Source organism: Choloepus didactylus, chromosome 5 (genome assembly GCF_015220235.1).
Source record: "Choloepus didactylus isolate mChoDid1 chromosome 5, mChoDid1.pri, whole genome shotgun sequence".
NCBI classification, from domain to species: Eukaryota; Metazoa; Chordata; class Mammalia; order Pilosa; family Megalonychidae; genus Choloepus; species Choloepus didactylus.
The window spans coordinates 68,769,433-68,912,701 of NC_051311.1; the positions used below are offsets into that span (position 1 = coordinate 68,769,433).

Consider the following 143,269-nt stretch of genomic DNA (forward strand, 5'->3'; position numbering starts at 1 on the left):
CTGCCTCACTTGCTGGCTTATGATTCAGCCTTTATCTCCAGTGAATCTACCAAGCTCCTCCCAATTGTCTGTAGTGCAGCCTCCACTGTTTTTGACAGTGCCCTTCCTTGAAATTCTCTACTCTGTATTGCAGTTGAAGTCAATTCCTTTGTGAAGCTATTAGGAGCTATCTATTTTACAACTTGCTTCTCTACCATTCCCACTTCCTGGGAAAAAATCTCTGACCACAGTTCTGGAGCTAAGAGTTGGGACAATGGCAGGCTTCTCTCTGAGTGGCAGTCTATTTTTAGGAGATTTGTGCTTAGTGAGGTGGAGCAGTAACCTCAGATCTTCTCGGCTTGCCCCTACCACAGCCACCTTACCAGCCAGGGAAAGGGGAATTGGGATTCTAGTATTCTCCGCAGCATCGAACCCAAGATAAAGCCTCTATACCATGAATGGGGTTTGTTTGGAAAAAGTGTGCCCCACCTCTGTTGAATTTGGCCAGAATTTTAGCCTCAGTAATAGGTAGGAGGTGACAGGATGGCAAATGCTGATGTTGTGTCTCTAACATAAAGACAGCACTCTGACTAGGAGCTGAGGAGACAGGGATCCCTGTGTTCTCAGCTGCTCCAATCTGGGTTGGAAATTTCATCTCGCTGAGCTGGGAGAGGGCAGTGAGTGAGTGCATCTTATTTTAAATGCCACTGACTCTTTTTCTTACCACATTTTATTAGATTTTCTTGAATAGATGTTTCTTCATTTTCTGTATGCTCTTAAGAGCATTAAAGAAATTAAATGGTGGGTTTTTAAAAATCATTTTCATCGTTCCAATGGGAAGCTAGTCAACAGAGCTCCTCCCGCTGTTGTGCCAGAAGCAGAACCTAGGCTTTGTTTTTTACAAATTCTTCCAGCTGACTACAAGCAGCAGGCAGAGTGGAGAGCAGTTGACACTGAGGAGGCATTCTCAAGAACTCCTTACAATAATTTATTTAATTTCTGGAACACCTCAGTAGAACTGCAAAGCGTAACCAAAAATTCAAAGTTATCATTGAGATGCTGGCCTACTTGGGTACAAGAAATCTGTAGCTTTTACCATATTCTAGAAATGTCTTCCTCCATTAAAAAAAAAAAAAAATTCAAAGAGGCAGTACAAATCGCTGAACACTCTTGAATATGCAAACCAAAACTTATGGTGTATCAGCACTGGTTAGTAAACTAAGTATAGCCAATTTTTTTTCTAACTTACTTAATGTTATTTCACATGGCTTTTAGAGCAGGTAATAAGAAATGTCTCTGCTCTGCTGTTGTTGTTTGCACAAATGAAATTGCTGTTGAAACTGAAATGATTAAAGGGAATAAACCAACATTTTGACTCCACAAATTAAGCCCCCAAATAAACACTTTGATCTTTAATATGGAAAACAATGAAACCAGTTCATTTGGTCCACTTATTGCAATCTTTTTAATAGTAAATGAGGCAAATGTTTCTGTAGTGGGTCAGTGATCTATTATTATCCTATTGCATGGGAGAATCAACTGAGTGTCCTGGTTAATAGCATCCATGATTTTATTTGGGGAAAAATAGCAGAAAGTCTCTGCTGATGTGACATCGTTAGATAATGATTTCTTCTTTAAGAAAATAACACATCATATTGACTAGAACTTTCTGTACACAAGGGGACAAAAGTAGATGCTTTATACAGCACCCAACTTAATTGTCTAGTTTTCTAAACACATATTTTAATAATGAATGGCACATTTGTAAATCATTTCAGAAAATACATATTTTGAGACACAAGAAGTCCCTATTTCTTTATTCAAGACTATTTGATTTAAAATCAGAACACTGGTGATGTGGTCAGTGATAGAAGGTTAAATTGGCCTCCCAAGATAAGGGAAGGAAAGTATCTTATGACTGTTGTACTGACAAATGGTTCTCCATTGCAGGGCATTTCCCAATTTAGGGCTGCCATCTCCCTTCTCTCACTTCCAGATGCACATACACAAACACAGAAAGACACTCATAAAGCCTAGATACAGGACTTAAATATTTATTTCTACAAGCTTATGTTAAGTTTGGGATAACATATAGACTGGAAAATAGTAGGTACCATATATCTGTACAAAATAGGCCTAACACAGAGATATTGCTATGGAAGATTTGTCTGATCTCTTTAGTCCCTATTATAATCAAAGGGAAGAAAAATAAATACAGATTACCTAGAACAATGTGGATTTCCTTTACTGCCATACACCTAAAAAATGAGTGACGAGCCTCCTCCTCATTAAATTTTTGCCTATTTTCCCCTTAATTTCAAATCCATTCAAACTAATTTCACATAGAATTTTTTCCATTTGTGAATTGCCTATTTTCTTTGTAAACTTAGACATATTGGGAAAGAATATTGGACTAGTATTCAAGGGATCTGAACTATTCTCTGTTTTGCTGTTAACTGTCTTTGATAACTTGAGACTAGAAATCCCTTACTCCCACTGGTTCCAGTTGCCTCTTTGTAAAATGAAGATTTTACTTCTCAGCTGTAAATTGCTTGTATTTTATGAATCTATATGGTCATTGTTCAGAAAAGATGGAAAGATCCACTATGATATTAGCTGCCAGAAGGAGATTTTAGCTGCCATCATTAATTGCAGAAGTTTTTTCAAGTTTCATAGGAATAGACTGGCAAAAACTAGAACAGTAATTAAAATCAGGTGATAAGAATGTGGATTTTCAAGGATTATTTGATTTATGCAACAAATACCAAGACATAGTTAAAATTTTGTACAGTGGTTACTTGACATATGAAGTAAAGCTCGACATAACTAAGAGTTAACACAACTAAGAACTCGCACAGGGCTAAGAGTAAAATGCATTAAAAACAAAGGAGCAGTACATTAAATTATTACCTATGCATTAACACACAATCCTAACCCTCTCTTAGAATACTGAGTCTCAAGAAAATTTTCAAAACTATATTTTACTTGTTTTACTAATTTCTAATTGCCAAAAATATATTTTCTGTTCAATTGAGTTATCACAGTGAAATGATTGAAGAGTATCTTTTCACTTATTTTTTACAGACCAAAAAAGTCTTTTAACCTTGGTAAACATACAAAGAGCCACTTACATGCAGCTTTGAAATGGAGGCTTCGGTTTTAAATCATGGACAAGTTAACTGAAAAATTATTAAAATTATAGTTGAAATATTTTCTTTAGTTATCTATTTCTCCAAGACTACCTGGATTCTCCCAGAATATTGCACCTTGATCAGGGTCTTGAATGCAGAAACAAAAGTAGACATTCCATGAACATTTGTACAGTTGAACTATACAGGGAATAGATATTTCCTGACTTTGGCCTCTGGTAGTATGAGGACTGAATATTCTAAAAGAACTTTGTATAAAACTATTAGATTTTAGATAAAACATACTTAATGCAATGTTAGTTTCCTCCTGAAAAAAGTGCCTCAAACGGGAGTAGGAAATTTGAGCTCAAATAACAAATGATTGCTAATGACAGGATTTCTTGTGGGCACCTAACAATATCACAACTGCTCTCAGAAGCCTTGGGCCAGTTGCCTGCTGTCAGAGATCTCTATCAATCCTCCTCCAACTCCAATACCCATTGTACCTGGGAGCTAAATTCATTCCAGATCAACAGCATCTTCTGACTCTTGGATGAAGTGAATGCAAATTCTCTCTGAAGGACACCAAAAACATAAGCAGCAAAGGAAAAAAAAAAGAAATTGGACATCATCAAAATGAAAAATTTTGTACCTCAAAGGACACCATCAAGAAAGTGCAAAAACAACCCACAGAATGGGAGAAAATACCTTCTATATGGTAAGGGATTTTTATCTAGAATAGAAAAAGAACACCTACACCTCGATAATTAAAAAAATATATATATGCAGGCCACATTAAAAAATGGGTAAAGGATCTGAATAGTCATTTCTCCAAAGAAGATATGCAAATATACAAAAAGCAAATGAAAGGATGCTCAATATTATTAGCCATCAGAGAAATGCAAATCAAATCCACAATGAGAAATCATATGCCCTAGGATAGCTATGATCAAAAGACAGCTAATAACAAGTGTTGGTGAGGATGTGGAGAAATCAGAACACTTGTATACGGTTGGTGGGAACATAAAATGGTACAGCCAATTTGGAAAACTGGTAGGTCCTCAAATGGTTAAACATAAAGTTACTATATGATCCAGTAATCTTATTTCTGGGAAGATATCCAAGAAAAATGAAAATGTATGTCTACACATAGGACCATTGTTCATTATAGCCAACAGGTGGAAACAACCTGAAAGTCCATCAACTGCTGAGTGGATAAAAAAAGTGCTATAGACATATAATGGATTATTATGCAACAATAGAAATGAACTTTGAAATATTGTGCTAAATGAAAGAAACCAGTCACATAAGACCATATATTATATGACTCCATTTATATGAAATGTCCAGAATAGGCAAATTGATAGACAGAAAGTCAATTATGGCTGCCTAGGGCCAGGTGGATTGGAGAGAAATGGGTAGTAACTGCTAATGGGTATGTGGTTTCTTGATTGAAGATGAAAATGCTCCAAAATTTATTGTGTTGATGGCTGCAGAACCTTGTGAATATACTAAAAACCACCGAAGTATACACTTTAGATTGATGAATTATATAGTGTGTGAATTATATCTCAATAAAGCTCTTTTAACTTTTTAAAAGTCCTAACTGGAGGAAAGCAACCCAAATTTGGCACTTAGGATTCCCACAATCTATGATCAATAAATATGATCTTGTAAAGTTTGCCAAATTCAAAGTAGGAAACATTGACTGAGGTCAGCTAAAACAAGAAATAGCAGATACAGCATCGCCAAATGATACAGAAATTTTACATACCAAATACATAGTATTCAATATCTGTGTATAAAATGAAAAATATGGCATTATAAAAATAAACAAGCAAAATAGACTATCAAATGATAAGCATTTTTATAATATTGATTTTTAAAAGTTAAAATATAATAATACAAATTAAAAATTGAATAAATTATTACACAGTGGATTAGATACAGCTAAAGTAACAGTAAGTGTTAAGAAACTTCCCAGAATGCATCTTGGGAAGACAAGGGAATGGCAAATATGAAAGGCAGGGTAAAAAAGACTTAAGAAAAGGAAATATTTGAAGAAATGGAGGCCAAGAATTTTCTAGAGTTGATGAAAGTCATGAATCTACAGAAAAGAATTCTCAATATGCAAAGCAGTAGAAGCTGAAAGAAATTTCCACTAAGACACTGGACCAAAACTATAGAATTCTCAAACAAAACATAGCATCTTAAAATTGGTCAGAAAGGAAAAGCAGATTACTTGCAAAGGAAGACAATCAGACAGAAACCAAACTTCTCAAAAACAACAGAAAGCTATGATGAGACATCCACAAAACACTAAGGGAAAATAACTATCAAGCTGGACCTTTATACTCATCCACCTTATCTTTCTAAAGAAAGAGTAAAATTATGGTTTTCTCAGATTAATCAGAGAGTTCTCCCCTAGCAGGCTTTCAGTAAAGGATCCCTAAAAGATGACATTCAGGAAGAAGAGAAGTATTTTCTAGATAGAAATTTTGATATATAAAAACAAAGTATGATGGTATAAGATGTAAATATGTAGTTATATCTAAGCAAATTTGTCTCTATACAATAAAAATAATAATGTTTAATTAGAGTGGTTCAGAAAGAAAAGAACTAAAGTCCTGGACAGAACTGCAATTTAACTGGAAGGAAAGAAGAAAGGGAAGAAAGAAGGGAGAGAGAAAGACGTAGGGTGGGAGGGAAGAAGGGAGGCAAAGAGAGAGGGAGGGAGGGAGGGAGCGAGGAAGGAAAGAAGGAAGGAAGGAAGGGAGGAAGGAAGGAAGGAAGGAAAGAAGGAGGGAAGGAAGGAAGGAAACTATCCTTCTGTTTGGCTTTCATGACTCCTGGGGACATTCCAGTTGTTTCTTCTGCTATTGCTCAGGATGTGAATCAGAATTCCAATTACTCTCTTTAAATACATCATGCTACTTTTCCTTACTGTTTATCCCACTGTTTCCTATTTAGGAATGCACATTAGATTCAATTAGTGAGCTTTTGTAAAATATTCCACAGTAAGTGGTGGGCACAGGAGTGTTTGTTTTAAGAAAGCTCCACAAATGATTAAGTGCACCTTAATTTGGAATGACTGAATTATTATTCTCTGTTTTGTTTAACAAACATTTTCAAAGTGCCTCCTGTGTGCCTGATCTGAACTTAGCCTAGGAATACAGTGGTGAACAAGATATCAGTGAGTAGGGGGAGAAATGGAAATGAAAAATAGTCCATTGTCCATGATATAGTTGTGGCAGAGTCTCCCACAATATGAGTAGATAGTAGTCAAAACAAGATCTAAACAACACAATTTTTTAAAGATAACTTTAATTTCAATATATATATATATATGACTTCCTCATTCCTTTTTAAAAACTGCATACTATTCCATTATACCAATGTACTGTAATTTATTTAACCAGCCCCATGTTAATGTCTATACGGGTTCTTTATTCCATTTTCCCTCTGCAATTTGTTTGTTGATAAAACCAGGTAATTTGTCCTGCAGAATTTCCAAAAGTCTGAATTTTCATAATAACATTCCTGACACATGGTTCATCATTTTTCTTTGTCCTTATGTTTCCTGAAATTTGGTGGTTGGATCTTAGAGTCCAGATCAGATACTGTGTGATTTATAGAAGGATTAATTCTTATCTGGCATTAGTGGTTCAATTATTTGGTATATAATGTCTAGTTTTATCTCTTTTTTTGTGATAAGTCATTGAGGATCAGTGCCTAGACCCATTCATTCATTAGCAATTGCAAATGGTTATATTCTAATTCTTTCATACATTTCTCCTTTATTGGCTTGAATAAAAAAGAACTTTCTCTCCTCAACTATTTAGTTAGTCTGAGGTATAATTCATATAGGAATAAATGCAGAATAAATGCTTGATTCTTTCCCTGTATTCACCAGTCTTCAAAGTAATGAATTGGGTCTGCATTACCCTTTTGAGTTGGCCAATGAAGATTTTACTTTAGTTTCATTATGAATTAATGGATCTGAACATAGTCGACGTATTTCACCAACTGCAGTTATTTTTTAAATGACTCTGGAATTTTCCTACCTTGGCAGTAGGGGACTATTTAAATTGGCTTATGTATCTTCTTAATGCAATCCTAGTGACCCTTGATAACTTCATTACTTTCTTGTGTATCAAGAAATTCCAGGTTCATCTTGTACATTTCCTACACTAGACCCAGAATCAGGCATTTTTCCAAGGAGCTCTGGTTTCTCTTATGGGAAAATGCTATTTAAAGACTACAGTGTGAGTGTCAAAGGATTCATTGCTAAGAGGTTGGTTAGTCTAATAGCTTCTCTTCTAAGGGATCAAAACCAAGTAAAACAAAACACTGACTGCCTGATACAAGAACTAGTCTAGATGTGGCTTATCTTTCTCTGGAAATTAGTAAAATGAAATCTGTTCAAATAAGTCATATATTTTGCTTTTGAGATACAATGAAAAGATAACTAGCCTAGTGTTCAAAAGAAAAGGGTTCAAGACCTGGGTTCTGCTGTGTGATATTAGGTAAGTCATGTCACTTCTTAGAGACACACATAATTTATTATACTTCAAAACATAAATAAAATCACATATCACACCTTTTATGGGGACTGTGCTGGTTTGAAACTGTTACGGACCCAAGAAGAGCCATGATCTCTTCACCCAATTTGTGTAGTGGAACTTTGTGTTTCCATGGAGATGTGACTCACTCAACTGTGGGTGATAACTGATTATTTCCATGGAGGTGCAGACCCCACCCATTCAGGGCAGGTCTTGATTAGTTCACTGGAGTAATTAAAAGAGAAGCTAAGAGCCAACACAGACCCAGACACTTGCTGATGCTTGGAGATGCTTGAAGGTGCAGACAGAAGGATGTGTGGAGAAGATAAGCTAGGAGATTGAAGCCCAGATTTTGTCCCAGAGACGCTGAGAGAGGACCCCCAGAGGCTTAGAGAGAAACATCCTTGGAGAAAGAAGCAAGGATGCATAGAAGCTGAGAGAGAGGAGCAAGGACAGAAGCCCAGAGACATTTTGGAGAGAGCCGTTTTGAAACACATTCAGGGAGCAGAGGACCAGCAGATGCCAGACACATGCCTTCCCACCTGACAGAGAGGCTCCAGATGCCACTGTCCTTCCTTCAGTGAAGGTATCCTCTTGCTGATACCTTAGTATGGACACTTCTATGGCCTTAGAACTGTAAACTTGTACCATAATAAATCCCCTTTATAGAAGCCAATCCATTTCTGGTATTTTGCATAGCAGCAGCTCTAGCAAACTGGAACAAGGACCAATATTGAAAGTTCTTGATAAAAGTAGCTTTTATGTGCTAGGTTTTACTCTAAGTACATTACCTATCTTACTTACATAATTGAATCTATATAAAAGGACAAAAGATACAGAAGAGGCTAAGTATTCTTCTGTTTCCACAAAGGGAAGTTAGGATGAATTTAGGAAGCTCTGAGGGCATGAAGCAGCATAGGAGGACCCAGGAGCAGTGAGCCAAATGAAGTCCACAGAGATTCTGCCACTGGAAGAGCTGCAGGTTGATTACATATAAGCAGCAGTAGTAGTAGCTCAAAATAAGAGGAATAACAAATGCATTAAATTCATGGTCAAATGGTCAAAAACTGAATGAATATCCTTGGATTCAATTACAAGAAGAAAAAGAAGTAAGAGTTATGATAAAAAAAAACAACAACTTGGCAATCGGGATTCAGAGTGCTCTTCTACAAACTGATTCTTTAACTTTGCCTAGTAATTTGTTCTCCTCAGGCCTTAGCTCTTCACATGGGTGTTAGACTATGTGATTTTAGAGGCTAATGTGCTAGCAGAAGAAGAGAACAGTGATGCTTGTGAATGATTTTCTAATAACTCACTATTAATATGTAGCGTAAAAAAAACCTTTATAACACAGTCATAGGTTTCACTGATTGATTCAGGTTGCTGAATCACTCTTTGATTCATTCATTCAGCAATACTTCTTGAGCATCTACTATGTGCCAGACACTGTAGGTGCCAGACATTGTAGGTCTGGCACATAGTAGGAAGTTCATTTTGAAGGGAAGCACTATAGCCTCTTTGCTCTTTCTTGAACACACCAGGCCCACTTCCAACTTTGAAACAGCTGATTTCATCTGCCTCAACCACCATTTCCCACAGTATCTTCCTAGCTAACTCTCTCTTCTTTTCTTCAAAAAGCACCTGCTCAATAAGGCCCAACACATGTACTATACTACCACCACCCACTCTTCTATTTCCTTTCCATATATCTTGTCACCTCCTAATATATGATATAAATTATTTCTATGTTTAGTGTCTGTCTATCTCAACTAGAATGTAAGTTCTAAGAAAGAAGGGGGTTTTGTCCGCTTTGTTTGGAGATGTATTCCAAAGCCTAGACTGTACCTGATATAAGGAATGCTCAATAAATTGATTAATGAATGAATTGATTAATAATTGAATGAATGAATGAATTAGAAGGGTGTTCTGAAAAGTCTTCTCTGATGAGGTGACTAAATAATAAAATCTTGACATTTAAAATTCAAAGCATATGGAAAATTGTTAATCTTTACTACATCCAGTTTATGGACTATTTGTGGAAAATTGTTAATCTTTACTACATCCAGTTTATGGACTATTTGTGACCTCAAAAAATGATAGTTATGAAGATTATAAAACAGCATGAAAACTACTTATAATATATGGATATGCAAAACTATGCAAAAGTTATTATGCATGTAAAAAAGTCTTCAGAAGAAATTATAGAAAGAAATACACCAGAAGCTACAAGAATAGCTTATAGTGATCGTTGGAGATTTCTTTAGTTATTTTTTGTATTTTCCAAATTTTCTATACTGTGATTATATCATTTAGGTATGAAAACAAATTTAATTTTTAAAAGGTTATCTATGTGATATTACCTCTTATTCAGGGGATAATAAAAGTTTTTGTTTTATTTTCTTTTTTGCATTTAGAAATTGGACAATAAAATGTCAATATCTTCTGGCAAGCAGGAATCCAGAGTTGAAGCAAAGAGCACACCTGGATTGAAAATGTTACATAGAAAGAAAAAGGAGATGAATCAGGAAGCTGAATCAATTATCATTCCTTCCCCAACAGCATCATACATGTCTTGAATTTACCTTTGCAAAAGATGTCTCCAGGGGAAGGAAGTCCTATCAGCTGAATATACCGGAGAACAACACAATGCGGAAGTAATTATAAATAGGACATTGAATCAAAAGGAGGAAATTCCCAAGGCCCTGTATTATCCTAAGCTTTTCGTTCACTTCTCTGACCAAGGAAGATGGTTGTGGATCGGCAACATGAACTAAGAGCCAAATATTCCTGAGATGAATTATTCCATGTATTCCTCAGAACAGTTCATGAGGTTGGAACTGTATAGAGGAGTAGAAGTAACTTTTCCGTGGTCACACAACCAGGGAAGTAGTGAAACCTTGATTCTAATTAGATTCACACAGACTCTAAAGCCACTACACAAGGCTGACTTCTGGGGGCCAAAAATATCCAATATTTGTTAATAGGACCCATCCCAACTGCACTTCTGGCTCCCTTAAAAATAATTTACAGAATATTTTTTAATAATGATTTTGCTAACAAAAGGCACCAAGCCTATTTTTATTAACCACGGCCCCAGCTTCTGCCAGGATTAAGAGAAGAGTAAACCCAAGTGTATGGCAAGCATGCATATTATGCTAAAGCCTCTCAAAGTATTCAGAGTACCAGGGTCTGCGAGGGGAGGAATCATGGTCAGTGAGAAAGGCCCATATCGGAACAGAGGCCTCTGCAGTGAGTTGGGAAGGGCTCCCCTCATCTAGTCCCTGCCCCTCATGAGGGGTCGCGGGAGGAGCGGGTTCTGTGCCCAGTGAGACTGGGTGGGCTGGGAGCAGAAACTGGTGTGAGCCTGGGCCTGGAGCAGGAACTCGCATTTTCGTCTTCTTCTGTTGCCCTGAGGCGCCCCCTGCTGTTGAGTCAGAGAATTACTCTGTGATCAATCCTTGAAACAGGCTGCTGTCTGGAAAACCAGTACCTGAAATTAATAATCTAAAATTTGTATGCACACTTCAAGTATGTGTGTTAGTATGAGGTATAAAATCCACCAGCTTTAGTTTAAATGCCACTTAAGCATTTTAATAGGAAGAAGGGCACATTGTTTATACTTGTGGATCTGGTTTGTTAAACAAATTGGAGTCTAATAAAATAATCTGTTTCTGTTTATGGTCAGTGACATCCACAATACTTCTCAATGGATTTCTTAAGACAAAAATGGTCATAAGTTTAATCTCTTCCCTAAGTAACTACTCTAGAAACCACACAGTTCCCTTTAAACTCAATTATTCCACTACTGACTGCTGGGATAACCTGCTAAAGCTAGCAGGCACAGAGTTATCAGTGAGGCAGAAATGGGGGAAGCCCCAGAACAGCCCTCAGCAGTTTTCATTTCCTAACAATCAGCTCCTTTTTTGCCTTAATAACAATGACAGGAAAATTTCTCAGCTATCACTTCCAAATCTGTATCAGATGCTTTTCCTTCTACAATGAAGTCTCCATCCTCAAAGGTCTCTATGAGGTAACTTGTGGGTCCAAATGAAGGTGGTCAGGAGCTTTCCACGTCTTCCTCACGCATGGCCCATTATTGCTGCAAAGGTGCCCGGGGCACACACCTCAGGGGCCCTCGTCACATTGACTATGTAGCTCCTGAAATCAGAACTCACAAACTGCTTCACCCTGTACAGTTGCCCTAGAAATACAGAAACAAAGAGGTATTAGCAATTCTTTGGAGAGTGACAAGGTTAGAGCAGCTAATGCCCTGGCAGCTCTTCAGACTTGACTGAATCCAGATGGCTTGGTTCCAGTTAGGGAACAACTAGACTCCCAGGTGCTCTAACACAGGAGTCCCAATCAGAAAAGCACAAGCAGTCTGAAAGAAAGGAGGTGGAGTATAGGTTACAGTTGGGCTAAGCAACTGAACTTGCAAATTGGCCCCTGATGCAACCTAAAAGATTTTCTTTTATTTACACCCCTCTTCTTCTAGCTCCCAAGTTAATGTATGTGAATGGGAAAGGAAGGAACCCGATTAGGAATCCACAATTAGAAATTATGCCAGAGGTGCAGTTTCATCTGTTGACCTCTGATCACCTTTCAGGTACATGGTACATTTCATGGCTGTGCAGGAGCTTGAGTCATCACATGCCATGGATTGATTGTCAAAATATCAATTTGAAGCTTTCTGGATTTCATGTTAATTGTCCTCAAACATCAACTGCTCTGGGTTCTACTTCTAAATACGATTCGAACAGGAATGCCTATAAGCCTGTCAAAGTCTTGTATCTGTGGTTGCTAAATAGAGGCCAGGAGGTTTGTGCACTCAGCTTCCTGATGAAGCTCCTCTCTTGAGCCTCATGGGTAGAGTGGAAACATCACAGGCGGAAAACCAGGAAATAACCCTCTCAGTTTTTACCCAATTTGTTGTCAATTTCTACCTAATCCTCTACAGGGACAGGAGACCCTTAACCTCATATTGTTGAAAATAGTTTCATCAGCTGCATCTGGTAACCTCAAAGGGAGCTTATAAAGTCTAAAAATAATATCAGATTACTATTAATTTTAAAAAACATTTAAGAAAAAGTATTGAGGGTACAATTATAATTCAAAGCACAATGTGTTATGTCATAGAGAAATAAACAGATGATTTATGGAAATATCTAGGAGATTGTGATTAATTTGGATTGGGGAAATCTAGGAAGATTTCTTGGAGTAAACAATGCTTGAACTGGAAGAAGTTGGAAGACACATATGTAAATTGTATTTTAAATGCTATTAATTTTCAGCTGATTTCTCCAGAAAGAAGAATAAGTTCAACATGGTGACTGCGGTACCATCTGTTTCTACTTCCCAAATTAGGATATAATTCAATGTATATGGTGGTTATAAATATGTGGGCTTCAGGGTTCAATTGCCTGTGGTTAATGCCAGCTCCACTGCTAACCAGCCAAAGTAGCTTTTATCCCAAGTGTATATTTCCCGTTTCCTATATTAGAAAATGTTGGTTGTCTCTACCTGATAGTGTTATTTTGACTAGTAACTAGGCAATCTTCCTACTCCCAATAAAGTACTTTCCACATTCCTAGCATGTACTAAATGTTCAACAAATGTCAGTATTGTGATTATTATCGTAACAGAAGTTAATATTTATTGAGCCTCTTCTATGTACCAGGCACTGATCTGAGCCTTTATTCTAAAGCTGGTTTACCATGAGGACCATGAGAGTTTGTTGGAGTGAACTCTATAGGAAAACAAAGAAAATACTAAAAAATATGTTAAATATACCTCCAAGGTACCGACTTACCATGGATGAAGATAAATTCTTGTCTCCCCAAATAACAATACCTGTCACTCCCAAGGCAGCACTTTCTCCTATGGCACTGATTAGATCTTGCTAGGTGAAAAGAATCGACTTCATCATTAATTTGGATATAAAACAATCCAGGGAAGAGGCTGAATGCAATATGATAGGATAGGGGCATTGTTCAGCTGCTCCAAAGAGGAAATATTCACACATTCTTAGAGTCTCACAAATGTTGAATGATTCAAGGCTCAAAAGCACACTCTATAATCATATGCAAGTATAGATGAAATATTTTTAGAGAAAAACTTACCTTTTGCCAGGCAGTATATTATTTTGAGGACAACTAGCATATAAATAGTCATCTAAAGTTGTTCAATTAAAATTAATAATCCAGCTCTATGTACATGACCCAGAAATATAATCCAAAAGTTTTCTTTCTCTAAATACCTTGTATTCTTGTTAGACATGTGTCCTTTTCATTTTGCAACATTCCCCTGAAGAATTTCACTCTACAATGACTCAGGCAGATTAGTGTTATTTGGAGTCCAAGGATAAGAAAAGGAACACAGTATTAAAGGCCTTTGGGCTCTGATTTGGTCTAGCCATTATATTTGGCTCACAAAATTATATGTTTAATTTCAAATTACCTGCCTTAATGGGTTTTATTTATGATACTGCCAGTCATGGAAAGGCCACAGGGATTTCCACCAGTATGAATGGTTAAGATAAATGAAAACAAAGGTTTCAACAGGGGGAATATCTGTTTTGTAATCATAAGGATTATTGTTTTTAGTGTTTAAAGATTACCATGGATCTAGGTGACTTCAGAGGGAAATTAAGAGTTGGATGTATGCAGTTGGTTTCCTTTGTTAAATTACAATATATATTGCCCTACTCCTCAGGATGCTAAGCATTCATCTTTTACACCAAGGAAATGTAATTGGGCGATTTGGTGGAAAATAAAAGCAGAACTCTGCACTGTGTTTTGCCTTAGGCACTTTATATCAATACTTGACAGAGAAATTTCTTATACTTTAGTAGTTCACTGAAATTAAAGATTTTACAATCTGTTTCTGAAGTCCCTCCAACACCCACCCCACCCCCAAGGCTACTTCCAATAATTTTCCAAAAGGGGAAGGATTTTGGCTTAAGCTAATTTCTCTTTCAGGCTCACATTCATTTCCATTTCTCATGAACATAGTATCAGCTGAACAGGTGAGAGCTGCCATGGTAGGAAACAGCAGGTTCCGTGCGGCTCAACTGAGATAAAGTAAGTGAAGGATTTGAAAATTATAAATGGTATGAAGAATAAGGGACATAGGTGGGGCTTTCAGTCCAGTACCCAGACTGCAGACTCTGCTGGGCCCACACCCATTGTCTCTCTGAGTCATCTGGGCAAAGACATAGGGTTCAGAGCTCCCCACTCCACTCACTTAGCAGCTTTCCTAAATGCAGTGAGGTAATATTCACGCAGTGAGTTCTGAGGGGCTGAAAACCCCTAACAGAGTCCCGTGAATTCATCTGAGTTAAGGCATTGTCATCAGAGGGAGGAGGGAGGAATAGCATTTGTTTGTTGTATTTATAGGATATTAATCCATATTCATAAGTAAGAAACTACACATTTTGCCACGAAAGCACACCTTCTGATGTGGATGTCAGAGGAAATGAAACTTCCTTGCCAATGCACTCTTTACTGTGATTATCAAGGAGAAAATTTATTGGGACTGATTCAAAATGGCAAGGAGTTGGGAAGGCATTAAGAGATATTAATGCAGATTTCTCTGTTCAATATATGAAAGTAGACATTAACAGAAGAACTGATGGATAAAAAATGTAAAAGAGTTACAAAGATCAAATAGCAAAATGCCAGAGTAATGTGTGCATTTTCAGTAGTTCCCTTAAATGTAAATGGATGAAACTCTCCAGTCAAAAGGTAGAGATTGGCAGAAAGGATAAAAAAAGCATGACCCCAATATATGCTGTCTGCAAGAGAACTCACCCTAAAGTTCAAATATACAAGTCAGTTGAAAGTGAAAGGATGGGAAACATACACCATGCAAATAGTAATAAAAAGAAAGCTGAGGTATCTACACTAATATCAGGTAAATTAGATTTTAAGTCAAAAACTTTTACAAGGGACAATGAAGGTCACTATATACTGACAAAGGGATTAATTTAACAAGAAGACAAAAATTTATAAATATAGATGCACGTAATGACAGAGCCCCAATATATGAAGCAAATATTGACAGATTTAAAGGGAAAAAAAGACAATTCTACATTAAATTGTAGGAGATACCAATGTGCCACTTTCAATGATAGATAGAACATCTAGATGGAAGATCAATAGAGAAATAGAAAACTTGAATGATAATATAAGCCAACAAAATTAAAAGACATATATAGAACACTTCACCCAAGAGCAGCAGAGTACACATTTTTCTTTAGTGCAAATGGGTCATTCTCCAGGAGAGACCATAGGTTAGTTCACAAAACAAGTCTCAATAAGTTAAAAAATATTGAAATCATACAATGTATCTCTCCAAAATGGAATGAATCTAGAAACCAATAACAGAGGAAGAATTGGAAAATTCATAATTATGTAGAAAGTAAATAATGTACTTTCAAACAAATAATGGGTTAAAGAAGAAATCCCAAAGGAAATCAGGAAATATCTTGAGGTGAATGAAAATGCAAGTATAGCATAAAACTTCAGTGATGTAGAAAAGGCAGTGCTAAGAGGGAAATTTATGACTGTAAATACTTGCATTAAAAAAGAAGAAAGAGTGCTGAGCCCTCGAGCATGGGACTTGCCCTTACAAAGCTCATTACCACAAAGGAGAGTCTAAACTTGCATGTAATGGTGCCTAAGAGTCTCCCCCTGAGTACCTCTTTGTTGCTAGATGTGGCCCTCTCTCTCTGTAACTGAGCTATCTCGACAGGTGAACTTGCTGCCCTCTCCTCTACGTGGGACCCGACTCCCAGGGGTGTAAATCTCCCTGGCAATGCAGAATATGACTCCCGGGGATGAATGTGGACCCGGCATCGTGGGACTGAGAGTATCTTCTTGACCAAAAGGGGGATGCAAAATGAGACGAAATACTTTCAGTGGCTGAGAGATTTCAAATGGGGTCAAGAGGTCACTCTGGTGGACATTCTTATGCACTATATAGATAACACCTCTTAATGTATTGGAATAGCTAGAAGTAAATACCTGAAACTACCAAACTCCAACCCAGCAGTCTGGACTCCTGAAGACAATTATATAATAATGTAGATTACAAGGGGTGACAGTGTGATTGTGAAGACCTTGTGGATCACATCCCCTTTATCTAGTGTATGGATGAGTGGAGGAATGGGGATAAAAACTAAAAGACAAATGGGGTGGGATGGGGGGATGATTTGGGTGTTCTTTTTTCACTTTTATTTTTTATTCTTGTTCTGGTTCTTTCTGATGTAAGGAAAATGTTCAGAGATAGATTGTGGTGATGAACGTATAACTATGTTATCATACTCTGGACAGTGGATTGTATACCATGGATGATTGTATGGTGTGTGAATGTATTTCAATAAAACTGAATTTAATAAAAAAAAAAAAAAGAAGAAGAAAGACTTCATCAGGGAAATAACCTAACAACTGGTGGATCTACAAAAAAAAAAGGAAACTAAACCAAGAGCAAGCAGAAGGAAAGAGATAACTAAAATAAGAAATGAAATGGAGGGACATTGCTAGTGACCCAACGAAGAAAAAGGATTCTAAGAAGATACTATGAACAACTTCATGTGAACAAATTAGATAACCTAGATGAAATGGGCAGATTCCTTGAAACACACAAACTACCTACTGGCTCAAGAGGAAATAGAAGATCTCAACAGAACAATAACAAGTAAAAGATTGATCAAAACTAATAAAAAAACCTCCCAGCAAAGAAAAAGTCCAGGATGAGATGACTTCACTGGTAAATTTTACCAAACAATCTAAGGAGAATTAACACCAATCTTGCACAAACTTTTCTAAAATAGTGAAGAGAAGGGAATACTCCCTAACTCACTCTATGAGCCCAAGATCACCCAAATACAAAAGACAGATAAAAATCCTATGAAAAAAAAGAAAATTACCCACCAATATCCCATATGAATATAGATGAAAAAATTCTCAACAATGTACTAGCAAACTGAATCCAATATCACATTAAAAGAGTCATACACCTTGACCAAGTGGGATTCTTCCCAGGAATGTAAGGGTGGTTTCACATCAGAAAATAAATTACTTTAATTCATCATATTAATAGTACAAAGGGGAAAAAAACACAATAATCTCAATTGATGCAGAAAAGGTATTTGACAAAATTTAGCACCACTTCTTTGTAAAAACACTTAGGAAACTAGGATGAGAAGGGAACTTCATCAACATTATAAAATGCATTTATGAAAAACCCACAGCTAACATCATACTCAACGCTGAAAGATCGAAAGCTTTCCTTCTAAGATCAAGAGCAAGATAAGGCTGCCTGATGTCACCACTGTTATTCAACATTGTACTGGAAGTCCTAAGCAGAGAAATTAGGCAAGAAAAAAGAAATAAAAGGCATCAAAATTGAAAAGGAAGAAATAAAACTCTTCCTATTTGCAGATGACATAATCCTTTGTATAGAAAATCCTAAAATATCCTCAATAAAGCTACCAGAGCTATAAATGAATTATACAAAGTGGCAGGGTATGAGATCAATTTGCAAAAATAAGTAGTGTTTCTATACACTAGTGTTCCAGTTTGCTAATGCTGCCATTATGCAAAATACAAGAAATGTATTGGCTTTTATAAAGGTGTTTACAAACTTACAGGCCTAAGACCACAAAAGTGCCCAAACTCAGGCATCAACAAGATGATACCTTCACTGAAGAATGGCCAATGGTATCTGGAACACCTCTGTCAGCTGGGAAGGCACCTGGCTGGCATCTGTGTTCCTTTGTTCCTGGGTAGCATTTCAAAATGGCTTTCTCCAAAATGTCTTTGGGCTTCATCTGTTAGCATCTCCAAATGTCCTTCTCTCTGCATCTCCAAGCATCTCCAAGCAACTCCAAGCATCTTCCATATACAAAATACATTCATTCCACACAATTTCACAAAAGCTTAAATGAATTTCTGTAACAACAGGCAAGTACAAAATCTTATCAAAATCAGTTACAGGTGTGGCCTCTCCTAAGGCAAAATTCCCCTCTGGCCGTGGACCTGTGAAACTTACAACAAGTTATCTGCTGCCAATATACAAAGGAGGGACAGTGGTGTTTTGGGTCATGAGAATTATTTAAAATGGAGAGTGTTGAGGATTGTACAGCTAAGTGATGATGAGATATGGATGGATTATTGTGGACCTAAGATATGCTATGTGAACTAAAGAACCCCATACTTTATAAGTCAAGTCCTTGATCTTAAGGCTTGCTTGGATGAAGCTTGTGGTTGTAAAGGGGAGGCGAAGCCCACCTATAATTGTGCCTAGGAGTCACCCCCAGAGAGCCTGTTTCGTTGCTCAAATGTGGACTTTCTCTCTCTAAGCTTAACTCTGCAAATAAATCCATCACCCTCCCCCTGATGTGGGACAGGACCCCCCAGATGAATGAGTCTTCCCAGCAATGTGGGACATGGATAATGAGCCTGATCCTGGCATTGAGGGATTGAGAATGTCTTTTTGAACAAAAGGGGGAAGAGAAAGGCTACAAAATAAGGTTTCAGTGGCAAAGAGATTTTAAATAGAGTCAAGAGGCTGTCCTGGAAGTTATTCCTATGCAAGCTTCACCTAGATATGCCAAATGACCAAAGTATTATAAGCCCAAGTCAATAGTAGTCACAAAAACTTACAGAATACCCAGATCCCTATCTGAAACTCTATACAAGTTTCACTCACCAAGTTTATTCTTCAGAATCTATAATCCTTCAGAGAACTCCTATGCCAGCTAAATCTCAAAACCCAGAGGCAATAGCCTCTTCAAGAACATCAATCAGATGTGTCTCCTTTTCTCTATAATGTTGACACCCCTTTTCAACATGAACAAGTTAGGGTGGTCACTGCCCAGACATCCCCGAAGATAGAGAAAGTGATTAAACTAGAGCAAGGCATAGTAACATAGTTACTATGTAACATAGTAACATAGTTAAATTTTAACAATGGATTATGAATTCTGAATCTCTATATAATTTTCTTTTTCTTGGTTGCTAGGATATCAGAATAGCTAGAAGGAAAGAATTGAAATGGTGGAACTGTAATCCATGGCATCCTTTGGGGTTTGTTCTGTAGCTATTTGTTAAATTGTGGTTTGAAAGCTGTCAACTTCTTGTATGTATATGGTATTTCATAATGGGGAATTGACTGTGGCTGTGGTGCTGTAACTCATAACAACTTCGGAAATTTCCTATATAACTACTTGTTGGGTTATGCTTTGAAAGATATTACCTTTTTGTATATGTTTTGCTTCACAATGGGGAAGTGACTGAAACTGTGGAAGCATGACCTATGATATTCTTTGAAATTTGCTGTCTAACTGCTTGTTAAATTGAACTTTGAGAGTTATCACTTATATGTATGTGTGTTGTATTCCACAATGAAAAATATGAAAACAGGAGGGACAGTCATAGGATAAACATTCTCATTGCCATATGGAGAAATTGAAAAGAAAACAGGGTTCATGGGACCGAAACATTTCCTTACACCCACAGGTCAAATTTCATTAGATTTCAAAGTCTGAGAGTTGTTTATAGAATGAAGTGTTATCCTTGGGTTGAGAAAGCAGGAGTCCAATCCTTTCCAAGGGCTTTTGCCATAGCTCTTTTCTCTCCAAATGCCGGGGTGGGTGCTCCAACATATCCATGCATTGGGGAGAACACTTTCTTCTCAGCCCCACCGTCCTCAAGCATCGGAGTGCCACCCAGACTCTGCATCTCTCTCTGAACAGTGGGGTGGTGGCCAGGCTCTTCCCAATCCCAAGGGGAATGTGCCCCACTCTCTCTGAGGCCTGGGGTGGCAGCACTTTTCCTGAGCATCAAGATGGAAAACCTGCTCTCTGCCTCCAGGGCAAAACCCCTTTCCACGTGCATGGGTTGCTCTGCTTTCCTTGCCTGAGATTTCTTGACTCCAGACCTCAATTTCCATGGCTGTGTCTTTGAAGAAATTTTTCCTTCAATTTTTCCCTTCTATGTCCCCTCTAGTTCAGACTGGCAGTGGTTCTGTGTATATAGTTCTCACAAAAAATTGTTGGCTTGGCATGAAGCATACAGGGGTCAAAATCATCAGAAAATAGGACTTTCAATAATTCCTTTCTGGATAACTCCTTTTCGAATCCTGGCTTGTACTGAAATGGTGGTCAGGTTCTATGTTTGGTTAAATCCTCATGTGGGGCATTATCCTCTTGGGTCTCACTTTCTGGAAGCCCAGAATTTTCTAAACTATCAGTTTCTGGTTTCTTTTACCCAAGAGTTAAATTCTCAGCATATCTCTTTCCTCTCACATTTTACTATAAGCTGAAAGGAGAAGCCAGGCTGCATTTTCAACTTTTAGCTTAGAGATCTATTCAGATATGTATCCCAGCTCAAGAGGACAAATGCCCCAAGAGCAACTGAAAGTGACATTTTGGAAAGAAGCTGAAGTGTAGAGAGGAACGTCTGGGGAGAAAGCCATTTTGAAACCAGACTCCGGAGCAGCTGCCAGCCACGGGCCTTCCCAGCTAACAGAGGTTTTCCGGACACCACTGGCCATCCTCCAGTGAAGGGACCCGATTGTTGATGCCTTACCTTGGACACTTTATGGCTCTAAGACTGTAACTGTGTAACCAAATAAACCCCCTTTATAAAAGTCAATCCATTTCTAGTATTTTACAAAAAGGCAGCAGTAGCAAACTACAACACATATCTTTTGCCTATTTAATAATTGGGCTGTTTGCACTATTGTCATTGAGTTGTAGATTTTCTTTATACATGCAAGATACAGTCTCCTATCAGATATATGGCTTCCAAATATTTTCTCCCATTGAGTTGGCTGCCTTTTTACCTTTTTGACTAAGCCTTTTGAGGAACATAAGCTTTTGATTTTGAGGAGTTCCCATTTATCTATCTTTTTTTTCTTTCATTGCTTGTGATTTGGGTGTAAGGTCTAAGAAGCTACCTCCTAATATTAGGCCTTGAAGATGTTTCCCTACCTTATCTTCTAGTTTTATGGTACTGTCTCTTATAGTGAGGTCTTTGATACACTTTGAGTTAATTTTTGTATAGGGCATGAGTTAGAGGTCCAGTTTCATTCTTTTGGACATGGATATTCCATTCTCCCAGCCCCATTTGTTGGAGAGACTGTTCTGTCCCAGTACAGTGGATTTGGGGGCTTTATCAAAAATCAGTTGGCTTTAGATCTGGGGTTCTATTTCTGAACTTTCAATTCAATTTCATTGATTAATATGTCTATCTTTGTGCCAGTACCAAGATGTTTTGACTCCTGTGGCTTTATAGCAGGCTTTAAAGTCAGGAAGTGTAAGTCCTCCCACTTTGTTCTTCATTTTTAGAATGTTTTTAGCAATTGGAGGCCCCTTTCCCTTCCATCTAAATTTGATAACTAACTTTTCCAAGTCTGCAAAGTAGGCTGTTGGAATTTTTATTGGAATTGCGTTCAATCTGTAGATCAGTTTGGGTAGAATTGATATCTTAATGACATTTAGCCTTCCTATCCATGAACACAGAATATCTTTCCACCTATTTAGGTCCTTTTTTATTTCTTTTAGTAAAGTTTTGTAATTTTCTGTGTAGAGGTCTTTTACATCCTTGGTTAAGTTTATTCCTAGGTTCTTGTTTGCTTTCGTTGCTATTATGAATGGACTTTTTTTCCTGAGTGTCTCTTCAGTTAGGCCATTTCTAGTGTATAGGAACATTATTGACTTAAATGCATTAGTCTTGTACCCTGCCACTTTGCTGAATTTGTTCCTTAGTTCAAGCAGCTTTGTCATCAATTTCTCAGGATTTTCCAAGTATATGATCATATCATCTGCAAATAATGACAGTTTTACTTCTTCCTTTTCAATTTGGATGCCTTTAATTTCTTTGCCTGCTGGATTTCTCTGGCTAGAGCTTCTAGCACAATGTTGAATAATTGTGGTGACATTATTGTCATCCTTGTCTCATTCCCGATCTTAAGAGGAGGGCTTTCCCTCCCTCACCATTGAGTACTATGCTTGCTGTGGGTTTTTCATATATGCCCTTTTTCATATTAAGGAAGTTTCCTTCAATTCCTACCTTTTGAATTGATTTTATCAAAAACAGATGCCAAATTTTACTGAATGCTTTTTCAGCATCTATTGAGATGATCATTTGATTTTTACCTTCTGATTTGTTAATGTGTTGTGTTACATTGATTGGTTTTCTTATGTTGAACCACCCTTGCATGCTTGGAATGAAGCCCATTTGGTCATGGTGTATGATTCTTTTAAAGTGTCTTTGGACTTGATTTGCAAGTATATTGTTGAGAGTTTTTACATCTATATTCATTAGGGACATTGGCCTGTAGTTTTCCTTTCTTGTAGCATCTTTATCTGGTTTTGGTATTAGACTGATATTAGCTTCATAAAACAAGTTAGGTAGTGTTCCTTTTTCTTCAAATTTTTGAAAAAGTTTGAGCAGGAATTGTGTCAGTTATTTTTGGAAAGTTTGGTAAAATTCCCCTGTGAAGCCATCTGGCCCTGGGCTTTTATTTGTAGGTAGATTTTTTTTTTTTTTTTTTAATCATCATTTTATTGAGATATATTCACATACCACGCAGTCATACAAAACAAATTGTACTTTCGATTGTTTACAGTACCATTACATAGTTGTACATTCATCACCTAAATCAATCCCTGACACCTTCATTAGCACACACACAAAAATAACAAGAATAATAATTAGAGTGAAAAAGAGCAATTGAAGTAAAAAAGAACACTGGGTACCTTTGTCTGTTTGTTTGCTTCCCCTACTTTTCTACACATCCATCCATAAACTAGACAAAGTGGAGTTTGGTCCTTATGGCATTCCCAATCCCACTGTCACCCCTCATAAGCTACATTTTTATACAACTGTCTTCGAGATTCATGGGTTCTGGGTTGTAGTTTAGTAGTTTCAGGTATCCACCACCAGCTACCCCAATTCTTTAGAACCTAAAAAGGGTTGTCTAAAGTGTGCGTAAGAGTGCCCACCAGAGTGATCTCTCGGCTCGTTTTGGAATCTCTCTGCCACTGAAGCTTATTTCATTTCCTTTCACATCCCCCTTTTGGTCAAGAAGATGTTCTCCATCCCACGATGCCGGGTCTACATTCCTCCCCGGGAGTCATATTCCACGTTGCCAGGGAGATTCACTTCCCTGGGTGTCTGATCCCACGTAGGGGGGAGGGCAGTGATTTCACCTTTCAAGTTGGCTTAGCCAGAGAGAGAGGGCCACATCTGAGCAACAAAGAGGCATTCAGGAGGAGACTCTTAGGCACAAATACAGGGAGGCCTAGCCTCTCCTTTGCAGCAACCGTCTTCCCAAGGGTAAAACTTATGGTAGAGGGCTCAACCCATCAAACCACCAGTCCCCTATGTCTGTGGTCATGTTAGCAACCATGGAGGTGGGGTAGGCGAATACCCCTGCATTCTCCACAGGCTCCTCAAGGGGGCACTACATCTTTTTTTTTTTTTTTTCCTTGTTTGTCTTTTTTCTTTTTTTTTTTCTTTAACTTTCCCTTCTTTTTTAAATCAACTGTATGAAAAAAAAAGTTAAAAAGAAAACAAACATACAATAGAAGAACATTTCAAAGAGACCATAACAAGGGAGTAAGAAAAAGACAACTAACCTAAGATAACTGCTTAACTTCCAACATGTTCCTACTTTACCCCAAGAAAGTTACATAATATAGCAACATTTCAGTGAACTTGTTCCTACTACATCCATCAGAAATTAACAGACCATAGTCATTTCTGGGCATCCCCAGAACGTTAAATAGCTTATCTGTTCTTCTTGGATTATTGTTCCCCCTTCCTTAATTGCTCTCTACTGCTAGTTCCCCTACATTCTACATTATAAACCATTTGTTTTACATTTTTCAAAGTTCACATTAGTGGTAGCATATAATATTTCTCTTTTTGTGCCTGGCTTATTTCGCTCAGCATTATGTCTTCAAGGTTCATCCATGTTGTCATATGTTTCACCAGATCGTTCCTTCTTACTGCCGCGTAGTATTCCATCGTGTGTATATACCACATTTTATTTATCCACTCATCTGTTGAAGGACATTTGGGTTGTTTCCATCTCTTGGCAATTGTGAATAATGCTGCTATGAACATTGGCGTGCAGATATCTGTTCGTGTCACTGCTTTCCGATCTTCCGGGTATATACCGAGAAGTGCAATCGCTGGATCGAATGGTAGCTCTATATCTAGTTTTCTAAGGAACTGCCAGACTGACTTCCAGAGTGGCTGAACCATTATACAGTCCCACCAACAATGAATAAGCGTTCCAATTTCTCCACATCCCCTCCAGCATTTGTAGTTTCCTGTTTGTTTAATGGCAGCCATTCTAACCGGTGTTAGATGGTATCTCATTGTGGTCTTAATTTGCATCTCTCTAATAGCTAGTGAAGCTGAACATTTTTTCATGTGTTTCTTGGCCATTTGTATTTCCTCTTCAGAGAACTGTCTTTTCATATCTTTTGCCCATTTTATAATTGGGCTGTCTGTACTATTGTCATTGAGTTGTAGGATTTCTTTGTATATGCAAGATATCAGTCTTTTGTCAGATACATGGTTTCCAAAAATTTTTTCCCATTGAGTTGGCTGCCTCTTTACCTTTTTGAGAAATTCCTTTGAGGTGCAGAAACTTCTAAGCTTGAGGAGTTCCCATTTATCTATTTTCTCTTTTGTTGCTTGTGCTTTGGGTGTAAAGTCTAGGAAGTGGCCTCCTAATACAAGGTCTTGAAGATGTTTTCCTACATTATCTTCTAGGAGTTTTATGGTACTTTCTTTTATATTGAGATCTTTGGTCCATTTTGAGTTAATTTTTGTGTAGGGGGTGAGGTAGGGGTCCTCTTTCATTCTTTTGGATATGGATATCCAACTCTCCCAGCCCCATTTGTTGAAAAGACCATTATGGCTCAGTTCGGTGACTTTGGGGGCCTTATCAAAGATCAGTCGGCCATAGATCTGAGGGTCTATCTCTGAATTCTCAATTCGATTCCATTGATCTATATGTCTATCTTTGTGCCAGTACCATGCTGTTTTGGCAACTGTGGCTTTATAATAAGCTTCAAAGTCAGGGAGTGTAAGTCCTCCCACTTCGTTTTTCTTTTTTAGAGTGTCTTTAGCAATTCGAGGCATCTTCCCTTTCCAAATAAATTTGATAACTAGCTTTTCCAAGTCTGCAAAGTAGGTTGTTGGAATTTTGATTGGGATTGCATTGAATCTGTAGATGAGTTTGGGTAGAATTGACATCTTAATGACATTTAGCCTTCCTATCCATGAACATGGAATATTTTTCCATCTTTTAAGGTCCCCTTCTATTTCTTTTAGTAGAGTTATGTAGTTTTCTTTGTATAGGTCTTTTACATCTTTGGTTAAGTTTATTCCTAGGTACTTGATTTTTTTAGTTGCTATTGAAAATGGTATCTTTTTCTTGAGTGTCTCTTCAGTTTGTTCATTTCTAGCATATAGAAACATTACTGACTTATGTGCATTAATCTTGTATCCCGCTACTTTGCTAAATTTGTTTATTAGCTCTAGTAGGTGTATCGTTGATTTCTCAGGGTTTTCTAGATATAAGATCATATCATCTGCAAACAATGACAGTTTTACTTCTTCTTTTCCAATTTGGATGCCTTTTATTTCTTTGTCTTGCCAGATTGCCCTGGCTAGCACTTCCAGCACAATGTTGAATAACAGTGGTGACAGCGGGCATCCTTGTCTTGTTCCTGATCTTAGAGGGAAGGCTTTCAGTCTCTCACCATTGAGTACTATGCTGGCTGTGGGTTTTTCATATATGCTCTTTATCATGTTGAGGAAGTTTCCTTCAATTCCTACCTTTTGAAGTGTTTTTATCAAAAAGGGATGTTGGATTTTGTCAAATGCTTTTTCAGCATCTATTGAGATGATCAATTGATTTTCCCCTTTCGAGTTTTTAATGTGTTGTAATACATTGATTGTTTTTCTTATGTTGAACCATCCCTGCATGCCTGGAATGAACCCCACTTGGTCATGGTGTATGATTTTTTTAATGTGTCTTTGGATTCGATTTGCAAGTATTTTGTTGAGGATTTTTGCATCTATATTCATTAGGGAGATTGGCCGGTAGTTTTCCTTTTTTGTAGCATCTTTGCCTGGTTTTGGTATTAGATTGATGTTAGCTTCATAAAATGAGTTAGGTAGTGTTCCATTTTTTTCAATGTTTTGAAAGAGTTTGAGTAAGATTGGTGTCAGTTCTTTCTGGTAAGTTTGGTAGAATTCCCCTGTGAAGCCATCTGGCCCTGGGCATTTATTTGTGGGAAGATTTTTGATGACTGATTGGATCTCTTTGCTTGTGATGGGTTGGTTGAGGTCTTCTATTTCTTCTCTGGTCAGTCTAGGTTGTTCATATGTTTCCAGGAAATTGTCCATTTCTTCTACATTATCCAGTTTGTTGCCATACAGTTGTTCATAATATCCTCTTATAATTTTTTTAATTTCTTCAGGATCTGCAGTTATGTCACCTTTTTCATTCATTATTTTGTTTATATGGGTCTTCTCTCTTTTTGATTTTGTCAGTCTAGCTAGGGGCTTGTCAATCTTGTTGATCTTCTCAAAGAACCAACTTTTGGTGATATTTATCCTTTCTATTGTTTTTTTGTTCTCTATGTCATTTATTTCTGCTTTAATCCTTGTTATTTCTTTTCTTGTACTTGGTTTAGGATTGGTTTGCTGTTCATTTTCTAGCTTCTTCAGTTGATCCATTAGTTCTTTGATTTTGGCTCTTTCTTCCTTTTTAATATATGCGTTTAGTGCTATAAATTTCCCCCTTAGCACTGCTTTTGCTGCATCCCATAGGTTTTGGTATGTTGTGTTCTCATTTTCATTCGTCTCTATATATTTAGCAATTTCTCTTGCTATTTCTTCTTTAACCCACTGATTGTTTAGGAGAGTGTTGTTTAACCTCCAGGTATTTGTGAATTTTCTAAGTCTCTGATGGTTATTGACTTCTAATTGTATTCCATTGTGGTCAGAGAATGTGCTTTGAATAATTTCAATCTTTTTAAATTTATTGAGGCTTGTTTTATGTCCCAGCATATGATCTATTCTGGAGAAAGTTCCGTGAGCACTAGAAAAGTATGTGTATCCTGGTGATTTGGGATGTAATGTCCTGTAGATGTCTGTTACATCTAATTCATTTATCAGATTGTTTAGGTTTTCAATTTCCTTATTGGTCTTCTGTCTGGTTGATCTATCTATAGGAGAGAGTGATGTGTTGAAGTCTCCCACAATTATTGTGGAAACATCAATTGCTTCCTTTAGTTTTGCCAATGTTTCTCTCATGTATTTTGTGGCACCTTGATTGGGTGCATAGACATTTACGATTGTTATTTCTTCTTGCTGAATTGCCCCTTTTATTAGTATGTAGTGGCCTTCTTTGTCTCTCAAAACATCCCTGCATTTGAAGTCTATTTTATCTGAGATTAATATTGCTACACCTGCTTTCTTTTGGCTGTAGCTTGCATGAAATATTTTTTTCCATCCTTTCACTTTCAGTTTCTTTGTGTCCCTGTGTCTAAGATGAGTCTCTTGTATGCAACATATTGATGGTTCATTTTTTTTGATCCATTCTGCGAATCTATATCTTTTAATTGGGGAGTTTAATCCATTTACATTCAATGTTAAAACCGTGAAGGCATTTCTTGAATCGGCCATCTTATCCTTTGGATTATGTTTGCCATATTTTTCCCTCTCTCTATTAATATCCTTTATTGTACCCATACCGAATCTCTTTAGTACTGAACCTTTCTCCAAGTCTCTCTGTCCTGTCTTTGTTTCTCTGTCTGTAGGGCTCCCTTTAGTATCTCCAGTAGGGCAGGTCTCTTGTTAGCAAATTCTCTCAGCATTTCTTTGTCTGTGAAAAATTTAAGCTCTCCCTCAAATTTGAAGGAGAGCTTTGCTGGATAAAGTATTCTTGGCTGGAAATTCCTCTCACTCAGAATTTTAAATATATCGTGCCACTGCCTTCTTGCCTCCATGGTGGCTGCTGAGTAGTCACTACTTAGTCTTATGCTGTTTCCTTTGTATGTGGTGAATTGCTTTTCTCTTGCTGCTTTCAGAACTTGCTCCTTCTCTTCTATGTTTGACAGTGTGATCAGTATATGTCTCGGAGTGGGTTTTTTTGGATTTATTCTATTTGGAGTTCGCTGAGCATTTATGATTTGTGTATTTATGTTGTTTAGAATATTTGGGAAGTTTTCCCCAACAATTTCTTTGAATACTCTTCCTAGACCTTTACCCTTTTCTTCCCCTTCTGGGACACCAATGAGTCTTATATTCGGACGTTTCATATTATCTATCATATCCCTGAGGTCCATTTCGAGTTTTTCAATTTTTTTCCCCATTCTTTCTTTTATGCTTTCATTTTCCATTCTGTCATCTTCCAGGTCACTGATTCGTTGTTCAACTTCCTCTAGTCTTGTACTATGAGTGTCCAGAATCTTTTTAATTTGGTCAACAGTTTCTTTAATTTCCATAAGATCATCCATTTTTTTATTTAGTCTTGCAATGTCTTCTTTATGCTCTTCTAGGGTCTTCTTGATTTCCTTCATATCCCGTACTATGGTCTCATTGTTCATCTTTAGTTCTTTGAGTAGCTGCTCTAGGTGCTGTGTCTCTTCTGGTCTTTTGATTTGGGTGCTTGGGCTTGGGTTATCCATATCGTCTGGTTTTTTCATATGCTTTATAATTTTCTGTTGTTTTTGGCCTCGTGGCATTTGCTGAACTTGATAGGGTTCTTTTAGGGTTTGTAGACCAGTTGAAGTCCTTATCTCTAATTTATCAGATCTACAGCTTCGTGGAGTACACTTTCTCTAACTAACCAGCAGGTGGCGTCCACGAGCCACCTGTTCTCCACAAGCCAGATCTCCCCTGCTTAGCCTTTTTGGTGAGTGGGGGAGTGAGTCTTGTGGGGCCCAATTGGTGTACCAAGCTTGCGTGTGTAGTTGGTGTTGCCTGCCCTGTATGTGGGGCGTGTTTCTGGGCAGTCAGGGAGGGGGGGTGGCCCTAACAATCAAATCTCCCTGATGATCCTAGAATTTTAAAGCTGCTGCAATAGTCTAATCCTTCAGTTCAGTCCTGCCACAGTTTGTCTCTGCCACTGACCCACAAGTCTTTGGTATTGGCGTATGGCTCCTGAGACTTGCAAGTGGGCCCCTCTTCCAGGCTGTGCACCCCGGGTCCTCTGTTGAGGGATGACTGTGCTATGTCACAGGTGAGTGCCGTCCCCCCAGGGCAGTTCTGGGCTGCTGGGCTGTGTAGGGAGGCTCCCAGTCTGCTCAAATGATGGCTGAATGGGGCTTTGTTAATTCACACTGCTCCACCTTCCCAGCTCTGGGACATTCAGCTGAGGTTGCAGGGAAGGCTAATGTCCACGCCCAGTTTTGTGGTGTGTGCCTGTTATTTGAAGCACTTCCGTCACACTGGGTTGTCTGGGGCAGCTCTGGGCTATGGGGCTGGTGATGGGCAGGAGTGTTTCCTGTCCACCAGGATGGTGGCTGTGAGCGGACACCCCCCTTTTCTTGGGAAGTTGTGTTGTTTAGTGAATTTTCTCAGCCACTGGATTATTGCCTTTTGTCTCAGAGCTCTCTTAGTTCTGCTCTTGACTTGACGTGCCCAAATTGCAATTCTTTGAAGCTTTCTGTATTGAGCTTCTTAGAGTAATTGTTTTAGAAAAAGCAAAAAGGATTTAAAAAAAAAAAAAAAAAACGGCCCTCCTCAGAGATCTAATGGGTTATTGAAATGCTAATAGACAAAGCAACCAGGGCCATTAAGGAAAGGTGCACAGGGCAGAGAGATCAGCTTTGCTTCGGGATTTGCATATGCGCCTCAAGGCCTGAGCTCCGCCCTTCCCCTTTCTGTGTTCACCAGAACTCCAAAAATCCTCTGCTTTTATTTTGGAGTTTTTCATGTTGTTTTTTTTCTATGCCTGTCTCCTCTCTGCTGGGCTGGCTGCTCTCAGAGTCTCTGGTGTCTGGTCTCAGTCTATCTATGGTTGGAGTTGGAATCAGTAGAATGAGTTTCCGATAAGAGCAGCCACTGCAATTCTCCCTTCTCCTTCCCGGAGCTGACAGCCCCTCCTCCCCCGGGACTGAGCCTGGCAGGGAGGGGCGCGGGTCCCCTGGCCGCAAAAACTTACAGATTTCGCTGATCTCAGCAGTTCCACGTTTTCATGAGTGTTGTATGAAGTATGCCCAAAGTCAGATTGCTCTGTGGTGTCCAGTCCACGCAGTTCCTGGCTTTTTACCTACTTTCCTGGAGGAGTAACTAAAACATACAGCTCACCAGTCTGTCATCTTGCCCCGCCTCTGTAGGTAGATTTTTGATGACTGATTGGATCTCTTTGCTTGTGATTTGTTTGTTGAGGTCTTTTATTTCTTCTTGGGTCAGGCTAGGCTGTTCATGTGTTTCCAGGAAATTGCCCATTTCCTCTAAATTGTCTAGTGAGCTGGCATGCAGTTGTTCATCAAATCCTCATGATTTTTTAAATTTCTTCAGGATCCACAGTAATGTCCCCCTTCTCATTTATGATTTTGTTTATTTGGGTCTTCTCTCTTTTTTACTTTGTCAGTGTAGCTAAGGGTTTGTCAATCTTGTTGATCTTCTTAAAGAACCAACTTTTGGTTTTATTTATTCTCTCTATTGTTTTTTGTTCTACATATCATTTATTTCTGCTTTAATCCTTGTCATTTATTTTCTTTACTTGCTTTAGTGTTACTTTCCTGATCATTCTCTAGCTTCTGTAGTTGTTCATTTAGGTCTTTGATTTTAGATCTTTGGTCCTCTTTAATATATGCATTTAGAGCTATAAGTTTACCCTCAGCACTGCCTTTTCTGGTTCCCATAGGTTTTAATATGTTGTATTCTCATTTTCATTCATCTCTAGTTATTTACTGGTTTTTTTTTCAGTTTCTTCTTTGACCCACTGATTGTTTAGGTGTGCATTGTGTAACCACCACATATTTGTGAGCGTTCTGGTTCTTTGATGGTTACTGGCTTCTAGGTGCATTGCATTATGGTCAGGGAATGTGCATCAAATAATTTCAATCTTTTTAAATTTAATGAGGTTTGTTTTGTGCCCCAGCATATGATCTAGCTTGGAGAACATCCCATGAGCACTAGACAATTTTTATCCTCATAATTTGGGATGTAATATTCTATATATGTCTATTAAGTCTAATTCATTTATCACATATTTAGGCTCTCGTATTCCTTAATGGTCTTCTGTCTGGTTGTTCTAGCTATAGAAGAGAATGGTGTATTGAAGTCTCCCACTATTATTGTAGAAACATCTATTGCTTCCTTCCATTTTGCCAATGTTTGTCTCATGTACTTTGGAGCACCTTTGTTGGGCACATAAACATTTATGATTGTTATTTCTTCTTGTTGAATTGTCTATTTTATTAGTATATACTGTCCTTCTTTGTCCCCTATGGCATATTTGCACTAAAAATCTATTATGTCATATATTACTACTGTTACCCCTGCTTTCTTTTGGCTGCAGCTTGTGTGGAATATTTTTTTTCCATCCTTTCACTTTCAATCTCTTTGTGTTGCTGAGTCTAAGATGAGTCTCTTGTAAACAGCATATTGATGGATCATACCTTTTAATCCATCCTCCCAATCTGTATCTTTTGATTGGGGAGCTCAATCCATTCATATTCAATGTTATTACTGTAAAGGCAGTTCTTGAATCAATAGTCTTGTCATTTGGTTTTTATTTGTCAGATCTATTTTTTTCCCTCTCTTTCTCTTTTTTTCCTTTAAGTTACCCTTACTAATATTCTTCAGTTCTGTGCCCTTCTCCAGATCTTTCTTTCATTTCTTTTTTTCTCAGCTGGTAAAACTCCCTTTAATATTTCTTACAGGGCAGGTCCTTTGTTAACAAATTCTCTCAGCATTTGTGAAAATTTTAAACTCTCCCTCAATTTTCAGGAGAGCTTTGCTGGATAAAGAATTCTTGGATGACAATTTTTCTTTTTTAGATTCTTAACTATGTTGTAGCACTGCCTTCATGCCTCCATGGTGCCTGCTGAGTCATCAGTACTTAGTCTTAAATGATTTCCCTTGGATGTGGTGAATTGCTTCTCTTTTGCTGCTTTCAGAACCTTCTTCTCTTCAGCATTTGGCAACCTGATTAGTATTTGTCTTGGAATGGGTTTATTTGGATTTATCGTATTTGGAGTTCACTGAGCATCTTTAATTTGCATATTTATGTCTTCAAATACTCTTATTAGCCCTTTACTCCTCTTCTCCTTCTGGGACACCAATGATTCTTATAATTGTGTGCTTCATGTTTTCCATCATTTCTCTGAGGTCCATTTCAAAATTTTTTATTTTCTTCATCATTTGTTTTTTTGTGCATTTGCATTCAATTACCCTATCCTCTGATCACATGTTCTTTCTTCTGCCTCTTCAAATCTGCTATTGTGTGTCTCCAGTATATATATATTTTTATTTTGCCAAGTGTTTGCATATCTTCTTTTTTTTAATTTATTTTTTTTATTGAGATTGTTCAGATACCATGCAACTATCCAAAGATCCAAAGTATACAAACAATTGCCCACGGCACCACCATACAGCTGTGCATCCATCAACACAGTTATTTTCGTTTTTCAATTTTTAGAACATTTTCACTACTCCAGAAAAGAAACAAAGACAAAAAAAAAAAGAAACTCACATCCTCCCATATCCCTATCCATGCCCCCCTCCATTATTGATTCATAGTTTTGGTATAGTACATTTGTTACTGTTGATGAAAGAATGTTAAAATACTACTAACTGTAGTATATAGTTTGCAATAGATATATATTTTTCCCTATATGCTTCTCTATTATTAACCTCTAGTTATAGTGACATACATTTTTCTAGTTTGTGAGAGAGATTTCTAATATTTATATAGTTAATCACGGACACTGTCCACCACAAGATTCACTGTTTTATACATTCCCATCTTTTAACCTCCAACTTTCCTTCTGATGACATGTGTGATTCTGAGTTTACCCTTTCTACCACCTTCACACACCTTTTAGCACTGTTAATTATTCTCATTATATGCTACCATCACCCCTGTCCATTTCCAAATATTTAAGTTCACCTTAGTTGAACATTCTGCTAATAATTAGCAACTGCTCCCCATTCTTTAGCCTCATTCTATATCCTGGTAACTTATATTTCATGCCTATGAGTTTACATATTATAATTAGTTCATATCAGTGAGACCCTGCAATATTTGCCTTTATGTGTCTGTCTTATTTCACTCAATATAGTGCCCTCAAGATTTCTTCATCAACCCATTTCTTTTAAGGTGGTTTTCTTCACACACTATACATTCTGTCCTAAGTAAACAATCATTGGTTCCCCGTATAGTCACATATTTATGTATTAAGCACCATCACCATTCTCTAAATAAGGAAATTTCTTCCACAAAGATGGAAGAAGAGTCAAAGAAGGCAGAGAGGCAAAAGAAAAAGGCAAGAGAAAGAGAGAAAAACAAACAAACAAAAAAACTTGATAGCTAGAAGGTGACAAAAGGAAAGATAGCATTAACCTAAAGTAGAATAAAGAGTCAGACAACATCACCAATGCCTGGAGTCCCACATCCTTCCCTTATTCCCCACCCACCCGCAGATGCATTTAGCTTTGGTATATTGCCTTTGTTACATTAAAGGAAGCATAATACAATGTTTCTGTTAATTCTAGTTTCTAGTTTGCATTGACTGTATTTTCCCCCAGTTTCACCCTATTTTCAACACCTTGCAATGTTGACATTCATTTGTTCTACCTCAAGTAAAAACATATTTGTACCTTTTATTACAATTGTTGAGCAACCTAGGTTTTCCTGAGTTACACAGTCCCAGTCTTTATCATTCGTCTTTTGTTCTGGTGTCCCACATGATCCCAGCCTTCCTCTTTCAACCATATTCACAGTCATCTTTGTTCAGTGTACTTACGTTGCTTTGCTACTATCTCCCAAGATTGTTTTCCAAATCTCTCACTCCTGTCTTTTCCTTTCTGTCTTCAGTGCTTCCTTTAGTGTTTCCTGTAGACCAGGTTTCTTGTTCATAAACTCAGTCATTGTCTGTTTGTCAGAGAATATTTTAAACTTTCCCTCATATCTGAAGGATAGTTTTGCCAGATATAAGATTCTTGGTTGGTGGTTTTTCTGTTTCAGTATCTTAAATATATCACCCCACTTCCTTCTTGCCTCCATGGTTTCTATTGAGAAATCCACACATAGTCTTATCAAGCTTCCTTTGTATGTGATAGATCGTTTCTCTCTTGCTGCTTTCAGGATTCTCTCTTTATCTTTGATGTTTGATAATCTGATTATTAAGTGTCTTGGTGTAGGTCTATTCAGATCTATTCTGTTTGGGGTACGCCGTGTTTCTTGGATCCATAATTTTATGTCTTTCATAAGAGATGGGAAATTTTCATTGATTATTTCCTCTATTATTGCTTCTGCTCCTTTTCCCTTCTCTTCTCCTTCTGGGACACCAATGACACATAAATTCTTGCGTTTTGTTTTGTCTTTAAGTTCCCAGAGACGTTGCTCATATTTTTCCATTCTTTTCTCTATCTGTTCTTTTGTGTGTAGGCTTTCAGGTGCCTTGTTCTCCCATTCCTGAGTGTTTTCTTCTGCTTCTTGAGATCTGCTGTTGTATGTTTCCAGTGTATCTTTCATTTCTTGTGTTGTGCCTTTCATTTCCATAGATTCTACCAGTTGGTTTTTTGAACTTCCAATTTCTACCTTATGTATGTCCTGTGTTCTCATTATATGGTTCATCTCTTTTGCCATATCTTCCCTAAACTTTTTGAATTCACATATTTTTAGTTATTTCAATTCCTGTATCACACTTGAAGTGCAAGTTTGTTCCCCTTACTGGGCCATAACCTCATTTTTCTTGGTGTAGGTTGTAGTTTTCTGTTGTCTAGGCATGGTTTCCTTGGTTACCCCAATCAATCCTCCCCAGACCAGAATGGGCTAAGGTCCCAGAAGGAAGAAATATTCAGTATCCAGTTTCCCTGAGGGTGTGTCTTAGAAAATTGGTACACCCTCTGATGCCTCCGGTCACTGTGCTTTTCTGCCCAGCAGGTGGTGCCTGTTAGCCTATAATTCTTGACTGGTGTAAGTTCTGAATGAAAGGCAGGTAATAGAGCTGAGTCCCACCCCTTTCCTCTTAGAGAAGATAGACCCCCTAGGGTCTTAGAGAGGCATTCCAATGGTCTCTCTCTGCCTGTGCTATACCCTTGTCTGGGTCACAGAACTGGAAACTCAAAATGGCTGAGGCTTTCTCCACTAAGTCAAAAAAGGAACAGAGCTAGTCCAAGGTGACCCTCCGGCTCTCCAAGGTCAGTCATCACCCAAAGCCTCTGTCTACTTGTTGAGGATTCATACCTTGTAATGAGCAGTTCACACTCACTAATTAAAACCCCAGGTGGAGCTCAACTGAGCTATATTTGCTTGCTGGGAGAGAGCTTCTCTCTGGCACCACAAGCTTTGCAGCTCGGGCTGTGGGGAAGGGGCTCCTGATTTGGATCCACAGTTTTTACTTACAGATTTTATGCTGTGATCTCGGGCATTCCTCCCAATTCAGGTTGGTGTATGATAAGTGGACAGTCACATTTGTCCCCCTGCAGTTATTCTGGATTATTTACTAGTTGTTTCTGTTTTTTTTCAGTTGTTCCAGGGGGACTACTTAGCTTCCACTCCTCTCTATGCCTCCATCTTAGACCCTCCTCTGCATCTCTAGTATATTTTTAATTTGATCAACAGTACTTTGCATTTCCATAAAATTTGCTATTTTTTAATTATTCTTTAAAATTCTTTATGCTCTTCTAGAGTCTTCCTAATGTCCTTCATGTCCTTAGCCAACTCGCTGAAGTTGTTTTGCAGATTTGTGTGTACATCCTTGATTAACTGCTCCAAGTTCTGTGTCTCATCCAGCTTTTTTAATTTGGTCATTTGGCATTTCTATATCTTCTGGTTTCTTCATATGCTTATGATTTTCTATTGTTATGGGCCCTGTGACATTTGCTTATCTTGATAAGGTTATTTTAGGATATACAGGATTATTTGAACACTAATCTATAATGTAGCAGAGCTACAGCTTGCTGGAGCACACTTTGCCTGTCCTCCCAGCAGATAGCACCCTTGAGCCACCTCTTATCCTCAAACCAGCTTTCCCCCAACTTTGCCTGTGCATTGTGTGGGGTCCAAACTGGGTGGAAATCCAATCAGCACACCTGTTCTTCATGTGTACTGGGGACTGCCAGGCCTGTGGGTGGGGGACAGGCCCTGGACAGTTCAGCAGTGGGAGAATGCTCAAAGGCACAGTGTGTCTGCCAGTTCCTGGGGCTCTGAATGGGCCACTCTGAGGCTTTGGGGTTCACTGTTTCACCCTCCAGCTCACATGCACCACAATCCCTGTCCACCGTTCATGCCCACAGGCTTCCGTGGAGGAAGAGTAAATGCAGTTACCAAAAGTCAGCTGAATCCCAAGTTCCCTCATGGGAGCTCCCCACCATGGTGGGTTATCTCTCCAGCCAGCTGCTGGTATGTGTACAACAGGTGTGAGAACCTGCTCCCTCCTGCCCTTCACAGCTGTTGCAGCCTCCAGTCCCCACTGGCAGTCCTGGCCAAACACACTCACCCCATCCCTTCAGGTACAGACTCTCCACCTTTCCACCCAAGTCCCCACTAAGTGTTGTGGGGTTCCCTGTCTGGTCGGCCACAACCTGGAACTGCTGTTCTGGTGAGCTTTCTGACTTTTATTTAGTTTGTTCATGAAGGAGAAGTTTGCCTTGCCTCTCCTAATCCTCCATCTTCTGGCCAAAAGATTTCTGACAAAGCTATCAAGCCCACTCAATGGGGAAAGAATAGCCTCTTTTATATATGGTGCTGAGAAACTGGAGATCCATAGACAGAAAATGAAGGTGGACCTCTACCTCCTTCCATGTAAACAAATCAACTAAAAGTTGATCAAAGACCTAAATATATGAAACAAAACATAAAAGTCCTAGAGGAAAAGAGGGAAACATCTTCAGAACCTTGTGTTTTGCAATGGTTTCTAAGACTTTTCACCAGAAATGCAAGAAACAAAAGAAAAAATAGATTAATGGAACTTCATCAGAATTAAAAGTGTTTGTGCATCAAAGAAGCTTATCATGAAAGTTAGAAGGCAACCTACTGGATGAGAGAAAATATTTGGAAACTGCATCACTGATAAGGGTTTAAAGTTCAGAATATATAAAGAAATCTTTCAATTCAACAAGAAAAAGACAAGCAATTTAATTTAAAAATCAGCAAAGACTTGTAGAGAGATTTTTCCAAAGAAGTCATACAAATGGTCAATAAGCACATGAAAAGATGCTCAATACCATTAGCCCTTAAGAAAAGGCAAATCAGGACCACAGTGGGATACTAGTTCACACCCACTAGCACGCCTATAATTTTTTTAAAAAAAGGAAAATAAGTTTCATAAGGATGTGGAGAAATAGGAACACTATTTCATTGTTGGTGGGAATGTAAAATAGTATAGCTACTGTGGAAAACAGTTTGGTGGTTCCTCATGAAGTATAAAATTATCATAAGACCTGACAATCCCACTTCTAGGTATATACATAAAAGAACTGAAAGCAGGGACTCAAACAGATATTTGCACACCAATGTTTACAGCAACATTATTTGTAATTGCCAAAAGATGGAAGCAACACAAGTGTCCATCAACAGATGAATGGGTAAACAAAAGTGGTATATATACATGCAATTATATATTATTCAGCCATAAGAAGAAATGGATTTCTGATAGTGCAACAACATGGATGAATCTTGAAGACATCATGTTCTGATTTGCTAATGCTGCCATTATGCAAAATGCCAGAAATGGATTCGCTTTTATAAAGGGGGTTTATTGGGTTACAAAATTACAGTCTTAAGGCCATAAAATGTCCAAGGTAAGGCATCAAACAATCGAGTGCTTCACTGAAGGATGGTGTTCTAGTTTGCTAATGCTGCAGAATACAAAACACCGGAGATGGATTGGCTTTTATAAAAAGGGGGTTTATTTGGCTACACAGTTACAGTCTTAAGGCCATAAAGTGTCTGAGGTAACACATCAGGAATTGGGTACCTTCACTGGAGGATGGCCAATGACATCCAGAAAACCTCTGTTAGCTGGGAAGGCACGTGGCTGGTGTCTGCTCCAAAGTTCTGATTTCAAAATGGCTTTCTCCCAGGATGTTCCTCTCTAGCAAGCTTGCTCTTCTTCAAAACATCACTCTCAGCTGCACTGAGTTCCTTCTCTTTGAGTCAGCTCATTTATATGGCTCCACTGATCAAGGCCCACCCTGAATGTGTGGGGCCATGCCTCTATGGGAATAGCCCATCTGAATCATCACCCATAGCTGGGTGGGGCACATTCCAAGCAAATCTAATCAGCACCAAAACATCTGCCCCACAAGACTACATCAAAGATAATGGCATTTGGGGGACACAATACATTCAAACTGGCACATTCCACCCCCTGGACCCCAAAATGACATTATCTTTCCAAATACAAAATACATTCATTCCATCATAATATCACAAAAACTTAAATCATTTCAGTAGCAATAGTTAAGTACAAGATCCTATCAAAATCAATTACAGGTGTGGTGGGTCCTAAGGCATAATTCTCCTTTAGCTTTGGATCTGTGGACTTAGAACAAGTTATATGCTTCCAATAGACAAAGGAGGGACATTCATAGGATAAACATTCCCATTGCCATAAGGAGAAAGAGTAAGGAAAACAGGGTTAACAGGACCAAAAGGGTTCCTAAAACCCACAGGGCAAACTCCATTAGATTTCAAAGCCTGAGAGTCATTTACAGAACAATGTTGCATCCTTGGGGCTTGAGAGAGTGGGAGTCTAACCCTCCCTAAGGGCCTTTGTGGCAGCCCTTTCCTCTCCAAACACTTGGGTGAGTGCTCCAACATATCCACACATTGGGGAGAACATCTTCTCGGCCCCACCCTCCTCAAACATTGGGGCAGCTCCCGGATTCCCTTCCACCTCCAGGGCACATGCTATACCCCTTCAGAACAGTGTGGTGGCAGCCAGGCTCTCCCCAATTCCCTGGAAATGTGCTTCACCCTCTTTGGGAACTTGGGTGGCAAAATTCTTCCAGAGCATCGAGGTGGAATGCCCACCCTTGACCTCTGGGGCAAACTCACCCTTTCCATGCATGTGGGCTGCTCCACTCTCCCAGACAAAGGCGTTTTGACTCCAGACCTCAACCTCCATGGCTCTGTCTTTGAAGAAATTTTTCCTTCAATTTGTTCCTTGTCTGTCTTCTCCAGTCCAGACTGGCAATGGCTCTGTCTGTAAAGATCTCGCCAAAATTCTGTTGGCTTTGCATGAAGCATGCAGGGGTCAAAGCCATCAGACAATAGGACTTTTCACAAATACTTTCTGGATAATTCCATCTCCAATCTTGGCTTGTACTGAAATGGCAGCTGGGTTCCATGTTTGGTTACATCCTCACGTTGGGCTGTAGCTTCTGGGATTCCACCCCCTGGAAGCCTGTGATTTTCTAAGCCATCAGCTTCTGGTTTCTTTGAACCCAAAAGTTCAGTTCTAAGTTTCTCTCTCTCTGCTCGCATTTTACTGTAAGCTGCAAGAAGAAGCCAGGATACATCCTCCACATGTGTTCTGGAGATCTCCTCAGCTAAGTATTCCAGGTTGTCACTTTCAAATTCTTCCTTCCATCTGACACCAGGACTCAATTTTGCCAAATTTTCTGCCACTTTAAAACAAGGATCACCTTTCTTCCAGTTTGCAATAACACAGTCATCATTTCTGTTCAAGTCCTTGTCAGAAGTATCTTTAGAGTCCATATTTCCACAAACAGTCTCTTTAAAGCAGTTTAAGCCTTTTCTATCAAGCTCCTTACAATTCTTCCAGAAACTCCCCATTATCCATTTAAAAAGCCGTTCCAACATGTTTGGTATTTGCAAACTCAGCAGCGAAACACCCCACTTCTCTGGTACCAAAATCTGTTCTAGTTTGCTAATGCTGCAGAATGCAAAACACCAGAGATGGATTGGCTTTTATAAAAAGGGGGTTTATTTGGCTACACAGTAACAGTCTTAAGGCCATAAAGTGTCTGAGGTAACACATCAGGAATTGGGTACCTTCACTGGAGGATGGCCAATGACATCCAGAAAACCTCTGTTAGCTGGGAAGGCATGTGGCTGGTGTCTGCTCCAAAGTTCTGGTTTCAAAATGGCTTTCTCCCAGGATGTTCCTCTCTAGCAAGCTTGCTCCTCTTCAAAACATCACTCTCAGCTGCACTGAGTTCCTTCTCTTTGAGTCAGCTCATTTATATGGCTCCACTGATCAAGGCCCACCCTGAATGGTTGGGGCCATGCCTCCATGGGAATAGCCCATCTGAGTCATCACCCATAGCTGGGTGGGGCACATTCCAAGCAAATCTAATCAGCACCAAAACGTCTGCCCCACAAGACTACATCAAAGATAATGACATTTGGGGGGCACAATATATTCAAACTGTCACAGATGGCCATTGGCATCTGGAAAACCTCTGCTAGCTCGGAAGTCACGTGGCTGGTGTCCACTTGCTCCCAGGTGGCATTTCTCTCTAGGCTGCAGCTCTCTCTTAAATGTCATTCTTAGCTGCTCTGAGGTCCCTCTGTTTGTGAGCTGTTTTTATAGGACTCCAGTGAACTAATCAAGACCCACCCTGAATGGGTGATACCACATTTCCATGGAAGCATTCAATCAAGAGGTCACACCCTAATCAAAGGTGTCACTCGCAGTTGGATGGGTCACATCTCCAAGGAAACACTCAATCAGAAGGGTCCAACCTAATCAACACAAGATTGCATTAAAGAATATGGCTTTTTCTGGAGGACATAATATATACAAACCAGCATACATCATTTTGAGTAAAAAAAGCCAGACACAAAATGGCAAATGTGTATCGTCTCAGTAATATGAAATAATTAGAATAAGCAAACTCATAGAACTTGAAACTAGAATACAGATTACTAGGGTTAGGGAGTGGGGTGGGATAGAAAATGGGAAGTTAATCCTTAATTGGTATAGAGTTTCTCTTTTTGATAATAGAAAATTTTGGTAATGGATAATACTGAATGTAATCAAAAGCACTGAATTATGTTTGAATGTGGTTAAAAGGGGATACTTTAGGTTGTATACAGATGTATTACTGGAATAATTATTTAAAAAAATCAATTGGGCTGTACAATACAGTGAACCCTAATGTAAACTATGGACCACAATTAATAGTATAACTGTAATAATATTGTTTCATCAATTGTAACAGAAGTACCACAGTACTTCAAAATGTTAACTATAGGTAAAACTGAGTATGTAAGAGGACTATATGGGTACTCTGTAGTTTCAGCCTTATTTTTGTGTAAACCTACAACTTCTCTAATAATAAATTATTTTACTTTTCTTAATATTTGAGATGGTGAGACTAGAAGCAGGAATGCCTTCAAATCCAATTCCATATGTAGGTACAAATGCAAATTAATCCATTTCACAACATCCTCTCTGACTTTGTAAACTGTCTACCCTCAACCAATTCAGTAACTTTTCAAAATGTTCAGGAAGTTAGCACAAAGTTGGGGAGCAGGAAATATGGCAGATGCTGATTTCCCATTTTATCCCCTTTCCTTCTTAAAAGGAGTATAATAAATAAAATAATCAGAATTTATCTTGTATAAATTAGGTGGATGACTAATCAAAGGAAGAGTTATTTCTCTATCAAACAGATGAATAATTAGGAATTCTTCAAAGTTCATACTTAACAAAGAAATGTCTTTTGGGATAAGGAGGAACCCTCCCCCCCCCCCAACATTAAGCAAATAGCTTCTTACCACAGAAAGGAAAAATAAAGGTTCTTTTCTGTATCCTAGCCTTGTGTAGACAAATATAGGCAGAGCATAATCATGGCATGTCATGGTAGAGATCCTCATGGATTCATGCATTTGGAATAGTGAGAAGTGCAGTATGTTTTCACTTGCCCCCAGGGATTTCCTGATACCAATAGAAGGATATAAAGCAGTACTGCTATTCCAGAGCTAAGAGAGCACATTGTTCCTCAAAACTTCCTCTCTTGGGCATATCCCAGAATAGTTTGGGGCATAAACATTATAGTTGTGGTAATCAAGATACAGATAACCAAAAGATCCTTGGGTCAGCTCTTAATTCCCAGCTGGATGGTTTCCTTCAAGAAAGCTTTTGCACTTTCTTTGTCTCAGTAGTCAATATCAGTAGCTGATACATTCTCTCGCATTTCAGAAGCAAACTTCTTGACTTCTGCCTATAAACTTCTTCTGTGTTCCAGTTCTGGGCCCACTGGGGTCTTAATTTGGTCTTGTTTGATTTTGTTACTCACAAGCAGGAGCTTTGATTGACACAGACTCTTTCCATGGAATCTATGGCTTATGAATATTTCATCCTTTGCAAAGTCTGTGTGATGCATGTTATATGTAATTATCATTTTTAATGTCCAGGTATCACCAGCCTAACCTTGCAGAACTTACAGGTATATGGCACTGAATGAGATAAAAAAAATTTTAAGAATTTATAAAACTATTCAAAAATGTTTAAGAAGTCTCAACTAAATGAATATATATTAAACATCAGTTTTTAAAAACTATGGATATAGGTATTCTCTTCTTTCATTCATTCAATAAATATCCATATTTCTCCAAAACAAAGAGATGAAAAAGATTATTCCACATAGTAAAATGAAATATCTTATACTGAAAGTGTAAATTATGGTCTGAAGAGAACAACATTTTCAATGTTACCTAATCTTATAAATACAAAAATAATTGTAGTACCCAAAACTGCTCTTTAATCTTTGATTATCAATTATATTCTGCTCAGAGTAAGAAAAATTGATTTGCATATCGGTGCATTGATAAGAAAGAAAAAAAAAAGCACTTTTCTTTAAACCTAAAACTCAGTCCTTGTCAGAGACACGGTATTCTATCAGAACACTTCTTGCTTAGGGATTTATTCAAAACAGAGCTTCCATTGGTTGTTATTTCCCCTTTGGTCTTGCCCCCTCATTTCTGCCATAGAACCTCCTCATGTATTGCAAAGTTACCAAGTGATTCTTTTCTTCTGGCCTGGAAAGTTCCTATTCTCCTTATTCCTGTTTCCTGGAGGTGCATGTTACATGCCAGGAGGCAGGCATATCTCTTGATAAAATGTGTGGGTGCACAATGAAATAAATAAGTACAGTTCTGTCTTCTGTTTGCTGTGCCTTGTGCTACCACTTCCTCCTTAGGCAGGTCGCTGCCGCTGCAGCGCCCCCTGTTACTCTCCTAGTTAAGCATGACTTGCTCTGAGTGTCCTTACGTGGCACCTCGCAGACTTTTTCAGCCCCCGCCCACCCTCTCTCCTCCATGCAGTCTCTGGCCATCTGCTTCTTCCCTCCTTTCTTCTCCAGGAAAGTCCTGGCCTGCCCTTCCAATAGTGCCAGAATTCCCCCTAGATGCCTTTCCTCACCTCACCTACACCATCAAAATCCCCTCTGCTGAGCTCTACCTGTATCTTGTCGTAGCACAGCAGCAAGTACAATTACCTACACTTAACCATGGGTCACCAGGAGCAAACTTCCCCTTCCTTCTCCTCTTCCCCTCTTGTAATGCTCCCAGGAAAGTTTGATCCTTTAAACAAATCTCTAAGTGGTAGAATTTTAGGAAGAGTTAGCAAGATATTGGAGGTGGGGATGAGTAAGGAGTTTAACATAGGATAGCCCCAAATTTTTTCACTCAATTTTCTCTTCTTGGATTCTTTTAAGAACATATAGGAGGGAGCAGCTCCCTTCCTTCAACAGGGAAAATTTTTTGAAGATTCCCAGATAAATGACACATCTGCAAAAGCCAGAGGCTGAAGGGAAGGGGCTTTCTCCTCAGACCCTTCCCTGGTAGGAGGAAGAGCCCCAGGGAGGAAGGCTTAGCTGCTGCTGCACTGATGTTGGCTTCACCAATTGTTCTCATCTTCTTGCCCCACCAAGAGGGGAACATCACAGAAGCAACAGAAAGGTGGGGACTGCCTTGTCCCAAGCAGGCCTTAGGTCCTCACTTCATTACAGTCCCCTTGTCCTGCTTGTGAAGGAGATGGTTAGGTGGGTGTGGGGTTCCCCTGAGGGGAGGCAGGCCTGTCAGGTACAGATACAAGAGTCTGCAAAGAAACCCCTATCTTCTGATTATTCTTAATCTATCCCTCACTCCTTCTTCACAAAATTTGTGTTGCTAGTGAGAAAATAAAAACAAAAACAGAAAAAAAAAAAAAACAAAAAAAAAACAGCCCTTGGCATTCAGAAGCTGGCCTGGTGCTCACAGCCAGGTCACATTGTTCTTCTATTGGGTATAAAGCATCTCACAGGACACCAGCCTCAGACAAGATTATTCTGGGCTATGATAAGAACAAGACAAAGCGGAGTCATACCACAATTTTGTCTAAGCACAGAAAAGAAGCAAGATCACAGTGCAACCCATGGAATCCCTCTCTCTTGCTAAATGAGGGAATGTGTCTTCTTTACCCAGTCATAGAATTGCCCGTGCTTTCTGACTGCATCCAGTCTAGAGCAAACCCCTGCTTTCCTGGATCCTCTCCCAAATCACCCAACCCAAATGCAAATTCTAATATCCTCTTACAGAGACACCCCAGGGTTTCTATTGATGTGTATTCCCCATTGTTGCAACAAATAATAAACTACAGGTATGTTCCTTGTGGTCTCTGGGGCATTGACATGTGTGTAAAGGCAGTGGTACATCATGTTCATTCACGTATGAATGCAGGACATTTTTATTGAGTACTGTCTATGTCCTAAGCTCCCATTCTAAGGGCTGAATACAATAAAGAACAAAGCAGACAAAAATCTCTGTCTTCAGAGCTCACATTCTTGTAGGGGAGACAGACAATAAGCAAGGTAAGTAAATTGAATATGTAGTACATTGGAAAGTGATCATAGCAAAGAAGAAAAATAAAGCAGGATTCATTTTTGGATGGGATGGCCTGGGAAGGCCTCACTGGTCTGAAGGAGGTGAAGAGTGAGCCTGGAGGATGTCTGGAGAAGGTAGAGGAAATTAGGTGCAAAGGTGATGAAGAAGGGGCCTGCCTGCCATGTTTGAGGACCTTCAAAGAGGCTGGTAACTAAGTAAAAGGAGACAGATAGGCAAAAGGAAGGGTCTTGTAAGGCCTTGTAGAGACTCTGACTTTCACTCTGAATGAGATGTGAAAGGTTGGAGGGTTTTAGATGAAGAATGACGTAATCTGAAGGCTCAAGAAAAGCCTGAAGGAGCATAAGAGAGAAGGAGGAAGGCAGCAAGGAGCTCCTGAAATAATCCAGGCAGAGATGACAGTGGCTCAGACCAGTTATTCTGACTGGTGGGACATGGTGACATTTTGGGTCTCCTGAAATTAATGTCACTTCCAAGACAGTATCTAATAATCCCTGAAATGTCTGATCCTTTCCTTTTTCCCAGTGCACAGTTACCCTGGAAAAAGGCCATAGGTCTCTTTGGGGAAGACTGGGAGAAAGATTAAGAGTATAAATTTTTAGCAGAGTGACAGGCTCCTTCCCCACGGGGACCCAGCCTTCATTTCATTCAAGGGATTCTGGGTCTGTAAACGGTCTCCGGTCTGGGTATGGATTAAGGGGCTGTGACTCTGTTTCTGTAATACAAGTTAGACTTTTGCTCCCTTACCCTAGAACTCTTCTTCTTACACAAATCAAGTAAGAATTTCATAGAATGCTGATCTATTTTACTTCTAGGTATCCTTTGATCTACTACCCAATGCTATAGTTCTCTGTAAGACTATTTTGATTGCTGCTTTGCTGTCCATTATGGTTGCTGCTCCCACCTTGTCTTTTGAGATTAAGTACTGCCTCTTGGCTTCTGCTAACCAGTATCCCACCATCCCCATTGTGTTTCAGGATCCAAATTCAATGGTAGAAGTTCCCACAGTAATATCTCACCTACAGAGAAGAGCAACCACAGAGCTCTTCAGATGTGATGGAGTTAGTCTCACAAATTTATTCCTCACAGTTCTGGTGAAAGGTGTGTCCTCTGGACATTACCAGGATGGGTGAGCAGCTCTTCCATGATAAATCCACTCTAACATTCCAGTCTCTCTAAGCCTTTGGATCCCCTCATCTATATTATACCAGGAAAGTACTGGTAATGTTGGCTACTTTTTGGTCCATATTTCAGCCAATGAGCCAAACAAACTGTTAGAGCCATTTCTAACCCCTTGAGCTACAACAATGAATCCAGAATCTCTGCTTAGGGAACCCATATAAATAAATTCAACCTAATCCAACTTTATATTCCTTCCACCATTATCCCATGCCCTTAATACCATTCCCACACATATTACCCTGATTTCTGTCTGTATAAACTGGAAATGTGGTTCTTCTGGAATGTAGCACACCTCCTCGTGGGTCACATTTTGTGCCTCACCTTTTGGGGACTGCTGGGGCTTCAGTCTAGTTGCAGGTCTGGAAGAAAAGAGAGGTGGTGGGGGAGGGTCATGAGAAAAATTAGATGTGTCTTGCAAGCCAACTACCTCTGGATATTCCACTGCAGTTTCACCTGGTGAAACAGGATTAATCTCTTCAGACAGGAGTAAGGGCTATTTCCTCAGGGGAGGTGGTTACATGTTTATCACACAGCAGAATTAATCTCTTCAGGTAGAGATTGGATGGCAGATTTCTTACGGCAGACTGGAGGTCAGGAGGCTGTTTCCTCAGGGCAGACCATCACAGGTTTATTTGGCAAACTCAGCAGAATCCCCACCACCATCACTATCAACACGTTTGTCCCCATTCCAATTTTCAGGATCCCATTCCTTTCCAACCAACACCCTCACTTTAACAGCAGACACACTGCTGGTTGGGAATTTAGTTTATGTTGTAATTTAGTCACTCACACAATGAGATTCTGGGTTTGGTTTTCAGAAATCTCAAGTCTATGGCTACATGAAATAAGATTTTCTTTCAGGACACACTTAGAAACTTCCATGTACTTCATGTGGCACTTAAATTGGGAATTTGAAGACTTGAGCACATCTCTTTCTTTATACGTGTATCCAACATACCTTTTAATTCCACAAAATTCTGTTAACATATTAGCACTCTCACCCAGACCCTTGCCTTTTACAAATACTTGAGTAGCTATACCCAATGGCGATGTTTTGATATCTGTATTGCCAAATCATGCCATGGGCTATCAGTACCATCTTGATTACTGAACATAGAGTAATTAGTGCATCTGAATCTAATCAGATTAGAGAACCAATCCCAAAAACCCCAGAAAAAATTCAAAAATCTCATCCTTAAGATTGTGTTTCCCAAGAACTACCTACTCCTGGTACCAAAACCATATTGTCAAGGTTCTTTGGGGAAGCAGTACCAACAGGAGATATCTGTAAATATTATGAGATCTTTATAAGAATTATCTTACATGACGTGGGGATGGGCAAGTCCAAATTCTGTAGGGCAGGCCACAAGCTGGGTACTTTGATGGTTTTCAATGAATTCCCTAGGAGAAGCTGGCTGGATGAAGTAGAGATAGAAATTCTTCCAACTGCTGAAATCACCACTTCTCCTTTTAAAGCCTTCAACTGATTGGATGAGACTTCTCTCATTGCTGAAGACAGTCTCCTCAGTTGATTGTAGCTGTAATCAGCCATGGATGCAATCAACTTACTGATGATTTAAGCCCATGAAATATCCTCACAGTAACAATCAGGCCAATACTTACTTGACCAAACAACTGGGCACCACAACCTGGCCAAGGTGACACATGACTTTAAGCATCACAAGTACCAACTAAAAAATTAATTTAATTGAAAAATGAATTAAGTTCTTTGAAAACCAAAGGAAGATCTGAATTGATTCTTACTATGGATAATAAGGCATGGCTTCATAGCAAAGGTAACATCTGAGTTGGACTTTGTTACAAAGATAATGTTTTTTATAATGTTACCTGAAAAGTGATATGGTTTTCTGCAGTCTGGCAAGAAAAAGTCCTTTTCAGGAAATAAGAAGGTGCTTTCTGTTGGTTTGTTTGTTTGGGTCTTTTTTGTTTGTTTGTTTGTTTGTTTTGGTTTTGGTTTTGGTGTGGGGGGGTGGAGTGGGGAGTAACACCACCAGCCAGAGCTTTAAGATAGGGCTGTTTTAAAACAAGAGGATATCAGCAGCTAATTATGGATTGGTCAATTATCTGTGGTAAAGGAAACTAACAGTAGTTAATGGTTTAGTAGGTATTCAGTAGGTAGGCTTAAAGAAATTGATTAGTATAATTAAGCATCACAAATTGCACTGTACAGTACCAGTATATTATTTATAACGAGTGGAAAAATATGCAGTAGAATAATAGCCCTTTGATTGTAAACATGGAAAATCTCTAGTTACAACAAAAGAAAATGTATGAAGGAATTGGATACAAGTATCCACATATATATAAATAACAAATGCAACCCTCTCCAACAGGGTGAACCTGGGCTCCTTTATCCTCCATGTATTAACTTATTTGATCAGTTGCTCTGTGTATAACCACTTCTCCATCCCTGGAGCTGTACCCCCTACCACCCATGCAGATGCCCTCCCTTCTCACCCTGCTGGGGCTCCAACATCCTGCGCTGGCCGCAGAGCTGCTCTCTGCTCCCAGACACCACCCACATGGCACCTGCCTCAGCCCACTCAGACTGCAACACCCTGTGCCAGACCCTCTACCCCTTATTCCCTATGCATCATGATTTTCCTAAAAGCTCCCTGGGTAATTGTAATGTGTAGCCAGGATTGACGACCAATGCTATATATGCACACAGTTCATACTCATAAAGCGAATGTCTTTAAATTAAAATAATGTTGCCTACCTGAAATATCCCTATCAATCTTCAGTAAACCTGACTATAAACTGTCAAGCCCATTAAAATTAAACAATCTAAAGAAAAAAAAAATGTGGCACATGAAGGAAGAAAGAGCTTTTGAAATTGTGTTTGCATGTGTTTTTCTTCTCTTTTCAGTTTATGTCTTGTATCACTGTCTATGAAGATATCTTGTTTCCCCTCCTAAGGCACTAAGCTTCCACTTCAGGTACAGGGCTGGGTGAATAAGGAAGCTCTTGATGTTGCAGTTAAATCAGTCAGTTTGATTTCCTTCAGGATTTAATAACATATAGTATAGATTATCATGTCTCCAAGTGAATTATAGGGTTTTTATTTTTTAAAAAGTAAACTTTTTAAGCACCAAATAGAGTAGGTAACTAATTATTAACTTGAATGAATTTTTAAAAGATCATTAGAGAACTTCTGCATTTGGTTGCTTATTCACACAACATGAGAACTGTGCTGCACTTGGATAGTAATAAAGAAAAGAAGGTGATTTTCTGCATTAATTATAACAACATTTACTAACCATAAATGTGAAATACATTTTAATTCCTTAAAAATAAGTTTATTTGTTCAAAACTATGCAAGACTGTTAATTACATGCAGTTGAAGTACACAAGCCATATAATTTGAAAATATTTTGAAATAGATTTTAATTTCTAAATGTAAGCCTTGTGAGGGTCTCCTAATACAACATTCTGAGGTGTTCTTATCACTGATCCTGGGTTGGACTAACACTGCAATCAAGGTTGTTCTGGAAGGCCTGTGACAAAAGCAGAAGCAATCCCAGCACAGGATAATGTCAACCCTTGAACCATTACTGTTCAAGGAATACTGCTCCCTAAGGAATGGGATTTGCTCTTTTCACATATACATGTTAAGAGGGAACATGGGATTCATCAACTTGTATCTGTTATGAACAATGGGCTTGTGCTTAGTTAAGAGGCTTTATTTTGTTAAAAAAGAAAACAGACAATTGAAGATAGCTCCTGTTAAAAATTCATAGCATCTGCTATTCTAGCATACATAGAAAAATTTAAGAAATGGGTGAGACTTATGAGACTTAGATTTCAATAGACAAGAAATTATGGATGCTCATGAAGTATAAAAATAACTTTTATTACTGAATTTTCTAAAGCTCTTTCCAAGAAATAATCAGGTTCATATACAAGCTTATTGCTAAGAAATATATTATGATCATGATTCTCATAATATAATAAAGAATATGAACTCTAAATCTCTGCACATGAATATTTTGCATTTTATTATTTTTTAAAGTTTTCCGTTCAGCACTGTTTCAACTCTTTGCTCCTGAATCTACTTAGACATTAAGAATCTAAGAATACTCTAATAGGAGATCTTCCTGCCATTATCAAACTGAGTTCTAACTTAGAAACAAGGCTGAGATAACTCCTGTGACTAAGCTTTGTTAGATATTTCTACAGTAACATAGTAAATATTGGTAAGGTAAGCACTTCAAGTAATAATGTGTCACATTTGAGGAACTCAAAAAGCCATGAAGAAATCTAGTGTTCATTCTAATTTAACCTGGCTGAACAGTAAGAGGGCTGTGTGCAGCCATGGAAGAGAAAAACAGGTGAGAGGAATAGCAAGGGAGGTTTTGGGAAAACAGGTGAAAAGGGGAATCAAAATGATTATTAAGATAACTAGAATAAAAATATGTCTATAGAAAGACTAAAGTTTTGTCCTGGGATGTCTCTGTTTTATGATGTATTAATGTGAGGTAATTGTAAAAAAAGAGAGAGAGCCTGAAGATCAGATTTAGTTACTCAGGATTCAGCCATGTAGCTAGAGATATCAGGTTTGATTGCCTAAACCATGTTATTCAACTAATAATTTTTCATATTTTTACCTTTGATACATGTAATGGGAGACAGGTTTTTGCCCATAATTAAGAAAATTTCTTGAATAAGATTTTCTCTCTCCATTGAATTAAATGATTTGAGAATTATCTTTTCCGCTTTGTTTTAGTATTTATTCTTCCTTTTCTGGGTAATCTAAATCTCAATCTCCATCTCTCTTTTATCTCTCTGTCTCTCTATCTCTCTATCTCTTCTTCCCAGTTCCTAAGAGATGTTCTGATTTGAAGTGCTTGTTGACTATCATCTCTAAATATTTATGTTAGTATTTGGAAAAAATTAAAATCTACTTTCATGACCAAAGAATTCATTTTCTGGAAATTTAGGAAAAATGTTATATACTTCCTAAAAATGGCAATATTTGTTTTAAATAACAGTCCTCTAATACCATGCATCGTAGTAAGAATGACAATTATGGAATACATCTTTTAAAACATACTTCATTACAAATTATGTGAAAATGTTGATCAAGTAAAGAAATGCACTTACACTCTAAAGGAAAACATTTATGTCTACAAAATGTGCTTGAGGAACTCTTTACGGCCATTGGTTATAAAAGTATTAAAGATGTAGCTCTCTCGGAAAGTCATATGTTCCTATTGCCAAATTACAATTAGTTTACAGACCTGATTCAGAGAATACATTTTGATGCTATTACAAGGTAAGCATTAGGTTATGATAATCCAACAAACTTCAAGAATCTGTTTCTCAGAGAAACTTTGCATATAGAAAAAAGGAAAGGAAAGAAGCAGATATTGAATAGCAATTAAAATAAGAATCATTTTCAAATGCAAATTTATAATAAATAGAAAATTATCTGAAATTTAACTTGTAAGTATCAGTAGCAAATGTATCTTTTAGGATGCTAGGTTGATAAAAGCAATAACACATTTGAAAGTTACCGCTTCTGAAAAGTAAATAACACAAACTGTGCTAGAAAAGAAATTGTGGTATTCCAAAAAGTTTAAAAAAAACTACTTTCCTTCTAATTCCCTTAAAAAGGATGATTCTAAAAACAATTCTTAAAATTTTCAAAAAGAACAAAAAGTATATTTTACCTTTACTTTTTTTTTCTGGCCTTTAGTCACCTGATGCAAATTAGAGATTGAGTGGCAAAGGAGGCCTTGTTGTGGTTCAGAGAAACATGTTATCATAGGAGTGACTCAATCCTCCAAGTTAAACTGGAGGCTTGCATTCTCTTTATGATTGATGTTGAACTCTCTTAAAAGCATCTTAATATAAGTGACCATTGCTTTCTGAAAATATCCAATTTAAATTCACTGATTTAAGAAAGAAAGAAAATTTTGATTGAGACTTTAATTGGAAAATTGGGAGGTAAAAACAACTGAACGTTTAAGAATTTCAGATTAAAGAGAAAACAGAGGTCAAGTATTTAAAAAATACATCCTCATGCACTATTCTTGATGATAATGGAAAAACTGTCTCTTAGCAGGGTATTTGCTACCCTCTTCAGTAACTACAGCATTAATTTACAGAATGAATAGTTCAAGTTGGCAAACTGAGCACAGGCATTTACTGCCACATCTTCAGCACATTTCCTTAAAATAAATATAAAATAAAGCTGAAAACAAGAAGTGGTGACACGACTCAAAGACTAAAGTCAGGTGGAAATGAATAAATGAGTTTTTTTAAAGGTAAGACAAGCATAGTAGAAAGTCACACTGGAAATATGAACTGTTCTTTCCATTGGAGAAAGTGAGGCTCAGTTGCAACCAATCCAAAACAAAAAGAAATGACTAGCTCTAATTTTCAGGGCAATCAATTAAAATTTGCCTCCTTTACAGCAGAACAATTTAAACCATTCGACTTCTCAGAGTATGCAGAATGACAAGCAGCAGAGACAATTGAACTCAGGAAATTTAAATATAGAGAAAGACCTTCCTAGGTAAGGTTCACAGTTCACACATTGGTCTAAACTGAAAAGCAGAGCTAACTGGATATAACTGGATCTCTCTGGTGAGCAAGCAGGGAATAAAAAAGGAAATGTGGCTTAACCCCTGATGGAATTATGCAATTCTCCCATGAAAATTTTCTCCTTACTTTGATATCTGTGGGAGTTCCAAGGAAACTGCTTGTTTTCTCCCCACATGCTCCAGATGGAATCTTACTTGTCAATATATATCAACCCCTTTCACAGAGTGGACAGTCCACCCTCCCATCCAGCACAAGGATCCTGTTAAGCAGATATACCCAAATGAATGCAGGGGGAAAATCCCTATGATGTGTTCATTAAGTACCCTGGTCCTTCAGAAATACGAAGGAAATTACCAAGGATCATGAAACATTTGAGAGACCAACAGTATGAAATAGAAGAGATGAACAAAGGGAAAACTGATCCCTAGGAAATGGAACAGAATAAAATGTAAAACAATGTCAACAACAATAACAAAAATCTTAGAGAAGTTCAAGAAGTTGTTGAATCCACAAACCAAAAAAAAAAAAAAAAAAAAAAAGGCTACTATGTAAAAGGAGCAATCACATTACAAAAAATAAAGAAAATAAAGATCACTAAAGTTAACACATGAGTGTTTAAACATGGTTTAGACCAAACTAGTATTCTGGAAGAAAAGGTAAGCAAATCTATAATAACAAGCAAAAAAGACAAAAAGTTGGAATATATGAGTAAAACAACACCAAGTACCAACCTAGGAGAGCCAAAATCCATCTATTAGAAATTTCATTTGTGAAAAGAGATTGGAGGAAAGGCAGCTATGTGAAAAATAATGAAAGAAAATTACTCTGAGCTGAAAATGAGAGTCTAAATTAGAAGAGAAAGTCAGAAGGCTTAGTCCTGGGGAAGACACTTAGTGGCCATCTCCCACCCCTTTCTTGCTTACCCCTCCTCCCCCACCTCCTATTCTATTGTGTTTCCATTCTGCAGACTTGGGGAGATGTTAGTTCTAATGTAAAGGGCTGATCATACTTTAAACCCAAAATCCTGTAACAAACAGCCCCCTCCAAGTGCTGGGGCAGACCTGACCCTTTCCATACCCATGGGTGGGGCCCCTCTCTTAGCCCATGGAAATCTCCTCAGTCCAGAACTCAGCTTCCATGATTCTGCCCTTAAAGTTATTCTTCTGTCAGTTTGTCTCTTCTTTGTCCCTTTCAGTCCAGATTGGCAGGAGTTCCATTCATACAAATCTCTCTCACACACACAAAAAGTGTTGGTTTTGAATGTGTTTCACAGGGTTCCAAACCATCAGACAAAAAGACTTGCCACAGAGCCTTCCTAGATAACTGCATTTGCAGTCCAGATTTCTGGAAATTGTTCACTGGTTCAGGTAAACCCCACACATAGGTCACTATTCTCTGGAGATTCACTTTCTGGAAGCTCAGAATTTTCCAAACCATCAACTTCTGTTTTCTTTGTGCCCAGGGGTTCAGTTCTCAGCTCTTCCTCTTCCTCTTGCATTTTATTAAAAGCTGCAAGAAGAAACCAGACTGCACCTTCCACATTTAGTTTTGAAATCTCCTCAGCTAAATATCCACGTTCATCACTTTCAAGTTCTGCCTTCCATCCAACATCATAACTCAATTTTGTCAACTTTTCTGACACTTTAAAGCAAAGATCACCTCTCCTCCAGTTTCAAATAACACACATCGTTTCTTTCTAAGGCCTCATCGGAAGTACCTTTAGCATAAAGATTTCTATCAACACTCTTTTCAAAGCAATCTAGGATTTTTCTGTTAAACACTTCACAAGACTTCCAAAGCCATTTCCACATTTTTTTTGGTGTTTGCAATAGCAGCAATCCACTCTCCTGGTACCAAAATCTGTTTTAATTTCCTTGGCTGCTCAAGCAAATACCATGCAATGTTTATTCTTGTACAATGGGAATATATTAGCTCACAGTTTTGAGACTAAGATGGAAGTCCAAATAAAGGTTACATGAAGGCAATGCTTTCTCCCCAAAGACAGCAGCATTCTGGAACTGGCTGCTGGCAATCCTTGGACTTTAGCTTGACACATGACAAGACACATGGTGTCATCACCTGGTCTCTTCCTTCTCTTTCAGGTTCCATTGATGTTCAGCTTCTGGCTGCTCCCTCTGTGGCTTTTTCTTTGTCTGAGTTTCATTCTGCTCATTAAGGACTTCAGTAATATGATTACAATCCATCCTGACTGAGGTAGGCTGTACCTTAACTGAAGTAACCTCTTCAAAAGGTCCTATTAGCAATGGGTTCCCACACACAGGAGTGGATTAAGTTTAAGAATATGTTTTACTAGGTTCATATATCTCCAAACACCACAATCAGTAACCAAAAACCTCTCAATAGAGAAAAGTCCAGGTCCAAATGCCTTCACAGGGCAATTTTACCAAACATTGCAAGAAAAATTAACACCAATCCTGCTCAAATTCTTCCAAAAATTGAAGAGTGATTTCTTACTAACTCAATCCAAGAAGACAACATCACCCTCCCACCAAAGCCAGATAAAGGTAACCACAAGAGAAGAAAATTACAGACCAATATCCGTTATGAATATAGGAGCAAAAATCCTCACAAAATACTAGCAAACCAATTCCTATAGCTCATTAAAAGAATTATACACAATGATCAAGTGGGATTTACCCCAGTTATGCAAGAGTGATTCAACATAAGAAAATCAGGTAATGTAATATACCACATTAACAGGATGAAAGAAAAAACTACATGACCATCTCCTTAACAATTGATGCAGAAAATGCATTTGACAAAATGCAGCACACAACTTGGTGAAAATAGTTAGAAAACTATGAATAGAAGTAAACTTCCTCAACATGATATACTGCATATGTTCTAGTTTGCTAACGCTGCCAGAATGCAAAACACCAGAGATGGATTGGCTTTTATAAAAGGGAATTTATCTGGTTATACAGTTACAGTCTTAAGGCCATAAAGTGTCCAAGGTAACACATCAGCAATTGGGTACCTTCACTGGAGGATGGCCAATGGTGTCTGGAAAACCTCTGTTAGCTGGGAAAGCACGTGGCTGGTGTCTGCTCCAAAGTTCTGGTTTCAAAATGGCTTTCTCTCAGGATGTTCCTCTCTAGGCTGCAATTCCTCAAAAATGTCACTCTCAGTTGCACTTGGGGTATTTGTCCTCTCTCAGCTTCTCCGGAGCAAGGGTCTGCTTTCAATGGCCATCTTCAAACAGCAGTTCCTCTCTCGGCTTCTAGATATTCTTCAAAGTGTCCCTCTTGGCTGTGGCAGCTTGCTCCTTCTGTCTGATCTTATACACTGTTCCAGCAATTTAATTCAGACCCACCCTGAATGGATGGGCCAACACCTCCATGGAAATTATCCAATCAGAGTCATCACCCACAGTTGGGTAGTGTGCATCTCCATGGAAACACTCAACGAATTACAATCTAATTAACACTGATAGTTCTGCCCACACAAGATTACATAAAATATAATGGCATTTGGGGGGGCATAACACATTCAAACTTGCATAGCATATATGAAAAACCCACACATAACATCTTCTCAATGGTGAAACACTCAATGGTGAAAACTTCCCTCTGAGAGCAGGAATAAGACAAAAATGCCCACTGTCAAAACTGCTATTCAACATTGTATTGGGAGTGCTAGCTAGAGCAATAAGGCTTGAGAAAAATGCATCTAAATTGGAAAGGAATAAGTAAAACTTTCCATATTGCAGATAACATGATCCTATATGCAGAAAATCCTGAACCACCCACAACAAAGCTATTAAAACAAGTAAATGAATTCAGCAATCTGGCAGATACAAGTTCAACACCCCAAAATCAGAGTGTATCCATACACCAGTAATAAACAATCTGAAGAAATCAAGAAACAATTCAATTTACAATAGCAACTTAAAAGAATCCAGTATCTAGGGAAAAAAATCTAACCAAGTATGTAAAGGACTTCTACTCAGAAAACTATGGAACATTTCTAAAAGAAATCAAAGAAGACCTAAATAAATGGAAGTACATTCTTTGTTCATGGATTGGAAGACCAAATATTGTTAAGACATCAATTCAACCCAAAGTGATTTACAGATTCAACACAATCTCAATTAATATTCCAACAGCCTTCATTGCAGGAATAGAAAAACCAATCATCAAATTTATATTGAATAGCAAGTGGCCATGAATAGCCAAAGCCATCTTGAAAGAGGATGAATTTGGAGGACTCACACTTCCCAATCTCAAAAGCTATTGCAAAGCTTCAGTAATCAAAGTAGCATGGTACTGGCACAAGGACAGGAATATAGACCAATGGAATGGAATTGAGAGCTCAGAAATCAACCTTCAGATTTATGGTGATGTAAGAGGTAGGCAAGCACAAAGCCTGTTCCAGTTTGCTAGAGCTGCTGGAATACAAAATACCAGAAATGGATTGGCTTTTCTAAAGGGGATTTGTTAGGTCACAAAACTACAGTTCTGAGGCCATAAAAGTTTCCAAACTAAGACAGCAACAAGAGGATACCTTCACTGAAGAAAGGCTGATGGCCACCAGAACACTTCTGTCAGCTGGGAAGGCAAGTGGCTGGCATTTGCTGATCCTTTGCTCCCGGGTTCTGGTTTCAAAATGGCTTTCTCAAAAATGTCTCTGAGCTTCTGTCTCTCAGCTCCTGTGCATCCTTGCTTGTTCTCCCAGTTTCTCTCTAAGCATCTGGGGTCCTCTCTTAGCTTCCCCAGGGCAAATTCTGGGCTTCATCTCTTAGCTTAGCATTTCCAAATGTCTTTCTGTCTGCATCTCCAAGGGTCTTGTTTCAACAGTCATCTCCCAAATGTCTCTGGGCATTTTCTCTCTAAGGGTCTCTCTGAGCTCTCTTCAAAATGTCTCTGCCTTGTATCCTCTCGTAGAGGACACCAGTGAACTAATTAAGATCCACCTTGAATCGGTGGGGTCATACCTCCATGGATATAACTAATCAAAAGGTCTCACGCACAATTGAGTGGGTCACATCTCCATGGAGACAACCTAATCAAAAGATCCCACCCACAGTGGGTCTTCCCGCACAAGATTGCACTAAAGAACATGGCTTTTTATGGGTACATAACAGATTCAAACCAACACAAAGCCTAATCTTCTTCTTCTATTCCTTTTTACTCTTTACTATGTTACTTCACAGAATCAACATAAATCAATGAAAATGTCAGAAATCAACTAAGAAAAATCTATAACCTTGAGCTTTAGTTGGATGGATGCAGCAATTTTACAGGTAAATTTAGAAATGTAAACAACAGTTAAATCAAGCTAGATTCCAGCTGGAGTCATTTCCCTCAGGACATATTGGTCCCATCATTGATTGTAACCTGTCAAAATTTCTTCAGAAGGAATGAAAAAGAAAGCAGAGCATATAGACCCCAGAAAAGCCCTTTGTCTTCATTCCATGAACACCCTTTTTGTTCTGTTTTCTTATTTCATATTTGTTCCTCTGTCCACCCCATGCTCAGTTTGCTGGTGTGTGGAGCCAGGGATATGATCTGGGAAGCATGCTCATGGAAAGAAGCCAATCAAATGTGAGCAGACCACCCAAGGGAGACATCTATCTGCGGAGCTGGGCAGAGAGGGGGAGTCCAGGCATGGAGATCCTAAGGCACGACTGAAGAAGCAGCCAGCAGAAGGCTATGACAGAGGAGAAGAAAGAACCTGGTTAGAGCACTGGATCTCTTGCTGCTCTCTGTGAGATTTTGGTTATGCTGCTTTGTTTATTGAAGCCTCAGTTTCTCCCTAATGGACATAATGACATACCTCAAGAGTTAGGCAGACCATAGGCGCCTTCACTCATCTCTTGGGAATGCCCTTCCTCTTCTTCTCAACCTAATACGCTTCTGCTGAGCCTTCAGATTGCAACTCAAATGTTGTGTCATTGGGTCCTTGTGAAGCCTCCTCTAAGGCCCCCAGGGGAAAGTACTCCTCTCCCACCATTGAGCACACATTGATCTTTGTCATCACAATAAATTATGGGCTTGGTTGAAACTGCTGTCCACTCCTCTACACCAGGACTCTTAGCATTAGAAGAGATAGGGGTGGTGGTGGTTGTAAATCAGGCATGTGGCTATACACACACAGACACACACACACACACACATGTACATGCATGCATGTGCAGACATGAATGCACACACACATACACAGCAGTAATTCTTCATTAAATCATCTTGGTGAACATACGATTTTTAGGTCCACCAAAGAATGCCACTTTTGAGAGGCACTGTATAGTCATTAGCATTGTCATGTGTCAGAACAGCTTCCCACTGATAGGAGTTGAAGAGCATGTGCCCTGCCATTATGATTACTTTTTTTTTACTTTTGGCTTGGCTCATGTTGGAAAACGTCAAAGAATATCATAAAGAACAAATATAAAAGATCCTTTGGCTTTGCATTCTACTCTGTGTGATGCGACACCAAGGCGCCAGTGCTTTTTGTATGATGACATTCCTGTCAATGGAAGGAGCATGAAGCCAAAGTTTTGAAGAAGCATCTTACACTTTTTTTGTTCCAAAATACAACTGTTAAATCTTTTTCATGCAAAGAAGTCTGGAGTAGAGGAGGCAAGACTTTATAAAAATCTGATTTGCCCTGACACAAGAACCTAGTCTTTAGATAGCAATATGATAACTTTGGTAAAAGCTATGTACCCCAGAAATAGTCAAATAGTGTGTAGTTTGGAGCAGAAGAAGATTAAAATGGTACCCCCCCCCAAAAAAAAGGAAATCATCTATTCAATGGCTGTGCACTTTTTAAATTTTTTTATGTTGAGGCATGTGATAGAGGAATTGAAAGCTTCGTTGTGTAGCCAGCTGATGCCTTCAAAAATGGATTCCAATGTAGTAAGTCCTTTCCACAACTTCAGAGTCCATCAACAGCTTTGAAATGCCGAGAAGTTTCTTTTCTGAGTAAGCCTCATTGTGCATTTTGCAAACAGAGCACCAGTGTCACTTGGTAACACATCCTGGAATTACACTGCATTAGAGGAGGATTATCTCCATGCAGGGAGCTCTATGACCCATCGCTACCTATAGTGCTGCTTGTGTACATTAAGGGGTCAATTTTGTTAAAGTAGGGCCTTTAATCATCATCTTTTCGATATGTTTTCTCATGAGATGAGAGTGGAATGTGAACTTCTGTTTGCAAATCCAGTGTACAGAAATCTGCAATTTGAAACATAGTGTAACTCTTTTTAAAATTCTTATCCTCAGACCACCTTAATTCTCCCCTTGCTGACATCAAGAGAATCCCCTTGCTGAAGACAAAACTCAGTGATGTGAAACCAACAGAAATTAACTGACATAAATTCAATTCAGACCATCTTGGAATATCCTGGTGTTTCCTTGTCACAAGTCCATTGTGTCATGAATGTGGGAACAGGAAATATTTCTGTTTGCCACGGCATACACTTATGAGCTCAGCTTTTTGGTGTGTGTTACCATCACAACCAACAGTCTATAAGAAAGTGCATGGGCTTCCATGTCAGTAACAACTCCTCATTTCAGTTCTCATTCAAACCAAGGGAGAGCTGCCTTCTCTTGGAATTTATTTTTTATCAAATTCAAAGTTCATTTTTAGTCTTATTTCCCACTTTGGGTTTCCTTCTTTCCCTTTGTTTTAGAATGTTGCTTGAGATTAATTTTGCATGCAAAAATGGATGGGGAAGACACAATTTTCTATAAAATTTATTTTGATCCAATGTGATGAAATAGGTTGTATATATAATTTTGCTTATAATATTAAATAACTATCTCCCGGAGGATAAGCTTAAGCTTTTATCAGGTTCACAAAAGCCTCCAAGGTGCAAAAAATGGTTAAGAATAATAGCATGAAATTATTACAAATATCTTGAAGAGCAAGGTCATATTTGTAACATTTCTCTCTTCCCATAGGGCCTGGGAGAGAGACTGTGTTTAACACCCAGGGATGCTGTTCAGGGGCTCATTCTTTTCCCATTCCCTAAAGGATATTAGCTGCAAGGACAGCTGGCTGAACAGGAATATTGATGAATTTTAATTTAAAAACTGAGTGAAAATCTTTATTCCTTATCAAGAGGGCAAGAAAGCTTCTTTATTAAATAACTTCCAAATCGGAGAAGGGAAATCTGCCCCAGGGGAATACAGAAATTTATCTTTACATGTAGTACAATTCCATCCTGGATTCATGAAAGTCATAGTCATAGTCTTTAACAATTAAAATAAACATCATGAGTGGGTTAATATACAGAAGAGAGCCGCAGAGATACCAGACAAAGAGATTGAATCCAGGGCTGAGGAACCCTGGAGGAATCACTAAATTAGGGACCATCTAGCAGACATGATTTCTAATCCCTATGGCTCCTGCCCAGGGAAGGGAGAAAGCTATTAGGACTGGAAATAGATCAGCAGCTATGAGGTTCTATGTTTTAAATTCCTTTATCATATATTAAGTCTATTAGGTAACATGATGACTCTGGTTTATGATTCAAGATGAGTGTGTCTGTTTAGCTGCTCTCATTCTCTCTCTCTCTCTCTCTCACACATACACACACACACCACTGTTTCACAGCAAGTATATTAGGACACATTTCCTGAGAACAAATTTATTCACTAATGTAACTACCTTAAGTATGGTTATCAGGTTAAATAAATTTAAATTTGATATTTATAAAGCTTTGCAGTCTATATTCCAAATTATTCACATGTCAAAATAATGTCCTTTTGGGCATTTTCTCCTCCATTATTAGATCCAGTGCAGGATCGTGTACTGCATTTAATTGTCATTGTCTCTTTAGCCTTTTCTTTTTAATTGCAGAAACATATGCACAACATGTAGCATAAACTTTGCTATCTCAGTCACTCCCAAGCACACAATTCAGTGGAATAATATATTCTCAAAGTTGTGGTACTCTCACATGAGGTTATTTTATCTAAGAGCCTCGTGGGGGCAGTCTTGGGTAACAGTGGAATGCACAGGTTTGGGCATCAGTTACCCAGCTCCTATATCAAGTTCTATGACTTATTAGCCGTGTGACTCTAGAGAGGTCCAAGGCTCAGTTTCCTCATCTGTGAAAAGCACATAAATGAGAATTTGCGTGTAAAATACATAATTAAATATTGAATCATAAATGGAAGCTCTTATTATTTATGAGGCATAATAAGTAGAGATTAACAATTTCAGCCAACATCCCATGGAGGCAGGGCATCACTAAAATTATTAGTCATTGAAGTTGACTCTCAATACAAGGACTAAGGTTTTCTACAGGATACAAAAATGTGTATTTATTTTTGGTTGTTCAACTCTTGAAAACATTTGGATAGAACATTACAGTCAATGTTTTTTCTTACTTTTAGAAAATGATCAACACAGAATAAACATTAATCCCAGGGATCTCTTTTACCTCTGGTCTTGAATTATAACCTAGCAGGGAAAAAATAAAATCATTTATGATGATTTGAACTCTAGAAAGCACATAATTGCATATATATCCAAGCCCATCCTTGTCCCTATATCTGTTATTGAGGATTAGCAAATTGGAGTGTAAGAAGCAATATATTTCAATTAAAAGTATATGTTCTATCTACGACTTGCTTTTTGTTAAATGTGTGCTCTGTTAAGATAATTGGAAACCAAAGAGTGAAAAAATTGTATTAACATAATACTTTAAAAATTTATGGTAACACAGTGTTGTGAATATAATTTATGTGACTGAATTAAATATTTGAAAACTGAAGTTTTAGCTTGAAAAGGTTACTAGAATAAAAATAAAAAACATTACAGTGAACTGTAATGTAAACAATGGACTATATTTAATAGTACAACAATGTTCTTTTATTAGTCATAATAAAGTTACCAAATTAATGCAAGGTGTTAATAATAGGAGGGTAAAAGGGAAGTCTGTATTTTGCATGATCTTCTGTAAACTTACAACTTCTCTAATAGAAAAAATATATATATATATATGTTTTTAAAATGTGTGGGGTAAATTAGAAATGTAGCACATCAGTCAGAAGACAGAGACTCCCCTGTGGACATTAATTTTTTTTATTTTTGAAATTAGTTGTACATCAGTAAAATAGTGCATTATGCTAGAATTAGATTATTTACACTTTTAAGTCAAACATGTTGCTTGCCTCATTCAAGTAAAGAATAATTATGAATACATTTGACTTAATATCCTATTCCCCAAAATGACAATTTTAAAGCTAACTTTATATTCCAAAAGTAAACCTTAAATCATCTCATGGGGGAAACTCTGAAAAGTAAATAAAAGTTTTTCATAAATAATAATTGCTATTTATTGAGTACCTACCATCCTTATGCCAAGCACTGTGCTAGCTTTTATTTCCTCTAGTCTTCATAATAGCTGACATTTTACTGTTGAGGAATTGAACTGAAAGAGGGTAAATAACTTGTCTAAAGTCAACAGCTTGCAAATGGCAAAAGTGGGATTGGCTTGCTCTTTCTCCTGCATTCTACTTGCCAAGGATTAGGCTTCCCATGAAAAACTAACAGTGAATGGACTTTGTTTATTAAAATGATACTTCATATAAGAGCTATATGGCACAACTTTGCAATTCAATAGATAGCTGAATTTGTACCATTCTGTGACTGATGTACTTTAAAAATGATGATAATTGTGGTTGAATACCACATAAGAAACTCATAGGCAGAATGAAATATTCTTTTAAAGCTTATCTTTGTTTTCCTGGTTTCATATTTAATCTGTCGATATGTGAAAAGGCATATATGATTTTCAGAAATGGTGATGGTCTCCTAATAATAGATTTTGTGAATAAATGAGAGGCAAAACAAAATTTATTCAATAAAAAGATGTCTTGACAAGAAAAATGAAACCCTTAATGAACTGTGAAAACAGTATCAACTTTACTATTTAATAACAAAGTTGAAACATGATGCCATTTCACCTGTCAGAGGAACAATGATTACAGAATTTGTCAATGTCCAGCAGTGGTGAGGAAAACAGTTGCTCTCATTCACTATTGATGAGATCGTTAACTGGGGCAAACTTTCTGGAAGATAATTTGCAGTATCTACTTAAAATTGAAATGTATATAGCCTTTGCATCAGCAGTTCCATTTCATCCTGGCAAAAGTGTGCCAAGTTACATATGTACATGGATGCTAACTACAATTTTATTGACAAAGGGAAAAAATCTTCAGATAATGAAATGCACATCAATATGAACTTCCTAAAATATGGTCATACAGTGATACAGTGGAGAACCATCTGGTCATTAAAAATATGTACTGATCTGGATAGGCACATGAGATATATAGTTATGTGGAAAGAGCAAGTGGTAGAAAATTATGAGCATCATAAGCCTAATTGTGTTGAATACACATACACATTTGCTTCCATATACCTAGAATACTTCTTGAATTATACTTAAGAAACAATAACCAGGAGTTATCACTGGTCTAGGGTGAAGGGAAAGGGACTTTTAGTTTTCCACCGTGTAGCTTTGAATTAGTTTACCATGAGCACTGTGCCGCTTTAGTTATATTATGTTCCCCCAAAAGCCATGCTTTAATCCATTCTTGTGGGATATTTGGATTAGGTTGTTTCTATGGAGATGTGACTCACTCAAATACAGGTGAAACATTTTGATTAAATTATTTGCATGGAGATGTGGACCCTGCCCAGTAAGGGTGGGTCTTAATTAAATCACTGGAGTCATATAAGAAATCTCACAGAAAGCAGGAGGCAGAGGAGCTGAGAGAGAATTTTGGAAAGGCATTTGCTGACGTTTTGAGATGCTTGGAGATGTTTGGAGGTGCAAGCCCAGAATTTGCTCTGGAGAAGCTAAGAGAGGACCCTATGCTTAGATGCCCAGGAGCTGAAGAAGCTAAGAGAGACAAGCCCAGAGACACTTTGGAAAAAGCTATTTTGAAATGCAAAAGGACCAGCAGATGCCAGCCACGTGCCTTCCCAGCTGACAGCGATTCCAGATGCCATTGGCCTTTTGTGGCCTCAGAACTGTAAATTTGTGACCTAATAAATCCCCTTTATAAAAGCCAATCCATTTCTGGTATTTTGCATAGTGGCAACATTAGCAAACTGGGACAAGCACCAGTGACATTGTAAGAATGAAAAAGATTTTAAATAAACTTAACATAAACTATTATAAAATTGTTTCCATTTTTAAAAAGTTACTGGAATTAAAACATGTGTAATACTAATTTATTCACTTTTGATTGCTCTTGAAGCTCCATCTTTAGTCACATATTAAACAATGCTTATACATAAAGAAATAAGATTTATGACAAATAAAACATTTTCCTTTTGCTCACAGGAAATTAAGGGACTAAAGGAATTTAAGATCTTAGTGACTTTCTACCATAATCAGAGAGCACACAGAGGACGTAGATTTGGCATATTCCTGAGTACTATTACTTTGTGTCATATCTTTTGTTTCTAAAAAAAGAAATATAAGGCAAGAGAAAAGAGGACACAGTAACATTTATACTGGTCAGACCAGGTAGGGCATCCAAGTGGCTAACTGTGTCTGCATCAGATGTGTTTTTCAACCTGTGCAAATTAGAGTCCTCAAAGGAACCACAAAAAGCAAACAATTCTGGTTCTTCTCCCTTATCTCTCCCCTCCTTTTTTCCTCTTCTATCCTATCCTTGCTTGTCTTTTCCCTCCTTCTCTCTGAAAGCAGAGGAAAAAGGAGAAATATCCATGTTCCTTAAATTCTATTGATGAGTTTTCAATTTCAAATTCTTGACCACAATATGATAAACTTCAGTGTCATCAAAATATAATATTGGTGAAGATGTTGGATTAGGAGAGACAGAGCAAAATTCTCCTCCATGGCAAACACTAGATAAAGGGCAGAAAGTACTCCAGAACAGCAGTTCCAGGGTTCTACCAGCTGGGTAGGGACTTCTATACCCACAGTGACTGTGTACTTGGAGAAGCCGAGGGACTGCATTTAAGACTGGTGAGTGTTCAGCCTGGAATGCCACTGGGGAATGGGCAGTTGGAGCTGGCAGACGAGTGTAAAGGGGAGCAGTCTTCCATGCCCCAGGCACCCTCCTCAGCACTAGGCTTGGATGATGACATTTTGCAAATCAATGGCCAAGAGCCCCCATGCCAGGGACTAGCAGTTGGAGCAGGCAGACGAGCACAGAAGGGGGCAGATTTCCAGGTCCTGTGCAGCCATCTTTGCAGTTAGTTGGGGACATGAATCTTCACAACACCACAGCTGAGAGCTTCCTAGAGGGAATTCAGGATTCAGCAGGTTTGTGACAGCATTTACTCTTCCTCCAAAGAAGTCCATGGTATGCACAGCTTAGAGGCAAGGGCACCACATGGAAGTGCCAGAAGCCCTCCCCCAATCCCAGGGACTCATGGACACATGGCAGACAGGGACAGTGGGACATTTGAGCTGGAATGTGAGACATGCAGCTCTGCAGCCCAGAGTATCCTGTCTGCAGCCCCAGGAATGGACTGGACCACTGTGTCCTGGGGTAGACTCCCTGCCAAACTGCACAGGGCATGGCTCCCACCCACAGGGCTGGCAGTCCCCAGTGCACATGGAAAATTGGTGCACTGATTGGACTTCCACATGGTTTGGAACCCCACTCAGTGCATGGATGAAGTTGGGGGAGAATTGGCTTGAGGGTAAGAGGTGGCTCAAGAGCACCATCTGCTGGTAGGAAAGGGAAACTGTATCCCACCAAGCTATAGATCAGCCAAACTATAAATAAATGTTCAAATGATCCTGCATATCCTAAAGAAACCCTATCAAGATAGGCAAATGCCAAGAGGCCAAAAGCAACAGAAAATTATAAAGCATATGAAGAAACCAGAATATATGGACAACCCAAATGTCCAAATTAAGAAGCCAGAGGAGACACAGAACTTGGAGCAATTAATCAAAGAACTACACACAAACATCAATGTCATCGCTCAGGATATAAAGGACATGAGAAGACCCCAGAAGAGCACAAAGAAGAATTTGCAAGAATGAATTTTTTTTAAAAAAAGCAGATCTTATGGAAATACAGGATACTGTTGATCAAACAGTATTAAAACTATTAAAAAAAATTCTTGAGACATATAATAACAGATTTGAAGAGGCAGAGAAATGAATTAGTGAACTACAGGACATAGCCATGGAACATGAAAGCACAAAAGAACAAATGATGAAAAAATTGAAAAAATATGAAATGGATCTCAAGGAAATGAGGGACAACATGAAATGCACAAATATAAGAATAATTGGTGTTCCAGAGGTGAAGAGAAGAGTAAATGACTAGTAAGAGTATTCGAAGGCATTGTTGGGGAAAACTTCCCAACACTTCTAAACAACATAAATATGCAAATCAAAGATGCCCAATGACTCCAAATAGAATAAATACAAATAAACACACTCCAAGATATATTCTGTTTAGATTCTCAAATGCAGAAGAGAAAGAGAAAGTTCTGAAAGCAGCAAGGGAGAAGCAATTCAACACATACAAGGGAAACAACATAAGACTAAGTACTGACTACTTAGCAGGGACCAGGGAGGCAAGAAGGCAATGGTATGACATATTTTAAATTCTGAAAGAGAAAAATTGCCAGCCAAGAATTCTTTATCCAGCAAAGTTTTCCTGCAAAATTAAGGGAGAACTTAAGACTTTCACAGGCAAACAAATGCTGAGAGAATTTGTTAACAAGATACCTGCCCTACAAGAAACACTAAAGCAAGATCTACCAGCTGAGAAAAAAAGACAGGAGAGAGAGGCCTGGAGAAGGGCACAGAGCTGAAGAGTATTAGTAAAGATAACTTAAAGAAAATAAAGAGACAGGGAAAAAATAGATCTGACAAATTAAAACCAAAGGATAAGATGGCTGATTTAAGAACAGCCTTCACAGTAATAAAATGGAATGTGAATTGATTAAACTCCCCAATTAAAATATATAGATTGGCAGAATGGATTAAAAAATATGAACCATCAATATGCTGTTTACAAGAGACTCATCTTAGACCCAGCGACAAAAAGAGATGGAAAGTGAAAGGATGGAAAAAATATTCCTTGCAAGCTACAGCCAAAAGAAAACAGGGTAGCCTTATACTTTCAGATAAAATAGACTTTAAATGCAAGGATGTCATATGAGACAGAGAAGGACACTATATACTAACAAAAGGGACAATTCACCAAGAAGAAATAGCAATCATAAATGTTTATGCACTCAACCAAGGTGTTCCAAAGTACATGAGACAAACATTGGCAAAACTGAAGGAAGCAATAGATGTTTTCACAATAATCATGGGAGATTTCAAAACACCACTCTCTTCCATAGACACATCAACCAGACAGAGAACCAATAAGGATATTGAGAATCTAAACAATATGATAAATGAATTAAACTTAACAAACATATAGAGCATTACATCCCAAATTACCAGGATATACATTCTTCTCTAGTGCTCATGGAACCTCAGGATATATCATATGCTGGATATATCATATGCTGGGGCATAAAACAAGCCTCAATAAATTTTAAAAGTTTGAAATTATTCAAAGCACATTCTCTGACCACAATGGAATGCAACTAAAAGTCAATAACCATCAAAGATCTAGAACATTCACAAATATCTGGAGGTTACATAACACAATCCTAAATAATCAGTAAGTCAAAGAAGAAATTGCAAGAGAAATTGCTAAATATAGAGAGATGAATGAAAACAAGAACACAACATACCAAAACTTGTGGAATGCAGTAAAGGTGGTATTGAGGGGGAAATTCATAGCTCTAAATGTATACAGTAAAAAGGAAGAAATACCTAAAATCAAAGAACTAATGGAACAACTGAAGAAGCTGCAATATGACAGCAAACTAACCCTAAAGCAAGTGGAAGAAAACAAATAACAAGGATTAAAGAAGAAATAAATGATATGGAGAACAAAAAAAAATAGAATAAATAAAACCAAAAATTGGTTCTTTGAGATCAACAAGATTGACAAGCCCTTAGCTAGGCTGACAAAGTCAAAAACAGAGAAGACCCAAATAAACCAAAAATAAATGAGAGGAGGGACATTACTGCGGATCCCAAAGAAAATTAAAAAATCATAGGATGATACTATGAAAAACTGTACACCAACAAAACTAGACAATTTAGAGTAAATGGATAATTTCCTGGAAACACATGAACAATTTAGACTGACCAGAGAAGAAACAGAAGTCTTCACAAACCAATCACAAGTGAAGAGATCCAATCAGTCATCAAAAATCTTCCTACAAATAAAAGCCCAGGGCCAGATGACTTCACAGAGGAATTCTACCAAACTTTCCAAGAACTGATACCATTCCTACTCAAACTCTTTCAAAAAATTAAAGAAAATGGAACACTACCTAACTCATTTTAAGAAACCAACATCACTCTAATACTGAAACTAGATAAAAATGCTACAAGAAAGGAAAACCACAGGCCAATCTCCATAATGAATATAGATGAAAAAATTCTCAACAAAATACTTGCAAATCAAATCCAAAGACACATTAAAAAAATCATACACCATGACCAAGTGTGGTTCATCCCAGGCATGCAAGGGTGGTTCAACATGGGAAAATCAATCAATGTAATACAACACATTAATGAATCAAAAAGTTAAATCAACTGATCATCTCAATAGATCCTGAAAAATTATTCAACAAAATTCAGCATCTTTTTTAATAAAAACCCTTCAAAAGATAGGAATTGAAGTAAATTTCCTTAATATGATAAAGGTCATATATGAAAAACCCACAGCTAGCATAGTACTCAATTGAAGTAAAAAAGAACACTGGGTACCTTTGTCTATTTGTTTGTTTGTTTCCTTCCCCTATTTTTCTATTCATCCATCCATAAACTAGACAAAGTGGAGTGTGGTCCTTATGGCTTTCCCAATCCCATTGTCACCCCTCATAAGCTACATTTTTATACATCTGTCTTCGAGATTCATGGGTTCTGGGTTGTAGTTTGATAGTTTCAGGTATCTACCACCAGCTACCCCAATTCTTTAGAACCTAAAAAGGGTTGTCTAAAGTGTGCGTAAGAGTGCCCACCAGAGTGACCTCTCGGCTCGTTTTGGAATCTCTCTGCCACTGAAGCTTATTTCATTTCCTTTCACATCCCCCTTTTGGTCAAGAAGATGTTCTCCGTCCCACGATGCCGGGTCTACATTCCTCCCCGGGAGTCATATTCCACGTTGCCAGGGAGATTCATTCCCCTGGGTGTCTGATCCCACGTAGGGGGGAGGGCAGTGATTTCACCTTTCAAGTTGGCTTAGCTAAAGAGAGAGGGCCACATCTGAGCAACAAAGAGGCATTCGGGAGGAGGCTGTTAGGCACAATTATAAGGAGGCCTAGCCTCTCCTTTGCAGCAACCGTCTTCCCAAGGGTAAAACCTATGGTAGAGGGCTCAACCCATTAAACCACCAGTTCCCTATGTCTGTGCATAGGAGCACAGAATGTGTATGCTATTCAAGCTAAGTTGGTATCTTTTCAAATTTGTAGGTTATAGATATGGGTTATGTAATATAAACCCCAGAGTAATCAAAAAGAAAGGACTTTTAAAATATACAAAAATAGAAATGAGAAAGGAACAGTTAGATACATCACAAAAGATCAACAATACAGAAAAGGAGGTTGCAATAAAGGAAAAGAAAGGCAAAAAGATATGAAATACACAAAGCAAACGACAAAGTGGCTTAAGTAAGTACTGCCTTAAGAGTAATAACACTGAATTATGTACTCCCCAATCAAAAGACACAAATTGGCATAATGGATAAAAAAGCATGATCCAACTATACGTTGTTTACAAGAGACTCACCTTAGACCCAAAGACACAAAGAAGTGGAAAGATGGAAAAAGATATTCCATGCAAATAGTAACCAAAAAAAAAATATATATATATATATACATAGAGAGAGAGAGAGAGAGCTGGGGTGGCTATTCTAATACTGGGCAAAATAAACTTTAAGTCAAAAACTGTTATAAGAGACAAAGAAGGACACTACATGTTGATAAGAGGGAAAATCCATCAAGAAGAGATAACGATCATAAATATTTATGCGCCCAACCATGGTGCCTCAAAATATATGAGTCAAATACTGGTGAACTAAAGGAAGAAGTGGACACATCTACACTATTAGATGGAAGTTTCAACACACCACTCTGATCAATAGATAGAACATCTAGATAGATCAATAAGGAAACAGTAACTTGAATAATATGATAAATGAACTAGACCTAACAGACATATACAGAGCAGTTTACACCAAAACAGCAGGATATACTTTCTTCTCAAGTGCACATGGATCATTCTCCAGGACAGACCACATGTTAGGTTGCAAAACAAGTCTCAGTAAATTTTAAAAGATTGAAATTATACAAAGAATTTTCACTGATTATAACCAAATGAAGCTGGAAATCAATAAGAGGTAGAGAAGTGGAAAATTAATGATTATGGAACTTAAATAACACTCTCTTAAACAATCAGTGGGTCAAAGAAGAAATTGCAAGGGAAATAAGTAAATATTGACAAAAATGAAAATGAGAACAGAATATATCAAACTTTGTGAGATGTAGTGAAGGCAGTGCTAAGAGAGAAATTTATACATTTAAATGCTTATGTTAAAAAAGAAGAAAGAGCTAATCAAAGACCTAACTGCACAACAGGCGTAACTAGAAAGAAAACAACGAACTAAACCCAAAGCAAGCAGAAAGAAAGAAATACCAAAGATTAGAGCAGAAATAAATGTATTGAGAATAAAACAAGATGGACAAATCAAAAAAAGATGACATTAAATAAAATCAGAAATTAGAATTTTCTACTGACCTCATAGAAATAAAAAGGATCATAAGAGGATAGTATGAACAATTGATTTGCCAAAAATTAGACAGCCTAGATTAACAGTACAAATTCCTAGAAACTCAGAAGCAACTTATACTGACTATAGAAGAACTAGAAAACCTCAACAGAACAATTACAAGAGATGTAATCAGTCATTATAACCTCCTAACAAAGAAAGCCCAGGACCAGATGGTTTCACAGGTGTATTCTACCAATCATTCAAAAAATAATTGATACCAATCCTGCTCAAACTCTTCCAAAACATTGAAGAGGAGGAAACACTATATAACTTGTTTAATGGGGCCAACATCATCCTAATACCAAACGTACTACAAGAAAAGAAAATTATAGACCAATTACTCTGCTGATTATAGATGCAAAAATCCTCAACAAAGTACTTGCAAATCGAATCCAACAGCACATCAAAAGAATTATAAACAATGATCAAGTGGGTTTTATCTCAGGTATGCAAGGGTGGTTCAACATAAGAAAATCATTTAATAAAATATATCACATCAAGAAATGAAAAAACTGCATGATTGTTTCAATGCAGAAAAAGTATTTGACAAAATTCAGTATACTTTCTTGTTAAAAACACTTAGAAAAATAGGAATACTAGGAAAGTTCCTCAACATGATAAATAGCATATATGAAAAGCACACAGCCAACACCATACTCAATGGTGAAACAATGAATGCTTTCCCTTTAAGATCTCAAATAAGCCAAGGGTGCCCACTGTCACCACCATTATTCAACATTGTACTAGAAGTTCTAGCCAGAGCAGTTAGATCAGGAAAATAAATAAAAAGCATCCACACTGGAAAAGAAGATATAAAACTGTCACTATTAACAGATGACATGATATTTTACATTTAAGTCCTGAAAAATCTACAACAAAGCTACTAGAGCTAATAAAAGAATTCAGTAAAGTGGTGGGCACAAAATCAATACACAAAATGTGAGTACTGTTTCTATATACTAGTAATGCTAGTAATGAGAAAGTTGTGGAGGAAATCATGAAATAAATTCCATTTACAATAACAACTAAAAGGATCAAATATCTAGGACTGAATCTAACCAAGGATGCAAAGGAGTTATACACAGATAGCTACAAAACATTACTAGAAGAAACAAAGACTTAAATAAATGGAAGGACCTTCATTGTTCATGGATCAGAAGACTAAATATAGTTGTCATTTCTACCCAAAATGATATACAGATTCAATGCAATCCCAATCAAAATTCCAACAGCCTACTTTGCAGAAATGGAAAAGCCAAATATGAAATTTATTTTGAAGGTTAAGGGGACCCAAAAAGCGAAAAAACATCTTGAAAAAGAAGAATAAGTTGGAGCACTCACACTTCCTGACTTCAAAACATATTACAAAGCTACAAAATAGTCAAAATTGCATGGTACTGGCACAAGGATATAGTCCAGTGGAATTGAATTGAGGGTTCAGAAATAGAGCCTCACATCTATGAGCAATTGATTTTTTACAAGGTTGCCAAGTCCATTCAATTGGGAAAGAATAGTCTCTTCAAAAGATGGTCCTGGGAGAACTGGATAACTATCTGAAACATCATTAGAGAGGACCCCTTTCTCAGACCTTATACAAAAATAATTAGGTCTTTGATCAATTAGAACTAAATGTAAGAGCCAGGACTTTAAAACTCTTAGAAAAAAATGTGTGGAAACATCTTTAGGATCTTGCGTTAGTTAATGGTTTCGTAGGCTTTACACAAAGCACAAGCAACAAAAGAAAAAATAGATATATTGGACCCCTTCAAAATTAAAAACTTTTTCCATCAAAGGGTCTTGTCATGAAAATGAAAAGACACACTACTCAATGGGATAAAATATTTGGAAACCACAAATCTGTTAAGGGTTTAATATACAGACTATATAATGAAATCCTGCCACTCAACAATAAAAACACAAACAACCCAATCACATGAAAAGATGCTCAACATCTCTAGTTATTAGCAAAAAGGCAATTTAAAACGACATACTTGCAAGAATGGCTACTATTGGAAAAAAACAGAAAATTACAAGTTTTGGAGAGATATGGAGGAGTAGAAACACTCATTGCTGGTGGGAAGGTAAAATGGTGCAGCAGGTAAAATGTGGAAGATAGTATGGCAGCTCCTTAGGAAGCTAAGTGTCTCAGTAATTCCACTACTAGGTATATACCCAGAAGAACTGAAAGCAGGACTCAAACAGATATTTTCACACCAATGTTCATAGTGGCATTATTCACAATTTCCAAAAGATAGAAGTAGTCCAAGTGTCCAGCAACTGATGGATAAACAAAATGTGATACCTACTTACAATGGAATATTATTCAGCTGTATAAAGGAATGAAGCCCCGATGCATGTAGCAATATGGATGAACCTTGAGGATATTATATTGGATGAAATAAGCCAGACACAAAAGGATAAATATTCTATGATTTTCCTGCTATAAGCAAATTCATAGAGTTAGACTTTAGAATATAGGCTACCATGGGACAGATTAAGGGTAGAGAATGGGGAGCTGGTGCTTAATTTGTTCAAAATTTCTATTTAGGTTGATTGTACAGGTTTGGAAATGAATAATGGTGATGGTAGCTCGTTATCGTAAGTGTAATTAATGGTGCTGAATTATGTATGTAAGTGTGGTTTTAGGGGAAGTTTGGGTCATTTATTTTACTAGAATGAAAGTTAGAAGATAAAACATGGGATTGTATATCACTGTAAATCCTGTTGTGAATGATAGACTGGGGTTAGTACAAGAACGTTCTTTCATGAGTTATAACAAATATACAACACTAATACAAGTGTTAATAGGGTAGTACATGGGAAAAAATATACCTACCATAAACTATGGACTTTAGTTAATAGTACTATTTTAATAATTTTTCCTCAATTGCAACAAAGGTACATTAATGCAAAGTGTCAATAATAAGAGGGCATATGGGAATGCTGTATTTTTACATAATTTTTCTGTAAACCTGCAACTTGTCTAATTAAAATAATAATAGTAAAGGACATTTTCCACAGCCCTCTGTATTGGGTGTTATAAAAGAGGTGATCCATGTAAATTACTTCACACAGTGCCTAGAACATAAAATCTCTTGATAAATGCTGCCTTCTACTGTTAAAAAAATAGTACTATTATTAAAAAGTGCTAGCCTCAATTGTAACAAATGTTCCATACCAATGCAAGGTTTTGATGGTGCAGTAGTATATGGGAATTCTGTATTTTATGCATGATTGTTCTATAAACGTACAACTTCTCTAATAATTTTTTTAAATGTTCAGAGTGATTGTGCTGAAACAATCCTGGCAGTCCATTCTGAACTTCTATCATACTATTTATCCCAGTTTATTGTAATTTTCTACTTTCAGTGTTTTTCTTCTTCAATTAAACAACAAGTTCACTGATGGCAAGAAGTATGCCACTTCACCTTGAATCTGTGATGGCTGATACTAAGCATGGCAGAGAATAAGTGCTCAATAAAAGCTATATAATGACATGATGAATCTGAATGGTCTAGTGAATGAATGCTTAGATATAAGGCATTTATAGTAGACAAGATTAAAGTAGAGTAGCTATAAAGTAAATAAAATTAGAAGACTTTATATATATATTATAAATTCTGAAGATATACTAAAACCTTGTACAAAAATTGACAGGATAATCATTTATAAAATGTTATCAAATTGTAAAACACACTGGAACAAGTTACTAGCATAAAAAAGCTAAAAATTATACATTCTATCCTTGAAGTAGACTATTGCACTTAAAATCTTACATTTTAGATGGATGGCTTTTTCACCATCATATTTTGACATTTTAATTACAAATTACTTATAAAGATATTCACTTGCAGAAATTGATTTATTCAAATTTTTACTTTTCTCAGAAAGAAAACCAGGCCTACAAGTATTATATTTTCAATCAATCTTTGACCGAATCAAGAATATAATCGGTGCCTCTCAGTTCCATATATGCATTCACAGCATTTGAAATATTTGCTACAGGGTCACAGTGTTTAGAAAATACAAAATTGGATATCATCTTACAAAACAAATTCTATGCTATATTAATCAAAACTCTACTTTTAAGTTTATAAAGCAACATGTAGCAATAATGGCTTTAGTAGTAACATTGTCCTGATGATGATTTTGAAAATTAAAGAAACAATTCAAGGTCATTTGTTTACTGGTCAATAATATCAAGTTCAAGCTGATCATAAGAAAATGACTATTGTTAAAAGAAAATCAAAATCAAAATACTATATTGACCATGGGGTCTTGAGTCACATTTGAAATGTAAAACTTTTAAGTACATAGATATTATCCTTTGACTAAATAAGTAAATTATTTAATGTAAAAATTTAAGAGATATCCAAACATAAAGCATGGAGGTAAGACATTTAATAAGAACTGAACTTGTAATTGAATGATATAAATCATGACTGTGTTTTTCCAGTTAGCATACTGGCAGCCCTCTTGGGCCTTGTTGGATGTGCCAATAGCTTTACAAGTGCCCTCCAAAAACACATTGAAATTTGTCCGTGGAGCACATGGAAACTTTGTGACTTGTGGTGTGGTCCATGAGACGTCGCAGGAAGGTTTCGCATGACCACGGGTTGCTGAGTCTACAGGGGCTTCTATACAAACCTCTTTAGCAACACATACATGAACAGCGTCGATGTTTTTTATATCATCTCTGTTGGTAAAATTGGAGCCAGTGTAACAGCTGCAGTGAAATTTTTCGGAGAATTGCTGCAGGTCTGCAAGTGTGGGTTTCCCCTGTACTGTGAACTTTCCATCTTTCCCTATTTGAATAGCAAAGTTCATTGGGTTCAGGTGAAGATAGTCATTTGAATTCCAGTCTTTCCTTACACACACTCCTTGTTCCCGGCAGAGAACTTGGCTACACATTTTGGCTGCTAAGGTGACGTTGATTAAATAAGGATTCAGGGTAGTCTTCATGTAATTGTCTAGGATTGTGCATGATTGCTGTGAAAATATAAGAAATTATAGGGTCAGAATATCAAAAGACAAGTTAGTTCATATGTCAATCAATTCACTGAAATAAGCAATTTTTAAGGAAAAATGAGAAAAAAAAACAGAGGCAGTTAGGGGTAGAAAGTATTTTTTTTACCATTTTTACCTTAACAAGCAAGTGTATTCCAATTGTGTGTGTGTGTGTGTGTGTTTTAACTTTTCTAAGTAAGACTCACATGCCATTTTACCATTGACTGACTGACTGATTGAGGTTTAACAAACCCTAGCCTTGTTCTTCCTCAATAGTCTATAAACTAAGCAGGGAGGGCAGACTGGTACAGCAGTCAGAGCACGGATTCCGCCCTGATTGGAAACCCAGCTCCATCAATGATGAGCTGTTTGAACTTTGGAAAATCTCAAATTTTCCAAATATTAATTTCTGATCTGGGTGACACTGGGAAAATTAATAAAAATGCTTCTGATTCTGCTTCATCATCAGAAATATAAGGATAATTATGTCACCTACCTTAAAGGATTGTTGTGGTGATTTAAAGAATACACTATATATTAAAGTGCTTCATGTAATCTTCATATAAAGCACTTCATATGAAGTTCTATCAGATAATCAGTATCCCTCAGTAAATTAAAAACAAATATAATATATATCACATTGATCAGACACATTTAAGCAGTTTTAGAAAGCATGTTTTGTAAATTACTAGCTCAAAAGAACTAATCAGGATCATCTAAGAATGCTTTGCATTAAATATTATGTATAGTTCAAGCTATGGGTAAATTATGACAGATTTTTTACACATATACTTATTCGGCAGAGTATGAGCGGTGAGTAACTGAAATGATTCCTCCCGAGAATGGTTCATTCTAAAACTTGGACACTGGCATTTTAAAACCATGGATGATAGTTGCTTTCTTCATGATCATGAGTGAGCTGGCTGGGCTAGTCCTTCAGCAGACCAAGGGAAGTAGTGGTGAAAGGTCAGCAGGCGAAAGTCAAGGAATCTTGGCATCTCACACTCAAACCTATTTCTTTGAGCATTCCATCTATACCTAAGATGCCCTCTGGGGTAGGTAGAATAATGCTCCACCCCCCACCCCCCCCTAAAAAATATCCATGCTCTGATCTCCCAGAATTTGTGAATATGTTACCTTATGTGGCAAGAGGGTTTTTGCAGATGTGAGTAAGGGTATGGACCTTGAGATGGGAGATTCTCCTGGATTATCTGGGTGTGCCCAATCTAATCACATGAGTTCTTATAAGCAGAGACTTTCCCAGATGGGTTAGAAAGAGGAGATAGAAGACAAATGAGAGATTCAAAGCATGAAAGAGACTCAATCTTCTATTTCTGGCTTTGAAGAAAGAGGAAGGGGGCCACGAGCAAAGGAATTCTAGTGACATACAGAAGGTAGAAATGGCCTTCCACTGACAGCCAGCAAATCAGCACAGATCTCAGTGCTGCAAGAAGGAAATGAATTCTGCCAACAACCAAATGAGCAAGGATAATGAATCCTTCCCTAGAAAGTAATACAGCCCAACCTTCACTTTGATTTTATCCCAGTGAGACTCACGTTAAACCTCTGACTTACAGAACTGTACGTTAATAAATTGTGCTGTTTAAGTTGTTAAGCATGTGGTAATTTTTATGGCAGCAAAGGAAAACCAACTCATCACCCCCCATTCTTAATTCTCCTATGACTTTCCATGAGGTTTAGAATAAAATTCAACTTCTCTTGACTTTTACACAGATTGACAAGGTAAAACTCTTCCTTTTCCTTGTATATCCCTCACTCACTCACTATACCTGAGAGGTAGTGGCTGTGTCATAACTAACACAGATTTCATTTCAAATGTTCAGGACTCCTGACCCTACTATTCCCACTGCTTGGAATGCTCTTTCCTTTGATTTTAACATGGTTTGGCTTTGTCTTGCCTTGTAGATGCCAGCGTTAATTAGACAATGTTCTTCTCATACACCTTCTCTGTCTACTTTCTCAGATCTCACTATTTTAACTCACTGCATGGCACTTACTACATCAAATGTTTATCTCAGTTGTGTATTGTTTTTATTCCTCCAACTTGAACACAAACTCCGTGAGTTCACGGATGTTGTCAACATTCTTCAACACTGTATCTTCAATGCCAAATAAAGATGAGAATTTATACCAAGAGCTCAGATGACATTGCAGTTGCCTCTTCATCTGCCCAGAGGCAAGCGTTAGGCAAAATGACAAGTAAAGGCTCGACTATGGTTTAAGAATAATAAGCCAACATAAGAGGTACTCTATGAAAGATCTATCAATTGACTCCCCAAAATATAAACCAGATTCATGACATTTGCTGATTTCCATTGTGTAAATTCTCCTAGCTTGGGCAATTTCAAGCTATGAATCTGACATCACTGAATGCAGAATTGGGAAATGAGTACTCCACATTACACGGTATGGTAGTATGGTATGGAATAGCAAAATATTACACATTATTTCTACTGTACAATACAGTTGATATAAATAATATCAATAGCATGGATAACAGTAACATAGAAAATAGAACTTGATACTTTTCCAGTATATATTAGCTTTGTTTTAAGTATATTCTTTTTTAGTTTTTAGTCATTTAATTTTTATAAATGACTGTGTTTAACTATCACGTCTTGCATGCTAGGATCAGTAGGAGCTGACTCTGGCACACTACTGGCTCAAAAGGAATGGAATGGAAGGAAATGCTTTGCATACATTTGAAAACAATTGTTTTAAGTCAATTCCAGGAACTGCAAGTAAACCTGCAGTTACCAGTTTCTCAAGTTGTCAATGAATTAGAGGAAACATGACAAAGAATCCATGATTTTATTGATTACTAATGGCATAGAAAAAAACGGATCCAGCAATCAAAAGTTAGATCCAGCAATCAAAGTGATCATAAACTGAGAATAAAACAGCAGAAATATACAGAACAGAGCCCTACAAAGGATAATTCCAAGGCAGGGTCATTAAATAGAAAATAGGCAAAAGTTGGAGTAGGATTGACACAGTGTGAATAATACCGAAGATGAGCTGGGGATCATGGGAGAAGCATGGGAATCTAAGAATAAAGTGCCATTAAACAATAAGCATGACACTTGAATGGTATTATATCTTCACACTCATTGGGAAAAGCCTGATTCATTCCACACTAGAGAAAGAGTGGCATTCTCACTTTTCAAAAAAAAAAAAAAGTTGAACAGAATTTATAAGTGGTCCATCACAGAATTAATAGGACCCTTGAGAAAGGAGATTATGGTTTTGGGAAAACAAGTAAAGAAAACCAGGGGTATGCTTGGGAAGATTATACTTTTTAAATAATAATTTGATGACATATAAAAGATTTGCCCAAGAAGCATATACGTTTCTCAGTACTTTCATTTTCTGTTACTTCCTTACATTGGTGACCAAATTATGGACAACAGAATTATACAAAACAGGCAGGAAGCATTCAGATTACCTTGAAAGAATTTCATAAAGGTGATTGCTGTTAAATACTTTTAAATGTTGTCAGAGTAAGGCTGCTCTCTCTGAAGGAAAAGAGATGAACATGATTGTTCCCAAGATTTCTTCTGGTCTTAGAGTATAAAGTCTATTCCCCATAAGTCTTAGGAAAGGACCCCTGTGCCATGAGCTTCATTAGATATTCTCCATGGCACATGAGTCCCTAGTATTTCCACATCCATCACAGAAGGAAACGTTCAACTCCAATTCAGCAGTATTCATGAAACAGCTTTGCTCTCGCACTGAGTCAAGAGGATTTGAAGAGGTGGTGGAAGAGACCTAATATAGAGTTCAACAGACATAAATAAAGGAAGAGAGAAAAGGACTATGTCATAGGGTGAAAAGTATTTTGAGGTAAAGAAATAAATTAGGAAAGAATGAATACAATTCGTAATATACATAGACAACTTTTCCCAAAGAAAAGAGCTTTGTTTAAAATGATATTTGAAAGCAACACTAGTAAAAATAAGCTGTGAAGAAAAGAAGGATTTCTTTAAGACAATTGTCCTTTGGACAATTTCATGTATATTTAGTAAAATTTTCAAAACCCTGCTCCTGATTTCCCCTATTCTTCTCTCTATCTAGTCCCTTCCAAAGGTCTCCTGCTAGCATCTTTCTCATCCCAGTGGCAACACTTTCAAGTCAAAAGCCTTGAAGTCATCTCAAGCACTTCATGTATCCCACTCGACATCCATTCCCTCAGCCAACCCTTTCATCTCTACTACAGGACTATATTTATAATTCATCACTCATTCAAACACTTACCAGCACCACCACTGATAACTCTGTAGTCTGGGCCATCAACTGTGTCTTCTCCCTTTTCTCTCTCTTTTGCTTCTACAATCTAATCTCAACTCAGCTAAGTGATTCTTCTAACATGTTAGTTGAAAATTACCATTCTTTGCTCAAAACCCTCTGATGGCTTCCCATCACAAAATAAAAGCTCGTCATTGCCTATGAATCCCTACATCTGACTTTATACTATCTTAACAGCCACAACAAGCACCAGTCTCTCACTTGCTCATATATCCCAGTGGCTCTTAATCTTCTCATTCTTTCTTGAAAATGCCAAGTACATCCAGCCTCAAGGACATTGTATTTGCTGTCCCCAGGTGTCCAAGAGACTTGCATAAAGAGCACCTTATCAGAGACAGTTTCTAGGATTACCCCACCATTATTCCATCCCTCTACATCCTTCTAAACTACTTCACTGCTTTTCACTGCATATATATATATATATATGTATATTAGTACCTAACATATTATATCTGTATAAACTGTATTTCCACTTATGAGAGTAAACCTACATGGCAAAGGGACTTTGTTTTGTTCACTGCTGTATTTCCAGCACATAAACGATAACCTGGGTCCCAGAAACAACAGGTGTTCAATAAATCAGCCATCAGCAAACATTTTCTGTAGAGGTCCATGCAACAAATACTCTAGGCTTTGTGGACCATACAGTCTCTGTCATGACGACTCAGCTTTGCCTTTGCAGTGCAACAGCCTCCATAGACACATACCTAGACGTATGAGCATGACTATGTTCCCATCAACTTTTCTATTATCATTAGTTACTTTTTAATAAATCTAGGTGCTTGGATTATATCAGTAATAAAACAGGCCAAGATCCCTAGCCTCCTGGAGCTCACATTGTACCAGGGGGAAGACAATGAGCAGCATCATGATAAGTGGTGGTTATATACTGTAAAGAAAGAAGAAGTTCAGCAAGGCAGAGGAGATGGTGTTACAGGGAGGAGATGCAATTTTAAATAGGGTGCTCGGAATAGACCTCACTGAAATGTCTTTTCATCTGACTCAGCCATGCAGGTACCTGGGGGAGAGTGAGTGTTCTAGGCTGCGAGAACAGCCAGTGCAACAGCCTGAGGCAGTGTTTCAATAAATTTTGGTAAATGCTGAAATTCTAATTTACATAATTTTCACACATTATTAAATCCTATTTTTCAGCCACTTAAAATTATTAAAATCATTCTTAGCTCATGCGCTGTACAAAAACAGACTGTACGACAGATTCGGTTTGTGAGTTTTGTTTACTGAGTCCTGCAAAAGCAGTCCTTGAATGACCAAATGAATGAATGAATGGATAAATAAAATAGGTGCTCAGTAAACAGTAACTGAATGAATGAAAAATGAATAAAAGAATTAATGAAACCACACTGACTAGTTGGAGCCCTTTTTAGAAGAGACACAGTACAGTTTTGTAGGAAAAGACATCTAACACATTGTCCAAAGGCTGAGATAGTAGTGGGTTTTTTTTTGATACTTTCTATTCATGCAACCTCAAAATTTTTAATTACTCTCACTGAATATATTACCTTCCTGAAAAACAGGTACAATATTTTCTGTCTTAGAACATAACCAAAGAAATGTTAAGACATTTTGATTCAACCAGTGTAAACTAAGCTCCTACTACTATGTGTCAAGCATGGTACTTACTTTCTTATTCAATACCTCAGAACATTAAAGGTTGAGAGGTTTTCATTTATTTTCTATCAATTCAACTTACCTTACTGCTGGTTAAGTTGAGGCTTCCCCATATGATAGTTCCAGAGGCACCCAGTGCAACACTTTCACCGATTGTACTCACAAGGTCATCCTGGCAAATGTGATAGAGTTAGCAGGTAAGCATAAATGAAAGTATTATAGGGAGGAAAATAGCCCCTAAGAATGCTGACTGACTAATAATAAACATTTCCTAACTATTTATTTCTATCTTTTACACAGCTATTGCCAGGCCATAATGAAAATTCAGACCATATTATTGGTTTTAATATGGGCCATGGGCACCAAATTTGGTATGATTCCATTAAAAAAGGAAACATATTCTTTATTTTCACCTTAGACAATGATACAGAGATATGTTTATACACATTTCTAAATGATACTAAAAACTAAATTTTGTTCCATTCAATACTGATGTTAAATTCCACTTAACACCATTTGGGGATACTATATTTTACAGAGCTCATACATGGAGTTACTTACCTTAGTAAGGTAACTGGAAGATATATCAGTAAGAACTGGGCGGGTATACACAAAAACTGGAACTGGACTTTGAGGATTGGGTGCTTCAGAAACTCGAATAGCTTCTTGAACACGATTACGGGCAAAGAGAACAGCTAGTGGTGAAGTGTGTAGATGGCGATTCAAATAAATAGATGGGAAGAGGGCAGTGCTTTCTCTCCATAACCAATCAAGGTCATCATTTCTTTTCTTTTCTAAATCAAAACAATTTCCAGTGTAATCAGGTTTATTATAATTATGGTTGTAACAATCAGGAAAAAGATAATAACCCCATAGGTAATTTGGCCGAAGTGACCTTCCTAGCTTTAAGGTGTCTAGCATGAAACGCTTTCCTGTGTTTTCAAATTCTTCTTTGGCTATCTTGGAGGCCTCTGCGTAAGAAAGTTGTGGATTTTTTTGCATTACCAAATCAATAGACATATTCTTGTAAATATCTTTAGGTTTCCAGTTCCTTGCCCAAGTTGGCCTCCAGTTTTCCCAGTCAATGACAGCCAAGCCCATGTTGCCTGTTGGCACATTCTGAGCAATGTCATTCGCAGCTTTGTGCAAATGCCCTTCTAAGGATCCCTTCTGGGGGATTCCTCCATTTTCAATTGCACCTGTTACTTCATTTATATGAGGATAGTAGCCAAGTCTATCAGCATAAAATAATGCGATATCATGCCTATCGGCATCTTTTCGAGGGCTCCCTATTAAAGGAAAGAGGCTCAGGTCTAGCAGCACATTAAACTTTTTATCACACAGTTCAGTAGGGGCATTCCAGGCCAAGATGAAAGGAACATTTGGAACAAGAGGAGGTGCTCTGAAATTCAGAGCCAGGCAACATGGAATCAGAAGGAAAGTGAACACTGCTTGGGGTGCTCTATTGAACCCAAGGAAGCTCACAAAGAAAATGTGCTCGAGCTTTAGCACTCCCATTGCAAAGAGCAATGGCCATGGAAATCACTTCTTTCTTCCTACACACTTTGGTTTACCCAATATTTGGTACTAGTGGTGGAATGCAGCCACTTTGATGAATGAAGAAGTATAGTATTATGTCACATTCAAATATTCTTGCTTCTTGTTTCAGGAATGTTTTGCAACTGAAAAAAAAGAGAAATATAGAACATATTGTTTGTTATACTGCATTTCTGTATCAGAGACTGTATGTTTTAACAAGTTCTCAACTTTATATGTAGTTGCAGAAGATGGGAGGACCTACCCCAGCATTTGAATCAATACAATTATCTCCTATTACATATGATACAAATTCTATTGTAACACTTTTCTTGTCCTCTAAATAATCACTGACCCTTTATGGAGGTGAATGCAGATGTTTTTCTTATTGCCTTCCTAGGTGTGCAAAACACTGCACCAAACAGTATGTTAGGAAAAGACTGTGGAATGAAAAGAAATTTTAAGTCTCACATCTCATTCTTGTTACTTCTTGATATAGCACCACATAGTGGTCTATCAAATATTGAAAACAACCTCTCAGAATTGTGAAATCCAAAATTTTCTTTTTCTTTCTTTCCTTCCTCCCTCCCTCCCTTCCTCATCCCTCCCTCCCTCCCTCCCTCCCTTCCTTCCTTCCTTTTTTTTTGGAAAGGGGCAGGTAAGGTAGGAGGAAAAAAGCCAGAGGTTTGCTGGAAATTATTGCATCAATCAAAATATCCTACCAAGGGAAAAGTTTAACTGCCCTTTGAGACATTGTTCCATCAAATTATAAGGTAATGAACTCTCATGTTAAAAGTTTATATAAATGCTTACAATTTCATATTTTCCTCTGAAAGGATCAGTTCTGTCTTGCCTTAATAATGAAAGCAATACATAAATTTTGGCTTTTTTATACTCATTAATAAGTGAGATTTTATTGTCATTCTGATTGTCACAATGTGAAGAGTTACAGCAAAATTTTAGTGCATTAACAAGCTCTCGATAAACCAGTAACTAGCAAAGAGGTTGGATCAGTAATCAAAAACCTCCCAATAAAGAAAGCCCAGGATAAGATGGCTTCACATAGGAATTTGTTCATTTCATCTAGGTTTTAAAATTTGTTCACATGCAGTTGTTCATTGTATCCTCTTATAGTCCTTTTTATTTCAGTTGGCTCCTTAGTAATGTCCCCCTTTTCACTTCTTATTTTAGTTATTTATGTCCTCTCTCATTTTTCCTCTGTCAGTCTAGTTAAAAGTTTTGTTAATTTTACTGATCTTTCAAAGAACCAACTTTTGGCTTTTTTAATTCTCTCCACTGTTTTTGTATTCTCTATTTCTGTTATCTCTACTTTTAGTTATTTCCTTCCTTCTGCTCATTTTGGGCTTCATTTTCTCTTACTTTTCTAATTATTACAGTATATAGGTTAGGACTCTGACTTGAAGTCTTACTTCTTTTTTAAAGTAAGCATTTGGAGCTATAAATTTACCTCTCAGTATTGTCTTTGCTGTATCCCATACATTTTGGTACATTGTATTTTCATTTTCATTCGCCTCAAGATATTTCCTAGTTGTGCCTCTGATTTCCTCTTTAACCCATTGGTTGTTTAAAAGTGTGCTGTTTAATTTCCACATATTTGTTAATTTTCCATTTCTCCCTCTGTTACTGATTTCTAACTTCATTCTGTTGTGGTTGGAGAATATACGTTTTATGATGCAATATTTTTGAATTTATTAAGACATGTCTGTTTCATGACCCAACATATATTTTATCCTGGAGAATGAAACATTGGCACTTGATAATAATATGTATTCTGTTTTCATTGGGTGAAATGTTCTTTACATTTCTTTTAGGTCTGGTTGGTTTACTGTATCATTCAAGTCCTGTTCTTCCTTTTTGATCTTCTGACTAGATGTTCTATCCATTATTGAGATTGTTGTGTTAAAGTCTCCTACTATTAACGTAGAACCATCAATTTCACCATTCAGATATGTCAGTATTTGCTAGTATTTTGGGGATCTGCAGCCAGATACATATATATTTATAATTGTTACATGTTCCTGTTGAATTATCCCCTTTATCAGCATATAATGACCATCTTTGTCCCTAGTAACTGTTTTTTACTTAAAGTCTATTTTATCAGATATTAGTGTAGCTACCTCAGTGCTCTTCTGGGTACTACCTGCACTGTATATGTTTTCCTTTTCCATTTTTTCACTTTCAACATACTTAAGTTTTTGAATTTAAGGTGAGTCTCTTATAGACAGCATATACTTTAGTCATTTTTTTTAAATCCATTCTGCCAATCTCTGCTTTTTGACTGGTGAGTTTAACCTATATACATTTAAAGTCACTACTGATAATGCAGATCTTTTTTCTGTCATTTTTCTATTTAGCATCTGTATGTCTTATAACTTTTTTATCCCTCAATTCTTCCATTTATTCCTACTTTCACATTTATGTGATTTTTTTGTATTGTACTATGCTGAGTTCCATCTTATTTCTTTATCTGGGTATATTTTTCATATATTTTTCTCTTGATTACCATGGCATTCCAACTTAACATCCTAAATATATAACAATCACATCTGATTTGATACTGTATTGACTTCAATAGCATACACATACACTGTTTCTATTCCCCCTCTGTTCTTCCACCTATTTGTATCTGATACAAATTATATCTTTGCACATTGTGTGCCCCAAACCATAGATTTTTCACTACTTTTCATGGATTTGCATTCTAACCCCTGTATGAAATAAGAAGTGAAATTACATACCAAAAAGTACAATACAAAAATACTGGCATTTATAATAACCCAAATGGTTACCATAACCAGAAGTCTTTATTTCACCTTGAACCACTGAATAGTGTCCTTTCCTTTCCATCTGAAGAACTCCCTTTAGCATTGCTTGTAGGGCATGTGTAGTGGGAATGTCTTATCTCTTCCTCAATCGTTAAATAAATTCTCACCAGATATAAAATTCTTGATTAACAATTGTTTTTTCTCAGCACCTTAAATATTTCAACCCACTGTCTTCTTGTCTCCCAGGTTTCTGTTGAGAAATGGGCACTTAATCTAATTGGGAATCCCTTGAACATATCAGGTTGCTTTTCTCTTCCAGCATTTGCAATTCTCTTTTTGTCCTTTGCATTTGACAGTTGATCAGTATGTGACAAGTCATTTTTTAATTCAAGTTTATACTGTTCAGTGTTCTCTGGGCTTCTTAGATGTGCACATTCACATCTTTTGCTAAGTTTGGGAAGTATTTTATCATTATTTCTTTGAATATTCCTTCTGTCCTTTTCTTTTTTCTCCTCTGGGACTCCCAATTGATATACTTGATGCTGAACCAGAGGCCTCATAGGCTGTTTCTTTTTTAATTTCCTATAAAACTGCTGGCTATTTTCACTTTTGTAATTATTTTTTCTTTCTTCTCACTGTGACTCATATCAATTTTCTTGTCTTTAAGTTCACTGATTCTTTCTTCTGTCAGTTCCAATCTGCTTTTGAAACCCTCCTGGAATTTTTTTTTCATTTCAGGTATTGTGGTTTTCAATTCCAGCAGTTCTGTTTTGTTCCTTCATAAAATTTCTATCTCTTGAGATGCTCATATTTTTCATTCATTGTTTCCCTGATATTCTTTAGATTTTTCTTTGTATCTTCCTTCATCTCCTTGAGCATACTAAGATTATTATTAAAAATCTTTATCTGACATGTCAACAGTCTAGTCTTCTTCATTGACGTCTTCTGGATTTTAATCCTGTTCCTTTAATGGGTCATCATTTCCTGTTTCTTTATTTGTCTTCTGTATTTTTTTGCACATAATATATTTTAGTATTTAAAAATGTGAATGCTGATTTATTTCCTAAAATATCTGCTTCTTGAGTGTGTAACCAGCTAGTGATATGACAGAAATTTACTTGAGTGCCAACCCCCCATCAGGAACGTCTGCCTAAGAAGAATGCACAGTGCAGGGTCCTTCCTGTCTCTGCTGTGCCTGAGTCTTACCCTTGGCTCATGCTTGCTAGTGGCCGCAGGAGTTCCCTGTTTTCAGGAATTTGAATGTCCTCTCTACTTCCCCAGAGACAGACCTTCTCTCTCTCCAGGATGATCCACTACAGGGCTTAAAGCAGGTAAGACTTTGCCCCAGGCTGCCCACTTCATTTTTTCTTGCATTTCTCTCGTCTCATGCTACCTTTGCCTGGAGGGCAAATTCTGGTGGGTGGGGGCATGCCGGATTTCAGTTTCCCATGTCAGCTTTTCCAGCCAGAACAAGGCCAGTGACCCACAAAGGGAGCACCAGCTGCTTCCACAACGCCCTTGAAATGGGGTCAGGGACAGGCTAGGAAGAGCACCAGGACCTCCTTCCAAAGCTCCCCAAAGTTAAGCTTTCTTGGCGTGTCCAGCAAATTCAGCCTTTCATCTCTCCTCTAAGCTCTGAGGAAGTGTGCCTGCTTCAAGTGTCCTCTGAAGGTTGTCCAGGGTGTGTCTGAACAATGCCCACCCTCATAGCAGGGCCCAGTGATCTCAAGTAGCTAATCAAAGGCTAGGATCAGTGATTGCCCATGCCCCACTTGGATCTCGGGGATCTTTTTATGTCCCTTTCTTCTCTCAGCAAAGTTATCACAGGGGCCATACCCCACTGCTGCCTGCTGTGAGAGTGGGGGATGAGTGCCAGTAATCGACATGTGGAGAGAACAATGTACTGTTATTTAGCTCAATTTACCAGCCTCTTTCTCCCTCTCTTCCCTGGATGCTGAATGGTGTTCTACTGGAATCCTGAGTTTCAGAATAGTTGAATCAGACAGTTCCTGCCTATTCAGTAGTTGTTCTGGTGGGGGGACTGATTCTTGGAACTTCCTAATTCTATCTTCCCACAATCCTGCCCTTTTATATTTTTTCAACTCTATTGGGCAACAGCTGGAGGGTCCAAATAATCCAATCCTTAGGTATCACTTAAACTGCTAAAAAATATATTGGTAATACTTACCGTGTTAGTTTGAAGCTGTTACATACCCCAGAAAAGGCCATGTTCTTTTTAATCCATTCCTGTGGGTGCAGATCTATTGTGAGTAGGATCTTTTGATTAGGTTAGTTCAGTTGATGTGTGACATACCCCATTCAAGGTGGGTCTTACTCCTTTTATTGGAGTCCTTTATGAGATAATAAAAGACGGTAAAAGCCAAGAGAGTTCAGAGGAGCCCCAGAGAAGCCAAGAGACAAAGACACACTCACAGAAGCTGAGAGAGGAAGTCACTGAAGCTGGAAGCTGAACACAATAGAACCCAGGAAAGAAGGACAAGCAGACTCCAGCCATGTGCAGCCATGTGCCTTCCCATGTGACAGAGGTGTCCCAGAATGCCACCAGTCTTTCTTCAGAGAAGATACTGTCATGTTGTTGCCTTTATTTGGGCATTTTCATAGCCTTAGAACTCTAAATTTGTAAGCTAAGAAATCCCTCATTGTAAAAGTCAACTCATTTTTTGTATATTACATTCTTCTTGTATACTGCATTCTGGCAGCTTTAGCAAACCAAAACACCTATATCTATCTAACTCCCAGGGATGTTGAGAGGTGTGAAAGTATACCTATCTGTATTTTTTATAAGAAGCCATGTAAGTCTAGTGCAATATTATATCTGTTGGATCACCTGCATTATTAAATTTTCCTTATTATTGATCATTTGCATTTACTCCAAATTATAAGAAAAACTATTATATAAGATAGGCAGAAGATTGGTTTCAAACTTTTAGGATCTAAAACCTAATGTATCTGATTAGATTAAAGACATCCCAAGAGAAACTTATAGATGGTGAATTCCTAGCTCAAGAACACCAAAGATATATATATATATATATATATATATATATATATATATATATATATATATACACCATGGTGTCTTAGTTTGCCAGAGCTGCTTTCACAAATACCATGCAATGATTTTGCTTAAACCATAAGGATTTTTTGCCTCATGGTTTGGAGGCCAGATGTTTGCAAGGTCATGCTTTGTTCTGGACTCAGTAGTGTTCTGGAGATGACAGTTCTCTGTCACATGGTGATCTCTTTCTCTCTAGCCTCTTCTGACTTCTGGTTTCTTCTATGCCTGAATTTACTCTCTTTATAAGGCCTCTATTGGTAAATAGGAGCACCATGATTCATTTTGGGCTCATCTGAAAAGGATCTTTGAAGATCCTATTGTCAAATGAGTCAACACCTAAATTATGCATAACACCTTCAGGTACCCTTTTTACAAATGGTTTGATACCCACAACACAGAATAAGACCTGAACGTGTCTTTTTTGGGGAACATGATGGAATTTCCAACTAGTGTTTTATTTTCCTGGTTGCTAAACAAGTATCATACAGTGGGTTGACTGAAACAATGGAAATTTATTGGCTCACTGCTTTGTGCCTAAAAGGGCCACATGGAAGCATAAACAACACAATGCTTTCTCTCTGAAGACTGTGGTATTCTGGGGCTGGCAGCCAGCAAACTTTTTTCCTTGGCATTTCTGTCACATGGCAGTGCAAATGGTGGTGTCTTTTCCTTTCTTTCCTGGGTTAATTTGTCTTCCAGCTTCTGGCTGCTCCTCGTGACTTCCTCTTTCCAGGCCCAATTTCCTTTGCTTAATAGGACTTCATCCATATTGAATTAAGGCCCAACCCATTCAGTTTGGGTGCACCTTAACTATTAACAACTTCAAAATCTCCTATTTACAAATGGGTTAAGCCCTGCAGGTCAAGGGTTGTGACCTCAAATCCCTTTGTGGGGAACATGACTCAATCCTCCAAAACATAAATACAGATGTTTACACAATACTGAGATGTTTGGGATTACTAGCAGCCATCTAAGCCTCTTTCCAAAAATATGATCAATGAGAAAGAAGAGATGGGAATACGAAGAATCATCCCTAGCAAAATTCATTTCACATTGTAGAAACTCAGTAAATGTCCCCTTTACCTCTACTAATAAATTGGGAGGCTGCTGGTGTTCTGCTTCAACAGAGATCATGTGCTTGCATTTTAAAGAAGAAATAGGAGAGCTAAATCAATCCCTCCACACTGGGACTATCTCTGGCCAATACCTAGTTAGAAAGAGCAATTCAGAACATCAACTAATAGATCCTATCACCTTGGCAGTCCTATGTGCTTTAGGTCTAAATGGAGAGGAACTGTGAACACAATTATCCAAGAAACACTGATGCTGGGTAGATCTATTAGTGGGTCATAAAATTTATTTAGTGGTTTGGAATGAGCATTTTAAAAAATGAGTGAAATAGAATGGAAAGGAATGCAGTAGAAAGGAAAAGAAACAATAGAAAAGTGAAGGAGGGAAAGGAAAAGAAAGAAAACATTAGAGTGCCATAGCAGGCCGTAAACGTATTATTTTATGAATGTTTTCTATTGGTTACATGTTCATATGCTTGTGTAGGGTCACACTGTAAAATGTATTTTTTACTATAGGATGGATCAAACAACTTTCATAAGACAAAAGCTTTGGAGTCTGATATACCTGAGTTTTGAATCCCAGAACATTGGCTTTTTAATTAAGTGGCCTTGGGCAAGTTATTTAATCTCTTTAATCTTGCCAGAAAGCAGAAGAGAATTCATACCTGTGTCTGAGGATTCTCTAAATTTACGTATATGAAATATCTAAGCAACTGGGACACAAACTTAGTTCCTTAGATTAGGTTCAACAGGTCTGGAATCTGGCTTCTAAAGTTGGTAATCATGTATCTAAACTATTTACACTTCACTATACTTCAGGTTTTTTTTTAATCTATAAAATGAGGATAATAATAGTGATTACCTCATAGGATGACTGTGAATATGCAATGAAATATAAATAAAGCACTTAGCACAGTGCCTGGCTCATCGTAGGTGTTCAACAAGCATAAGATCTTCCTGTTTCTATTAATTGATGTTATTCTTGCCCTGTACTCTTCTGTATGAAAGGCAGTGAAAAGCATGAGAAAGGAGACAAAGCCCAATACCGTTTAATAATGCATAGGCCTGTGAGCATTAAACCTTCCCTAAGTAGTCCAAAAAAATTTTTAAATCTACATATAAATGCCATTAAAGAATTATTGTAGTGGAAATGAAATACTCAGCAAATTCATGGCAGTGGAGCCAGATGTGCTGACTGTGCTGTGCCTTGGTGTGTTCTGGGAAGTAGGTAACCTACACAATGTCTTCATGGAAGTGACTCTATCTGTAGATCAAACTGACTCAAGCCTTTGCATGAGTTACATTAATTTTGCTGCCACTTTGTATCTTTGCAAGGGAGTCCATTATGAAAACAACCTATTCAAACTCAGACTTGAAGCTGCCTTTCCTCAACCATATTGAAATATTCTTCTCACTTGGAAAAAGTGACTTACCTGGAGAGTTTTCAGTCTTTTAAATCAGATTAGTGGAACAAGTAAGTGATATTTAAAACAAAAGAGTGGCAAAACAAATTACTAATATAGAATCCAAATATTTTCAGAATATTTGGTGGTCATTTATCAATCTGACCAAACAGGCTAGTTCTGCTTCTATTTCACAAAAGAAGTAGAGCAGTTACCAAAAGAAGCAGTGGTTAACAAGATTAATTCTCAGTATAAAACTCAAATCAGTATACCCTGGCTATTAGCATATCTGCTAAGTTTACAAGATATGATCAATCAGTCATAACCATTATCATTGTTGCTATGAAAATAAACAATGTATCTAGCACATAGCATATATCAAAATGTGACACATGCAATATCAAAAAAAAAAAAACACAATTTCAACCCTTTAAAAGCTATTATAAAGATTTCCTAATATTCATAGTTAATCTCAGCCCCTTTACACAACTCCATGAAAACTTGAACACATTTACACTTGTAGATAACCAGGCAGTTGTGTTTGTCACCTCACCAAGAACAGGGGAGAACAGGAGTGCCTGTGATCCTCACCCAAGACAAGAGGAACAGGATCTCAGTCAGTGTGAGGGTCACAGGTGAGTAAGGATCTGGCTAGTTGATGATAGGATGGGAGTGTTCCTGAGACTCACCAACTGAGAGAAGGCTCAGGAAAGGAAGAATTGCTCTGCTCTCCCAAGATTTCTTGGCTTCAGACCTTGGCTTCCATGGTTCTGCCTTCTCTGAAGAAACTTTTCCGTCAATCTGTCCCTTTTCTGTCCCTTTTGGTTCAGACCGGCAGTGGTTCCATTTATACAGTTCTCTCAAAAAATTTGTTGGATTGGCATGAAGCACACAGGGGTCAAAACCATCAGACAATTGGACTTTCCACAAATCCTTTATGGATAACTCCATCTCCAATCCTGGTTTGTAGTGAAATGGCAGTCAGGTCTTATGTTTGATTAAATCTTCATGTGTGGTCTTACTTTGTGGAAGCCCAGAATCTTCCTTACCATCAATTTCTGGTTTCCTTGTACCCAAGAGTTCAGTTCTCAGCTTATCTCCTCTCACGTTTTACTGTAAGCTGCAAAGAGAACCCAAGGCTGCCTTTTCCACATTTAGTTTGGAGATCTCTTCAGCTAAGTATCCCAGCTTGTCACTTTCAAATTTTGCCCTCCATCTGACACTAGGAATCAATTTTGCCAAATTTTCTGCCACTTTAAAACAAGAATCACCTTTCTTCCAGTTTGCAATGACACATTCATCATTTCTGTCTAAGGCCTTATCAGAAGTGTCTTTAGAGTCCATATTTCTACCAAAGGTCTCTTTAAAGTGATCTAGGCCTTTTCTATCAAGTTCCCCACAATTCTTCCAGAATCTTCCCCTTATCCATTTAAACAGCTGTTCCAACATGTTTGGTATTTGCAAACTCAGCAGCACCCCCACTTCTCTGGTACCAAAATCTTCTCTGGTTTGCTAAAGCTGTTGTTATGCAAAATGCAAGAAATGGATTGGATTTTATAAAGGGGATTTTTCTTAGTTACAAATTTACAGTTTTGCTGCCATAAAAGTATCCAAACTGAGGCATCAACAAGAGGATACCTTCACTGAAAAATGGTCAATGGTGTCTCCAACACCTCTGTCAGCTGGGAAGGCACATGGCTGGCATCTGCTGGTCCTTTGCTCCTGGTTTATGTTTCAAAATGACTTCCTCCAAAATGTGTCTGGGCATCTGTCTTAGCTCCTCTCTCTCAGTTCTTGTGCATCCTTGCTTCTTTCTCCCAGGGTGTTTCTCTCTAATTGTCTGGGGGTCCTCTTTTAGCTTCTGTGGGGAAAACTCTGGACTTTATCTCTTAGCTTAGCATCACCAAATGTCCTTCTGTCCATATCTCCAAACACCTCTAAGCATCTCTGTTGGCTCCTGTTCCTCTTAAAGGACTCCAGTGATCTAATTAAGACCCGGCCTGAATGGGCAGAGTCACCCCTCCATGGAAATATCTAATCAAAATGTCTCACATGCAGTTGAATGGCCTAATCTGAATACCTCACAAGACTGGGCTAAAAGAACATGACTTTTGTGGGGGGCTTAATATATCCAAACTGGCTCAACATGAAATAGCTATAGTTTCAAAAAATCCAAGGTATAAGTAATATTTATTAATGGCTCACACTGCTTTATCCAAATGTGCAATGTTTGTTATAGTTTAAATGTTAAAATGAACATGAAAAGTCTGACATTAAAATTTCATCAGGAAATGTAAGTTACATAGTTTATAGGAAAGCAATTTTAACCAAATCTCTAAAATCAGGCAATCAACAAGCAATATGAAGACATGTAAGGATTTTCATTAAACAATTAATTATGACATTTAAACATGTGATCAATACTCTGGGATAAGAATTATCACTCTCATTTTCTAAATGAGTACTTATTAGTACTATAAAAAATTAAATAATTTGTCCACTATCCCAAAGCCAGCAAACCCAGTTCTAGCTAACGGTAAAGCCCTTGCTGTTTACACTATCCTCTACTGCATGAGTCAGGATCATTACAAGATGAAAATACAAAATAGGACATTTTCTTCTGAAAATGGGGTTTGAATGTTTTAACTGTCTGGTGCAGTGCGCAGATGATGGAGATCTTTCTACTTGTATAATTAATCATCATACTTTGCTATTAGAATCAACCTCACTTAGGAAAAACCTCTGAGTGTAAATATCTTCAAATATATGCCTTTAGTTAGACCATAGTCCATTGCTTTTTCCCCTAAACCATTTTCCTGCTTTTTGCTTAGATAATTTTAACATAATGATTGCCTCATTTATTATTTTTCTCATTTAACAATTGTTTTCTGTGCATTTGTTCTAAACAAGGAGAGGTGCTAGCATGGATGACAATTAGTTTATGTTTTATATTTTCCTTAGTTTTCTGAGTTTTTATATGGAAAATGGAAATGCTGTATTCATAGCTGCTGAATTTCCACATCAGGGGAACTAAGAACTTAGAATAAGAAGTTTTTTAAATTAATAGTTAAAACATCTAAATTAGAGGTAAATTTTGAATTATTTTGGGGCATCTTTTATCTCCCTGTTAATGTTTGTTACCTTTTAACTTTGCCAATAGTGATACATTTAAGTTCAAACATTATGTGACTTTTTCAGAACAGTACACTGACAAATGGGCGACGTATTGGCCTGTTGGTGCTGAGACTACAAATTTTTGTGACATAAAATGCAATGAGGAAACAGAAGACAAAGGGCACTAGCTTGAGTCTAACCTTAGTCCTAAATCTGACTAGTGATTTAGTCACTTAATTTTTAATTTTTCTTCCATTCCTTCTATCCTGCTCCCTCCCTTTTCTCTCTTCCCATCTCTATTTTTCTCTCTCTCTCACTCTCTGTCAAAAATCACTAAGTGCCTCAAATCCTAAACATATTAACATGTTTAAACCTAAAAACAACCCTAAGAGGTGGGTACAAGAATTATTCCCATTTTACAGATGACCTTTAAATTCTTTTCACATTAGACCAAACAAATGTCCAGCTAAACTTGGATTCAAATTTCAGAACCAGATCTGTCCCACTGGGAAGCCCTGTGGAAGGGCTTAGTCCAGCAGTTCAGGTGAGGCACAAAGACAGTTCAGATGAGGACAGGTGGGTTCTACAGCTCAAGAGACCTGCTCTCTCAAATGACGGCCTTGAGAGAGGTGTGAGGGACTTCTGGCTGCCTTCAGGGTTTGAGTAAAAAGTTTCATAATCTGAGGGAGAGAAAACTCTAGAAAATGCCAAAAGGGTATAACTGAAAACAGGGTCCCAAGTCAGAGGTTTGGCTGGAACCACAATGTGCCCAAGAACCCTCAGTCTCCCATAGTGTGGGTGACCACAGTCAAGGGAACACACTGAGCTTTCTGTTGCTCTGTCCACAGCGTAGGGAGTTACCAGAAGAGACAGGTTAGTCCACACCTCAGTCCTGCCCCCTTCCATGACCCTAATAGTGGAAAAATTAGGGATGTCTCCATTTGCCATATTTCTGCCTTAATTGGTGGGCCCTTTGAAAGCCTCCCTCCTCACCGAGAAATAATTTCCTGGATTCCCCATAATACCTTATGCACTTGTGCTCTAGGGCTTGGTAGTCTCTCCAGGCTCTTGTTATAATCCACTGCTTCTTGTTGCTTGATCAAGTCCAGTGCCTTCAGTTTTCTCTGTGGCTTGGTTTTACTTCTCTGCTTAAATCCTCCTGATAGACCCTGTAGGTGCTCTGCCTAATTTGGTTTTGATACTGGTTTCTCCCCTGTTCCCAGTCTCTAGGAATCTCCTTGGTGATGGTCTCTACAATCCAGGTGTTATGGGTTGAACTGCATCCTCCCCAAGGGATATGTTGAAATGCTAACCCCTGGTGCCTATGAATGCTACCTTATTAGGAAATAGGGTCTTTACAGTTGCAATGAAGTTAAGATGAGGTCATAATGGATTAGGGGACAGCCTAATCCAGTGACTGTTGTTTTTATAAGAGAAAGTAGAGGCAAATTTGGACACAGATACACAGTGAGTCATGCAGGGAAGATGGCCATGTGAAGATGGAAACAGATTGGAGTGGCGTAGCTATAAGTCAAGGAGAGCCAAGGATTGTCTGCAACCACCAGAAACTAGGAAGAGGAGAGGAAAGACCCTTTCTTAGAGTCTCCAGAGAGACCATGGCCCAGGTACAACTTAATTTCAGATTCTTACCTCCAGAAATGAGAGAATAAATTTTTGTTATTTTAAACATCCAGTTTGTGGAACTTTGTAATGGAAGCCCTAGAAAACTAATGCACCTTGTAAGGCTCCCCAAACCACAACCATGTTCTGGGATCTGCTTATTTATAAATAATTAAAATCAATTTCATGATTCTGATCTTTTCTAACCCATAACCCCAGTTAAAATGTGTTTCTCTTGTTCCAATTCCTTAGAGGTCTGTTAAGTGTCTGGTTAACAAAGTAATTTACTTCTATTTAGATATTCATGATACATAGTTTATGGATCTACTCAAATAATGTTAATGAATTTTAACAGAGTTCTTCTGTATTTTGACTGAGTGCCTAAGACAGAATTTTAGGCATCACAGGATATTGAGGAGATGTTCTAGGGTCACTGGAGCATCTCAAACATACAATAGGTGTTGACTACTTAATTTATTGATTCAACCATTTAACAAATGTTAATGGAGCACTTATCACATGCCAAGCACTGCTCTAGGCATGGAGGATACACGTGTAAACAACACACACCAGGCTCTGCTCTCATGGGGCTTACATTCTAGCAGAAGGAAACAATCAGCACGCAAAAAGGAGCAAGCCAATTGAAAAGAAAAGAGTTACTGCAGAGAGGCTCTGCTTATTTAGGACACAAATCACTTTCATTTCTTGTTGGCAGAACATACCACCTACCACAGACAGTTCTTGCTAGATGCTGGATTCCCATTTTCTCTTCCAACTAGCACATGATCCTATGACCCAATCCTCGTCAACTGGATTTGTCAATAAGTTCTGAGAACAGTGGGTTCACCTTTGCAGAGTTGTACAGCATAGAAATGGCTTGATTGGATTTGTGATTGCCCTGGCTGCTGACAGGAGAAAGGATTTGGAGTTGGGGAGGGCAAGATTGAACATTGTGAGGTAAATCAGAAGGCTGTGGAAGTATCCTAAGTTGCTTTGAGAGTTTGGAATGGGGTTAAGTGGTGGATTTGCAGAGAAGTGGACAGATTCCAGAGATATTTGGAGGCAAAGTAAGACAGGATTGATTGAAAATGGATAAAAAAGAAAAGGAAAGGTCCAAAAATGATTCAGGGCTCTTCATCCAACTCTGGATGCCATTCACTGTAGGGGAGAACATGGCGAGAGTGTAGGGCTGAGGGATGGAAGGCCTGGGTAAGGACAGTCTGGGAAGTGACAATAGTAAGGTCTTTCCTTGAGGGCTTTTAGAATAAGATCTTTCTTCCCCTCTCCCTCATCTACTTTTATTTCTTTTCCACTTTTGGTAAAATAATAAACATATAAATGAAAAATTAAACAGTATAACAAGGTCTGTAGCAAAATGTAAGTCTGCCTTCCATATATGGCCTCGGTTGCCTGAGCTGCCCCTCTAGAAGCAAATACTGAAGTCAGTTTCTTATGATATTCTTCTGGATAGTCAATGCCAATATACCATCTATGTTACAATTTTTGTTTGTTTTTAAAATGCATGATGTTCTACTACTCAGTTTTATAACTTATTTTCTTATTTTAACAATATATCTCAGAGATTGTTTGATATTAGTAAATTAACTCATTCTTTTTAATAACTGCACAGTATTGCATTGCACAAATAGAATTTTAAATTGTAATTTATAATTAATATAAAGTAGCATATTAACAGAAATATGAATTAAACAATTATATAATTTCATGCAAAAATGTGATTATAAAGTATAGAATGATATTTTTAGGTGGATGTTCTGGCATTTGAGTTGTCATTAATTAGTATTCTATCCAACAATATATTTATATGTATAACTCTTATAAGGCTGTCCTACCTTTCTTTCAGGGGATGTTATCAAATATATGTAAGAATCAAAATGAACTATCATGTAATATGTGATGATTTTAACTTAGTAATGACAAAAAGATGACCGTGTGAAAAGTTTAGATACAAATAATAACATGAACTGCCTTGGATTTTCACTTCTATTTCCTATAAATCCACTCCTAAACTTAATTGTTTCTTTTTTCAACTTAATCACTTTCTCATCTGTAGTCACATAGCATTTTGCTTGCTCTTCTTTTATAGAACTTCTCCTAGTCTACCTTGTACTACTTCTGTGTCTGTTTCTTCAATATAGATTCCTCTAAAGAAGGGATGATAACTTATCTTTGTTACCTCCATGATATCAACTTTCCATGCACAAAGTATATTCTTAACAATGTTTGTTGAATTCAACTGATTGATCTTTTATTCATTAAACATAACATTTATTAGAGATTTGGTGAAGCTCAACTCTTTGGACAGTGTTCTGGGGGACAAACAAGCTAGTTGATGGGATGCATATACAAGTAACTATTGAAAAATGTAGAATTTGATTTTTTTAAAGTTTGAAATAAAGGTGAACATAATACTAAATTCAGCCCACAGGTTATAGAGGTAGCACACAAGTTAAATGGTAAAGAAAGGCCTCTGGGTAAAAAAGGAGTTAGCAATTTTGATTTCAAAGAAAGGGATGGAAGTGGTTTAGGGGTGATATTGTCAGGAGAAACACTTTACCAGAGTCCAGGATAATAGTGCAATATCTGAGCTGTGAATGATAAGACTGGGAAGATAGAGTAGAATCAAACTGTGGAGGCTTTGAACAATAAGGTAAAGAGTTTTTAATTTTCTAGTATGCAAATGGCATTATCAACAGCAGAGTGGGACTGATTGAAATTAAGCTTTAGGAAAATTAATGTGATAGTATCTCTTTCAACAGATATTGGAGGCTTGCCCATCAAAAAGGAAGTGGCAGTATGAAAAAAAGAGCCTCAGATATATGAGTGGGAAGCCATTCTTGTTTCAAATGAAAAGAAACGTTCACTGCTTTTCACTGAAATCATAGGGACACTTTTGATTATAAAGATCAAATACTGACAAAGACAGTGCAAATATTGAAAGTAGGAAACAAAATAATGTTCTCTAGAGTGGGAAGGAGGAGAAAAAAGCTTGCTTCATCTTTTAATAAAAAGGAGCCAATTGTACTTCCAAGAAGGTAGATTCTGCTTTTGTGTAAAAGAAGCTAAGCACTAGAAAAACAAACTATCCTAGTTTATTAGAAAAGAGTGGTGGCATCTATATAGACTCAGTTAAACAATAGAACATATATCCACAAAACAATGAAAGTTGTAATTAATGATAACTCCAAGAAGCTATTGATCCTAGTGTTTCTTTCCGAAATTATCCAAATATTTTTGTATAATTTTTATATTAAATACATTTTTTATATTACATTCTTTGTAAAATGATTGTCTGTGGGTATTACTCACAGCTAGGAACAAGCTATGAGGTAGTTTGTCAACCCAGAAACCTAAATTTCAATTTGGGAAATGTCATGATTTTTGTCTGAATCAATAAACCTGATGTTGATAAATTGGGCTCTCTCCCTAATCCCCCATTCCCCACCAAAAGCTTGTTTACTCTGGTATTAAATCTCCACTTGGATAGTCTTCTGGAGGTTCATGTATTTCCATAAATTACATGCAAGTAAATGCATTTTTCTTAGCAGAGTGTCCCTAGCTTTTACCATGTGGCAGAAAAATGGTTAGGAATCCTGATGCAGAGTTGAGCTTACAGATCAACATTTCAACAGGGCTGTTGAAAATGCAGTTTCTGATTCAGGAGCGCTAGAGAAGGGTCTGGGAATCTGCATTTCTCACAAGCTCCCAGATGATCCTGGTGATGTTTTCCTAGGGCCACATTCTGAGTAAAATGCTCCAGATTTAACTTTAAAGGTGCATTAAGCACTCCTGAAAGCAAATTTGTTTGCTATTCTTCTACACTGTCCTATGATGTCATAATGGTCTGTTTGAAGCTATATGCATTGTAGCATAACCAGTAAGTTAAGTTACTCAGCAAAGAGAAAAGAAAACAGCAGTGGTTTTAACCCTAAAACCAACTGGGGAATTTAAAACAAACAAATGCCAGAGGTGTTGACCCACTCCAGATCCATTAAATCAGAATTTTTGGAGATCAGGCTTAGTGATTTTGTTTTTAGCAATGTTATTGTGATATAATTCACATGTCATGTAACTCACTCATTTAAAGTGCTACATCAGTGTTTTTTTATGTATTCACAGAAATTGCAGCCATCACCACAGTCAATTTTAGAACATTTTCATGACATCAAAAATAAAACTGTACCCATTAACTATCACTCTTTATCCGCCCCTCCTTCCTACCCAGTCTTAAGCAACCACTAATCTACTTTATTCTGAACATTTAATATAAATCATATATTAAACTTTATTTTAGGAAAGTTTTAGGTTTATAGAAATATTGTACAGAAAGTACAGGTTCCTGTATATCCCCCATACTCATACAGTTTCCATTATTATTAACAGTTTCCATGTTTGTTTTAAATTCCCCAATTGGTTTTAGGGTTAAAACTACTGCTGTTCTCTTTTCTCTTTGCTGAGTACTTAGCATGATATATTTCATAAAATTGATGAACCAATATCATTACATTTTTAGTATCTAAAATTCATAGTTTACATTATGGTTCACTCTGTGTATACAGTTCTATAGATTTTGACATATTTATAATGTCATGTATCCATCAATATGTTATCATACAAAATAGTTTTGCTGCCTTAAAAATGCTCTTCACATTTTTGGAATTATGCATTCTGTGGTCATTTACGACAGGCTTCTTTAGCTCAATGTTTTCTCCACTTTGCAGCACATATCAGTACTTTATTTTTGTGGCCAAATGTTCCACATCTTGTTATACCACATTTTGTTTATCTGTTAATCACTTGACAGGCATTTGGGTTATTTACAAGTTTGAGCTATGATGAGTAATGCTGCTACAAACATTCATGTGCAAGTATTGTGTGACATACGTTTTCATTTGTGTTGAGTATATAACTAGGAGAGGAATTTCTGGGTCATATGCTAAGGTCATGCTTAACCTTTTGATGAAGTGACAGATTGTTTTTCCAGCATGACAGCATGAGGAACACCGCGGACCTGCTCAGTGAAACTGTTGAAAATTATTTTTAAAACCAACCATTTAAAACCTTTCAAAATGGTCCTAAGTATAAACAGCAAATGAAGAATCATCCATGCAAGAAAAGCTACAAAAATTTGGAGAGAAAAGCAAGAGACTATGTATTTGTAACACAACGACTCCCTTGCTCCCACTCCAAGCTCAGGTGGGCAGAAATTCCACTCCTAAGTGTTTCAAAGAACCAGGGCTGCTTCTGCCCGTGGTTCCCATTTGGAGGGCTTTCTCCCTGGGAAGAGCAGGACATCAGCTTTTGCTGTCTTGGCCCCTGCTACCTTGGTGAGTGTAAGTGGTGTCTTCCTTTCCTTCCCACCCCCTACTCATGAAATGGAAAGCTCTATGTTGAGTGAGGTACACAACTAAGACTGCAGGAGTTTTGATATCTTTGCCCTATTTCCTAAGGCAGTGGTTCCACTACAGGAGAACAAGATATGATGGCCTCAGGCTACTGACACCCACCACCACTGTGTACTCAGCTACGAAAGCACAACTATCATTCAGAAACCAATGGCAATGGAGTACACCATTGTCTCCGTCCACAGATCCAGAGCCAATGCTCAGAACTTTTGCCTAGGGGGATAATTAAGCTATAAAACAGAACTGACAAAACTTTAGCTAGATTAGTAAGAAAAAAAAGAGAGTCACTATCATCATAAATGAAAGAGGAGACATTACCAAAGGAACTTATGGAAATAAAAGGATTATAAAGGAATACAATTATATGCCAGTACATTGGATAATTTAGATGAAATGGGGAAATTCCTAGAAAAATGCAAACTATGCAAACTGACTTAAAAATAAACATTCTGACATAGACTTATAAAAAGTATAAGTGACAGAATTAGTAATCAAAAAATATGTGTTAAGGAAAGCCCAGGCCCAGGTAGTTTCACTGGTGAATTCTGGCCATGATTAAATGAAAAATTATATGACTATTTCACAATCCCTTCCCAAAATGGAAGAAGGAACATGTCTCAACTCATTTTATGAGGCCAATACTAATTCCAAATTTAGACAAAGTCATCACATATTCAGATTTCATTATCTCTATTGATCTATCTTCATATTCACTAATTCTTTCTTCTGCTAGTTCAAATCTACTTTTGAGCCTGTCTTAGTTTCCTAGAATGTTTTAACAAAGTATCAATAGTGTGCTTAAAATAAAAGAACTTTTTTGTTTCCCGGTTCTGGAGGATAGAAGTCTGAAATCTAAGTGTCAGAAAGACCATGTTCCCTCTGAAGTTTGTTGGGAAGAATCTCTTCCATACCTCTTTCCTGGCATCTGGGGATGACTGGGAATCTTTAGCATTGCTAGGTTTGTGGCATAACACAATCTCTTCTTCTGTCATCTTGCCTCTCTGTGTCCGTCTGTGACTCTTATTCCTTTCCTCTAAGGGCACCATTCATAATGTCAAATAGGGTGGGACCTTAATCCAATATGACCTCATTTAAGCTAATTCCATCTGTAATGACCCTATTTCCAAACATGTTCACATTGTGAGACACAGGGAATTAGGATTTCAACGTGTCTTTTATGGAAACACAGTTCACCAGTAACAGTTTCTCTAGTGATTATTTCATTTCCATTACTGTAGATTTCAACTCTGGAATTTCCACTAGTTTGTTTTTATAATTTCTATGTCTATGTAAATATTATGTATTTGATTTCAGCATTATTATCATACCTTCCTTTAGTTTCAACATAATTACCATAGCTACTTTGAAGTCTGCCTCTTAAATCCAACATCTGATGTCTCTCAGAGACAGTTTCAGTTGCTTGCTTTTTTCCCCCTGGTGTATAGATTGCACTTTCCTGTTTCTTTGAATGTCAAACAATATTTTGTTTTGAACTATATATATTAGAAAATATTTTGTAGCAACTCTGACCCCCCCGCCGTGGGGGACTGTTTTACTTAATTTTTGTTGTTTGCTTTTTATTTAGTAACTGACAAGGTTGTTTTAGAGAAATCTATTTTCCTGCCATGTTAAGCCTCTGGTGTTGTTCCTTAGTGGATGCAGCTGAGGATATGTCCAAAGTCCCCCTGGAAGGGAGGCCTTGGAGGCCACGTCCCCAGAGGCCTGCAGCCTCTTACTCCTTTTCTGGGGCTTTCACTATAAGAAGAAGTTCACCTTCCTGGAGGCCGCCATGATGAATCCTCCAAGGAGGCGGCCCGGGGGGATTCAGCCTTAGACACAGGGAGATTCAGCCTCAGACTCCTTTTTACTGTCTCTTTTCCTATCCACACACAGATATTAAGCTTTAATAATGCCAGCTGATTGCTATATTTTCAATAATGCCTTCAGGCATAAATTCCTCCACAGACTGATCCAAAGTTGGGCTCCATTGAGGGGATGTTTCCCAAGACCAGTGTTGTTATTTGTTCTAACTCCAAGATGGCTCCTCTCATTTATGTCTTTCTCCTATGGTCTCTGCAAAATTAGTTAGGTTACAGTTTAGCCTATATCTCCAATAAATCTACCATTCTGCTTCCAATTTTCTTTGACTACAACCTCTACTGGTTTTGAGAGTGCCCTTGCTTAAACTTCTCCTCAGTGTATTGTATTGTAGTCAGTTCCTTTGTGGGGAGATTAGGAGCTATATATTTTTATGAATTATTTCTCTCTAATCTCCAGTTCTTGACAAAAACTCTCAGCCATAGCTCTGGAGGCAGAGGTGGGGACAATGGTGTGCTTCTGTTTGAGTGGCAGCCCAGTTTTGGAGATTTGTGCTTAGTGGAAGGGGCAGGAACCACAGGTATTCCTGGCTTGCCTCTACAGCAGCCGCATTACAAGTCAGGAAAAGTGGATTTGGGATCCTGGTATTCTCAGCAGCACTGAGCCCAAGATAGAGCCTCTATGAGTGGGTTTGTTTAGAAAAGTGTGCAAAACCTCTAAGTTGCATTTATCCAGAACTTATCCTCAGCAACAGGTAGCAGGGGACAGGATGAGAACTGCTGACATCCTGTCCCTCCCATAAGTATAGCACTCTAACCCGGAACTGAGGACTCATGGAACCTGGTGTTCTTGGCTGCTCCAGTTTGGAGTCGAATTTTCATCTCACTGAGCTGGAAGGGGGCAGAGAGTGAGTGCATCTTATTTCAAATGCCACTGACTCTTGTTGTTCTTACCAAGTTTTAGTAGATTTTCTTGAATAGATGTGTCTTCATTTGCTGTGTGCTCTTAGGAGCATTTCTAGGGATTTTAAATGATTGGTTCTAAAAAAAAAATCATTTTCATCAGTTCCACCGAGGAGAAGGTCCATAGCTTTCCTCACACTGTCATGCCAGAAATTGAACCTTGGTATTTGTTTTTGCAAACTGTCCCAGCTGAGGATAATGATAAGCCAGAGTGTAGAAAAACTGCCACTGAGGAAGAATTCTCAAGGCTTCCATAGAATTATTTCTATAAATTTCTGTAGCACTTCATTAGAACTGCAAAAGTTAACCAAAATCCAAACTATTCTTGAAATGCTGGCCTACTTGGGTACAGCAAATGTATAGTTTTTACTGTATCCTAGATATGTCTGTTTCCATTTAAAAAAGTAATAATTATTCCTTAGAGGCAGTACAAATTTCTCATTACTCTTGAACACGCAACCTAAAACTTATGATTTACCAGTATTGGTTAGTAAACTAAATACAGCTTAATATTTTCCTAACTTTTGTTCTGCAGCTGTTTCACATGGACTCTAGAGCAGACAATCATAAATGGCTTTGCTGTATTGTGGTTCTTTCCAAAAATTAAACCTCTTTGAAACTGAAACTATTAAATGGTATCCAACAATTTGACTCACCAAAGCAAGCCCTAAAATAATGTAACCCTCTGATCTTTAATATAGAAAGCAAGAAATCAATTTATTTGGTCTACTTATTGCAGTCTTTTTAAAAGTAAAAGAGGAGAAGAGACTTCCAATGAAGATGGCAGAGTAGGGTGCTCTCGGACCCAGTCCTTCCACCAAAACAAAATCAAACAGGCAAAACTGTCTGAAGCAACTATTTTGAAACTCCAGAGGCCAGAAGAACTCTGTTCAGAATCAAGGGAGGAGCAAGAGGAAGAGGCTGATAAACTCTGGTAAAACACAGTAAATTGCTTTCTCTGCATGGCAGCTGCTGGTAACCATACCCCATTCTCATGACAGGCTGCCTTGCAGTCCAGTCCTTAGCTATCTCACTGGTGACAGATAGGGACATAAACACTCTATTGCCCGAGAACCGGGGTAGGCTCAGCTGATCACTTATCATGGCTTTTGATTAGCAAATTCAGATGGCTGGTTCCGGGATCAGGCAGTCATTGTTTCAACCCTGCCCAGGACAAAGGCAGGAGCGGTTGTTTCAACCCTTCCCAGATAAGGGGTGGAGGTGGTAGAGATTTAAAGACATAGGGCTCCCTCAGAGCTGCAGGGGATCGTTAGCTGAAGGGCTGTATTTGCTAAGCAGGTCAGGAAAACTCAGCTTTGAGGAGCTGTCACAGAAGGTTTTGACACCCTTCCTGATCTCCTTCAAACTGTGGAGACAGTCTGTACCCCCTTTGTAGGTCCCTGACTTTGTTTTGGCTGAAAAAGACTGACTTGGGAAAGTATTCTGCTCTGTGTCTCCTTCAAGAATTTGCCCTCCTGCAAAAAGCATCTTGAAACAATGAAGGGAATGTAAAAAACTTTAGAGGCAGAAAGTCAGGGCCAAAGGCCTGCCATCTTCAAACATCTGAGAGAGGAAGGTCTGTCCTCCTGGGAAACAGAGGGAACAACCAAAGGCCCATTAACAGGGGAACTCCAAAACAACTAAGAAGCAAAAGTCCAGGACAAGACAGAGGGCTGGTAAGATGGAAAATGCTGCACAGTGTGTTTGACTTGGGCAGACCTTCCTAATAGGAGGGCTGAAACTCAAAAAAACCTCTGCCTTATCACTGCTGCTTGGAAAACCAAGATGCAGACATCTCAGGGAATAAATTGCAGAGTAGGTATTTAAAAATATTAAAATGTGCACTGCACAATACAAGAGTACAGTACCGAGAAACAGGAAATGATAGCCAATCCAAAGGAAGAGGATAAATATACAGAAAACACCAATGAAGAAGATGAGACTGTGGAACAATGTCTTTATAAAAATGATCTTAAAAATGTTCTAGGAGAGGAAGGAAAGTACATAGAAAGAACTAAAGCATATCAGGAAAACAATGAATGAGCAATGTATGAGTCTAAGTAAAGAGATAGAAATTTTATAAAGGAACCAAACAGAACTACTGGAGTTGAAGACCACAATAACTGAAATGAACAATGCCCAGAAGGGTTTCAAAGGCAGATTGGAGGCAGCAGAAGAAATAGTAAGTTTGAAGACAAGAAACTTGAAATGAGTCAGGCTGAGGAGCAGAAAGAAAAAATAAATATTAAAAGTGAAAACAGTCTAAGACAACTATGAGACACCATGAAAAGCACTAAATATACATTATGGGGGTCCCAGGAGGAGAAGAAAGAGAGAAAGGGCCAGAAGGAAAAGGCAAAGAAAGAATGAGAGAGAACTTCCCAAACTTAGGGAAAAAAAATGAATATGCACATCCAAGAAGCTCAGAGAACACCAAAAGGAAAAACATGAAAAATACATCCCATCATATATTGATTACACTGTCAGACGCAAATGACAAGGAGAGAGTTTTGAAAGGTTCATGTATTAGGTTCAAGAGAGTCCCAAGTAGATCGACTGCCAATTTCACATCAGAAACCATAGAGGTAAGAAGGCAGTGGGTTAAAATACTTAAAGTGATGAAGAAAAACAACTGCCAGTCAACAATGTTATAGCTGATGAGACTCTCTTTCAAAAATGAGGGACAGATTAAGACATTCTCAAATAAACAAAACCTGAGGGAGTTCATCACCATTAGACCTGTCTTACAAACATTGTTAAAAGGGAGGTTTTCAGGCTGACAGGAATGGACACAAGACAGTGGCTCAAAGCAGCATAAAGAAATAAAGACCTGTGGTAAAGGTAACAATTTGGGTAATTATAAATGCCAGTATTATTATACTGCTTGGTATATAACTCCACTTGTTACTTCCAACAGGTGCTAAACTACAAATACATAAAAAGTAATGATAAGTCTACATTTTTAGCCACACAATGTACAAAGATATAAGGGATAACAAGTACAAAAAATGGTGGGGGGACAGAGGGCATAAGAAAAGTATATGTGCATGCTATTGAAATAAGGTTGGTATCAAACCAAATATGATTGTTATATATTTAGGAGGTTAAATTTTAACCTAATTATAACCACAAGGAAAATAGATGAAAGATATATCCAGATAGAAATCAGAAGGCACTCAATATGTTAGAACACAAGAAAGCAAGTAAATATAAAAGTAGGCTTTAATGGAAGTGAGAGACAAAAAGGTTAAATAGCAAAACAGCAGGAGAAATTCCTGTATTATCAGTAGTGACCTTAAATGTAAATGGACTAAACTCTCCAGTCAAAAGGTAGAGATTGAAAGAGTAGATAAAAAAGTATGATGCAACTATATGCTGTCTGCAAGAAATACCTTAAATTCAAAGATATAAGTAGGTTGAGAATGAAAGGATGGAAAAGTATACCATGCAAGTAGTAACCAAAAGAAAGCTGGGGTAGCTATACTAATAACAGAAAATGAACTTCAAGTCAAAAACAGTTACTAGGCACAAAGATGGTCACTATATACTGATAAATGAGATAATTCAACAGGAAGATGTAGCAATTATAAATATATATGCACCTAGAAGAAGAGTCCCAAAATATATGAACAAAATACTGATCAATTTGAGGGGAGAAATAGATAGTTCTACATTAATAATAGGAAATACTAAATTACCTCTCCCAATAATGACTAGAACATCTAGTCAGAAGATCAATAAGGAAGCAAAGGACTTGAGTGACACACTAAACCAAACAGACCTAACAGAAATGTATAGACACTGCATCCAACAAAAACAGAATACATATACTTCTCAAGTGTGCATAGGTGATTCTCCAGGATAGACCATATTTTTGGTCACAAAAAAGTTTTGATAAATTCAAAAATATTAATATCACTTAATGTATGTTCTCCAGCTGTGACAGAATGAAGTTAGTAATCAATAACAGAAGGAGAAATGGAAAATTCACAAATATGTGGAAATTAAACAACACACTCTTACAAAACCAATGGATTAAAGAGGAAATCAGAAGCAAAATTAGAAAATATTGAGGAATAAAACCATGTAAGGGACTTGTACACGGAAAACTATAAAACATTGTGATAGGAAATTAGAGGCCTAAATAAATGGAAGTACATTCTTTGCTTTGGATTGGAAGACTAAATATCATGAAGATGTCAATATTATCCAAAGCCATTTATAGATTCAATGCAATCCCAAGCAAAATTCCAACAACTTTCTTTGCAGAAATGGAAAACATAATCATCAAATTTATATGGACTGGGAAGGGTCTCTGAATAAATAAAGCCATCTTGTAAAAGAAGAATGAAATGGAAGGACTAACACTTTCCAATCTGAAAACTTATTACAAAGCTACAGTAACCAAAACAGTATGGTACTGTCACAAAAACAGGCATATAAACAAATGAAATAGAATTGAGATCTCAGAAATTAACCCTCACATTTATGGCCTACTGATTTTTGAGAAGGTGACAAAGACCACTCAATTAGGAAAGAATAGTCTCTTCAACAGATGGTGCTGGGAAAACTTGTTCTCCATTTCCAAAAAGAAAGGAAAGAGGACCCCTACCTAACAACAAATTCAAAAATATACTTTAAATTGATCAAAGACCTTAATATGAGAGCTAGAACTATAAAACTTCATGGAGAAAATGTTGGGAAGCATCTTCAGGACCTTGTGTTAGCCAATGGTTTCTTGCATGTTACAGCCAAAACACAAGCAACAAAAGAAAAAATAGATAAATTTTTATAAAATTTTGCATCTCAAAGGACTTTATTGTGAGAATAAAATGGCAACCTATGTAGTGGGAAAAATATTTGGAAAACACTTATCCAATAAAGCATTAATATCCAGAGTATTTAAAGAAATTCTTCTGCTTAAGAACAAAAACAAGCTAGTTAAAAATGGCTAAAAAGACTTGAACAGACATCTCTCTACAGAAGATACTACAAATGGTCAGAAAGTAAAAGAAAAGATGCTCATCATAAGCCATCTGGGAAATGCAAATCAAAACCACAATGAGATACTATTTCACACCTATTAGAATGGCTGCTATTAACTTAAAAAAAAAAAACAATGAATTACAAGTGTTGGAGAGGGCACAGAGAAATAGGAATGCTCATTCATTGCTGGTGGCAATGTAAAATGGTGCAGCCACTGTGGAAGATAGTTTAGTGGTTCCTCAGAAAGCTAAGTATAGAACTACCATATCACCCAGCAATCCCACTACTAGGTATATACCCCAAAGAACTGAAAGCAGGGACTTGAACAGATATTTGTACACTGGTTTTCATAGTGGCATTATTCACAATTGCAAAAATATGGAGGCAACCCGTGTCCATTAACAGACAAATGGATAAGTAAATATGGTATATACATATAACGGAATATTATCCAGCTGTAAAAAGGAATGAAGTCCTGATACATGCAACAACATGGATGAATCTTAAAGACCTCATGTTGAACGAAATAAGTCCAGCACAAAAGGACAAATATTGTATGATCTCACTGTTTTGAAACAATTAAAATAAGCAATCTCATAGAGTCAAAATCTAAAAGATAGGTTACCAGGGAACAGGGTGGCAATGGGGATTGGGAAGGTGTGCCAGTTTGAAGCTGTTATGGTCTCCAGAAAAGTCATGATCTTTTAATCCAATTATGTAGGGTGAGCCTTTTGATTGAATGTTTCCATGGCAATGTGACCCATCCAACTATGGTTGAGATTTTTGATCAACTATTCGTATGGATGTGGGAACCCATCCATTCAGGGTGAGTCTTAATTAGTTTAATTAAGTCCTTTAAGAGAGCTCAGGGAGAGAAGGAGCTCAGAGAAGCTGAGAGACATTTTGGAGAGGAGCTAAGATTCTTAATACAGAATTTGCCCACAGGATAAGCTAAGAGCTGACACAGACCCAGACACTTGGAGAGGCTGGAAGATGCAGACAGAAGGATGTTTGGAGATGCTAAGCTAAAATGTGAAGCCCAGAGATTGCCCTGGAGAAGCTAAAAGAGGACCCCCACATGCTAAGAGAGAAACACCCTGGGAGAACAAGCAAGGATGCACAGAGGCAGAGAGAGAGAAGCTAGGAGAGATGGAAGCCCAGAAACATTTTGGAGAAAGGCATTTTGGTACCAGAACCTGGGAGCAAAAACCAGCAGACACTAGCCATGTGCCTTCTCAGCTGACAGAGGTGTTCCAGACGCCATTGGCCTTTCTTCAGTGAGGGTATCCTCCTGTTGAGGCCTTAGTTGGGACATTTTTATGGCCTTAGAACTGTAACTTTGTAATCTAATAAATCACCTTTATAAAATCCAATCCATTTCTGGTAATTTGCTTAACAATAACTTTAGAAAACTGGAACAGAAGGTAAGGCTTAAAATGCACTGGGTTCCTATTTGGAATGATGGAAATGTTTTGGTAATACATGTTTTGGTGATGGTAGCACAACATTGGGAACACAATTAACAGCATTAAAGTATATATATGATTGTGACTAAAGTGGGAAATATTATTTTGTATATATGGTAACAGAATACAAATTTTAAAAATAAATCCATGGAACTGCACTATACAATCAGTGAACCCTAAGTTAAATCATGGTGTTTAATTAATAATAAAATTATAAAAATATGCTATTGTCAATTGCAACAATTGCACACTCATGTAAGTTGTTGGTTGTGGGATGGTATATGGGAGTCCTATATTTTATGCATGATTGTTCCATAAACCCACAACTTCTCTAATAAAGGAAAAAAAAAAAAGGAAAAATAACTAAAGTACTGGACAGAATTACAATTTAACTGGAAGAAAAGAAGGAAGGAAAGAAGAAAGGGAAGAAAGAGAGGGAGGGAAAGAGGGATGGAGGGATGGAGGAAGGAAGGGAGGGAGGAAGGGAGGGAGGGAGGAAGGAAATAGAGGAAGGAAAATCATCCCTCTGTTATGGCTTGTGGTGTGAGTTGCTACAATGGTGCATTGTGAGAACACATATTCAGGGAACAACAGAAACTTTCAGTGAATTATCCCTTTATTGTACAGAATGAAGAGTCGGAAAGGACAAAGTAGTCCAAAAGAGCGGGGAAGAAGTTCCATCCTGGCTGGCTTTTGGGGTGGCTGAAAACTGCTCCAGGTCGGAGGTCTATAGATGATGCTCCACACGCCCCACTTCGCACTGGAGAAGAGAGACCAATCTATACAGTTTGAATGTGGCTTTTGTCTATCCAGTGGGGAAGGGGCTCTGCCATGGATAATTCCTGTTCTGATAAGCATTGGGGTCTGCTTGTTTCCAGTTCCTGTATTTAAGGGCTGGCAGGGTCTTATTCCCAAGGTTGTAGAACCGCACACAACAAAAAGAGGTGGGGATAACAGATGGTCAGAGGATGGCCCTTTAACATCTGTTTGTGACTTCCCCAGAGAAGGGGGCTGATAGGTGAAGTCTGGCCTTTTAACAGATATCTGTGACTTTCCTAATTTGGCTCTGCTGCTACTTTTCAGGATATGAACCAGAATTCCAATTACCGCTCTTTAAAATGCCACATTTCTTTTTCTTTTTTATTATTTATACCATTTTTTTAGCTAGGGATGCCCATTAGAGATAATTGGTATGCTTTTTCAAAATATGCATGCCAGTCCAAGACTCCAGATTCCACAGTAGGTGGTAGGCCCAGGAGTGTTCGTTTTGAGGTGGCTCCACACAGGATTCTTAAGTGTATCTCCAATTAGGAACAGCTGAATTATTATTCTCTGTTTTGTTTCACAAACACTTTTCAAGTGCCTCCTGTGTGCCTGGTCTGAGCTTAGCCTAGGAATACAGTGGTGAACAAGATATCCCTGCTGTTCAGGAAGTTTCAGTAAGTGGGGGGAGAAATGGAAATGAAAAAAAAAATGTCCACTGTCCAGGATATGGCAGTAGCAGAGATTGCTCATGTTTTCCCACTGTCATTTTTCCTTCTTTAATAATAATAGATTTTTGTCTGTCCAAATGGCTGCCAGGAATAAAGACTACATTTACCAGTCTTCCTTGCAGCTAGATGGGATCAAGTGACCCATTTCTGCCAAAGGATGTAAGGTAAAGCATCATGTGACAGTTTCTGGGAACATCTTTAAAATAGAGTAGTTGTGCTTCATTCCTTCTTCTTTGCTCCATCCTGCTGCCTGGAACTTTGATTTGATTGTGGATGCTATCCTTCATCTAGAATGGTTAAGTAGAGAAGTGGATGTCCCTCAGTCACTGAGTTCTTTGTGGAGGAGCCTCCACAAACGTTTGTTGACCTCCAAACGTTTATGGGAGAGGAAAATAAACTAATATTTGTAAAAAGAGGATAGAAGAAGATTTCCTAACTCCAGAGAGGAATATAGATTGCAAGAATACATGAAAATTAATATCAGAAAATGCCCTGTAACTTAGATGTACGCATACAGTGCAACAGACAGTATATTAGAAATACAACTTCTACTATCTATTTTGCCTTGACAAGGGAACTGTAAATTGCCTTTGTATAGAAATAAACTTGAGTGAAGAATGTTACTTCTCTCAGCATCTTAGTAGAACAGAAAAGAGTAAGTGGTCCCAACACTGACTTGAGTTTTTACTTTCCAGACACAGAGAAGGAAGTGCCCTATTCTAAGTTTTCCCAATTAAAGTGATACTAGAAGTGAAGAATTGATGACCCCTGAGCTAGATGAGGGGAACAAAGCCTCAAGTTCTTAACAAAAATGTTCAGTAAATTTAGAAATTGACAAGCTCTTAAGCTCTGCCTTAAAGGTAACGTTAGCCATAAGTTTACATATTCAAGTTTTCTAGGAGAAACAAAAACAATAATACTAAAATATTCACTTTGGCATAATATTTATTTTTACAAACATTAAATTGTAATTCTGCAATTTAAAAATTATAATAATATAATAGTACTGCTGTTCAGGTTTAGAATAAGCAAAATCTTAAAAAAAAAAGATAGCACTATATATTATTTGGATTTCATGTACATGGCTTTGTAATGGCTTCTCCTGGTTCCTTGAGCTTGTTTGGTTAATCACTTACAGCTTTTGTATCAGTATCCTTCAGGGTTCCAACCCAATAGATGATTAAGAAACATTAGATTAGTTCAACTGTTTCCAGAAGTATTTCTAAAATTTGATTGGAAATATATTTCCAATGAATAAGATAATAAGTTGCCCAAAATATGATTATATAGATGTCAAAACAAAATATAAACAATACAATTTTGTCTTGGATATCTTTTGACATCAGTATATGTGATACATCCTCATTGTTTTTCAAAACTCCATACTATTCCGTTGTACAGATATACTACAATTTATTTAACCTAACCCCATGTTGATATACATATTGGTTCTTTATCCCTTTCCCCCCTGTAATTTGTTTATTGATAAAACCAGGTTATTTTTCCTATAGAATTTCCAAAAGTCTGAATTTTGATGATTACATCCCTGATACATTGTTCAACACTTTCATTTGTTCTCTATGTTTCCTGAGAATCGGTAGTTAAATCTTAGAAGCCCGATCAGATTCTGGATTGATTTCTAGAAGGATTGATTCTTAACTGGTGTTGCATGCTTCAATTATATGGCTTCTAATACCTAGTTTTATCCCTTTTTGTGATGTTTGCAGTCATTGAGGATCACTACCTAGATCCATTAATTCATTAGCAATTGCAAAATGGTTATACTCTAATTCTGTCAGACATTATTCATTATTTTGGATGAATAAAAAGAAAACTTGCCTTCTCAACTATTTGGTTACTCTGAGGTATAGTTTATACAGGAATAAATGCAGAATAAATGCTTGTTTTTTTCCATTTATTTACCAATCTTCAAAGTAATGAGTTTGTCCCTTAGTACCCTTCAAAGGTGGCCAATGAAGATATTTCTTTAGTGTCCATATGAATTAGTGAATTTAACTACAGTTGATGTATTCCTGACTATTGCCATTATTTCTTTAACAATTCTGGAATTTTCCCATCTTTGGCATTAGGAGACTCTTTCGATTGGCTTGTGCACCTTCCCAATACAATCTAGTGATCTAGTCTGATGAGTGGGGTTAAGACAAGGGGGACTTGTCTTCTCTCTTCTTGCTGCCTTCAACCCAGGAGAGACAGCTGGAGCTGCAGCAGCCACTTTATGATATTGAGGTGATAAGCACAAGAATAACCAATCTGCTATCAATAGCAGAGCAGAGAAACAGAGAAAGCCTGGATCTCTGATGGCATCTTGAGCTACTATAACAGTGCAAGCCCCTGCCCACTTCTTGTATAAGAAAAATAAACCCCTATTTGTTCAAATCACTAAAAGAAAAAAAAATCTAGTGATACTTGATAACTTCCTTGCTTTCCTGTATAACATGAAATTCCAGGCTCATCTTGTGCATTTCCTGCACTAGACCCAGGAAATGCACAAGATGAGTCTGGAATTTCATGTTATATATGGAAATATTATTTAAAGACTTCAGTATGAATGCTAAAGGGTTCATCACTGACAGGCTGGTTACTCTAATAGTTTTTCTTCCATGGGGTGAAAAAAAAAAAAAAATCACTGTCTATCTGATCCCAGAACCCATTTAAAGGTGGCTTATATTTCTCTGTAAATTAAAACAATGAAATCTTGTACAAATAAGTCATGTTTATTTTGCTCCTGAGATCGAAGATAAGATAACTAGATTAATGTTCAAAAGATTAGGGTTCAAGGCCTGGGTTCTTCTGTGTGATAGTAGATAAGTCATTTCACTTCTTGGAGACATACATAATTTCCTATACTTCAAAACACAGATAAAATCACCTATCGCCACGTTTATGGGGACTAGTAGTGAAAGGGCTTAATTATAATAGCTAACATTTGCTAGAGGTTTTTACATGCCAGATTTTTACACTATGTTACCTGCCTTACTTATATCCTTGAATCTGTATAAAAGGACAAAAAAAGTTACCATTATCTCTTTATTATAGACAAGAACACTGAAACTTAGAAAGACCAAGCATTCTGCTGTTTCCATAAAGGGAAGATAGGAAGCTGAGGGCATGAAGCAGCTTAGGAGGTCCTACCCAGGAGCAGGGAGCCAAGGGAAGTCCACAGAGACTCCACTGCTGGAAGAGCTGCAGGTTGATTGCATATAACCAGTAGGAGTAGTAGCCCAAATTAAGAGGGATAACAAAAGCATTAAAGTCATGGTCAAAAATGATTACAATAATTGGATTCCATTACAAGGATAACAGGAAGTAAGAATTATGGTGGAAAGAAAACTTGGCAATCAGGATTCAGATTGGGGTCTTCTACAATTTGGCTCTTTGACAGTGCCTAGTGATTTATTCTCTCCGGGCCTCAGCTCTTCACAAGGGAGTTAGACTATGTGATTTCAGACACTAATGTGCTAGAAGAAAACAATAATGCTTGTTAATGACTTTCTAATAATTCAATATTAATGTGTAGAGTAAAAAATATATGACATATTTATAGGTTTCACTGATTAATGCAAGTTGCTGAACCGCTCATTGATTCATTCATTCAACAGTACTTTTTGAGCACCTATTATGTGCGAGGCACTATAGAAAGTACTGTTCCAGAAATAAACCAAACAAAGTGCTGTTTTCCTGGAGTTTACATTCCAGCAAAGGAAGATAGAAAGTAAATATATAATATGTATATGCTCTGTGCTAAATGCTGTGGACAAAAAACAAACAATGGAAACTGATGTGGAAGGAAAGTGCTACAGCCCCAGTGGCTTCTGCTTTTTCCTGAACACACCAGGGCCAGTCCCAACTTGGCAGCATCTGATTTCATCTGCCTGGACCACCCTTCCCCCTAGTATCCTCCTGGCTAACTCTCCCTGTTCAAGTTTTCTTCAAAGAGCACCTGCTCAATGAGATTCAACACATGGACAATCCCATCAACAACCACCCTGCTCTCTATTTTCTTTCCATATATCTTGTCCCCACCTAATATAAGATATAAATTGTTCATTTCTATGGTTAGTATCTGACCATCCCAGCTAGAATGTAAGTACAAAGAAAGCAGAGGGTTTTGTCTGTTTTGCACAGAGACATAGTCCAAAGCCCAGAACAGTACCTGATATAAAGTAATGCTCAAGAAATTGATTAATGAATGAATTTATTAATGACTGAATGAGTGAAAGAATTAGGAGGGTGGTCTGAAAAGTCTTCTCTGATGAAGTGATTAAATAGTAAAATCTTGAGAGATAAAAATCAAAACAGAAGGAAAATTGTTCACTAAACTTTGGTACATCCAGTTCATGGATTATTAGGTGGCCTTGAAAAATGACAGTTATGAGACATACAGAAAAAAAATACCTGAAAACCGATTATAAAATACAGCTAAGCATTAAACACAGGATAAAAAAAATATGCAAATATTATTTTGCCTGGAAAAAAAACCTTTAGAAGAAATGCCAGCAAAAATTACACCAGAAGCTACCAGAATACGTTATAGCATTATTGGTGATTTCCTTATAAATTTTATATCATTGTGGTATGAAAATAAGTTTAATTTGTAAAAGGTAATCTATGTACTATTACCTCTCATTCATGGTATTATGAAAGTTTTTGTTCTATTTTCTTTTTTGCATTTAGAAATTGGACATTAACAGTGTCAATAACCTCAGACAAGGAAGGACCCAGAGTTGAAGCAAAGAGTACACCTGGATTGCAAATGTTTCATAGAAAGACAAAGGAGATAGGGAGATTGAATCAACTACCATTCCTTCCCTAGCAGCATCATACCTGTCTTGAATTTGCCTTTGAAACAGATTGTCTTCAGGGGAAGGAAGTCCTGTCATTCGAATATACCAGAGAACAAAGCAATGCTTAAATAATTATAAATAGAACACTGCATCAGGAGAAAATTCTCAAGACCCTGTGTTAGCCTAAGCTTTTCCTTTACTACTTTGACCAAGGGAAGGTGGTTGTAGATTGGGCACATGGACTAAGAGCCAAATAATTTTGGGGATGCATTATTCCATTTATTCCTCAAAATAATTCACTGAGGTTGGAATTATATTTTCAGACGAGAAAACGAGGAGTAGAAGTAACTTTTCCAAGGTCACACAACCAGGGAAGTAGTGAAACCTTGATTCAAATTAGATTCACACTGACTCTAAAGCCACTACACAAGGCTGACTCATGGAGGCCAAAAATATCCAATATTTGTTAATAGGACCCATCCCAACTGCACTTCTGGCTCCCTTAAAAATAATTTACAGAATATTTTTTAATAATGATTTTGCTAACAAAAGGCACCAAGCCTATTTTTATTAACCACGGCCCCAGCTTCTGCCAGGATTAAGAGAAGAGTAAACCCAAGTGTATGGCAAGCATGCATATTATGCTAAAGCCTCTCAAAGTATTCAGAGTACCAGGGTCTGCGAGGGGAGGAATCATGGTCAGTGAGAAAGGCCCATATCGGAACAGAGGCCTCTGCAGTGAGTTGGGAAGGGCTCCCCTCATCTAGTCCCTGCCCCTCATGAGGGATCGCGGAGCAGTGGGTTCTGTGCCCAGTGAGCCTGGGTTGGCTGGGAGGAGAAGTCCCTGTGAGCCTGGGCCTGGAGCATTTCATCCTCTTCTGTTGTCCTGAGGTGCCCCCTTCTGTTGAGTCAGAGAATTACTCTGTAATCAATCCTTGAAACAGGCTGCTGCCTGGAAAACTGGAATTTGAAATTAATAATCTAATATTCATATGTGCATTTCAAGTATATGTGTTAATATAAGGTAAAAAATCCACCTAGCTTTATGCTAAATACTACTTAAGCATGTCAGTAAGGAAGACATGTGCATTGTTTTCACTCATGGATTTGATTTGTTAATCTAACTGGAATCTAATAAAAAATCTGTTTTTGTTTATGGTCAGTGGCATCCATGTCTATTACAATACTTCTCAATGGATTTCATAAGAAAAGAATCATTATAAATTTCATCTCTTCGCTAAGTAACTACTCTAGAGACAACATATTTCCCTTTAAACTCAATTATTCCACTACTGACTGCTCTCGGACAACCTGCTAAAACTAGCGGACACATAGTTATAAGTGAAGCAAAAGTGGGGGAAGCCCCGGAACAGCCCTCAGCAGTTTTCATTTCCCTACAATCAGCCCCTTTGTAGCCCTGATAACAACGACAGGAAAATTTCTCAGCTATCACTTCCAAATCTGTATCAAATGCTTTTCCTTCTACAATAAAGTCTCCATCCTCCGAGGTCTCTATGAGGTAACTTGTGGGGTCCAAGTGAAGGCAGTCGGGAGCCTTTCACGTCTTCTGCGTGCATCACCCGTTATTGCTTCAGAGGTGCCCGCTGCACACCTCAGTGGCCCTTGTCACATTGACTATGTAGCTCCCGAAATCAGAACTCACAAACTGCTTCATCTTGTACAGTTGCCCTAGAAATGTAGAAACAAAGAGGTATTAGCGTTTCTTTGGAGAGTGACAAGGTTAGAGCAGCTAATGCCCTGGCAGCTCTTCAGACTTGACTGAATCCAGATGGCTTGGTTCCAGTTAGGGAACAACTAGGCTCCCAGGTGCTCTAACATAGGGGTCCCAATCAGAAAAGGACAAGCAGTCCGAGAGAAAGGAGGTGGAGAATAGGTTACAGTTGGGCTAAGCTACTGAACTTGCAAATTGGCCCCTGATGCAACATAAAAGAACTTCCCTTCTTGCAACTTAAACCCTTTTTCTCCTTCTAGCTCCCAAGTTAATGTATGTGAAAGAGAAAGGAAAGAACTGCATTGGGAACCTACAGTTAGAAATTATGCCAGAGATGCATTTGTATCTGCTGGCCTCTGATCACCTTTCAAATGTGTGGTACATTTTATGGTTATGCTAGAACCAGTACCTCACATGCAAGGAGTGATTGCCAAAATATCAATCTGTAGCTTTCTGGATTTTCCTGTTAATTAGCTCAAACTTAACCACCCTGGTTTCTACTTTTTTTAAAATTTAATTTTATTGAGATTGTTCATATACCATACAATTATCCAAAGATCCAAAGTGCATAATCAATTGCCCACAGTACCATCATACAGCTGTGCATCCATCATCACAATTTTTTTTCAATTTTTAGAACATTTTCATATTCCAGAAAAGAAATAAAGACAGAAAAAAAGAAAACTCAAATCCTCCTCCCATACCCCTAACCACCGCCCCCCCTCCATTACTGACTCATAGTATTGGTATAGTACATTTGGTACTATTGATGAAAGAGTGTTAAAATACTACTAACTGTAGTACATAGTTTGCAATAGGTATATTTTTCCTTATATACCCCTCTTTTATTAACTTCTAGTTACAGTGTCATACATTTATTCTAGTTCATGAGAGAGATTTCTAATATTTGTACAGTTAATCATGGGCATTGTCCACCACAAGATTCACTGTTTTATAAATTCCCATCTTTTAATCTCCAACTTCCCTTCTGGTGACATACATGACCCTGAGCTTCCCCTTTCCACCACATTCACACACCATTCAGCACTGTTAGTTATTCTCACAATGTGCTACCATCACCCCTGTCCATTTCCAAACACTTAAGTTCAACCTAGTTGAACATTCTGCTCATAATAAGCAACCACTCCCCATTCTTTAGCCTCATTCTATATCCTGGTAACTTACATTTCATGTCTATGAGTTTACACATTATAATTAGTTCATGTCAGTTAGACCATGCAATTTTTGCCCTCATGTGTCTGCCTTATTTCACTCAATGTAGTACTCTCAAGGTTTCTTCATCAATCCATTTTTTTTTTTAAAGTTGGTTTTGTCCACCCACCATGCTTCCTGTCCTAAGTAAACAATCAATGGTTCCCTGCATAGTCATATACTTATGTATTCATCACCATAACCACTATCTATATAAGGACATTTCCATTTCTTCCACAAAGAAGGAGAAAGAGTCAGAGAAGTTAGAGAGAAGAAAAAGAAAAAGAAAGAAAAAAAAACATGAAAGCTGAAAAGCAATAAAAGGAAAGATAGAGTTAACCTAAAGTAGAATAAAAGAGTCAGACAACATCACCAATGCCAAGAGTCCTGTACCCCTCCCTTATGTTCCCCTCTTAAAGGCATTTAGCTTTGGTATATTGCCTTTGTTACATTAAAGGAAGCATAATACAATGTTTCTGTTAACTATAGTCTCTAGTTTGCTTTGACTGTACTTTTTTCCTCAACACCACCCTATTTTTAACAACTTACAAGGTTGACATTCATTTGTTCTACCTCATATAGAAATATATTTGTATATTTTATCACAATTGTTGAGCACTCGAGGTTTCACTGAGTTATACAGTCCCAGTCTTTACCTTTCCTCTCTCCTTCTGGTGTCCCACATGCTCCTAACCTTCCTTTTTCAACCATGCTCACAGTCGTCTTTGCTCAGTGTTACTTACATTGCTGTGTTATCACCCAAAATTGTGTTCCAAACCCCTCATTCCTGTCTTTTCCTATCTGTCTGTAGTGCTCCCTTTGGTATTTCCTGTAGCACAGGTATCTTGTTCACAAATTCTCTCATTGTCTGTTTGTCAGAGAATATTTTAAACTCTCCCTCATATTTGAAGGACACTTTTGCTGGATATAGGATTCTTGGTTGGTAGTTTTTCTCTTTTACTATCTTAAATCTATCACACCACTTCCTTCTTGCCTCCATAGTTTCTACTAAGAAATCCACACATAGCATTATCAAGCTTCCTTTGTATGTGATAGATCACTTTCCTCTTGCTGCTTTCAAGATTCTCTCTTTGTCTTTCATGTTTGATAATCTGATTATTAAGTGTCTTAGCATAGATCTGTTCAGATCTATTCTGTTTGGGGTATGATGTGCTTCTTGGATCTGTAATTTTATGTCTTTCATAAGAGATGGGAAATTTTCATTGATTATTTCCTCTATTATTGCTTCTGCACCTTTTCCTTTCTCTTCTCCTTCTGGGCCACCCATGACACATACATTCATGCATTTCAAGTTGTCATTCAATTCCCTGACACATTGCTCATATTTTTCCATTCTTTTCCCTATCTGTTCTTTTGTGTGTAGGATTTCAGGTGTCTTGTTCTGCAGTTCCTGAGTGTTTTCTTCTTCTTCTTGAGACCTGCTGTTGTCTGTCTCCATTGTGTCTTTCATCTCTTGTGTTGTACCTTTCATTTCCATAGATTCTGCCAGTTGTTTTTTCAAACTTTTGATTTCTACCTTATGGTTGCCCAGTGTTTTCTTTATGGCCTTCATCTCTTTTGTTATATCTTCCCTGAACTCATTGATTTGGTTTTTGATTTGATTTATTGTATTTCTTTGAAAATCTTTAACAGATTATTTCATTAAAGTGAAACAATATCTCAACTGTATCTTGATTGAGGTGTAAGTTTGTTCCTTTGACTGGGACATATCTTCATTTTTCCTAATATAGATTGTAGTTTTCTGTTGTCTAGGCATCTGGTTTCTTTGGTTATCCCAGTCAGACTTTCCCAGACCAGAACAGGTTCAGGTCTCAGATTGGATTATATTCAGGGTATATCTTAGAGGAATGAGAGACTTTCCTGTGAGGTCTCCAGTCTCTGTGCTTTTCCTAACCTGCCCAGCAGGTGGCACCTGTCAGCCTGTCACTGCTGACTGGTGTAAGGAGATGTGGCCCCTTCAGTTTCTGTTTTGCCTGTTTTCCCCCAGGCTCTGGGATCTAGATGTGAAGGGAAAGCTGGGCCCCACCTCCTTACTCTTAGGGAAGATGCACCCCCTAGGGATTTATCATCTGCATTTAATTCTCTCTCTCTCTGTGTTATCTCCACCCCTGCCTGGATCAGAGCACTGTGAAATGAAAATGGCTGTGGTTCTCTCCTCTGAGCCCGTCAGGTTGAGAGAGAAAAAAAAGGAACAGAAAGCCCCTGTTTTAGAGCCAGTACATGGCCCTCCAGTTTCACTCATCAGCTAGAGGTAACACTTGGTCTTCTGGACTCCCCCTCCTGGGACAGATGAGTCTTCTGGTTCTTTAAGGTCAGTCATCACTAAAACCCTTTGTCTGCTTGTTAGGGGTTTGTAGCTTGTATTTGGCTGCCCACATTTGTTAATTAAAGCCCCAGTTGGAGCTCAGCTGAGCTATACTCGCTTGCTGGGAGAGTGTTGTTTTCTACCACAGCAAGATTTTGCAGGTAAGCCTCTCATGGGGGGAGGGGGCTCCCAGCACAGTTCTGCAGTTTTTACTTAAAGATTTTACACTGCTATCTCAGGCATTCCTCCCAATCCAGGTTGGTGTATGATGTGTGGACAGTCATGGTTGTCCCCTAGCAATTATTCCAAATTATTTACTAGTTGTTCCTGGTTGTTCATTAGTTGTTCCAGGAGACTAACTAAATTCCACTCCTCTCTATGCTGCCATCTTGACCCTGACTCTTGGTTTCTACTTTTAAATACAATTCAAACAAGAATTCCTGTAAGTCTGTTGAGGTCATTTATTTGTGGTCGTGCACTCTGCTTCCTGATAAGGCTCTTCTCATGAGCCACATGGGTGGAGCAGAAACATCACAGATGGACAACCAGGAATCCTCTCAGTTTTAACCTAATTTGTTGTCAGTTTCTACCTGATTCTCTACAGGGGCAGAAGAGTACAGATCCTCATACTGTCGAAAATAGTTTCATGAGCTACGTCTTGGTAATAACAAATGGAGCCTATGATATTCTAAAAATGATATCAGACTACCATGAACTCTTAAAAAATTCAATTTAAGAAAATCTATTGAGGATCCAAGTTTTATAATCCATGGCAAAATGTGTTAAGCCATGGAGATATAAACAGATGACTTATGGAAATACCTAGGAGATTGTGATTAATTTGTATTGGGGAAATCTAGGAAGATTTCTTGAATAAATAATACTTGAACTGGGAGACATTTGAAGAGACATATATAAATTGTATTTTAAACACTATTAATTTTCAACTGATTTCCCCAGAAAGAATAAGCTCCACATGGAGATTGAGTTACCATCTGTTTCTACTTCCCAAAATAGGCTATAACTCATTGTATATGGTGGTTATAAATACATGGGCTTCAGAGTTCAACTATCTGTGGTTAATGCCAGCTCCACTGCTAACCAGCCAAAGAAGCTTTTACCCTAGGTATTTACTTCCCCTGTTTCCTAAACTAGAAAAGGTTGATTGTCTCTACCTTGTAGTGTTTTTCTTTCAGCTACCCCAACAGAAGCACTTAGCACATCCTAGCATGTAGTAAATGTTCAACAAATGTTGGTATTATGATTATCTTAACAAAAGTTAATAGTATTTATTGAACCCGTCTATGTACCAGGCACTGATCCAGGCCTTTATTCCATAAGAGCTTTTGTTAAAGTAAACTCTATAGGAAAAAGAGAAAATACTTAAAATTATATTAATTATACTGCCAAGGTACCAACTTACTTATGATGAAGTTAAATTCATGTTTCCCCAAATAAAAATGTCTGCAACTCCCAAGGTAGCACTTTCTCCTATGGTACTAATTACACCTTGCTAAAGAAAGAGACTAGAGTTCATTATTAATTTGGATATAAAACAATCCACCACGGATTAGAGGCTGAATTCAATATAATAAGATTGGGGCAGAGCTCATCTGCTCCACAGAGGAAATATTAACCACATTGCTAGAATACCAAAAATGTTGCATGGTCCATGTTGTAGCATGTACCAGAATTTCACTTCTTTTTTATGAATGGATAATCTTCCTTCGCATGCATATACCACATTTTGTCTATCCATTGATTGGTTTATGGATACCTAAGTTGCTTCCACTTTTTGACTACCATAAGTAATGCTGCAATGAACACTGATGTCCAAAGAAACTTGAAGATATCATGTTAAGTGATACAAGCCAGATACAAAAGAAGAAATATTGTATGATTTATCTTATATAAAATACTTAGAACAAGCAAAATTAATAGAGACAGAAAGCAGAATATGGTTATCAAGGGTTGGGGGGGACGAGGAGTTATTATCGATGAATTTGAGTTTTGGTTTGGGTTGATAAGAATAGTCGGGAAATAGATACTGGTGAAAATTACACAATACTGTCAATGAACTGAATGTCAAAGAATTGTTCACTTAAAACAGTTAAAATGGTTTTTATATTATGTATGTTTTACCACAATTAAAAATAAACAAATGTTTTTAAATTGTAAAAAAAAAAAAATGTTGCATGATCCAAGGCTCAAAAACCACACCCTACAATCATAAGCAAAAACAGATGAAATATTTTAGGGAAAAACATTTTGCCAAGCAGTATATTATTTTGAGGACAATTAGCTTGTATATGTCATCTAAAGTTGTTCAGTTAAAATTGACAAGCCATAAGTCTGCATATGACCCAGAAATATAATCCAAAAGTTTTCCTTCTCCAAATGCTTTGTGTTCTTCTTGCCAGGTTTCCTTTTCATTTTACAACATTCTCCTGCAGAACCTCACCCTGCAATGACTTGGGCAGATTAATGTTATTTGTATTCCAAGGACAAGGAAAGGAACACAGTATTAAGAGCCATGGGCTCTGATTTGTTGCAGAGTTTATATTTGGCTCATGAAATTATATGCTTAATTTCAAATTACCTGCTTTAATGGGCTTTATTTAGGATATTGCCAGCCATGGTAAGGCCACAGGGATTTTCACCACTATGAATGGTTAAGATAAATGAAAACAAAGTTGCAACAGGGACAGTTTTTGTTTTGGAGTATTAAAGGATTATTGTTTTCGGTGTTTAAAGATGATCATGGATATAGGTCACTTCAGAGGGAAATTAAAACTTGGATAAATGCAGTTGGTTTCCTGGTTCATTAAATTATAATATATATTATAATGTTATAATATATGACATAATGTATTTCTCAGGATGCTAAGTATTCATCTATTACTCCAAGGAAATGTATTTGGGTGATTTGGTGGAAAATAAAAGCAGAACTCTATCCTCTATTTTGCCTTAGGTACTTTATGTTAATACTTCACACAGAAATCTTATATTTTTATAGTTCACTGAAACAAAAAGTTTTACAATCTCAGTGTTAAAAGTTTTTTTTTCTGTACTATTTTCAATAATTTTTCCAAAAGGGGAAGGATTTTGTCTTAAGCTAATTTCCCTTTCAGGCTCACATTCATTTCCGTTCCTCAGGTGAACAGGTAAGAGCTGCCATGGCAGGACACAGAGGAGGATTTCTGAGGCTCAGCTGAGATAAAGTGAAGGGTTTGAAAATTATAAATGGTACGAAGAATCAGGGACATAGGTGGGGCTTTCAGTCCAGTATCCAGACTCCAGACTCTGCTGGGCCCACACCCATTGTCTCTCTGAACCATCCTGACAAAGGCATAAGGGTTCAGAGCTCCTCATTCCACTCACTTAGAAGCGTTCCTAAATTCAGCAAGGTAATAATCACACTGTGAGTTCTGGGGGGCTGGAAACCCCTAACAGAGTCCTATGAATTCATTTAAGTTAAGGAATGTCATCAGAGGGAGGAAGGAGGAATAGCATTTATATGCTGTATTTACAGGTTGTCAATCCATATTCATAAGTAATAAACTACACATTTGCAGTGAAAGCACACCTGATGTGGCCATCAGAGAAAATGTTAGTCTCTTGCCAATGCACTCTTTAGTGTGATTCAGAATGTCAATGGAGTTAGGAAGGCAATAGCAGATATTAATGCAGATTTCTCTGTCAAATTAGTTTACTGTCACCTAGCAGAGAGAAGAGTGCTGTGTGGGGATCAGAAAAGCAAGGGAAGTCATAGGTAATTTGCAACTGGGAGTGGATTGGGAGCACCTGAAAGCATCTGCCTCATGGGTGGTGTCAAATGAAAGAAGAAATAAAGGAACAAAGCAGATGCAGTGGAAGCAGATCTCCCAGGTCTCATGAGGTGTTGGGTGACTTGCCCCACCCATGATCCTCAGGCTCAAGTCTAGGTGTCACAGGTAGAAGGAGGGGCACCCAGAGGACTCATTCTCCACACTTGGGTTAGAATCCATGGTGCTTACTACAGTGCATGTAATTAAGGTGCCCACTGTGGGGAGCTGGAGCATCACTAACCAGCTCCCTTTATGCCATCTCAGAGGAAACATTAATTAATTGCAAGGATACACATCTTTACATCCTCAGCCACCCAAAACTACTTTTATTATTTTTTAAAAGCATGCATCAGGTTATTTTTAGATTGTATTTATTTGTGTAGGTAATATAGGTGACGTCTGTGTGAGATGAATTATTACTGTTTCTCAGTCACCGCCCCCCCCCCAAGCTATGGCTGTTGCCTGTCATTCCATTCTTATATATTCCATGTTTAAGTTTAACACTTTGACTCCTGTTAAGATGTGATAGCCATAATACATATGTTTCTGTGGTACTTCAAGTGCTCTTATGTATTTTCTCATTGATTTTCATAATCCACCTGCTAGATGAGTGAGGCAGTCAAATGTCCTCATTTTATAGACTAAAACGCTAAGATCCATAGAGGTCAAGAGATTTGCTACTTATTGGTAAGTGATTTTTATACTCCTAACTGTGGGGCTGTGTATGTGGACACACACACACATCCATATTAACACACATGAACTCTGAGTAGTGGGAAAAATATATATACATATTCTCAAATGCAGATATCTTAGGAAAGTCAAAAATGGAAGCCTGGAAGCCATTACTAGTCATTTAGTTTAGTGTGAATGAATATCAAGTTTTTAAACATTTGTGGGCAGATTTTCATGGAGGGCAAGGTACATTGTTGGGTACACTGATGGTTTAAAACTTATGGAAATAGTGTATCTTTCAGAAAGGAAAGGGGTATAGAATGACAACTTGGAACAGCCAAAGAAAACTTTCTAAATGAGACCCTAACTGTTGTTCTTTCTTTACTTGGTGGGAATAAGATCAATTCCAAAGCTGTAGTAACTAAAGAAGGAAACTTACCCTAGGTTTGCAGAATGTGCAGAGTGTACTAGTAGTCTAAACTAATGTTTTGAAAGGAACACTTTGTCCCTTAAAGTTTGTTGTTTCTTCCAAAAGTAAATATATTATCACTGAAGAAAGGCATGCATTTGAACCAAATATATAAAAGGAAAAGATATTCCATAGAAGGAGGTAGTACTTAAATTTCAATTTCAGAGTTGAGAAAGTTTTGTAAAGATGTGTATAACTTTTTAAACCTTCTAGATATCATTGCTTTCCTGTCATTCTGCACTGAATAATTTTTTGCTAATTTTTCTGTGTAGTATGAGTATCAGTTTAAGACATTTTTCCCTTATTCATCTCATTAATGGTGTCAGAGGTATAGCATTTACCTTACTCTCTGGAGAAGAGCCAGTGCATGTGCCATTCCTCCCTCTGATGAGTAAGCCCTACTCTATATATGTCTCACAGGTGTTTACTGGTCAGGGTAGAACTCTCACCTTGGTGTTTCCTAAGATTCCTCCTTAGGATTCTGTGTTATTCTGAAGTTGTTACATACCCCAGAAAATCATTTTCTTAAAGCTAATCCATTCCTGTTGATATAACTATTGTGGGTGAGACATTTTCTATGTGGGCCTTAATCCTCTTACTGGAGTCTTTATAAAAGGATGAAATTCAAAGAAACAGAGAGACGCTAAGAGAGAAAGACTGAAGCTCAGAAAAAAGCTGCAGATAGATCAGCCAGAAACTGAAAGCAACAAAACCTGGTAGAGAAGGACTAGCAGCTGCTGCTATGTGTATTGCCATGTAACAGAGGCATCCAAGATCTCCGGATTACCTGTTGATACCTTGATTTGGACATTTTCACAGCCTCAGAACTATAAACTAATAAATCCCAATTGTTAAAAGCCAGCCCATTTTTGGTATATTGCATTGTGGCTGCTTTCTTTAACTGAAACAGACGCCTAACACTCAGAAATTCTTTGTATATTAATAAATGCTAGTGAGATGTAATTTGTAATCATGATAAAGCAGAAATGCTTATTAAAGAACACTGAACTCCTGGTATCCAGGAACATCTTCAAACATCATCACATTATAAATGTGAAGGCCTGAACAATTCTCAAGTCTTCTAAACATAGAATGTTTACCCATGATTATTTAAGTCCAAATAATAGCGTATCAGCTACTTTTCCTATAAGTTTCCTTTTATATGGCTAGAATAACAAAGGGAGATAAAATCTGGGTGAGGTACACCTATTTTAAAAGTACCTTCCTGCTTTGTGTGAGGTCTTTGGCAGAATATATGACTTGAGTAAAAATATAAAGGCAAATAAAACTTCTATTCATAAATTTTAACCTAGCAAAAAATTCCATCTATTAGTGTTTTAAATATTGAATTAAGAAACTCACATTCCTATTACCTACTTTCCAGTAGCTGTGATTGTAGAGACAAGAATTACAAAGCTGAATCCATAGATTAAGACAAACACTTACTTTTAGCAGATTTACAACTTTTTCCTTTCCCCTTATACCTTTTACCCAAGCTGATATTCACCTTTAAAAAGAAAACATCTTTTGACTTGGGTTTCTAGTCCCCCAAGAAGGCAACATAAGAAGGTCAAGGATGCTGTTACCCCACAGAATCTTTGAACAACTAACAAAAACTGTGACAGTCATACTCCTCAAAACTCCAGAAAACGGTTTAAAAGTTGCATTAATGGGGCAAGTGCTGAATCAAAGGCAGATTCCCTTTCTAAAAGGTAGGATAAACTTATGGCATCACTGCTGGCCCATTACCCAGCCTCTCCCCCAGCTTTATGTGGAGCCATCCTGGGCTCCCACATTAGCTCTCAAGTCCCATTCTAGAGAGAGTAAAGTAAGCTTTATGCACATGGTGGGGTGCCTATAAGCTAGTACCGATCTATTAGGAGGCAGCCAGAAAGACTGAACGGGGAAGTCTTTTCTTGTTTACTCTCCCAGAACTTGATCCTCAGGCAGAAGCAGCTTTCAGATAGCTAATAAGAGTGTAAGAAACAAGTCAAAGCAGCCGGGGGCAAAGTAATGCCTACTGCAAGTCATGCAACAGAGTACCCAGGAGGAGGGGGAAGTCTATTTCATAGGGAGTATAGGGGACATTCAGATTCCTGTAAACAGGGGAATTCTGAAGGACACATCCAAGCACAAGCTACAGACAAGAAGCAGTCTTGGAAAAGACAGATAGGATATTGCACTTAACATTCACTTAGGCTGATCTTCTTGATAGGAAGGTAAACTCTGTAGGAGAGCACCAGTCAGTGCAGAGCCAATTTGTAAATCTGTCAACGGTGTTTTCTGCATTGTTTACCTTTTTTTGTTGTTGTTAGTCCTGAAACTCAGGTTAGTTACATCACTAGCTGGACATAAAGTTAAGGAACAGACAGCCCAAGGACTAAATACCAGAGTTAACACATTATGAAATTAAAAAGTATAGTGTGCAACAGAAAATTTTGAGAAAAACTTAAGAAATAGAAAATGATGGTACATTCAAAGGAAGAAGATAAAAATCTACATACCATCAACAAAGACCAGACTTTGGACATACCAAAAACCTTAAAAAATGATCTTCAATATGCTCAAGGAGATAAAGAAAAACAAAGATAAAGAACTAAAAGATATAGTAAAACAATGAATGAATAATGTGAGAATCTCAATAAAGAGAAAGAAAATTTAAAAGGAACAAAAAAGAAATACTGGAGTGGAAGGCCATAAAAAATAAAATGAAAAATTCCCTAGAGGATTTCAGCAGCAGATTGGCGCTGAAAGATGAAAGAATCAGTGAACTTGAAGACAAGACAATTGTAATGATACAGGCTGAGGAGTAGAAAGAAAAAAAATGAAAAAAGTGAACAGAGACTATGAGATGTGTGGAACACCATCAAATGATCCAATATATCCATTATGAGGGTTCCATAAGGAGAAGAAAAAGAAAAGGGGACAGAGGAATATTCAAAGAAATAATGGCAGACAATTTCCCAAATTTAATGACAGTTATATATGTATTTAAGAAAAAAGCACTCAAACAATTTAAGTTTGGACAGAACCGTGACTATACTCGTAGTAGTCAAACTGTTGAATGACAAGCAGAAGGAGAGCATTAGGAAAGCTGTAAAAGCAAAGTAACATGATGTAAAGACAGCACTAATTAGATTAAATACTCATTTCTCATCAATAACCATGGAAGCAAAAAGACAGTGGGATGAAATATTTAAAGAAAGCAATTACCAACCAAGAATTTAATATCCACAGCCCTGTCTTTAATAATGAGGGAGAGATAAAAATATTTGCAGGTAAACAAAAGCTGAGAGTGTTCATCAGCACTAGACCTTCCCTAAAAGCAATGCTAAAGTGAGTTCTTCAGGCTAAAAGGAAAGGACACTAGACAGTGGGTCAAAGTGGCATAAAGACATAAAGACCTCCAGTAAAGATAACAATATGGATAGCTATAAATGCCAGTACTATTCTATTTTATGTAGCCAAGTTTTATTTTTACAGGTTCTAAAATGCAAAGAAATAAACAGTAATGTTGAGTATATTGTTGGACATAAAATATATAAAAATGTAATTTGTAACAGAACAAAAAGGTAGAAGGATGGAAAGGAATAGGAACAGTTAGGTATTTTATTGAAGTTATGTTGGTATCAAGTCAAACATGATGGTTATAGATTTAGGGTGTTAAATTCAAGCCTCAATTCACACAAAGAAAATATCGGAAAAAAATATACAGAGGAAAATGGAAAAGGACTCAAATGGCACTATACAAAGAATCAAATAATTGTAAAGGTAGGTATTAACAGAAGAATTGAGTGATAAAAAGGTATAAGACTAACAAAGACCAATTAGCAAAATGGCAGAAGCAAGTCCTGCCATTATGAGTAGTTTCCTTAAATGTATATGGATGATACTCTTCAGTCAAAAGGCAGAGACTGGTAGAATGGATAAAAAAGCATGGCCCCAATGTATTGTTTTCACGACATCCACCCTAAAATTAAAAGGTACACATAGGTTGAAAGTGAAAAGATGGAAAAATATATCATGCAGATAGTAACCAAAAGAAAGCTGAGATATCTATACTTCTATCAGATACAATAGACTTTAAATCAAAAACTTTTATGTGGGACAAAGTAGGTCACTATATAGTTATAAAGGGGTCAGTGAAACAGAGAGACATAAACATTGTAAATATAGATGCACTTAATGAGAGAGCCCCAAAATATTTAAAGTAAATATTGAAAGATTTGAAGGAAGAAAGAGACAATTCTACATAAATAGTGAGGGACATGAGTATATCACTTTCATTGATAGATAGAACATTGAGATGGAAGATAAATACAGAAATAAAAAACTTGCATGATACTATAAAACAACTGAACCTAAAAAGCATATATAGAACACTTTACCCAGGAGCAGCAGAATACATATTTTTCTCTAGTGCACCTGAGTCATTAACCAGGACAAATCATATATTAGCTCCCGAACAAGTCTAAATAAATTTTAAAATATTGAAATCACACAGTGTATCTCTCCAACAACAATGGAATGAACCTAGAAACCAATAACAGAAGAAGAGGAAAATGCACAAACATGAAAATTAAACAACATACTCTTAAACAATCAATGAGTCGAAGATGAAACCACAGAGGAAATTAGGAAATATCTTGAGGCAAATGAAAATGAAAGTACAACATAACAAACTTTTGTGATGCAGAAATGGCAGTGATGAGAGGGAAATTTATGTCTCTTACTGCTTACATTAAAAAGGAAGAGAGACCTCATCAGGGACCTGAACCCTGAACCTTCAGATAATATTTTCATGATAAGAAAAAAATCTCACATTATCTTCTGCCTTAATGCACTCCAGAAAACCTATGGAGATACTTAATTTTCTATTAGATATAATTTTGAGAACAAAGCCTCAAATATTGAGTGGATGCTATTATTATTATAATCATGTTTGCATTTTATAAAGTGTATTTTACTTTAAGATAAACTCTTCAAGAGGCCTAAAAATAAAATAAAATATAGGAGCAAGTGTAGTATCCTAGCTCCTGTTGGAACACAGCAATGCAATTCAACAAATATTTGTGAAGCAGACGAATGGTCTTTGGACGAATGGAGCAGACGTGATCTTTGCTCTCGAAGTGGTCTTTACTCTCGAAGAGCTAATGGTCAAATACAAGATGCAAAATAATATTTACTACCATTTTGGAAAACTCATCAAATCACAGGCATGATGCATCAATCTTTTGTAAATATTTACCTCATTTACTCTTGTAATAGCTGTGTAAGATGATTATAATTACATCTACATTTTACAAATGAGGAAGCTGAGGTTAGGAAGATGAAGCGGCAAGCCTGAGGTCTCATTGAATAGAAAACAAGCAGTGTAAAGTTGTTATAATCAAAATGCATAATGAGTGCTATGAGACAATTTATTAAAGAAATTACTTCTGAGGGTGGGGAGTAGGTGGGAAAAGAAAATGGTCAAGGAATGCTGCAGAGAAGATGTGACACCTGAGCTGAGCCAAGAAGAGACCTGTAGAAGGTTGGAAGGGAAGAGGATAGACACTACCCCGTTCAGTTTCCTTTCTAGTCATCTATTTGAATAAACTACCAAAAAATTATTTTTGAATAAGCTCATTAAAGGGTTTATCAGCACAAAACCTTTGCTGTCTTCTATATCATTAGTGGAAATGCACTCTGGTGATGCCTAATGTAGGGGGGTTAGATTCCCAGTGAAATGACACATCTGTGAAAGCCAGAGGCTGAAGGGAAGGGGCTTTCTCCTCAGACCCCTCCTCTGGTGGAAGGAAGAGCCCCAGGGAGGAAGGCTTAGCTGCTGCTGCATTGACCTTGGCTTCACTAGTTCTCTTCTCATCTTCTTGCCCCACTGCCAGGGGAACATCACAGAAGCAACAGAAAGGTGGGGACTGACTTGTCCCAAGCAGGCCTTAGGTCCTCACTTCATTACAGTCCCCTTGTCCTGCTTGTGAAGGAGATGGTTAGGTGGGTGTGGGGTTCCCCTGGGGGGAGGCAGGCCTGTCAGGTACAGATACAAGAATTTGAAAAGAAATCCTATCCTCTGATTATTCTTAATCTATCCCTCACTCCTTCTTCACAAAATTTGTTTTGCTAGTGAGAAAGTGAAAATAAAACAGAAACAAACAAGTAGTCCTTGGCACTCAGAAACTAGCCTGGCACTCACAGCCAGGTCACGTTGTTTTCCTAATGGGCATAAACCATCTCACAGGACACCAACCTCAGACAGGATTATTCTGGGCCATGATAAAAACGAGACAAAGCAGGGCCATACCCTAATTTTGTCTGAACACAGAAAAAAGCAAGATTGCAGTACAACCCACGGAATTCCTCTCTCTTGCTAAATGAGGGAATGTGTCTTCTTTACCCAATCGTAGAATTGCCCCTGCTTTCTGACTGCATCCAATCTAGAGCAAACCCCTGCTTTCCTGGATCCTCTTCCAAATCACCCAATCCAAACTCAAATCCTAATAACCTCTTACCGAGACAACCACCCACAATGAATAATTAACACAATTTGTTTAACAACAGTTGTGTTCCTGTTGGTGTCTGGGGCATTGATTTCTGTGTAAAGGCAGATGTACATCATGTTCATTCATATATGAATGCAGGACATTTTTATTGAATGCCTTCTCTGTACCAACCTCCCCTTCTAAGGGCTGAGAATACAATAATACAATAAAAAACAAAGCAAACAAAAATCTCTGCCGCTGCAGAGCTCACATTCTTGCAGGGGAGACAGACAATAAAGAAGATGAGTAAATTGCATATATATCACATTGGAAAGTGATCATAGCAAAGAAGAAAAATAAAGCAGTGCTCATTTTTAGATGGGATGTCCTGGGAAGTCCTCACTGATCTGAAAGATGTGAAGAGTGAGCCTGGAGGATGTCTAGAGAAGGCAAGGGAAAGCAGGTGCAAAGGTGCTGAGGAAGGGGCCTGCCAGCAACGTTTGAGGACCTTCAAAGAGGGTGGTAGCTAAGTAAAAGGAGACAGAGAGGTAAGAGGCAGGGTCTTGTAGGGCCTTGTAGGGACTCTGACTTTCACTCTGAATGAGATGGGAGAGGTTGGAGGGTTTTAGGAGAATGATGTGATCTGACTCCAGCTACTGCCTGAGGCAAGCCTGAAGGAGCACGAGAGAGAAGGAGGAAGGCAGTAAGGAGGCTCTTGAAATAATCCAGGCAGAGATGACAGTGGCTCAGACCAGATGTTTAGAAGAAATTGGTAATATTTTTAACAGTCACTACCCAGAAAATAATATTGTAAATCAATAAATTAATCACCCTCATTTTGTTTTCATTTAGACTGTAACTCTAAACTTCTGTTCTTGTACATTCAGGTTCATATTTTAATTCATGCAGCATGGTGAATTGTACTGAGCTTTAAGGTTTGATGGACTACAGTGATCAAGCTTTTTAAAACATACACTTCTCTTAATATTAATGTATTAGTAGAAGTTAATTTTCCAAATCTATTACTTTTTTGGTTCTTTTTTTCATGACATTGGAATTTTGTTTTAAAAATCTTAAGGATGCCAAGTGCCTGTTCATAAGTCTGTAAGAGTTTAAGAGGGTTTCCTGAAGGTCGTGATACCCAAGGAAGGCAACCAATGAAATGTTTTATTTCCAAACCCTCAAGGAAAGTACTGACCAACATGATATTTTGTTGTCAATAATAAAAAATTCATGCATAAATGTTTATCACATTGGAAGAAAGAGCAAATCCATCAACTTCAAAGCTGTACCTTCATTCTGCAGAACTAATTGTTAACCTGCTTTCTAATAAAATCCTTTTTAGAACAATCAATAATGTGCAGCCCTTTTTTCTTATTCTCTCTGATGATTCTTACTGTCTTAGTCTAATTGTTAATCAATGCCCTATCCTGATGGTTCTTAAATTCTTCTTTCTTGAAATAGCATGTTCTGCAAGCTGTGTCCCAGCAAGAAATATATGTATGTGTGTGTATAGATATATATATTTATATATACACACACATATATATTATGGTACAGGTTTCTCAATTAAATTTTTCTAATACAGTTTTCTCAAAAGCTCAGTGTCTATTGGTTTAAAATATAATCAACTATAATAATATCTCTTTAAATCCCATAATGTCATTAGATACTGAATTTTATCATTAGCAAAAAACACTGGTGCCACTTCATCTGAACAAATTTTAGAGCTACTGTGCTATTCTGATTGTGAAAACTACTTCATTTCCAAACTTTTCAAAAGTGAAGTTTAGTTTATAAATATATGAGAATGACTATTTCAATGTCACTTGTGCTAATGGAAAATTCACTATTCAATACAAAAGGCTGTATTTTTTTTATGAAGCAACAACAGAAGCACTGTCAAGAAACACAATCTGAAAGAGAATATAATTGTCTTTTTATAAGAGTATATGTATTTAGTCTTTGTCAAAAAGTATTATTAATTCTACTTTAGGACTTGAAATTTCTTGCAGCCAGGATCAACAGCTTTCTTGGAAAAGCACAGAAAGTCTTAGGACCACATTTCAAATAAAATGATCTCTCTGTCAATCTATTTTTATCCAAGCTCCTTAAAATACTATTTAGTTAACTTAAACCATTAGCTTTCTAATTAAAGTCTTTGAACTATGAAGTAATCTAGTGGTCTGTGAAAAGTTATGCAATCCTCTTCAATGTCCATTGTCAAGATTATAACCCAAAACACTCTCCTCTCCCCCATAAAATAACCCAAGCCATTGACAAGGAGAGCTGGGTTACTGGGCAGGGTGTCCTGACAGAAACTAGGGATGGGGAATTGATGCTGAATCTCAGGCTGAATCTGGGACAGCATTTAAACAGGAGAATTTCACCTGGGCACCCCAGATCCTGGATCTGAATGTCAGGGTAAAAGGCTGGGGTGAATGGGCTGTGTCCAGATCACTCTGTCTTGTTTCAGGTAAACATGCTTAATTTCAAATTCTGCCTCAGTCCTGACAGGATTAGCTTGGAAACTGAAGTTGGCCTGGCTTTCTAAATGGCACCAATTTCTCTGGACAAGCACACAGATGTGAGGAAGGCATAAACAGGTAAAATTGTAGGGACTGACTCCACACTGTTTGCAAAGAAGAAAGAGTAAAGAACTATGGTACATTATTGGTGGGGTATAAACTGGTGTACTCTTGTTTTTCTTTTTTTTTAACCTAGAGACAACCCTCACCCAGGTGACCAGGTTGGACAAGGGCTTTCACACCTGAGTTTGGAAGACTGTATGGTGTTTGGTCCCCTCCAGTCTTAAGTGAGAGGCAGATTCCTAAGCCCAGGACCCTCGGGGAAAGCCAGGGCTTCAGCCCTGTGGAAAGAACACGGACTTAGGAGTCAGTGAGACCCTGCTTCAAATCCCATGCCTGTCATCGTATAGTTCCTGGGTCAAATGGCTACATTTATCTTCAGATTCCTCATCTGTAGAGTGGGGATCACCTCTTGGTGTTATTGGGAAAATTGAATAATACTAAAAGCTAGCATTGATAAAGTACACTCTTCATAGAGAGCAAATTGAAAATTTCTATCTAAATTACAAAGGCACGAAACCTTTCATCTAGAAATTCTGCTTTGGTGTTAGTCATGGCAACATTTTTGTACTTATTATGATTGGAAGCATATGTCTATTACTCAGGGCTTGGTAAAATAAGTTGTGGTGTCCTATTCAATGAAGGACTATGTAGCTGTAACCAAGGATAAGATTTTTTTTACAAACTGATATAGATATGCACCAAATATTATAATTATTATTTAAACTATATATTTGTTTATGCATGTGTTCATATATGGCATATTTTAAAAAATTATAAAGAAACGTGTATGGAGAATGCTGTCATTTTCTAAGGTTTGTGATGGTTAAGTGTCAACTTGGCTAGGCTACAATGTCCATTTGTTTGATCAAGAATGCATTGGCCTGATTGTTACTGTGAGGGTATTTCATAGATTTAATCATCAGTCAGTTGATTACATCTTGGCTGATTACATCTACAATCAACAAAAGAGATTGTCTTCAGCAATGAGAGAAGTCTCATCTAATCATCTAAAAGCCTTAAAGGGAGAACTGATGATTTCAGCAGTCAGAAAGAACAATTTCTGTCTCTACCAAGGACAGCCAGCTTCTCCTGGGAAATTCATCTTCACCTTCAGCAGTTTCCTATTTGCAGCCTGCCCTACAGAAGACTTAAATACATATAATAGGAAGATTTTTTTATTTGCTTGTTTTGGTTTGGGTTTTTTTGTTTTTTATTTATTTATTTTTCCTTTGGAAATGAATACCATCAACAAGAGCTTTAAGTTAGGGCTGTATTCTGACAGGAGGGCATTAGCAGCTAATTATGGGTTGGTTAATTATCTATGGTAGAGTAAATTAACAGTGGTTAATGATTTAGTAGGTATTCATAGGGACACTGAAGACAGGCTTAAAGAAATTGATTAGTACAATTAAGCACCACAAATTTCAGTACACAACACCAGTACATTATTTGTAACAAGTGGAAAAATATGCTGTGAAATAATAGCCCTTTGATTGTAAATTGGCAATAATCCACTTACAGCAGATGGAAATATATGGAGGAATCAGATATGAAAATGATGCTTGGTTCTTGTTTTTCATTTATGTAAATCATTTATTTTTTAGTTTTGTTGATTTATTCTAACCTAATTTTAAATAACCCAGGAAGCTGGAATCTACTTGTTCAATTTCAGATAATTTTCCTGTTTTCTTAAGCAATTCAATTCCATTGTATTTCATCCAATTATACTCTTCTATTGAAGATTAACTTCTGATCTTGACTTTAATTCTTTAATTTTTATGATATTATTTTTATTTCTTTTTATTCTTCGTCTCACACTTTACTCTTGTAAATCTTTTTACACACACACATGAATACATGCACATACATACACATACATACACATGCATAAATATATATATCCACACATGCATATATTATAAATATATATTTGTTATCCCCACCTCTCCAACAGGGTGAACCTGGGCTCCATTATCCTCCATAATTTATTTGATCAGTTGCTCTGTGTGTAAACACTTCTCCATCCCTTGAGCTGTACCCCCTACCATCCATGCAGATGCCCTTCTCACCCTGCTGGGGCTCCGACATCCTGCGCTGGCCACAGAGATGCTCTCCGCACCCACACATCATCCACATGGCACCTTCTTCAGCCCACTTAGACCCCAACACCCCATGCCAGGCCACTCTACCCCCCATTCCCTATGCATGAGCATTTACCACAAAGCTCCCTGGGTAACTGTAATGTAGCCAGGGTTGACAACCAATGTTACATAATACACTCAGTTCATACTCTTCAAGTAAATAACTTTAAATGAAACAAATGTTTCTTACCTGAAATATCCCTATCAACTTTCAGTAAACCTCATTATAAGCTGTCAAGCCCATTAAAATTAAGCAATCAAAAAAATGTGGCACATAAAGAAAAAAAGCTGTTGGAATTGTGTTTGCATCTGTTTTCCTTCCATTTTCAGTTTGTATCCTATATCACTGGCTATGGAGAAATTTTTTTTCTCCTCCTAAGGCAGTAGTCTTCTACTTCAGTTACAGGGCTGGGTAAGTAAGGAAAGTCTTGATGTTGCAAGTGAACCATTCAGTCCGATTTCCTTCAGGATGAATAACATATAGTATAGATTCTCATGTAGCCAAGCGAATTATGCCATTTGGATTTTTAAAAAGTAAACTTTTAAAAACACCAAATATTAACTGTTAACTAATCATTAACTTGCATGAATTTTAAAAAGATTATTAGAGAACTTCTGCATTTGGTTGCCTATTCACACAAGAAGAGAACTATGTTGCACGTGGACAGCAGTAAAAAAAAAATGTTGAGATTCTGTATTAACTACAATATATACTAACCATAAATGTGAAATACATTTTAATTCCTTAAAAATAAGTTTATTTGTTCAAAACTACAAGACTGTTAATTACATGCAATTGAAGTACACAAACCATATAATTTGAAAATATTTTGAAATAGATTTTAATTTATAAATGTAAGGCTTGTGAGGGTCTCCTAGTACAGCATTCTGAGGTGTTCGTATCAGTGATCCTGGGTTGGGCTAACACTTCAATAAAGGTTGTTCTGGGAGCCTATGACAAAAGCAGAAGCAATCCCAACATAGGATCATACCAATTCTTGAACTATGCAATATACTAAGAAATACTGTTTCCTAAAGAATTGGTTTTGTTCTTTTCACATGTACATGTTAAGAGGGAACATGAGGTTCATCAACTTGGATCTGTTATGAACACTGGACTTGTGTTTATGTGTAAGAGCCTTTATTGTGTTAAAAAAAAAAAAAAAAAAAGAAGGAAAGATAATTGGAGATGGTTCCTGTTAGAAATTTGTAGCATTTGCATTTCTAGCACACACAGTGATATTCAAGGAATGTGCCAAACTAAGAAACGTAGGTTCAAAAAACAAGCAAATACAGATGTTCATGAAGTATAAATAAAACTTTACTGAATTTCTAAAGCTGTTTCTAAGAAAGAATCAAGTTCACAGAGAAGCTTATTTGCTAGGAAATATATGATATGATTATGATTCTCAAAAATCATTATGAAGCATATGAGCTCTGAATCTCTGCACATGAATCTTTTGCAGTTTATTAGTTTTTAAAATGTAACTCTCCATTCAGCACCTTTTCGACTCTGCTCCTGAGTCTACTTAAACATTAAGAATCTGTGAATCTTTCAATAGGAGATCTTCCCGCCATCATCAAACTGAGTTCTAAGTTACAAACAAGGCTGAAATAACTCCTGTGACTAAGCTCTCTTAGAGATTTCTACAGCAACATAGTATATGTCAGTAAGATAAGTATTTCAAGTAATAAGAGCACTAATGTGTGTCACATTTATTTGAGGAATTAAAAAAGCCATGAGGCAAACTAATATCAATCTAATTCAACCTGACTAAGCAGTAAGAAAGTTGTGTGAGGCTATGGAAGAGAAAACAGGTGAGAGGAATAGGAAGGGAGGCTTTAGGTAATCAGGTGAAATAGAGAATCATAACGATTTTTTAAGAAAATTAGAACTAAAAAAAATGCCCATAGAGAGAAAAAAGTTTTGTCCTGGTAGATTTCTGTTCTGTTGTGTATTATTGTGAGGTAATTGGAAATAAAATGACAGTCAACAGATCAAAGTTACTGAGGTCAAGCAATGAAGTAGAGATATCAAGTTTGATTGCCTAAACCATATTATTTAACTAATCATCTTCCAAATCTTTTATCTTTGATACATGTAGCAGGTGGACAGGTTTTTTACCCCATAATTAAGAAAATTTCTTGACTAAGATTTATCTCTCTGTCAAATTAAATGATTTATTATTCAAGAGTTACATTTTTCCCACTGTTTTAGTACTTACTCTTTCTTTTCTGGAAAATCTAAATCCCAATCTCTATCTATCTACCTAATCTGTCTCTTCTTCCTGGTTCCTAAGAGATGTTCTGATTTAAAGTGCCTAGTGTCTATCATCTCTAAACATTTATATTAGAATTTGGAAAAAAATTAAACTTACTTTTATGACTGAAAATTATTCATTTTCTGGAAATTTAGAGAAAATGTTACATACTTCCCAAAAACTGCAATATTTGTTCTAAATAACAGTCCTCTAATACTGCACATCACAGTAGAAATGACTATTGTGGAACACATCTTTTAAAACAAACTTCATTACAGATGATGCAAAAATTCTGATCAAGAAATGCACTTACACTCTAAAGGAAAACATTTATGTCTGTAAATTAGCTGGAGGAATTTTTCACAGCCATCAGTTATAAAACATATTAATAATGTAGCTCTCTCATAATATCATATGTCCTATTGCTCCATTACCATTAGTTTGCTAACCTGCTTCAGGGAATACATTTTGATGCTGTTACAAGGCAAGTATTGGGTTATGACAATCCAGTATACTTCAAGAAGCTGTTTATCAGAGAAATGGTGCATACAGAAAAAAAAGGAGAAAAAGTGAAGCAAACCTTGAGTAGTCATTAAAATAAGAATCATTTTCAAATATAAATTTATAATAAATAGCAAATTATTTG

General features: G+C 37.5%; 1 protein-coding gene and 1 pseudogene across 1 annotated transcript; both read right to left on the reverse strand.

Annotated features, from left to right (window-relative positions):
* Positions 1–11,471: 11,471 nt before the first annotated feature.
* Positions 11,472–44,199, reverse strand: LOC119535329 (annotated as a pseudogene).
* Positions 44,200–45,780: 1,581 nt separating this feature from the next.
* On the reverse strand, positions 45,781–84,864 carry LOC119535331 (hyaluronidase PH-20-like). The gene is made up of 5 exons (XM_037837753.1): positions 83,908–84,864; positions 83,429–83,518; positions 76,850–77,373; positions 47,166–47,286; positions 45,781–46,077 (listed from the first exon to the last, which is right to left on the reverse strand). Exons 1-5 carry the CDS (start codon positions 84,862–84,864, stop codon positions 45,781–45,783), a joined length of 1,989 nt encoding a protein of 662 aa, XP_037693681.1.
* Between the last annotated feature and the right edge of the window lie 58,405 nt (positions 84,865–143,269).

What these genes read in the sequence shown, in the direction of transcription:
- LOC119535331 (XM_037837753.1), bottom strand. Translation starts at nt 84,864, where the DNA reads ATGGGAGTGCTAAAGCTCGAGCACATTTTCTTTGTGAGCTTCCTTGGG. An exon ending in CTTCCAGTTACCTTACTAAG is followed by an intron (nt 83,519 to 83,907) that starts GTAAGTAACTCC and finishes CACATTTGCCAG; the next exon opens with GATGACCTTGTGAGTACAAT. An exon ending in AAGGCCCAAGAGGGCTGCCA is followed by an intron (nt 47,287 to 76,849) that starts GTATGCTAACTG and finishes CTTTTCTTCCAG; the next exon opens with ACCTGCAACTAGACTGAAGC.